Source organism: Oreochromis aureus, linkage group 14 (assembly GCF_013358895.1).
Source record: "Oreochromis aureus strain Israel breed Guangdong linkage group 14, ZZ_aureus, whole genome shotgun sequence".
In the NCBI taxonomy this organism is placed as follows: Eukaryota; Metazoa; Chordata; class Actinopteri; order Cichliformes; family Cichlidae; genus Oreochromis; species Oreochromis aureus.
Genome location: NC_052955.1, coordinates 606,034 through 746,174, shown reverse-complemented (window position 1 = coordinate 746,174; position 140,141 = coordinate 606,034). Strand labels below are relative to the sequence as shown.

Sequence of the window (140,141 nt, the reverse complement as noted above, 5' to 3'; positions counted from 1 at the left end):
ATGCTTTTCACTCATTTACAGTATTTTAATAATTCGAGCCTCGGTGTGCTGCAGGTTTTAGACGCAACAGCTGATTTAAACAGCTAAATGAAAACATTCCCCAGAAACCTGGTGATGAGCTCATCATGTGACTCAGGTGTGCTGACCCAGGGTGACCCCTGCAGGACACCGAGGCCTGGAGTGCTCCACCCCTGATTTAACATCAGAAATATCAAAAATGATCTGTTTGTTTGACTAAAATCATTTTTTAAATTTTTGCTTTTATCCAAACAAACTGATGTAACATGTTTCAAACTTACTCATCGTCAAAAACATCAAAATATTTTACACTGAAATTTATTTTGCAAAAAAATATTTGGACTTATTTTGATAAATAATGAAAATGAAAACGTTATTTTACGCGGAGCGACCTCGGCCCGACGTCTACGTGCTGCAGCTCGCCGGCCACCAGCGCCACCAGGTAGGAGGGGATGGGAAACTCCATGGAGAACTGGAAGACGCGGTCCTGTTTGGAGTACGAACTCCGAGACGCGCTCATGAGGACCGTCACGCCCTCCGGGACCTGCCGAGGAGGAGAAGCAGAAACGGCGTGACTGCAGGTGTTTAAGGAAACGCATTCTGTCACCGCGCTGATGTTACCTGGGCTCCGTGTGACTCACCCGAACAGTGGCAGTGTACGTGCTCTTGACAGCCGGCGTGTCGAAGCAGGGGAAGAAGGAGCGGTTACACACCGAGTGACCCTGAGTGAAGACCAGAGGACGAACCTGACCGCAGGTGAGCTCCGAGTCCAGCCACCAGATCTGCAGACACACACACAGACACACACACGGGTCACGCTGCGGTCACCTTCAACGTGCTCACGCTGTACAGACACAGTGTCGTCTCCTTACAGCCGGCCCATCCGTGGTGGTGTAGCGGACCGTGATCTGGACCGCCCGGCCTGGTTTCACCGCCGCGGTTGGCAGGCTGATGCTGAGCGACGAGCCGTAGTCGGTGAATGGGTCCACACGGTAGGTGAGGGACACGGGCTCCTGCTGCCGGGCCCCCGGGACCTTACAGTCTATGGAGTGGATCAATAAAGAAGGGTGGGAGTCCAGGATCAGGGAGCAGACCCCCGGCTGGACTGGAACCAGGTCCAGAACCAGCCAGCCGCTCATCTCCTTCACTGCAAAGTTCAGCCGCAGGTCCAGGTGGAAGTGACGCAGCTGGAAGCTCCTGAAGTTCGATGCGGACGCCACGTCCACCAGGGGGCAGCGTTGGAATTCCGGACCCGGGCCCGCAGAGGGCCGGCCCGAGTCCCCGGAGCACCGGCCCCCGGAGTCCGGCAGGGATTTACGGCAGCAGCACAGTGAGGTGGGCGCCTGGTGGAGCTCTGCCATGGTGAGCTAAAGCTGAGACCAAACCCACTTAGACCGGAACCAACTGCATGAGACACGAACAAGAACACACCTGTGAGGGTCAGGAACACAGAGCAGAAACACACCAGGCCTGCCTCAATGCTCCAGTGCACCCAGTACAGATCCAAACAGGACCCCAGTTTAACACAGAATCCCCAAAACTACCTTCAACTCACAGTTTTAGTCCAATTCAAACCATATAAACTGACACCCACCCTTGAACCCAGTACACAACTCAGGTACTAACCCAGTTTAACTCAGGACTTGATGCGTAGCCCAGTTTAGCCCAAATAAGTAACTTTAACCCAACCAGAGGCTCGGCCTCAAAACTCCATTCAAAACCTCGTTAAAGAAACGTCTAATTTTACGCCTAACAAGACATTAAGCCCCCGGTGAAAACTCATCCTGTGTGTCCCTGGATCCTCGATAAACCCAGAATTTTGTATTTTTAAATCATTTGAACATTTTTTTAAACAGTTTAGGACCAAGTGAAAACTTTTAATCCACATCTAAACCCAGCTTTACTGGTCAGCCAGGTCCACCCCATTCAAAACTTCAATAACCAAATATCGAATTTAAGAGTCAGTCCGCTGAAGACTGAAAATAAAGCAGAATAAAGGCTCCGCTGAGCGTGGGCTGACCTTCTGCCTGCTTCTCTTAGATTTAAGGAACTATTTGACCGGTAAACTTTGACTCTTTGTCCATTTAGACAACATTCAATCAAACTTAGCAAACACTCACAGCCAGTGTTTAACAGCCCTGCGTGTTAAACCGAAGTTAAACTTAATTTAAAACAACAATTTCAATAAAGTCACAGACCCGAAAGAGCTCCGACACCCGGGAGACTCTCAAAGCCCAGTTTAAAGCGCAGTTTTCGGGACTTTCAGTGGCGGCTAGCAGCGCTGGAAGTTAGCAGCTTTAGCTCGAAGTGAGTGAAAACAGCACCTTAAGGTCAGCGCGTTTAACTGACCTGGTTAGCAGAGCCGGCTAATCAGCGCATTAGCACGGCGCACTGTTGCTGCTTCACGGGGACACATTTAAGTAAAATCCATCAGGACCGCACGGCGGAAGAACCAGGCGGACACCGGCTCCCCGGGAGAGCTCAACCCGGCTCCCTGCCCGCAGTCCCGGACACCGAACCCGCGTCCTCCCAGAGGCTCGACGAGGGCTGGAGGTGAGCTGTGAGTCCGAGACCACACGGACACAAAGAGGTAGAGGACACCGGCGAAGACCCGGGGGACAGTCGAGGCTCCGCTCCGGACTAAACAGGAAGTAACAACAGCGGGGAAAAAAGTTTCTGCAGGCCGATGAGGGGCGCTGTGGAGGCGGGCACACGGAGTTGGAGGGCGGCTCCATCCATTTACCTGTTCATCCACCCATTAACGTATCAGTCTATTGATTCGTTCCATGACCACGGTGTGCAAAAACTGCAACAAACAAAACAAAAACAGTGCAAAAGAAAAGTGCAACAATAACAGTGGCTCTGTGTGTGTGTGTGTGTGTGTGTTCTGGAGTCTGACGGTCTGGGGGAAGAACCTGTTTCTCAGTCTGCCAGTGAGGGTCTGGATGCTCCAGTATCTCTTTCCATGGATGCAGCAGGTGTGATAGGTGTCTGTGATGGAGGGAAGAGAGGCTCCGATGATCCTCTCAGCTGCTCTCACTGTCAGTTCTAGGGTACTGTGATCCGATACGGTGCAGTTACCATCCTGACAGTGATGCAGCTGCTCAGGACGCTCTCGATAGTCCCTCTGTAGAAGGTGGTGAGAATGGATGGAGGGAGATGGGCTTTCCTCAGCTTCCTCAGGAAGTAGAGATGCTGCTGGGCCTTCTTAGTTATAGAGCTGGTGTTGAGGGACCAGGAGAGGTTCTCCACCAGGTGGACACCAAGGAATCTGGTGCTCATGACGACCTCCACAGAGGATCCATCGATTCAACCATTCATCCACCTGTCAACATATAGGTCTATTCATCCATTTACCCAGCCATCACATCAGCTCAGTGGAAGGATCATGGTTTTCTGGAGTGTTCTGTGCACACTGAGGAGAATGGAAAGCTTCACATTGAAGCTCCCACACACAGAGCAGTACCTCCACCCTGTGGAAGGCAGACTCAGGAGTCTTCCCCACCACGACGTCTCAGTGTCCTTCAGACCCAGCCACACACTCAGACACACTGGAGACACCAAACAGCCACCTCGACAGGACTCAGCTGTTCATCTGCATCTAAAGGTCAAAGGTCAGTCTTTGAGGATGTCAGTATCCACATGTTGGACAGGGAAGACAGATGGTTTGAATGAGGAGTGAAAGAAGCACCACACCAACTGTCTGCCATCTATAATCCGGTCATCTTAACACCCACTCACACCTTGGGTCATGTGATGAGGTAGATGATCAATAGTGGGTCAGCGACCCTCTCTGGGGCTCTCCACCATTTGGTGTTAGAGCTGAAGAAGCTTCTCAGATGAAACATCTTCAGAAGTCCGGTCTCTTTTCTTTCCCGCTCGTCGGTCCACCGTTCGCCAGATGAGATCCCACACACACAGTTATCTGTTCATTCACACTACTCGTGCGCGATCCCACTGATGTACCTTCTGATCCGATACCAGTAAAATTCAGGGTGGTGCCAACCATCCTGATCCCACACTTTGTACCAAAACTTCATGTGTTGTTGTATCTGAAGTTACAGCTCCATAATCATTACAGGACATCAGTGTGCTTATTGTTCATTTATGAAGGATTACCATAAAAAACCTGCCGTTGTGTGTTGGCTGATGCTATTTGAACACGTATACCTTTCTGTCATTTAACATGGACATCTCAAACATCCACAGTATTTCTGTGTCACACTACAAATATATTGGTGTGGATCCAAAGTTACTCAGGCAGCTGATTGGAGGAGAGTCATGTGCCGTGACTTATTAGATCAGTTCTCACCACTGTCCCTGCGATTTTTACTTTCCACAATAATTAGTTAACACAATGAAAGACACCTTTCAGGTGTTCGTGTGTTTTCAAACCAGGTTTTTGGATTTTTCCTGTCTGTAACGCACACGAAGCTGGGGACGTTTATGTTTTCCAAAGGAAGAATGAACACAGTTCAGCGGGCTGCATACAGAACTTGATGGATAAAAGCAAAGTATTGATACCGATACTAGTGTTGGTATTGATACCATCCATATTTGGATCGATACGCCCACCTCTATCCTCTCGAGCTCTCTGCCGACCCAATCAACACCTCCTCTCCCTCTGTGCTGTACGCTCTTCTTCCTTCATCTCTCTGACTGTGGCACTTTTCCTGAACTGAAAGTGTCAGCTGAGCTCATGAACCCAGCTCGAGGCAGACTGCTCTGCTATTTATTGTTAACCACGTCTTCACCCACATAGCAGACTGGTCTGGCCCGGATCTGGTGTCAAGCCGGCACTGCTGGCTGACTTCTGGCATGATAAGTGGTATGTCATTCAGATATGGGCCAGGCCTGGCATAGATGACACTGTCTATGTGATGTCATGCCACATCTGGCCTGATTATGGTTTGGTGTATGTGGCCCAGGCTCATGGAAAACAGGTCTGGCCCGGATCCGGCATCAAGCTGGCACTTCTGACTGACTGGTGTCATGGCAGGGTGTATGTCAGCCAGATGTGGGCCAGGTCTGGCAATGATGGCACTATTTATGTTCCTGTTTTCCTATTTTAGTTAGAAGACCCAAATGCCATGTTGCAATACTATACTGCTATGGTAGCCAATGTTTCAAATGCAGGTTTGACAGGTTTGTGAGTGTACACTTTATCCAAAACCTAGGGAGGGTTTACTCATATTTACCACTGGGTGTCTGTAGCTCAGGAGGTAGAGCAGGTCACCTACTGATCGGAAGGTTAGTGGTTCGATTCCTGTGTGATCCTTCAGTCAGCAGGTCAAGAGTATGGATGTAGTTAGGAAGCCCTCAGTTTAGAGAAAATGTGGCATGTTGTATAGAGCACTTGCAATAATCTGAGAGAGTAGAGAAGTGCTATATAAGTCCATTCACTGTCTGAACAGAGTTTCGTCATGTTACTTTCGCATGTTCTGGCACGTTGTTATTACCTGGCTTGATTAAGGTACACATTAGGCTGACATCTGGGGTTCATGAAAGATGATGCTCGGGTGAAACTCGATGACTCTTTGAGTGTTTGATGTGAGGTTTCAGTGTATTCTTGATTTCTCAGTATGTTGTTGATTCCCATTATTTATGTGTCTGCTATATTTTGTGAGTCTCGTCTTATTTTTGTAGTCTGTATGCTTCTGTGTCACAGTCCTTTCTCCACGTTTAGTCAGTAACTTCCTGTTTTATTTTGATAATCTCGTGTCTGGCCTGAGTTTTAGAGCTGTAATAGATCTTGTATTGTCTGACCATGACGGGCAGATAACGTGTCTTTAAACATCCTCAGACTGTGAGCCATGGAGAATGAAACCAGCTCTGAAAGCAAAAGGAGCTACAAGTGCCATACCTAAGAAAGTGGCCAGTACAGCCCTTCGTTTCATCTGTAGTTTAAAAGAAGCTGATTCAGCTCCGCCCCCTTGAAGACAATGTTCCTCTGATTGGCTGCTTCTCAAAAACAGAAGGTCTGTCGTACTGCAGGTGGGTGGAGCCTCTCTGTGACATCATCCAGATCCAAGAGTAGAAAAACCTGTGATGTAAGTTTTCAGAGGAGCTTGAACTCGTTAGAAATTTCAAACGTGAACATCGAGCAGTGACCACATGACAGGAAGTAAGGAGGACAGGTGGAGTTAAAGTCAGTAGTTTATTTATAGGAACAGCTACAGAGACACGCTGACATGTGCACAGCCCGAGCTCGAGCCCCGCACGCTGGAGTCAGCATCGTTTTCTAATTTTCACATTAAATAAAGACGTTTAAGAGAAAAAGAAACTCCATAAACGGAGGAAACAGAAACATCAGGCTTAATAAATCACTGTTTTCATGTGCATGGGCACTTCCTGCGTGTTCTGCAGTAAATATCATGATGTCTGATCACAGAGCCACCAACACGAAGCCTGAGCACAGCCGCTACGCAAACACAAAGCGGCCGCGCTCTGAGATTAAAAGCTGCATTTTTCACTGATATCAAACAAGTTACAGAGTCATTAACAGTCCAACCGGACTAATATGTACTTACTGTGCTTCTCCTCTAGAGGGCAGCACAGGCTTCACTTTACGAACTAAAAATCAAATCTACACAAACGTGCAAAAAAGAGACTATAAAAATGTAGAGAAGCTCACGTGTGTCAGGTTAGAATAAAAACAGTCCTCTTTACATTCTGAACAAATTCATAAATAGCTGATCAGCTTCTGGATCAAAGGAAACCGCAGTCGAGGCGAAACAACATCGATAAAAACAACAAAGGAGATTAAAGTACAGCGTCCTTTAGCCCCACCCACCAGACAACATGTGACAGATGTTTAAAGCACTTCAGTGAGCACAGACCTGCTTCACATCAGGTCATAAAAACGACGGTCACATGATTCGAGAGAAGAATGTCGCAAAAAAGCAACAGTAAGTCAGAGCGATGCCCGCGAGCGCCACCCTGAGGTCAGTTACAGTACAGCAGCTTCTTTGTCCTTATCCTCGCACCGAGATCTTGTTTTCCACGGCGGCCAGCATCGAACACAGCCGTGAGTTCTCATTGGCCAGCAGTTTGGACGGCTCGTCGAACTCCACCACCTGGACCAATCAGAGACAAGGAGGCAGAGCAGGTAGAATGTTAGCGGAGCTAACCTTCAAACTAACGTGTGACTGAAGCCTTAACCTGTTTTCGCTGATCTGCTCACTAACAACCAGCTGAACACCTATTGGCCGTACCTGCCCCTGGTTGAGCACCATGATGCGGTCGGAGGCCAGGACAGTGTGGAGGCGGTGAGCGATGGTCAGGGTGGTGCAGTGGTGGAACGAGCTCCTGATGGTCTCCTGGATCAGAGCGTCTGTCTCGGCGTCCATGGCTGCAGTCGCCTCGTCCAGGATCAGTACCTGAGAGAAGAACGAACCGGTCAGAGACAGAGGACAGGCCAGGGGTAGGGATGGGTATCGTTTAGGTTTTATCCGATACCAGTACCAAACCGGTACTTTTGAAACGGTTCCGGTGCTTAAACGGTGCTCGAACCGAATGAAGAATGAAGAACACACACTTTGTCCAAAAACCTCTCATGTTTAGCTGTTTTTTTGTAAAAAGATAATAATGTTAGCCTTTTCTGCAGCTGTAGGGCATATATGAGCTGTGTCCCAAAACGTCGGCTGCATCCTCCGGAGGCCGCATTTGAAGGCCGATTACGTCACAGCCAGGCGACGAAGGCTGTCCCAATTCGTCGACTCCTTCAAATGCGGCCGACAAATGCGTCCTTCATTTCCCCGAATTTGAAGGATGGGTTGGGTGTGTCCTTCGTGGCCCACCATATCCCAGAATTCATAGCGCGGCCCAGCCAAATTTCAGCTGCCAACAATGGCGGCAGCTACTAAGTTTTAAAATTAGTCTTATTAATCTTTCTGGGTCACAAAATAAACTTTTAACATATTTTCAGGCGAGAAAGTAGCTGTGCAAATTACAAATATCTGCTTGGTTTATCAAGACATCACATATTTGCAAAATTGTGCCGAGGTTTTCGGAGACGTTTGTTACCCACCCGCTCGATAGCAAGCCGGGGGTTCAATGGTCACTCCAGCCGGCGAGAGCAGCAGACTCCCGGCTTCATCGTTTTTAGACCCCCGCTCTTTCGCTACTCAGGTTAAACATGATATATAAGTCACTCGGATAACTTAAAAATGTAATTGTTTGGCTTTTTTCGGTGTTTTATTTGTTCCGGAGTAAATCTGTTTGGCTGAGATCAAAGTTATTAGATTATTAGATTAAATAAAACTTTATTAATCCATCGGGTGGGTTCCTCCGGGATTTTCACACAGCTGAATAAACGTTAAACAGAAAACTGATTAAACAGAAGTGTGAGACGGTCGAGAGTTTACACCAGTGTCCTGTTATATTTTAGATAGCAAGGAGCAGACGGCCGAGTTTATTAAACTCCACCAACACAGCGGTGACGCAAATCTGAAGGCTAGACCGTCCCATTTCACAGCCTCGCACTTCTGGCCTTCTCGGTCTTTGAAGGACCCGGCCCACGTAGACCGCGAAGGCCGGGTCCTCCGAAGGATGCAGCCGACGTTTTGGGATACAGCTATGGTCTCACTCTTGGCTGGAAGCAGTGCTTAAACAATGGAAAAAAACAAACTTTGTCCAAAAACCTCTCATGTTTAGCTGTTTCCCACTTTTTCTTTGGTCACTTGAGCCTTTTTGGCCAGGGTGAAGGGAGTATCTGCCATCAAACAAGAAGACAGCCGCATGTAACTACGACGGTGTTTGCTAGTTCACCTTGCTCTAAAAGAACGTACGTACCTGGCCCCGCCTACTATCCTTGGAAAGGTAAAATGATTGTCTAGAATCCAAAGTGTATGACATCTCAGGAAAATAAAGCACCGAAATGTGCGCTGCTTTTCGGTCTGGTTACTACTGTTTATGTCAGACACCGGTCACCGGTACCCATCCCTAGCCAGGGGCGGAGCCACTCTGACCTCTAAGGTTCTCACCTTGCACCGTCTCAGCAGCGCTCGGGCCACGCACAGCAGCTGACGTTCCCCCACCGAGAAGTTTTCTCCGTTCTCCACCACCTCTGACTCCAGCTTCAGGGGCAGCTGGGACACCTGAGGAGCACATGACGGTCAGTGATGTCAGCGTTACGAACACTTGTTGCTGAAGAAGAAGAATGGCGTGTGGTAAACAGGAAGCACCGTGACACTCACACACTCCTTCATGTGACTCCTCTCCAGGGCGTCCCAGATCTTCTCCTCACTGTACTGGTTAAACGGGTCCAGGTTGGACCTGAAACACACACATAGTCTGAGTGTGACACCTCCTCATGGGCGCGAAGCGCCTCAGGTGCTCTCAGGTGCTCCTACCTGACGGTGCCACTGAACAGCACCGGGTCCTGAGGGATGATGGACAGTTTGCTACGAAGGTCGGCCAACCCGATGTCACTGATGTCCACGCCGTCGATCAAGATGGAGCCACCAGAGCACTCCACCAGCCGGAACAAGGCCACGCCCAGAGACGACTTACCTGCAGAAACACGGCAAGCATCAGCACACCGCCCTCTACAGGCAGGGAGCGGAACTACACACACACACACACACAGACACAAACACGCACACTCTCACACACACAAACACACACTGTCTCGGGTCCGACCTGATCCGGTTCTGCCAATGATCCCGACCTTCTCCTTGGGTCGGATGGTGCAGGAGATCTTGTTGAGGACCAGAGGGAGGTTCTCCTGGTACCTCATCTCCACCTCCTTCATCACCAGCTTCCCTTCCTGCGGCCAGTCGGGCGGCGGGGCTCGACCTTTGACCCGGGCCGGCGCCTCCTGGGACAGGGACTGAGACACAGACGGCACATCAGAACCAGAATCCGACAAAGGTAGGAGATCCAGGTTAGAGGTATCGTTGGTCCAGCAGTTTCATTTCAGATTGTGTTAAAAAACTGCGAGTGCTTTTAATTTGGAGGAATTTTAATACGACCAAAACTAAGCAGAACTTGACCGAGTGTAGGCCCAGCGAGGGGCTTGGGTGTGAGCGGCAGAGCGAGGGGCAACGATACCTGGATGTAGTGATGGATTCGTTCAACGGAGGTGAAGCGAGCTTCGGTCTCAGAGGCCAGGCGCACCGTGAACTGGAACAGACCTGTTAACTGACACATGATCCTCCACTCAGTGTTACTTCATTTCAAACACAGCATGGTTTCACAACAGCAACATCTCACAGAGCATCACACTGCCATCCTCAGCGAGGAGCACCTGGTGACAGCGGGGAGGAAGAAACCTGTGTTGGATTGACTGTCCGTGAGCAGCGAGGTCAAAAATACCCGGTTACCTTAAAGGTCCTGCAATCAACCAAGTATTAATGTTAATGTCACACACGGGCTGCTGTTAGCTGTCTTTAGCTCTAAATCAGCCAATGAAGCAGCCAATGGGAGCAGAGTAGCTCACTCTGCACACTGCTGCAGGTCATTATAACTGTAGAGCAGGGGTGTCCAAACTTTTTTCGCTGAGGGCCACATACATAAAAATATAGGAGGGGCTGGGCCACTTACTAGAAATTAGGTATATAACCTTAACTTTACTGTATTAAAAATCATTTAAAAGTGGTCAAATGTGTTATATTGTTGAATATAATTAAAGACAAAACTGCCTTCATCACAGTTTTCCATAAATGGATCTTTATTGATTTATTCAGAAAAAGCTTTGGTAGCTCATTCTCAGAACAGCAGCAGATTTCTTCTTGGACAGAAGATTTACAGCACAGAGAAAAAACAATAAAGGGGAAAATGGGACGGGTACATTTCAAGTTTGTTATTTACGTTATTAGGCTTAGCAACACACCTATTAACGTTCGTTTGAAACGGTTATCAACATTAACAGACTGAACTGGACTTAATAACAGGAGTGCATATAATTTTAGTCAATTATTCTGGTGAGTATCAGCTGCGCTGGGTATGTAAATCGGGCCATCCAGCTGCGGTGCTGATCGTGGCAAAAATCCGGACAAATGTCACTTGACCAAGGAGCAAATCTGCATCAGATGAGATCAGCTGACTTGCGTGTGCGTCGCTGTGCACAGCGGTGTTTACTCTGTGTGTTAACAAGAAAACGCATATAAGAAAGCGGTGCGCAAAAAAGCAGGGTAGTGACAGAATTGATGCGCATTATTGATATTTGAAGCATGTGTACCTGCACATTAACACATGGGTACTGTGGAAGATATTTTACTCACCTAAAGCGCTCGTGCTCTCGTCCCACTCCCGCAAAGAAATTAGCAGCTGTGCGGCGTCTGTGGCATCGGTGCTCTCATCACATGCGATGGAGTAAAAATCAAAAGCACAGCTTTATCACACAGTTGCAGTTTAATGTTGGCTGACGAGTCTGACGTTGTTGAAGTCCTGCACTTTTTCCGGGCGCATTATTTCGGTGACTTTAACGAGGCAGTGTTTTATGAGGTCTCCATCTGAAAAAGGCTTGCCGTGTCTTGCGATGAGTTGGGCGACCTCATAGCTGCTATTGGAGCCCTTTCCTGGACAATTTGAGCACGAAAAAAAATACTGTTGCTGACCCGCAGGAGAGCTAGCATTTGCTTTAATTTCTGCTCTCGCTCAGCACCAGTGTAGGATGCATAGGCCTGATGTTTGGTTTCATAATGACGTCAGAAATTATACTCTTTCATAACTGCCACAGTTTCAGCGCAGATCAAACAGATACACTTCCCCATGAATTCTTTGAAGAAATATTCACTCTCCCACCTTGTCTGAAATTTTCTGCATTCACTTTTTATCTTTCGCTTCTTTGGTTCTGCCATGTTTAGTAACTTGAGAGTAAATTTCTTCTGTGATTGTCCTTTTGGTGGAACAACTGCCTTGATCAACAGCAGCTCCCCTGGTGTTAAAACTAAGAAGTGCAATACACTCAAGCAAAAGTTGGAGTCTGCGGGCCATATTCTATTCAATTTATAAAATTACTTGCGGGCCAATTAAAACTGGACCGCGGGCCGCAATTGGCCCGCGGGCCGGACTTTGGACATGCCTGCTGTAGAGAGAGAGAGCGAGCGCTCCATGGAGGTCTCGTCTCATAGGATGAGGATGATCCTGAGGAAGGTGGATCAGCTGAGAGCCGTGGAATAGAAGAATGGCTCCGTTCACTGCAGTGGAGGGTGTGTTTACAGCAGTGGCGGTCATGGAGCCTCGCAGCAGTTACCAATGTTAGCTGCACCACAGAGCTACAGCACCACAGAAGACCATTAAAAGACAAGTCTGGTCTGGAGACCAGATCGCGACGATCTAACTTGAGACTTGTTAACCTGCCCGAGGACGCAGAAGGAGAAGATGCGTGCGCTTTCTTGGAAAACTGGCTACCAGAGGCTCTGAACTTGGCGCCGCTACGAACCGCTCTGACGCTGGAGAGAGCACATCGGGTCGGCCAGAAGAATATGTCAAATACCGCTGCACCAAGGACTATGATCATGAAGTTTCTAAACTACAAGGATAAAATGATCGTGATAAGAGCTGCCAGGACAAAGGGACAGATTCTTTTCAAGAACCGCCCGGTGAGATTCTATGAGGACTTAGCGACTGGAGTACACAAAAGACAGAAAGAGTTTGACGCCGTGAGACAACAGCTTCGCTCCATGGGTATCCGGTACGGCATGATTCCTCCTGCGCGACTGATAGTGACACATAACGGACAGTCCCGCATCTTTAACCTGCCAGGTGAAGCGGAGAACTTTGTGAAGGCTCTGAGGTCGGAAAGTGAACCGGGGTGAGATGATGTAATCATGGTCATACTACAGTGTGCTGGCATGGAGGGATGATTACTGAGCTTTAAGTTTAGAAAGAAGTGAGAGGGAGAGAGAGAAAGACCAGTTTGTTATACTTATTTGTTTACTGGTCCGGAGGCTTACAGCCACTGTTAGTACCCTGATTTCCTTATCGTATTCAATAACGAGTTTTTTGGTCGCATAGCGGAGTGGGTAAGGGAAAGTGTTCAGGCACAGTCGGTTCATCCTCGCTTTTGGGTGGAACAACCTTTAGCTGTTAGACAGGTGCCAATATGTATAGGGGAGGGAAATGGGTGCCCAAGTTCAAGTTAAAGGGGCATATTCAGTATTCATTGCTATGGATGTGGTTTTTGACATTCAGGTATTATTTGTTTCTCTATCCTTTAATATCTCAAATGTGTTGGGAAGCTCATTCAGTGTTATATGTTATGTCTGGTGGGATAAGAATTAAAATTTCTTCTTGGAACTGCAGAGGGCTACAAAAACTGGATAAGGTAAAACAGGTAATGTCTAGACTGAACTCTATGCACTCTGATATCATGCTGCTGCAGGAAACGCACCTGTTGTCTAGTCAAGAGGCGAAGATTAGGAGGAGGTGGCAAGGCAGTATATATTCTGCGCCCTTCACTTCTCAGGCAAGAGGTGTTATGATCTTGATCCGCAAATCTATACCATTTCAGGTGACAAAGGTTATTAAAGACAAGGCTGGGAGATATGTTATTTTACAGGGCACTCTTATTACGGAAAAATAATCCTGATAAATATCTACGCTCCGAACATTGTGACCCAAAGTTTTTTTTCATAATCTTTTTCTTACAGTATCATGTCTGTCTGGTAGCCTCATTATGGCAGGGGATTTTAATTGTACGTTGAACCCAGAGTTGGATAGGAGCTCGGGTACTGATCTCTCATCCTAAAAGTAGGCAAACTATTCAACATTTTATGAAGGAACTTGATCTGAGGGATATTTGGAGGATATGAACCCTAAGGTCTTAAAATACTCCTGCTATTCACATACACATAAATCATACTCATGCGTATTGATTACTTTTTAGTTTCTACCAATTTGAGCTATAAAATAAAGGACTGTCACTATGATAATATTTTAATATCTGACCACTCACCAAACTCGTTAATATATGAAGATCTGAGACTGAAGAGAGATCCCCTAGGTGGAGATTTAAACAAAAGTGGCTCCTGGACCCAGAATTTATATCTTTCATAGATAACCAAATAAACATATTTTTGATACTAATAGGGATGAAACATCACCCTGCTCAAGATGGGAAGCTTTTAAGGCCTACATAAGGGGTCAGATTATTAGCTTCACAAGTTATAGAGCAAAAGCAAACTTATCAGGAAACAAAAAAAGTTGGAGGCAGAGATCGAGGTGCTTGAGGAGAATATTTTCAAAGTTTTTTGTCCAAGAGTCCATCAAAAGCTTCTGTTACTAAGAACACAGTATAATGAACTTTCTGCTTCTAAGGCAGCCTCACATCTTTTACGTCTTAAACAGACACTCTATGATCAAGGGAAAAGCCGGAAATTATTAGCCTGGCGCCTCCGCCAATTACAGAATGAGAAAACATTGCCTCAGTTGAAAACAGTGACGGACAGGTTATTGTCGACCCTCTAGGAATTAATGAAACTTTTAAGGTTTATTTTGAAAAGTTATATAACTCAGACATAACACACATGGGACAAGAGCAAGATCTCTTCTTGGATACCCTTCAGTTGCCCAGCATTTCAGGACTAATGAGCGCAGATCTTGATACACCTATAACAAAGGAGGAGATATCTGTAGCAATAGACCATTTGAAAGTAGGTAAAGCCCCAGGCCCAGATGGGCTGCCGACAGAAATTTATAGGGCATTTAAAACTAAACTGCTGTCCCTCTTTTGACATGTTTTCGGATTCATTTGAAAAGGGAATCCTTCCGGTTTCATTAAGAGGGGCCCTGATAACTTTATTGCCCAAACCTGGTAAACCATGCAATAAATGTGGTAACCTAAGACCAATAAGTCTTCTTAATGTGGATCTCAAGATACTTTGCAAAATCTTGGCTCGAAGACTGGAGAGATCTTTACCTGATCTAATTACCTGTGATCAGAATGGGTTTATTGCGGGCAGACAGGGATTTCATAATGTGAGGAGAGTGTTGGATATTCTTCATAGTCAGGAGGAAAACCGGACACTGCTCTACTATCATTAGATGCCGAAAAGGCCTTTGATAGAGTTGAGTGGCCCTATCTATTTGAAATATTAAAAGATTTGGCTGTGGGGATAATTTCTGTCGGTGGATTAGACTTTTATATAATGAGCCTTATGCTGAAATACTGACAAATGGAATTATATCTAAGCCGTTTGAAATTAAACGGGCTGTAGGCAAGGGTGCCCTTTGTCCCCTTTATTGTTTATTTTAGCAATTGAACCGTTTGCCATTATTGCGGTGCGGTCCCATAAGAGCATAACTGGTCTATCGGTAAACCAACAGGAACACAGAATTGCTTTGTTTGCAGATGATGTTATTCTTTTCTTGAAAATGCTGAAGGAGTCTATCCCAGCCTTGCTGGATCTACTACACGATTCGGACGGATATCAGGATATAAAGTGAACAAAGAAAAATCTTCACTAATGATACTTAACTCAGGAGAGAGGGAGGGTGCTGGAAATCCTTTCCAATTCAAAATGGTAGACTGTTTTACTTATCTGGGGATTAAGATAGTGCCATGTTTGAGAGATATTGTTGGAGTTAACTACACCCCTATGGTAGACTCAATCACCTCATCCCTAGATAGATGGAAGCCCTTGCCCTTGTCACTTATAGCGAGAATTAATGTTCTCAAATTAAACATAATGCCCAAACTTTTGTACCTGTTCCAGAACATCCCATTGTCACCCCTGCTAACTTATTTTCACACCTGAAGACAATTTTTATACGTTTTTGTGGAATGATAGACGACCAAGGCTCCGTTTATCACTCTTGTACTTACCGTATGACAGAGGAGGCCTCAAATGTCCCAATCCACTTTGGTACTATTGGGCAGCCCAATTGAGGACTATGATGTATTATTTTACAGATAAATCCCCCGCCTTGGACAAATATGGAAAACAGTTCAGTACCTCTTCCCTTCCCCAGTATCTATACTCAGCGAAAGTCAAAATGTTGAAAAAACAGACAAAAATCCTATAGTCAGAAATATGATTATGGTCTGGTATCAGGTTAAAAATACCTGGGTGAACCCACCTCCCTCGCACGCTTTAACCCAATATGGGGTAATCAATTTTTCCCTCAGGCAGAGCAGACCCTGGTTTTAGGAAGTGGGCTGACAAAGGCTTAAAGACAATAGGGGATCTCGCGGGATCAGAGGGTGAGATTTTGATGTCATTTGAGGAGTTGATTTCCAAGTATGATATCCCATGCAAACATCGGTTTAAATATCTACAAGTGAGAAACTTTATTAGATCATCTCAAAATCAGTGTTTGTCAATCCCTCCGTTTTCCACTCTGGAAACAGAAATGAAAAGAGATTGCTTTGGAAAAGGAATAATCTCCAAATTATATAATATGTTAGTAGAGGGATCCCTGAATCTTCTTTGGGAAAACTTAATGCTTGGAGAGAAGATTTACGGGAGGACTTATCCTCCAAAACTGGGAGGAGGCATGTGCTGAAGCACAAACACAAACTACCAATACTAGTCTCAAAGTATTGCAATATAATTGGCTAATGAGGACGTCGTGACTCCAGAAAAGCTTAATAAGTATAATGGTGATACCCCAGACTTGTGTTTCAGGTGCGGTGAGGAGAAAGGGACGTTTTTCACTGTGTCTGGGAATGCAATAAAGTACAACGGTTTTGGAAAGAGATTAAACAAGCTCTGGATACTATATTGGGTACACGATTAGCTCTTGACCCTAAACTTTTATTTTAGGGTTATATCCTGATGGACATCTTATGTCTAGAAAGGTAATTACCGCCCTGGACCTATGTTTACTGCTGGCAAAAGAGTCATAGCACTCTCATGGAGGAAGACCAGTAAACCAAAATACATTAACTGGATTAAGGAATTGTCCACAACTTTGCCTATGGAAAAATTACTTACATTATCAAGGGAAACTACCACTTTTTCAAAACATCTGGGGTCCCTTTATGCAATATATGGGAAATATGGATCTTGGCAGTATGGTGGATGGGGCAGATGGGGTGTAAATGTTGGTGGTCCTCTGCAGTTTCCTAAATTAATGTTTTTATACTTGATCTTTAATGCTGTGTGATTTATACATTTGAGTTTGTAACTTTGAACCATGCACAATAGTGTAACCGAGTTGGTGTTGAGCAACCCTTGGAAATAGAGAGCTTATTATTATTATTGTTATTATTATATGTATTTTTATTTTTTTTTGGGTTGTGTTTTTTTTTTTTTTTTCCTTTGTTTGACTAAGTTATTATTTACTGGTCATATAGTTTGTACTTCCACTTCACTGTTGCTCTCTAACATCTTATAAGTGTTTGATTTGCCAGGGAGGCGAGTGACTGTTGTACAATAATTTAGCTGCCCTGGATGTTCCCTTTGCTGTGGAAGCACTCCAATTTCTGTATGTAATTTTGAAACGCAATAAAGATATTGTTGGAAAAAAAAAATAGTCAAAAAGACAAGTCTGTGTGTTATCAGCACATATCCAGCTGCCTGATTAGCACTCACAGGAACTCTGTGAAGGCTACATGACCCTGTGATGACCCGAACTCTGAACCCACGCTGACAGGACTCTCGATCAGCCCAAAAGCACTCAGGCAGGGCTTGTTAATGAGCTGAAGGCATCTGGCTCCACAGCCACCAAGAACACCATCGCTAACACACAGACAACATCCTAATGATTCAGAGAACCTTGGAAGAAAGTGCTGCTGTCAGATGATCAGCCCATCCCCACAGTCGGACACGGAGGTGGCAGCATTCTTTGGTACGGGGCTGATGGATGGAGCCACGTACCGTACAGTCTTGGACTAGAACATCCTGTGTGGGGATCTGAAACTGAAAGAATTTCTGTACAAAGCAGTGGGCCAAAATCCTCCTGAGCTGTGTGCAAAGCTGCTCACCAACTACAAGCAACATCTCACTGCTGTGCACCAACAAGGCTTTCTCCACCAAGTGCAACTCTCCCTGACACGTTATACTGAGCTCTCATGTTTCTCTCACTAAAGCTGCAGGTTTCCGTAGTCTGGTTTGTGCTTCAGCACATCAGCTTCAGTCGAATCAGCCGTGAGCACTGAGCCAACAGTGGGGCTGGTTTTCTTTACAGAGCGCTCTCTGACAGCAGCTTAGCATCGATCTCGACTCTAACTGTCGGTCATTTTCATGACCTGGACGACCGTTGGACATTACTCCACCGATGACCTGTAACGCCATCACATCACATCTGCAAAGGCTTAAAGGTTAAAGTTACCTGCACGGCGTAGGAGATAGCAAGGCCGGCGTAGGCAGGGGAGATCTTTCCATGCATCAGAACCATCATCAGAGCTGTGATGCTGATCAGAGCCACACTGATGATGTCCAGGCGCACAGCCAGCCACCGCATCGCACAGCTGAACAGGTAGAACGGGGCCTGGTTCTGGTCCAGCAACACCTGGTACCTGGAAACAACAGCACAGTCAACAGTCACATCTACATCCCTGACGTCAGAGTGGGTCATACGGTCGGTCCGACCCAGACCTGTGCAGGAAGTCGCGGCCTCGATCGTAGGCCTGCAGTGTGGCCAGGCCGTGGATGCTGGAGGTGATGTGGGACATGAAGGGAGACATTGTCACATTGTCCAGCCGCTTCAGCTCCCGGATGAAGACCCTGGAGATGCTGTGGAGCACCGCAAAGAGCAGGACCAGAGGACCCACGGCCACCAGGAACCACGGGAAAACACAGCTGATCACGCCCAGGCAGAAGAAGACCAGGATCACGTTCTGGATGAACATCTCCACTTGGAAGGGCAGACGAGTGTCGACTAGAAGGAAACAGAGGAGACCGGGACTCGGTTAGACCCTGGACCCGAACAGCAGCTCAGACCCTCCAGTCCCACCGTCACCTTCATCCATGTCCTTGGAGAAGCGGTTGAGGATCCGTCCCGTGGGAGTCGTGTCAAAGAACTTCATGGGGCAACGCAGGATCTTATGGAAGAGCTCATCATGCAGCTTAGAGGAAGCTCGGAGGGTTCCCTGAGGAGAGACCACAAAGACCACGCTGTAACAACAGGCTTGCTGTAACCGTGGTAACCAGTATTTTACAAGCAGGCTGATAGCAACTGCGGCAACAGGCCAGAGTGGACCTGGGCTGAACTCTGACCTTGACGAAGGCGACCCCTCTGATGAGTTTGAAGAGCAACATGACTCCCATTGAGGAGGCGTAAATGGCGGCGTACTGTTGCATCATGGGATTATCTCTCATGCTGATACTTACTGTCGAACTGTTGCCAAGGGTTACCGTGGTGTTCTGGGAAAAGCGGAGAAAGAGGAGTCAGAGGGAGAGCAGGGGACAGGAGGAGGTGAGAGGCGGAGAGCAGATAGGAGGAGACGGACCCCGCTGCCTTGATTGATCCAGTAACTGAGCCACCAATGGCAGAAGGCAGAGCTTCCCACATTCAGGACAAACAGGGCCACGATCAGCAGGCAGGAGGCGGAGCCACCACATGCTGACATGTACACCTGGAACACAGGCCACACCACGGCCCCGTACTGCTGCTCCTCCCCTTTAGGGTCACATGACCAGGAAATGGGACAGAAACAGAGACAGAAGGTCGCTCCTTTAATTTACCTGAACGCTGTGTCACTAAGAAACTTTCAATAAAGCAGATTCAAAAATCCTACCGTTGTCCTTGACGACCGGGATGTTCTTCTTCACTGATCCTGGTTTAGTGTCCGCTGATTTCCTCTGAGAGCCGCCATTCTTCTTGCTCGGAGCCTGAAACATGTTCTTCTTCACTGATCCTGGTTTAGTGTCCGCTGATTTCCTCTGAGAGCCGCCATTCTTCTTGCTCGGAGCCTGAAACAGGTGAGACAGAGACATGTGAGATACAGACAGGTGAGACAGAGGGGTGAGACAGGTGAGATACAGAAAAGTGAGATACAGACAGGTGAGACAGAGACATGTTAGATACAGACAGGTGAGACAGAGACATAAGATACAGACAGGTGAGAAAGACAGGTGAGACGTGAGATACAGACATGTGAGACAGGTGAGATACAGACAGGTGAGACAGAGACATGTGAGATACAGACAGGTGAGACAGAGACATGTGAGATACAGACAGGTGAGACAGAGACATGTGAGATACAGACAGGTGAGACAGAGAGATGTGAGATACAGACAAGTGAAACATGTGAGATACAGACAGGTGAGAGAGAGACATGTGAGATACAGACAGGTGAGACAGAGAGATGAGCTACAGGCAGGTACCTCAATGTGTGGTTTGTCTCCAAGCAGGAAGAGGTTAAACATGGCGGCATAGTCTCCACTGAGTTTCATCAGGTTGTCATGGTTACCCTGTTCCACAATACTCCCCTCTCTCATCAAGATGACATCATCACAGTCCACCAGATACTGCCCCCCCCCCCACACACACACAGAGGTCATTTCCATGGTAACCACCTGCAGCAAAGCTCAGTGGTGGCGAGCATGCTCACCTGCAGCTGGTGGGTGACGAAGATGACGGTCTTGTGGCGAAGCTGCTTCCTGATGGCGTTGTGGAAGATGTGGCTGGCCACGTGGGTGTCAAGGGCGCTTAGCGGGTCATCCAGGATGTAAACGTCCCGGTCACTGTAGAGGGCGCGGGCCAAGCTAATTCGCTGCCGCTGCCCACCACTCAGGTTGGCACCACGCTCTCCGATCTGATTGGAGGAAAACAGCAACATAGCATCCAGAACCTTCTATCTACGCACAGTTACACAGGAAGTGATGTCACCTCTGTGAGGTCAGCGCTGGGCAGAAGAGCGAGGTCGGGTCTGAGGCAGCAGGCACTGAGGACGGACTGATACCTGCAGAGAGGGGGCGGGGTTAGTGTGGAACAACAGAAGGGTTTCTGTTGACTGGGCGATGTCACTTCCTATTTGGCGTCCTGCTCAGTGTGTCATGTGTGATGTGCAGGTGTCTCTGCCTCACCTGTCCTCCTGATACTGCAGCCCAAACAGGATGTTGTCTCTGAGCGTGGCGTTCAGGATCCAGGCCTGCTGGGCCACATATGCCAGCCTTCCTTTGACCGCCACGCTGCCCTCCAGCACCATCATCTGCCAACACGTCAATATTTAGTAATTGACCGATAATCGCCAACAACCAACACTGATCACCATGGCAAAAGCAGGGAAAGGAGACATCACCTGTCCCAAGATAGCTGAAACAAGCGAAGTTTTTCCACTGCCGACACTCCCACAGACGCCGAGCAGCTTCCCCTGAGAAGACAGACAGACAGGTGTGAGTGATGCCCCACCCCCACACAGGCTCAGATGCTACTGATGCCACGCACCCACTTGGGCTAAGGTGTGACTGATTGGTGGATACCTGCTGGATGCTCAGGTTTATGTTGTGCAGCGTGCTCTGCAGCCGCTGAGGGATGGAGGGGGTGGGCAGCAATGGAGGACACACCTCCCCGTCTTCCTCCTCCGGACTTCTCTCCTCTCCTCCTTCTCTTCCTCTCAGCAGGGAGTCCTTCACATCCTCCTCGTCCTCTTCCTGGATGACGGCCGAGTCTCTGCACCTGGACACCAGCAAACACACACCTGAGTGCATCAGCGATCAGGGCAGATCAATACAGCTGATCAACACGAGCTTGTGGGTTTACTTTTCCCTCTGTCGGTGTCTGCTGGCCCCTCCCACACTCGGACTGGGTTGAGCGCTCTGTCCACCTCCTTCCCACGCCAGACTGGCACCGCTAATCTCCACGGCAACCTGAGGGTTGGTGGGCAGCGCTCGGACCCCATCGACCTCAGGCAACAGGAAGAGACTCTGAGGAAGGAGGGCAGGGCATAGATGAGATCAGGAGGCACAGGTGTATGCAGGTGTTCCTGTGAACATGCAGCATGCAGGCATAGGTGCACGAAGTCAATAGCCAACCTTGAATCTTTCCACAGCAACGGAGGCCTCGGACAGCGACTTGACAGAGAACGGTGTGACCTTCAGGGCAAAGGTCATGGCGTTGAACACCGTTACCACGGTGAAGGCCTGGATGGGTGACGGGAAAGGGCGTCTGTTATCATACCAGACTGTTAACAGGTAACTGACACAGAGGGGAAATGAACTGCGGTACCTGAGCAGCTGTCAGGTCGTATCCTAGCAACATGTGGGCGGAGAATGTCGCCACGCTGGCGATGACGACAACGATGGGAGCCACGCCCACTGTAATGCTCTGGAAGTATCCCGTAAGCTCAAGGATCCTGCGCTCCTCGTCCCGGATCCCTGAGAGGAAACACAGACATGATCAGTGTGCGGCCGTGTTACCGTGGCGACAGCTGAGCGCGTGTGAGGTGAGCTCGTACGGTGGACGTCCTGCGAGAAGGCTTTGACCCAGGCGTACATCTTGATGAACTTGATGTAGCTGAGGATCTCGTTCATCTTCTGAACACGCCTGTCGGTGACGGCCGTGCCCTTCCTCCTGAAATACGCCGTCATCCTCGAGCTGAACATCTAATGGCAGATCAATACATCGCCATCAATACACTAGATCGGGCTGTACAGGTGCGCCTGTAGCACGTCTGAGGCTCGTTTAAGGACAGAAACAGCTTACAGTCACAGCGCCGTCTCACACTGCCTTTAACCCTTTCACACATAGTGGTCACTACAGTGCACAGCTGTTTAAAGGCTGTTTTCTTGCATTTGTGTCAGTGTTGATTCCATACTTGCACATAAACCACTACATTGGACACTGATGTGTCACTCCACACCCTGCCACCCACTCCAAAGGTGATGTTGTGGACGTGTAAAAAAGGCTTTGAAAAGTACATGTTTAAAAAATGAAGTTCAAAAATCTTTTTTTATGCCTAAAGGTGAATAAAAATACTTAAGAAAAAATCTTGATTGCGGTTGTCATGATTCATGCATGAAAGGGTTCAAGAGTAATCATTTAGAAGAACACAGGTGTAGTCAGGTGAGCACAGGCGGCTCACAAAAAGTCAAAGACTCGGTCGGACTCAGCGAGTTTTAAAGGTACTGACCATGGTCGGGTAGAAAAGGATGAAGACAGTGGAGCCCAGCAGAGAGGTCGGTCCCAGGATGAACAGATTGTAGGCAACACCGAGGACGGCCACCAGGGGGCCTCCTGCTAGCAGACTGCCCACGGCTGCTGCCTCAAACATCCTCTGACCGTCACTGGAGCACATGTTCACCAGCTGACAGGAAGGAAGCAAAAGATGACAGCAGAGTGAAAGTGAAAACAATAAGAGTATTAAAGTCAGCACACAGTCAGGTAACCACACCTGTCCCACAGACTTGTCCCTGACGCTGCGCAGACGCAGGATCTTCTGGAAGGCTAGGCTGAGGATGGCTCCCCTCAGTCTGGTCCCGGTCCGGTAGTTCAGGGCCCAGGTCAGAGCCAGAGACCAGGACCGCACCAGCTCCGCGGCGAGGAGACCCAGAACCAGCAGCAGCCCGTAGCCCAGGTCGGCCTCCTCCTGCTGGGTGTACTCGAGCAGACGCTTCACCACGAACGCCTGTGGGGGGCGGAGTCACTGATTACACCATGGCAGTCTGATGGCAGTAAAGCAATTGTGATTCTGGCTCTGAGGTTCTCACCGGCCCGCTGAACCCAGCCACCTGAGTGACGGCGAGGCAGAGGATGGAGAGCAGGAGGCGTCTCCTACAGAACGCCCAGACAACTGAACACAGAGAGGCGCTTGTGCCCTTTGACCTCTGCTCCTCCTCCCAGAGAGCCCACAGCCTGTGGACACACAGTCTCACAATAACACACACATACAGACCAAAGGCTTTGAATACACGCTTTCACTAGCTCATCCCACCTCATGCTGTTGTCATGGCAGCTTTCCCGCTGCGACACAGCCCAGACATCGTCCAATAGGAGCTGTTTCTTCCTGCGGGCGCACATGGCCAGAGGAGTCAGCCAATTAAATGTCATGAAGGAGAAGAACCCGGCACTGTCGACGGGATGATCCCACCTGAGGAGAAACACACAGTTGAGTGCACCTGCCTGCCTCTGAGGGATGTGTGATGCTTTGTAGAATGTATACCTGAGCTGCAGAGGGTGCAGATGAGGACTGTCAATGAGCAGCTTGTCAATCAGTGTGTAGCCCCGCCCTGAATCCTCCCCTGCTTCCTGCTGCTCTGTGACTCATATATGACGTCATATTCACACTGTGGGCCACACGAGTCTCTGCCGGGCCGATTACGGCCCCCGGCCTTTATTTCTGACAACCCTGTGAGCGTTATCTCCAAATGTTTTTTAAATCACTTCATGCTCACCTGCCCCTGTGTCCTCACAATCATAGCAAAACAAATCTGTGTGTGTGTGTGTGTATGTGTGGGGGGGATGTTACCTGTCATCCTCTCCACCTTTGCTCTGTTCTTCATCTTTAGCTCCGCCCTCCTCCAGCTTTTCACAGTGGCAGTCAGTCGATCTGTCCTCCAGTGAAACCTGACCACGCACACACACACACACACACACACACACACACACACACGCACACACAGTAGACACCTTTACAACTTCTACAGTCTCTGTGTCTTCAGCATTTAAAAGTCTAAAACCCAAACTGGTCCCCAAACACACTGATGCTCTCTGATTGGCTGTCAGCGGTTTGCCGCAAACCTTCAGGTAACCATGGTAACAGGACCAATGTGTGTCTCCTTGTGTTTCAGGACTAGCATCATGTGACTGAGGGTCCTTAAAGAGAGACAAATCTGTGTGTGTGTGAACTGCAGCCTCCTCTCTGAACGCGCTCACTCACAGCAGCTCCCTCAGCAGCAGAGCTGCATCTACTGAGCACGTGCAGAGCTCACGTTCCTGCCTCGTGATGCCCACACACATCACTTCCATTCACTCGCCCTCGGCCAATCAGGTGCCTCATAGTCCCTCAGACTCAGAGCCTCAGCCAATCACACAGCGGGGTCCTCAGCATCAGGAGTAGGCGGGGCTTCATTATATAAACAGACTGCAGCTTTGTCTGTTTTTTATTCAGCAGTGCAGCAGAAACTTTTATTTTGAAGCCGACGCTCACGTTTCCTGGCTGATTTCTGATCACATAATGTATTGATTGAATCTGATCAGTTATTTATTGATTACTCAGATATTCTGGTCCGCAGAGGCTTTCATGAGTTCATCAGGCACACTGATGAACACTGATCGATCGCTTTGGCCATGATTTCTGGTGCAGTGGTCACTTTATTAGGAACACCTGGAATGTCCATTGGTGTTCCTGCTTCCACTCTGACCTGGCTCTGGGTTTTTCCAATGATCAATAGGAAGTATTGATCAGTGATCGCTGCTGAGGTGACCTGGCTTCACTGCGCTCCCAAATTCAATATCGATGCAATAATGCTGCGCTCCTGAGTGGCTGTGCTCAAGTACTGACCTGCGACCCCGGCAGAGCGCTGCAGGAGGACCCCGACTCGCTCTGTCCAAAGTCATGTTGTTTCATCTTCTACCAGACCACATGGGACCGTGACCTCTGACCCCGCAATGCCAACAACCTCAGGAAAAGCTCCTGAAGACAAAAACACGTACACATTAAAAACACTGCAGTAAGACTATTCCAAATATCACATCTAGCAGTACTACCAGTGATGCCAAGACTGCAGTACCATCTGTGTAATTCCTGCAGTTGTGCCAGCATAAATATCACAGTAATACTGCAATAAATACTACAATAATACTGGACTACATCCTGTAGTAATACATGAGTAAATACTGTCTTTACAGTGATATAAATACTGCAGTACAATCTGAAAACGCTGCATTACTAGTTGCACTGTACTAATTGTACTACTACTGTAGTAATTCTACAATAAATACTACATTAGTACTACAAAAAATATTGCAATACCACCTTAATAAATACTCCAGTAAGTAACTAAGTAAGAACACTGCAGGAACATTTGAACAATTACTACAATAATACTTCAAATACTGTAAATACTGTAGGAACGCTGCTACTGTCTTTAAACCAGTAGGAATACTGTAGTAGTACTGGTTTAAATACTACAGACTCACTAGTATAGATACTGTGATAGAATTAATATAAATAACACAGAATTATTAGAATCAATACTGCAGTATTAATGCTATCAACACTGCTATTGTACCAGTATAAATACTGCAGTAGTACAGGTATAAATACTGCATCTCCTCCAGAATAAGGTGACGGGCTATGGCTCCTTCACAATAAAAGCCTGTGATGCTGGCGTTAGAGAACAGGCTGTCCTCGCGCTCGGACACGGGCAGAGAGGAGCTGCTGCCAGGTGTCCGGGCTCACCTGTGCGGGTCTCACCTGTCCTGTCCGTCCGTTCCACAGTCTGTCCGCGTTCCCGGCGTGAGCGCAGCCTCGGTCACTGTCCTCCTTCAGGTCCGCGGATCTTCGGTAACTGAAGCTGCGGCTCAGCAGTAGCAGCGATGATGCGCGGGGCAGCATGGGAAATGGAGTTCAATCCGACCGAAGGAAGCCCCCCCCCCCCCATGACGTCAGCACCTACACTGTCGAGGGCCCTCAGCCCTCAGTCCGGTCTGTCAGGGCGCTCGCGCTAACTGATCAATCCCACAAACCTCATCCTGGTCGTCTGAGTCACGTGACAGGTGCTGTCACGTGGGTACTGGGGGGCACACCTTCACAGTACATTTACTGGAGTACCAATGTACAGGTTTCGTGTACTTGTGCTGTATTTATATGTCAAAAACTGTGGATTTGAAATCTTTGGTTTTTCAGTGTGATCACATCATTACAGTTCAGCAATACAAGTTAGTAACAAGTACAGACTACAACCATGTGACCCTTCCAAAGAATCTCACACGTCGTTCTGCTGGTGATAAAAACTCCTGTTCTTTCTGTGACCCCAATTCAGGGGTCCAAATTCATGCGCTGCATCCTCCTGAGGCCGCATTTGTAGACCGATTACGTCACAGTGACGCGCCGAAGGCTGTCCAAATTCGGGTTTTTTTGTTTTTGTTTTTCAAATGAACTTTATTTAGAACAATAACAATGACAATCTCAAAGAGACAAGTGACATATTGAATCATCCAGAGCAGGGGTCCGTTCTTCGTACCTCGCTAAGTAAGTTAGCCGGATTTGATTGTTGACGATTTTGCGTGATCTTGGATCGTTCGGTTCTCCGAAGCTCATCCGGGACTTGCTGTCATAGCAACAGATCCGTAAGCGTAAACCTGCTCGGGAGCAGGCTTACTTTATGTAAACAGGATTAGATCGCGGCCACTCAGGTATGTCCGCTTCATTTATACGAAAGCAAGAGCGATATTTCTCCACTGTTTCTCCATAAATAAATATTATCAATGTAACTAAAGATAATGCAGCATTTGATTCTTTTATTGATGTCATACAGATACATACAGGTCATTTCCGAAAAAAAGGGAAATGTACTATTAATCATTCTATTACATGTAGTAGATCATGTCAGATGTAATTCATATTTTAGAGTAGTAATAGTAAATTACTACGTGCAATCAAGATGAGAGACCACGACTATAAAAGTGAAGGTGGATTTGGGAAGTCTGTCGCAGCCATGTCCTGTCCGTTTGTACGCGAGCAAGGAAGGTGCAAGATTGATAAGGAGAGTTTTCAGAATTCAGTGGATATTGTGGGATAGACGGGATCCTTTAGCTCAGCGCGACGGTGTGCTCATAGAGAGATATCGATTCTCCCGTGAGGGTATTATTTACTTAACCAACTTGTTGGATCCCTATGTTAAGAGTTCCACTCACCGTAGTCGGGCATTAACAACTGCACAAACTGTGTGCATTGCCTTGCGTTTCTTTGCGAGTGGCACGTTTCTGTACGCTGTTGGAGACGCAGAGAACATTGACAAAAGTGCTGTCTGCCGTTCCATTCGCAAAGTATACCTGGCACTCAAGCATTTCCTGGGTGTGTTTGTGGTTTTTCCAAGACCACAGGTTGTCAAACAGGGCTTTTTTTCTATTGCAGGTACATTAAATTCGATAATGAATGTGATGCAATCATGACCTATGTCTGTAACTATAGCTCGATTGTCCGCAGGCTTCCCTAATGTGATTGGTACCATAGACTGCACACACATTGCGATCAAGGCCCCCCCCCAGGCCCCAATGAAGGGGATTTCGTCAATCGAAAGGGGGTTCACAGTATAAATGTGCAGGTGAGTAATACTAATATTTTAGATGGTAATATATAATGAAAAGGAGTGTGTTCACATATAATGAAATCTCTTAGATGGTGTGTGACTCTATGTGTCATATCACAAATGTGGAAGCTAAATGGCCCGGATCAGTGCATGACTCAAGAATTTTCAGAGAGTCAGGGTTATGCACATTATTTGAGCGTGGTAAGAAAAAGAGACTTATTTTGATATGTCATACTTATTTTGGGCCTAACATAACAGCATTTCTCCATTACACAGGGGCCTATGATGGGATTCTCCTTGGAGACAGGGGTTATGCATGCAGGCAGTACTTCCCTGACCCCAACCCTGGGCCACGAACCCGCTACAATGCAGCTCTAGCCAGGACAAGGGCACGCATTGAAATGACCTTTGGGCAAATAAAGGGAAGATTTCAGTGTCTGAAAAGTCTGAGGGTTGCACCTGACAGGGCATGTGACATTATTGTTGTATGTGCCGTACTGCACAACATTGCCACCATCAGAAAGGAGAGGACTCCTGTGGTGGAGGTGCAGCCTGATGATGACCTCCAGCCAGTGCACTTGGACCAACCTAGTGGCAGAGCTGCACGGGACAGAATTGTGCAACACTATTTCGAATATTAAAAACATGACAAAACATATTTTTCATTGAAATTTATTTGAGCATCTTTTTCTGTCTCATCAAAAAAAAAGCCAGTCATCATTTGCCAGGAAAAAATCATATATACTGTATCACTCAAGGTCATCAATAGTGCTCTTTTACTTACTCTGAAGTTCCTTTTGAAGCAACTCGATTTCTAGTTGAACTTTTGCCTCATTAGAGCTTGAAGTTCGATTTCACCTAGAAGCTTTTGTTTCTTTAGCTCAGTATACTCCATTTTTGCTGGAGACTTCTCTTATAGAGCAAACGAATGTCACCCTGTTTCAATTGTAGAGACAACATTTAACGGTCAATACATGTCATATAGGAAGTAAAATTAATTACAAGACTGCCCACCTCTGTATCAGGCCTCTCTGCCGCCTCTTTGCCTGCAAATCATACTGCAGTCAGAAACACATAGAAGTACACAAGTAGATACAAATTCAGGCCAAATTATGCATGCACTTACAGGGACTTCCTCCAAACCACAGTCATCTGACAGGGTTGCTTCACTGTCCTGTGCAATGGAAACAAAATGGTGTTACAAAGGGATGTGGTACAGCCTATTGGTCTAAATAATTAAAAGAAAGATTATATATATATTAGAGATGGACCGATCCGATATTACGATCGGTATCGGTCCGATACTGACATAAATTACTCTTTTCAAGAGACTAAAAGCAATATAAGTGATAAATATTACCATTCTGTAGAATATTCTTATATTTCACTTTTACTTGTTCCCATGTTCTAGTGGGTCCTGTTGTGGCTCTAATGTGAAAGAGGATATAATGTAATATAATATAATAAATTACTTACGAGTTTAATTTGTCAGCAACTTTCTGCCAGCCCTCTCCTTGCTTTTGCAGCCTTTGCAGTGTTCCCCATGCGTTTTAATTAAACTCTGAAACTCCTGAAATCCTCAATCAAGAGTTCTTGCTCTGCTGCCGAAAAATACTGAGCGCTCCTTCGACATCTTCGCTGACCAATCACAGGGTTGCCGATCAATGTTTCTACTATCGATGCGTAGCCCTTTTAAGCCACCCAGTGATCTCAGATTACTTCATCCAGCTGTACTAATCGTCAACAACAGGTGTGTTCGGAGAACCGGATTAGCGAGCTCAAAGTTGGCATGATGATTTGATCTTGGATGTAGTAAGCGAGGTACGAAGAACGGACCCCAGAATCGCACCTCCTTTTTCTTTTCTCCCAATCAGAGGAATACACATCATTGCCACCGTGCAGTTGGTACACCACAATGAAATCAATGAAATCGACAATGACTGAAAGTAAACATACATACATACATATATACATACATATGCAAACACACACATTTATACACACACGTCTACATAATAATAATAATAATATTAAAAAAAATTAATAACCAATACAAAAATAAAATAAATAAATAACAATAAAAAAAGGGGAAAAAAAGAAAAACAAGGAACAAAAATAAAGGAGACAAGGGGGATCATAAAATCTCTAAAAGTGAGGCTCCATAAACAAGACACAAAACTTAAATAAGGGGCTAAGAAAAATCAAACTCTTCTAAAAATCTATGCAATTTGATTGCTTGGGGCTTATTTATTAGCTTCAGAGATTTACGGAACAGGGAGAGTTCGTTTCTAAGAGCAGCCCATGAAGGGGGGGATTTAGCATATCGGCATTTATGAATGTAATACTTTGTTATAATAATGACATTATTATCTAAAAACTCACTATTTTTGTCCTTAAGGATTACTCCAATCTGAACATTTTGAAAAGACCAAAAATCAATATTTCCATACTGGGACAATATTAGGACATGGAGGGATTTCCATAAGTTCTGGATTGTCACACACCCATAAAACATGTGCTCTGTTACAAATATAACAGTTGTCTAACACAAATTTAAATCTGTCTCTCATAAATTCATTGGAGGGGTAAATATTTTTTGTAGTTCTAAAATGGACTTCTTTAAATTTGGGGGGAATTGGAAATTTTAAATATTTGGTTCTGATCAACGAGATCTCAGATTTGTTATAATCTTTAAGGATGAGTGAATGTTTTGTTCTACTTGGATATAAGATGTTAACCAAATACCTCCTCAAAAACTGATTATTGCATTTTTCATTAACCAAGTCAAGACCATCTAATTTAATTTTATGTAAATTTGGAGTCGGTATATTTGAAAAATTATTCTTTATCGTATTGACAAGGACTATTGGGATATTCTGTGAAACCTTTTTGTAGAGCTCGAACGAGCAACTCATGTCATATTTCTCATTAAACCTGTTTAATTCAAGTATATCTCCAATTTCATCCATTATATGTGTCACAGACCAAATTTGTTTTGTCATCCATTCTTCCACAAACATAGATTTCCCCGATTCAATATCACCCTATTATTCCACAATGGAACGTTGTGGGGACTAAAGTTATGTTTAAACATTAATTTCCAATTTAACAAAACTTGTTGATGAAATTTGGAGAGTTTTATGGGCAGTTTAGAAATTTCAAAATCACATACTAAAAGGAATTGGATCCCCCCAACTTTGTTGAAAATAAGAGATGGTATCAAGAACCAGATGTCAGTATCATTTTTAAGAAGGATCGGAGCCAATTAATCTTTAAGATGCCATTCATTATTTCAAAATCGATTGCTTTCAAACCCTCCTCTTCATAGTCTTTTATCAAGTCCCTGTTACTGATATAATGATGTTTATTTTTCCATATGAAATTAAAATTCAGCTTATTGATGTCTTTTATAATTCTGGATGGGATGGCTAGGAATAAGCTGGATAGATTAATCTGGACAAAGATTCAACCTTGGTCAACATTATCCTGCTGAACAACGTTAAATCTCTCTGTAGCCAATGGTTTAGAGTTTTTTTGCATTTGTCAATTGTATTCTGAATATTCTTTTCTTCGCTATCAGCCATGCATTTAGTTAGCCAAATTCCAAGATATTTGACTTCATTTTTGACAGGTATATCGTACAAAGAAGAGTGAGAACAATTGTGGATACTCATGAGTTCACATTTGTCCAGGTTCAGGTGTAGTCCAGAAGCATCAGAAAAGATCTTTATTGTATCTAAGGCCAATGGAATTTGTTCTTTATTTTTAGAAAGATTGTTGTATCATCGGCAAGTTGACTTATTATTAATTTGTGGTTATTTATGTCTAATCCTTTGATGTTTGAATTTATGACAGTAATAGCAAGTAGTTCAGTGGCTACAATGAATAAAAGAGGTGAGATGCTACAGCCCTGCCTGATACCTCTCTCCACCCTGAACCTGGGACATGTGCCTTCTGAAAGAGAAACACAACTATTAATATCAGTGTATAACATAGTGATCATATCCAGAAATGCATCTCCAAACCCAAAATGTTTAAATGTCTTAATAATAAAAGTGTGTTCAATAGAATCAAATGCTTTATGGAAGTCCAAGAACAACATAAAACCATCATCCTTAATTAGGTAATTGTAATCGATAAGGTCCAAAACCAAGCGGATATTATTTTGGATCAACCGTCCTTTGAGAAATCCTGATTGTGTTGGGCTAATTATTTCAGAAATGCCTATTTTTAGTCTTGTTGCTAAAACTTTTGTAAAACTTTTGTAGTCTGTATTTAAAAGTGTTGTAGGTCTTAGATTACTTAGTTTTTTCTTATCTTTCCCCGGTTTTGGAATTAATTTTATAACTCCTTGTTTCATTGTTGCCATAAGCTCCTTTTGATTTATACATTCATTTAACGCACTGAATAATAGTAATTTTAGATCTTCCCAAAAGTGTTTATAGAAATTAGTCGTTATTCCATCTGGTCCCGGCGAGCGATCAGATGCCATGCTCTTAATAGCAAAATCAAATTCTTCTATTGTTAGGTCTTCATCACAAATTTCTCTAAAATTATCATCAATTACTGGAATGCAATTACTGATTTTGTCAAAGAAGGAGGTGACGTTTTGTTCTGAGTATGAAGACTTATAAAGGTTACTGTAAAAAGTAAATACTTCACTTGAAATGTGTTTAGGGTCAGTACATTCCTCTCCGTTGATTATTAGGTTACATATTGAATTATATTCTTGTCTACGTTTTTCTAGATTGCAAAAATAGGCAGTGTTCTTTTCACCCTCTTCTATCCACTTGGCTTTGGATCGCAAATAAGCGCCTTGGCTCTATAAAGGTACATTTCATCCAATTTAGATTGTAAGCTGTTAATTTTTCCTTTTTCTTCCTCAGTCCAATTCAATTTGCCATAAAGATTCATAAGTTCTTTAACTACATTTGATTCCTCTTCTTTCCTTTGTCTCTTTAACTTTTTACCGAATGCGATTGAGGTTTTTCTGATTCTAAATTTAAGATATTCCCGTTTGAGTATCGGTGTATTGATGGCTTCATCATTCTGGATATCTAAGATTAATTTTTTAATAGAATTACAATACTCCTCATTTCTCAGCATCTGAGAGTTAAATTTCCAATAATCCTTAAATGTGTTGTTTTGGTCTTTGCTTTGTAGTCTTAGAATAATGGCGCAATGGTCACTTAAGGGACCATTAGAGATGACTGTTTCCTTAACATATTGTAAAATTGAGTTGGATACCAACCAATAATCAATACGTGACCTGCTTTGACCATTAGGTTTGTGCCAGGTGAATTGTTTTACATCTTTGTTTAACAGTCTCCATACATCTATTAATTTAGTATCATTAGCGAAATTTTCAAATATTGGGTTTTTATGTTCTCTTGAAAATTTTGAAGGCCATCTATCCAACCATTCATCAGGAGTCACATTGAAATCACCTACAACTACTATATAATCAGTGGGGAATTTGGTAAGTTCCTTTATAACTGTAGAAATTTGATGCAGCAGGTTCTTATTCTCTTGATCATTGTTGTATCCATAAATATTAATCAAAATAATCAGAGTATTATCAGTATTTAACTCACAGGCAACCCAATGTCCATCTTTGTCTGCCATGTTGCACAAAAACCTACCAGGACATCTGTTGAAACAAACAGCAACCCCAGCCGACCTGTTTGTACCATGACTAAAACATTTTTTATCTCCCCATTGTTGTGACCAAAACTTCACATCAGATTCCTCAGAATGAGTTTCCTGGAGAAAAAAACAATTTGCCTGTTGCGGTAGGGATCGGGTAGTAACAGGGTCGGTGTAGCCTTCGTGGCTCAACATATCCCAGACTTCATAGCGCGGCGGTGGGTGTGGATAATTTTGCCGAAAAAAAACGTGGAAGCGGCGCAGCCGAAGAGTAAACTTTCAAAAGTAAGTACTGAATATGATGTCACTTATTTATGTGCAAATGTTTAATAATGAGGAACAATTAAACATTACTGTTGGCCACATGTCGGCAGAGTTATGTGACATTAGTGATGTTTGTACTAACTTGGTTTTAAGCCTTGACTTTAAAATATACGCCGTTCAATAGTCGACCTTAATCTTACAGAGAATGTGATGATTTTATGGATAATTAAAGTCAGTCATATATCCACAAACACAACAAGCTGAAAGTCAGTGATGCTGCTCGGTTTGCAGTCCTGAATATGACGGCACAAGCAGGATTCACTGCACTGTTAATGTTAGACTGACAGACTGTTCCCTGTTTGTGAAGGACTGCTAGGAAAGTTTAACATAACTAGTTGTCTGTCCTGAATCAGTCTTATTAGGTAATGTTCAAATAATGTTATCATCCCAGTGTTTTCAGTGTGGGAGAAAGTACTCAGGGCCTTCAAGTTACACACTATGAAAGGCAGCAACAAGTTTAATATTCAGAAACCTAAAGTATGTATCAGCAGCAGAATGGAGCTAAAAATAAATGTTTGTTTCAGTTCTATGAAGCTTTGAGTATTTTGGATTAGTAGCACTGCTGTGTTTGTTGCATCATATTGCTGTAATTGTTTATATGCTTTATATATTCTGAGCTAAGTTGATCTATAGTGTTACATCATATTCTATAAGGATGTTATGTGTTTGTAGACTTTCTGCCCAGTTTGACCCATTTAGCAGAAGTCAGCCTGTTTAAGGCTCTGATATCTATTCTGTATGACTTAAAGCAGTTATGACATGCTCTGATTTTCTCACCCAATAAAGGAATATTTCATATATCAGTCTGATCTTCATTCTATCAGAAACAGTTATCACAGCTCGTACATTTGCTTTTTACACATATATGTAAGCATTGGGCCAAATTTAGTAATGCCAGCATATTGAAAGAACAATGTTTGTCTCTTATATATAATACATCTGTATATACACTGTCAGAGATACTTGTCTTTGAGTGAAGATTTAAGGTGATAGGAAATATAAATAAATGCAACTTGAATCTTTACTGAAGCTCAGTATTTGACACAGAGTTCATTCACTGCTGTGATAACTAATAATGATTAATATGATAACTATAATATTGGCCATATTATATTTACATTAGCAAAGTGAGATGATTTTAGTCTCATGAGCAACATTAGCTAATTGTTATTTACTAACTAATCTTAAAATGACTTCAGTACAGGAATGAAGCCCAACAATCATGTTTTACAGTCCTGTGGTCTCAGCCTCAGATGCTCAACTAATCAAAGCTCATGTAGAAACAAACAAACAAATGAACAAAAGATTTTCTCCTTCATTTCTGTCAAAAAATGCTGTATGAAACGTTTCGAGCAGTTGGAGTCATGGTAGCTAGGCAACCTGGGCAGCGCGACCGAGGCTAGACCGTCCCATTTCACAGCCTCACACTTGTGGACCGTTATGGCTGCAGACCCTGAATTGGGATACAGCCATTGAATCTTACTGCTGTATTTACTGTAAAGCCCTGTGGGACGATGTGCACTACAGGCTTTGCCCAAAGATTCCAAACTTACTTGAAGTTTGTAAAAGTTATATTATTTTTGGATCAATTCAATTCAATTTTATTTATGTAGCGCCAAATCACAACAAAAGTCGCCTCAAGGCGCTTTATATTGTACAGTAGATAGCACAATAATAAATACAGAGAAAACCCAACAATCATATGACATGACCCCTATGAACAAGCACTTTGGCGACAGTGGGAAGGAAAAACTCCCTTTAACAGGAAGAAACCTCCGGCAGAACCAGGCTCAGGGAGGGCGGGGCCATCTGCTGCGACCGGTTGGGGTGAGAGAAGGAAAACAGGATAAAGACATGCTGTGGAAGAGAGACAGAGATTAATAACAGATATGATTCGATGCAGAGAGGTCTATTAACACATAGTGAGTGAAAGGTGACTGGAAAGGAAAAACTCAATGCATCATGGGAATCCCCGCAGCCTACGTCTATTGCAGCATAACTAAGGGAGGATTCAGGGTCACCTGGTCCAGCCCTAACTATATGCTTTAGTAAAAGGAAAGTTTGAAGCCTAATCTTGAAAGTAGAGATAGTGTCTGTCTCCTGAATCCAAACTGGAAGCTGGTTCCACAGAAGAGGGGCTCGAAACTGAAGGCTCTGCCTCCCATTCTACTTTTAAATACTCTAGGAACAACAAGTAGGCCTGCAGAGCGAGAGCGAAGTGCTCTAATGGGGTGATATGGTACTACAAGGTCATTAAGATAAGATGGGGCCTGATTATTTAAGACCTTGTATGTGAGGAGCAGGATTTTGAATTCTGGATTTAACAGGAAGCCAATGAAGGAAGCCAAAACAGGAGAAATCTGCTTCTTTTCTAGTCCCTGTCAGGACTCTTGCTGCAGCATTTTGATCAGCTGAAGGCTTTTCAGAGAGTTTTTTCCTGATAATAAAGAATTACAGTAGTCCAGCCTGGAAGTAATAAATGCATGAACTAGTTTTTCAGCATCACTCTGTGACAGGATATTTCTAACTTTAGAGATGTTGCACAAATGGAAGAAAGCAGTCTTACATATTTGTTTAATATGTGCATTGAAGGACATGTCCTGGTCAAAATGACTCCAGGTTCCTCACAGCATTACTGGAGGCCAAGGTAATGCCATCCAGAGTAAGAATCTGCTTAGATACCATATTTCTAAGATTTTCAGGGGTCGAGTACAATAACCTCAGTTTGATCTGAATTAAGAAGCAGAAAGTTAGCGGCCATCCAGGTCTTTATGTCTTTAAGACATTCCTGCAGTTTAACTAATTGGTGTGTGTTACCTGGCTTCATGGACAGAGCTGCGTGTCATCTGCATAGCAGTGAAAATGTATGCTATGTCTTCTAATGATGCTGCCTAAGGAAGCATGTATAATGTAAACAGAATTGGTCCTAGCACTGAAGCCTGTGGAACACCATAATTGACCTTAGTGTGTGAAGAGGACTTCCATTTACATGTACAAATTGGAGTCTATTAGATAGATATGATACAAACCACTGCAGTGCAGTACCTGTAATACCTACAGCATGTTCTAATCGCTCTAATAGGATATTATGATCAACAGTATCGAACGCTGCACTGAGGTCTAGCAGGACAAGCACAGAGATGAGTCCACTGTCAGAGGCCATAAGATCATTTGTAACCTTCACTAAAGCTGTTTCTGTGCTGTGATGAGCTCTGAAACCTGACTGAAACTCTTCAAATAAGCCATTCCTCTGCAGATGATCTGTTAGCTGTTTGACAACTACTCTTTCAAGGATGTTTGATATGAAAGGAAGGTTGGAGATTGGCCTATAATTAGCTAAGACAGCTGGGTCTAGAGATGCTTTTTTGTAAAGGTTTAACTACAGCCACCTTGAAGGCCTGTGGTACATAGCTGATTATTAGAGATAGGTTGATCATATTTAAGATTGAAGCATTAATTAATGGCTAAGAAAAGAAACTTTAAAATGTCTTAAATGAGATAATTATGGGCAAATTCTTCATTCATAAATGTTGATTTCTGAAAACAAAGAGCATTTTCACTTCTCACAAAGAACTGACAGAAAACAAGCTGTGGATCTGCATCACGTGGTTAATGAACTAAAGCTTTTAGAAAACCCAGAGGTTCAAATTTTATGTCTTAATTTTATCAATTTCTTTAGTTATATTTTATTTTATGTCTTTTATATATTGAAAGACAGGCTGTTCTGCTATTATCTCAAGTTGGAAAAAAGTCTTTGAAAATGCTGCCATTGTTGTACTTGTTACATTAATTAAAAGAAAACAACCATGTGACAGCTGGACCAATCACTCTGAGCACGCTCACTTCAGGTGCTTATATACAGTCAGGTTATATAAGACTTACGCCTGGAGTCGATTCCAAACTTCATCCCAGAGTGTAGCCAAAGGGATCACACACTGTGCTGCACCACCCACACCTGAACACCCCCCCATCATCATCACCGTCGTCCTGACAACCTGACAGTCCAAACTCAGGACATGACACACCCTTTAAAAGACATCCCAGAATGCTTTGCTGCCCCCTGCAGTCAGAGGAAGAGTGAGACACCCCCGTAGATGAAGACTGTGTGTGCGTGTGGGACACAAAGAAGCGGGAGTCTGATCAGATTATTGATCACTTTATTGTTTCTGTACAAACAAAGAGCCGCCCCCATCTCCGCTTCACACCCGGGAAGGATACAGCATCTGCACACAAACAGGAAGTACACTGTCACAATAAAACCACACACAGGAAATGAACGTCAGAATACAACTACCACACAGGAAGTGCACACAGGAGGAGAAATCACAGAAGAAGCAAGCGGCGAGAAGACCTGAGACGACTTTAGAGCATCGGAGCGGCGAGCGAGTTCGAAGATGTGGCAACAGTGGCACGAATGTGTGTTTCACACAGGAAGTGTGTCACACTGTGAGTGAACACCTGTGACAGGTGAGACCTCCAGCTGTGACTCCAAACGACTCTACGCCATTTCTGCCAAATATTTAGAAAACTGAGCCAATGAAACAAAGGGGCAGGGTTTTAACGACTTGTCTTGGAACCGCGAAACGAGATCATCAAACACGCCAACACTAAAGCTCCTGTAACACCGAGCCAGTCCGACATCCCGCCGTGACATCACGCAATGGTTAATTGGAGTTGTCAGATCTGCACTCAGCTGCATTTTTTTCTCTTTGTACTTTTTTTTCCTAAATACTGCTCATCTGTACACAGAGCTGCCAACCCCCCCCCCCACAGGTCAGCACTGAGTAGGAGCTGCTCTGTATCTCACTCTACATCTGTATAGTGCCAATAAAGACATTCGATTCTCACAGCTGCACACCAATAGAATCAGAATAGAAGCAGCCGGGTGGAGCCGGGTGGAGCGGGCTGTCAGCCTGATGAACATGCTCTAATCTGAGTTTATTAATCTGACAGAAACGATGTGCAAACGCTGCTCAGCCTCCTCACATGTTGCTGTGTTAGAGTTTATTCATTTATTCAAATATTGATAAGCTTCCTCAGTGCTGCTGTCTGAAGCCCCGCCCCCTCACAGTCATATTGATTTCATGTTATAAATTAAGAACGTCGCCTGTAAACGATGCCTCCAGCTGTGGCTGGCGCTTCATGGTGAATAAATCAAACTTCAGGACCGAGCATGCTCAGACGGCGCTCTGAGCCGGAGCAGGTCAAAGTTCGCACTTTTGCTCCTGAAGCATGCAGAGAACACAGAAACGCCGCAGCAGCAGAGAGGCGTCTGCGAGGTCGTGACCCCAGCTGTTGAGGTCATGTGACTCACCACTCTGACTCTGTGTCCGATGGCTTTGGCTGGCAGGTTGCTGCTGAACTTTGCTCGCACCATCCCACTGCTTCCGTGCGCCCGGGTCACCTTCCCCCAGATCACACGGGTCTTGTTGGGCTTCCCGCCGGGTGTCACCGTGTTCCTGCGCACACACACACACACACACTTAGAAACACGCCAACCTTAACAGTAAATGAAAGATGGCGGTGCGGCAGCTCACTTTTTGGCCTTGTAGACGTAGGCGCAGCGTTTGCCGAGGTAGAAGTCGACTTCGTCCCGGCTGTAGCAGCCCTCAAGCTTTAGCAGTGCCGTGTGCTCGCGCTGGTTCCTCAGGCCGCGCTTGTAGCCCGCAAAGATGGCCTTACTCCACAGTCTGAAAGAGAGACAGCATCAGACGTCAAAATCACCACCACCACCTGCTGCCACGCCCCCAAATCTGACCAATGGAAAGAGTTGCTCACGCTCCAGACCAAGCCCGACCGAAGGTTTCACCAACGTCAAAGCATGGTGTTTCTTTTTTGCCCAGACATCAGCTGATGGAGCGCATCCACGCCGCCACGGCTCACACTTCCATCACACGCAGAATCTGCACGCCACAGTCGCCAAATGCAGGAGGCGGGAAATAAATAAATCACAACAACGAAGCTACCCTCCGTATTTCTCTGACATCATCGTTAACCCGCTCAGTTCCTGATTCACGCCAACAGCCCAGAATAAAAGCCCCAATCCAAACTCGGCGTTCCCAGTCCACAGCCTGTAAATAAAAGATGTGCACTGCCCATCACAGCAGACCTTAAAACATCTGAAGCCAATCAAACCTGCAGAATGATCAGTAAACAGACTGATCAATCAGCCCAGAAACAGCTGACACGATCAACATCGTCAATAAGCTGGAGTGGGAGGAGCCACGGGTGAACCTGACCCCCAGAGGCCTGTGGCACTCTGGACTGAGACCAATCAAGATCAATGACATCAAGTATTAATTTATCTGCTGTCAGCATCCAAAAACTACCAATCAGTACTCCAGTTCTCATTGATCAGAGCCAAAGCGTGACCCACTCCACCAGCTGATGTCACTGTGGTTATTTCACCCTGCTCCTCCGATCTGTGAGGCTCGGGGGTCGTGACCCTGCACCTGCTTCACCTGCACGCTCCGCAGATCATCAGCAACGACCTGCTGACAGCGCCCTCAACTGTTTCTATAGCAACCAGGACCCAACTCTAAGGTGTTTACGTGTGAACGAGGAAAACAGATTTAGTCACGCAACATCAAAGGTGTGCGACACGTTACTGTTCACATGAGATGAACTTCTACAGTGACAGAAACAAAACACTGCTGCTGTTACACAGAGTTACTGTCCCTCTGTTTACAACAACGGCAATTATGCTTACTCTTTCCCTCCCAGGCTTCTGATTGGCCAACATTTCAACAATGTTAGGATTACATCGCCACCTGTTGCTTTGGCATGCTCTTGACAGCGTTTCCCTGTTTTTTGCGTTTACACAGGTACTTTTTCAGCCTAAAACGCTCCATCTGTGAACCTCCAACCATGACATCATCACCATCAGCATCTCTGCAGCGAGGAACAGCAGCTCTGACAGAAAACTTTATTAAACCCATCCCAGAATCACTGCACAGCAGACAGGAAGTCGCTCTGCACTCACGGTTAACTCACTTCCTGTTAACACCCGTCTGCCCTCACCTGTTTCAGAGCTTCAGCAGGTTACATCACTCACACAGACATACATCATGTGAGCACAGAGTGAAATGATTGGCACTCACCTTCCAGGCATCTTGGTCGTTGTGGTATTCTTCAGGTGACTTCACCTGCACAGAAACAATCACATTAACACCTAAAACCTACTGCAGCATCACATGATCGACCGGCTCATGAGAGCTACGGCGCCGGTAACCAGCATGTTTTCTTGAGCTCTAGACTTTGTACCCGCAGTGTTTTCAGGAGGATACATCACCATGGCAACCAATAATACGACTTTATAGTGCCGGGCCCTGATAACTGTAGGTAGGTTTAGTCAGCTATGACCTTACAAGTGGAACACTGAGCATGCTGTTCTGTGACCTGATGCATTTACTGCTCTTAAAAAACATTTTATGTGGAATCAACATGTGCCACGCTACCAGGTAAAAAGTCACGTGACTTATTCAGAGGCATCTTGGACCACAGGTCAAGTGTCTGAGGTTGTCACAGAAACAGTGCCGTTTGAAATCCGTGTGATTCTGCGGTCAGCCCGTCACTGATCGATAACCGATGGCTCCCTTCATACAGCACCTAACCCTAACCTAACCTAACATTCGGCTCTTTCCGTCTCATTATTTCACGAGAAACTACGAGAATTGGAGACAGCTCAGGCCGGTGGCTCCTCAGGTTTGACCCGTTTATCGGGGGAGCTCCAGCCCGCTGCGAGCACCGGGGCTCCCACACACGCTTTCCTTACCGCACGTGTGCGGGAGCCGGCACGCGCAGCTCGGAAGCCGCTCGGTTAACCCCGGCCCTGCGCTTCGTTAGCCGAGGCTAGCTTCGTTAGCCGAGGCTAGCTTCTCTATCCGGAGCGAATCTCCGCCATCAGCAGCTCAAGCGTAGACACAGACCAACCGAGCAGCGCCGGGGCTCCTGCTCCGGCCCCCCGGAGGACTATCAGTTGCCCACCGCGCAGATTAACGGGCATTTTTCAAGAATGTGCCGGCGGACATGTTGACTCGTACCTGCACCGCGTCCGAAGAGAAGGAGAAAAAGGAAGAGCGAAAGGGATGCTGGGAAATTAGTGTAAACAGAGGTGCCCACGGAGCTGCCTGAACAGAAAGGCTCGTTTTATTTATTTTATTTTTAGATTTTAATGTAATCAAAGAAACAATTAAAAACACTTTTACAGAGTTTCATAATACACACGTTAATAATAATAATAATAATAATAATAATAATAATAATAATAATAATAATAATAATAAATGTTTATGGCTTCATGTTTTTGTCTTTGTTAATGTAATATTTTTAAAGTTAATTTTCAAAATCCACCGCATGAACGTGCTTTATTGAATATAATAATAATAATAATAATAATAATAATAATAATAATAATAATAATGATGATGATGTAACCTATTCAGTCACCCTGGCCATAAACTGTTCAGACTACTTCCATCAGGCAGGAGGTTCTGCAGTATCCGGTCCTGAACCAGCAGACTGAGAGACAGCTTTTTCCAACAGGCCATCAGACTGCTGAACACTTCATAGACACCTCACCTTCACTTACCGTAACTTCAACATTATGCACTCCATACTGTACATGAATGCCACTTGTTTTGCACCTCTGTATATTTTATTTTCATTTAATTTTATATATATGTATACACACACACACACACACACACACACATATGTATGTATACATATTTAGTATACATATTCAGTAATGTGCATATACATATATTTGTACTCAGATTCCCATTCTTATATTTTGCTTGCTCTTATGTTTCTTGTATTTTGCACACCTCTGTTGCTTGTGAAGCTTCCACACAAGAATTTCATTCGCATGTACTGTACCAGTGTACCTGCACATGTGATGTGACAATAAAAGTGATTTGATTTGAAATGACATTGAATTAAAATACAAATATTTGACTTTATTGTATCAATAAGAGGGCGGACTTGTGACTGTGTGGTGATTGGTCTGAACGGCAGCGTTACCTGTTTACCCAGAACTCCAACGTTGATTACAGTCTGTTTTCTCTGAGCTTCTCCATCAGCTGTCTCACCTGCAGACACCTGAGGTCTGCACTATGAAGTAGGATTGAGTCTTATCCGATGTCACCCCAGGAACAAACACCATTCCCCAGAAACTGCTGATGTCCTTTGGCTGCCCAGCGACAGCGTGAGGTGCTATCACCCCTGTGTGTACGCAGAGCTGCACGGCTCCACTGCCTCAGGAACGCAGAGGCCCTCATCTCCAGCTACGACCTGCTCCATCTGCCGCTATCAGCAGGAGACACCAGAGCAGTGAAACTCAGGCTGAGGCCCGGCTTCCGTCTCATAGCCTCCACAACACTAAATCCCACCCAGCAGATGCTGTTGTGTGCAATATGTTTTTGTTGTTTAACTAATGCTTTACTTTATGTGTATATATTGACCTTTTTATATCCTTTACTGTTTTGCTCTTCCTTTCCTTTTCATACTTTGTTTTGTTCAGTAGTGCAGGGGGCGGAGCCTGATGTCATTGTTACAATCAAAGCACACTTTGGGGTTCCACTCATGTCATCATCTAAGATGGTCATGATGATGATGATGATGGCAGACTGTGCAGCTCCCCCCGCTCCCATCTCCACACACACACACACACACACACACACAAGCTAATAACTGATGGGATGTCTGTTTGTTACCTGCTGCCATAACAACAAGATGATGTCATTATATATTCTTGTTGTTTTCAGTGATGTATATTTTTCTTCTTACTGCTCCTATGTTGTCTAGTAAAAGCTGCTTCTTTCCCTGGCTCTTGCATCTTCAATATAATGATGAATAAACACTCATTAATGAGGAAACCATAAAGTCACTCTTTCATCACAAGAGCGTTTGGAACAGCTAAAATCATCAGCTCTGTTTCACACCTCGACATTGAAAGATGATCCATGGAGCTGGCAGTCAGGTCACCACCAGAGGGCGCTGTGAGCTGGAACAGCCTCACATTAAAGCAGAGCTCTGCTTCGTCTCACAGTGAAGCAGGTGAGTGAGGCTCAGGTTACACGCCTGCCCACTGACACGTGAAGTCTGATCAACACCTCACTCCTTAAACAGATGACCTTCGTCATCAACATCATCTTCATCAGGGCTGCGCCATCGCTCCTTACCAGCTGACCAGCATCTGAACCTTTCAATGACCCAGTGAGCTGATGATGGTGCCCTCTCTGTTCTCACCTGTCATTAATCTCTCTCTTCCACAGCATGTCTTTATCCTGTCTTCCTTTGCTCACCCCAACCGGTCGCAGCAGATGGCCCCGCCCCTCCCTGAGCCTGGTTCTGCCAGAGGTTTCTTCCTGTCCACTGCTGCCAAAGTGCTTGAAGTTTTAGGCTTAAAGCTGAATTTAAATAAATGTGAAATTCAGAGTCAAGGATTTGGGAGGTGTGATTATTGCGTCTGATAAGGAATGATATGACACCGTTTAAAGCAACATGTTACCTGGGGCCTCAGAGCTTCCTGTGAGGACACTGCTGCACGTACTGTAATAAACCATGCTGTTTAATAACACCCTCACTCCAGGACACTGCAGCATCAATGGGAGCACACACTGCGTGTCATTAAAGAATGTAAAGTCAGACTGTTCTTCATAAACAGCCCTGATGTGACACGTCGTAGCTCGTCCAATGGAGTCATGAATACTTTCAGTCATGAATCGGTGTTATATTATATTAGATGGCACTTCCTGTCCCAGCGCCCTGACCCGGGAACAGACTTGCAGACGTGACGTTCATCTGTGACAAATATTTCTACTTTATTCACAGAAACACAAAAAACCACCAAGGAGAGAAAAACAGAAAACATAGGAAACATTTACAGTATGAACACAATCAGCTGATGGCGTTCTCGTTTTTTGGCCACATGTTTTTCACCACTTCCTGTGTGTGGTGTTGACACAATAAAAGCATCAAAGCCATACTATAATATTTATTTTATGACTGAAACAGCAAAAACACACGAGTGGAAAAACAGCCGCCCATCTGACAGCCCGTCACGTGACCCGCTGCTGCCACAAGACGAGCGCCTGAAGAAGAAAACATTTGTACATCATCACCTGTCTGAAACCTCTAAGCCGCCTCACCTGTCCCATCAGGTTCACTCAGGTCTCAGGTGAGTCCACTGAAGATGAGCTGATTGGTGGAGGTGGTTCAGGGGCGGGGCCCAGCCTGCTTGTCATAATTCAGGTTGTTCAAGTTGTGCTCTCGTGCTGAGACTTCAGCAAGTGTTTAGTGTAGTGTCAGCATGCTGATGTCCTACGCCACCTGAACACAGCACCAGCCCCTTTTACTCATCTTTACAGTTTAAATTAAAAACACAGTCTTCTCCTCCGGTCAGTGAAGCAGCAGCAGCTCAGATACGTGACATCACTGTACACAGAGGCCATGCCCACTGTAGGACGGCAGGCTCACTGTGCTGCAGTTCCTCTAATGTCCAGCAGAGGCAGCAGTGAGTCAGCCCCACACACGTTTACAGCCTGATACACAAACTGTCCGGCCCATTCATGACACCTGTTTGCATTATTAGGGGCGTGGCTTCTGACTGAAAGGTGGATGGTGACACAGGCGGCTATAGCTGCTAGCAGTCTGCTTCACCTGAACTGCACCTCCTGACTGTGTTTGTGCAGTTGGAGCCTTTTGGAGCTCCAGTTGGAGTGAGACGCTAAGCAGGTATCGCTTTGATCACTGTTGTCAGGACAAACTTTTATAAATAAAATTACAGTACAGCAGCGGTTTGCTTACTTCACTGACAGGAGAAGAACCCCCCCATGGTTGCCATGGCAACACGAACATCTCTGTTGTCATAGTAACACCCAGGTTTCGGCCTCATATACAGAGCATCATCAGTACGTTTCTATTTACAGGATATAATTGTACACAACAGTCGGGCCACCTTTACAAGGTGAAAAACGTCCCAGCATGCAACAGAAACCACCCGATCACCCTCATCTGTACATGTGACAAAGGTCCGATCAGGTGATCACAAAGCCAGGTCACATGATTGACCTAAACCACAGTGACATTAGTAAAAACTATACAGAGACGACATCCTGCCATTCAGAGTTCAGGGTTCAGACATCCTCCTCTTCATCAGCGGCAAGATGAAAGTGTCCACCATAATAAGGAAAGATGGAGACGAACAGAGCCGAACCGAACCACACTTTGCCCTCGCTGCTTCTTTTGGGCTATTATTAACTGTGAGCAAGTAGCTCACAGGTGGGTGAGCGGCAGAAGAGTGGCCCCGCCCCCTAAAGCAAAACTAAAAGCATAAAAAAAATAAATAAAACTAAAACTAAATAAACTTTAAAAAAAACAAAAAGGAAAAATAAATAATTACTTTGACAATATCAGTACTGGGCATGCTCAAACCCAATACTGTAACATTAGCATTTAGCAATCATGCTATAAACTAAGCCATCGTCGACTGTTTTCAGATTAGAAACAAGCTGTTAGCTTCACCTGACTTTATCTTAGCTACCCTCTGTGGTTAGCTCGACATAAGAGTACCATTAGTGTTAGCTTTCTTTACCAGTTAGCCATGTTAAAATAGTTTCGGAACACTTTTGAAATGTCAGTATCTTTCAAGCTGTGTCAGATATAATATTAAGTAATGTAATCTAACAGTTCATAAAGTTAGTCTTATTATAGTCTTACGCAGAGTTAGCAGAGAGCCTATTCAATTTTAGATTACTGCTTACTCGTTAGCTTAGGCCACTTCCTAGCTGTAGTTCATGTTAACTCTGAACTCATCACGATACTTTTATAGCTACCTATTTCAAGCTAGTCTCCCAGCTAGCAGCTAGTTAACAGACTGCTACGCCTCTCTCCCTGCAAACATGACTAGCATGATCGGCGTGATTGAACACATTTATTCTGTTTTAATAGTGTTAGCCTTAACAGTCAGTTACATTTTCAGACTGAAGCAAATCCAGAATCGTCACGGTTAGCAACGGGTAATCTGGGAATAGTTTTATTTCTATTATCATTTTAAAGTAAGCACACTCATCTTAGCCAGGTCACAGATAGCCATTAACTGTAGCTTACAATAAGTTTATCTTTGCCAATATTAACTTTAAGCTATATTAGCCACAAGATACATTAGTGTCATTTAAACAACAAAACAAAACTGCTGTTAGCTTCCGTTAGCCCTTAGTAGCATTGCAACTTTATCTCAGTGTGAGACAGGACAGTTTCAGGTTTTATTGATCAATCAGCTGTTACTGAGAACATTAAATACTTATCTTTTTTTTTTTTTTTTTATTAAAGTGCTTTTCCCTTTCTCACTTCCTGTTTCTATGGCAAATGTTCATGTTAAACAGGAAATTCAGTGTGTCTGCAGCTACTGGGAATTATGAGTTTTTTTCTATTCCTTAATCTGTGTGATGTCACAGAGAGAAGCTCCACCCATCTACTGTTCAAGTCTTCTGCTTGTGAGATGCAGCCAATCAGAATAAAGCACGTTTAAAGGTGGAGGAGCTGAACCGGCTTGTGTGAGACAGCGGCTGAGCTGAGGCTCAGGATGACACGACTCACGCTAAGCCGCTCTGTGAGAGCCAACGTTGGAATGAGCAGAACGATCCACCTAACAGAGTTTTATAGTTTTGAGTCTTCTGTGTTTAACACGGGCTCAATAATTACGCATATTAGTTTCTAAGCTCCACCCACACAGGTGACCGACTGCATGTAAAACCAACGTCACACAGATGTTAAACTGCACGGATTCACAAGAGAACCTGACAGGTAGAATAAACCAACTCCCCCTTTGCCTCTGGGTTATTTTTCTTTGTTCTTACATCAGATGATCATCTTACCCTCTTTACCTCAGACCCAGGGGTCAAAGGTCAAAGGTGGTAAGCTTTTATTTTTTCGGCTTGTCACACGTGGAGGATTTTCTTTGGACCGCTGCTCAAACACAAGCAGATGTGGCTTCATGGTGAAGGCACTCATTATTATCACTTGTAACAATCAGCACACACAGGTGGAGTAGATTAGCTCTGCCTACACCAGGTGCAGCATTAAAATCTGGTCACATTATTTGTCCCTTCCTTTCTGGTCTGCTCTGCGGCGCTGTGAGATGTGATGAGTGTAGCAGGTCCAGAGCGAAACCTCCACCCGTGAGAGGCTGATTTCTAACAAACCTTGCAGCGAGAGTAAAGATCAGTTCAGCTTGGCTCGTCTCCATCACTGCCCATCAGCTGCTCCCTCACCTGCAGAGCGACGGCACAGGTGGGATGGAAGCCCATTTCTGCCCACAAATGGAAACACACTCGCTGCAAATGTCTGAACGTTTTAATCTACTTTGTATTTTGGGGGCACTGAGCCTTTATTAGTCAGCAGAGAGCGGGCAGGAAGTGGCCGTGGGGAATTGAACCCGCACCTCTGCAGTGCCTGAAGGTCTCACATATGAAATGTTTTTTGTTTTTTTTCCCCCCATTCAGACATGACCTAAAATATTCGATTCATCTTTTACCTTTTTAAATTCATGTCAGCCGAGGTCATTGGGCGGCGCCCCCCCAAAATGGGCTTCCATACATACAGCACTGACCAATAGGAGCTCAGACCCGTCACTGTGGCGTCATGTCGGTGCCAGCCCCCTCCTGCAGGCTCTTCGGACACTTTCTGATGACATCATGCGGGCTGAGAGACGCTGAGCTCTGATTGGCTGGTGACTGGAGGATGACTGCGCGTGTGCAATGGGGTGCAAATATGGCTAGATGGTGACAGACGGTCCTGGTGGGATTGATGACGTTGTGGCGGTCGCCGCGGTGCTGGAGTGTCGGGGCGGGGCCAGGTCGAGCAGAGCGCCGACAGTCACGGCCACCTGGGGGAGCCCTTGCTCCTCCAGGATGTGAAGAGGAAGACACAACTGACTCTGCACAGACAAACACCACAGAAGAAGACACAGCGAGGGGCAGGGGGAACGGATGGAAAACGAAATCAACAGGTAAAATAACTGAAACCATGGCAACGCAAAGATGAAAACAAGAAGTGGCAAAAATGATGGAGGAGGAGGAAACAAGGGGCGGGGCGTGCAGGTGGGAGCAGACAGGTGAGAGAGCTTTGAACAAAAGGCTGTGGACCAAAGACGGGAGCAGAGACAGAAGGAAGCAAGAGGCGGATGGGAAGTGTAGTGCCACAGTGGCAGAGGTGTCGGTTTTGAGCTGGCTGCCATCAAACATGTACAGATTTAAACTCCAACACGTTTGCACGGTGACGCACCAATCAGCACACCTTCCCCACAGCTAGGAATTGTGGGAGTTTAGCAGCACGGAGGTTAATCGGTCACCTGACTAACAATAACCTCTGAGTTTAGCTCAGCGAGGCCTGAAAGCAGCGACTGCAGCACAAATGCGTCAGGAAGCTCAGATCACACACTCATGCTTACAGAGAGGGGAGTGCCCCCTGCAGGCACTGCTATATCGTCATCTTCACAACGCGCGTGCTAGAAGCTCTGCTAAGGTGTCCTGGGCCACACCTCCACACCAGTGGACCCACTGCAGTGGCAGGAGCTGGTTCCCACCAGGACACCAGTCCAGCGTCGGTGGTTTGCAGGCGAGTATCAAATATGAGATTAACGTGCTGACATCAGTTTACACCTTGACTGTGTTACCTGATGTCAGGTCTCTGTGAAGAGGATAAAGCAGCCATTGCTCTGGCATCGATGGAACAAACCAATCAGGAGGCAACGACCTCCAGGTGACTTTGAAAGACAGACAAGGGAGTCGAGCGGCTTTACTGAACTTTATTGATGGAGCTCTAAAGGGAACAGAGCAGAGGCACATGTCTACAAAACACTCAGACACATCCTCATCCTCACTCTTCATCGTAGAACAGTCCTGTCCTGTGTGAGACCCCGGCTCGCTCTGGCAGGTCGGAGCCACAGGAAACCCACCCATGTTGAGGCCCTCCCACTGCAGCACTGCAGGATGCCTCTTTGTTCTTCTTGAGTTTCCACCGTCACAGACATAAGAGCGATGGTGAGGCCATCACAGGTCAGTGTCGTGACCCTGCTGGTGCACCGCAGCCTCTGACCTCCACCCTCACAGGTGAACTGGCTCACTTGACTTTGCTGCAAGTCCCAATTTGGGCGAGGTCAGCATCACTTCCTGCCTGCAGGGTTAGCGACAGCATAGCTAACTCGTTGCGCAGCACTAACTGGCGGTGAGTGTGAAAGATGTAACGACAGACATGGCGGTGAAGCCTGTGCTGGGGCGTGTTCACACCTGCAGTTGGTTTTGTCTGTAAGCTCGGAGAGTTCAGTCTGCTCATTGGCCAGATGTGTCTGGGGTGGGAACAACAACAGTGAATACAGGAAGTGTGCGAGGAAACTGGGAATAGGGGTGTCCAAATTCATAGGCTGCGTCCTCCTCAGGACCCGGCCTTCGCGGTCTACGTGGGCCGGGTCCTCAGAAGACCGAGAAGGTCAGAAGTGAGCGACTGTGAAATGGGACGGTCTAGCCTTCAGATCTGCGTCACCGCTGTCTCGGTGGAGTTTAATAAACTCAGCCGTCTGCTCCTTGCTATCTAAAATATAACAGGACACTGGAGTAAACTCTCGACCGTCTCACACGTCTGTTTATTCAGCTGTGTAAAAACTATAACTTTAATCTCAGCCAAACCGATTTACTCAGGAACAAATAAAACACTGAAAAAGCCAAACAACAACATTTTTAAGTTATCTAACTGACTTATATATCATGTTTAACCTGAGTAGCCAAAGACCGCGGGGGGCTGAAAACGATGATTCGGGAGTCCGCTGCTCTTGCCGGCTCGAGTGACCATTGAACCCCCCCGCTAGCTATCGAGCTGGTGGGTAACAGACGTCTCTGAAAAAAGTCGGAGCACTTTTGCAAATATGCGATTTCTTGATAAACTGAGCAGACATTTGAAGTTTACACAGCTACATTCTTCGCCTGAAAATATGTTAAAAGTTTATTTTGTGACCCAGAAAGAATAATAAGAGTAATATTAAAACTTAGTAGCTTCCGCCATTGTTGGAAACTGGAATGCTGGGATAGGTTAGGCAACGAAGGAGTCACCCAACCCATCCTTCAAATCAAGGGAAATGAAGGACACATTTGTCTGCTGCATTCGGTCTATGAATTTGGACCGCCCCTTTAGGTTCATCTCCCAGCTCGCTGCTAGCCACACCGCCCTGTGCACACCTACAGTTCCACAGCCTGCGTGGCTACGGCACATTTTCTCAGACTGGTAACGTCTAGCTTGGATCGCGTTCACGCCGTAAACCAACCGCTCTGGAGGTCATTTGGTGCGACTCGGTGCGGGTGTTTTGGGTTATACCTGTGTGGTATCACTGTGTTCACACCTGAACAAGCAAATTTTGCGCACAGAGAGAGGGGGAATCGAACCCGAGTGCAAATGACTAAACAGCGCCGCAAGAGGCGGGGACTTGTATTTTTACAGTTCCTCTATCAAACACAGAAGCTGATCCCACCTGTGACACCAACAAACAATAAATAAAAAACTAACCACACCTACCAGCGCCAACCGAGGACTCAACTGACCCACGATGGGGAAGTGGAGGCCCCAAACCCACCCACAGCAAAAATCTCCAAAAAATCTCAGCGAACAGAAACAGGAAGTAACAGTTAGTTCCTGTTTGAAGGATCCTGTTGCAGCTCTCGCTGCTCCTGCAGGTCTTCACCTCTACAGAAACACTTCGAGCAGTGAAACCAGGACGAGCCTGGCTTCACCTGCAGATTACGTGCTGACCCTGCACACCTGTGAGGGTAGCTGCTAATTCTGCAGTGGGAGGAGTCTCCAGAGCCTTGGTCCAAGTGACACTGAAGGTTCGTACGCTTCGACCGGAGAGCCACGCGGGAGGTCACTGCAAGCATCAGACCACAAGTGAAACGCTGATGTGGTGCTCAGAGGTCGTTTCCAGGGAGATGCCGACTGAACACTTCAAACAGTAAAAAAAAAAGGAACGTAAGGCACGGAGCAGAACGCCAACAGGCAGGAGGCGAGCGTGAGGGCGAGCTTTGGGGGATCGTCCAGGTCCGACTGAGGGGCCACATGGTCCTCTGGCTCCAACACTCGACTCTGCTGTGGCTCACACCTTCTACCTCCTCCCTGGGCGGAGCATCAGTCACACCTGGAGTCATTTAAAGTCACTCACGTTTACACCTGTAATCCAGTCTGAGGTCACTCAAAGGCTCACGGGGGGCTGGATGTTCATCGTTGTCAGCGTGAGCAGAAAAGGTTTCTGTTCATCAGCGAGGAGGCCGCGACACGCACACCTGTACTGGTGATGTCAGCAGCCACCTGCAGCTGTCCTCCACATCTGGAGGTCAGGGAGCAGGGCGGCTCCAGGCCACAGCGATGGATTCAAAGACAGCGCCCGCCCTCTCGGTCGCCTCCCATCTGCTGGAGACTTTCAGGCCGCGTCAGAAAGACTATCCAGGACGCGCCGCAGGGAGGAACGATGATTTCACAGCCAATGGGAGAGCAGCTTCCATTTGATTGGCCGATGACTGATGCTCTAACTTGAGTGCGTGTGGCGAGCGTGGCCCTGCGCTGATCTGTGTCTTCACCTTTGACCTGAACACGTCTACGAGCCTCAGGAGCAGCGTCAGGTCCCGCAGATGGGCGTGTCTACAGACTAGGCGCCGCTGCTGTATGCGTCAGGAGACAAGACGGACCAATCGGAGCCAGGCTCTTTTCCTCGGCCCAGTTTTTGTGCTAAACTAACGTGACCTGAAAGGTGGCAGTACTGCGACGGGTCCAGGGTATTACTGTGGTGAACGGAGACTCTGAGGAGGACGTCGCTGGGATAAATTCACGCCCGCTACATGCAACTTGGCGGGATCGTCCTCGGCTCGCTCGGCATCAGACGTGCGGCGCCAGGTGCACGTAGATGGCACACAGCACCGACATCACGGACAGGTAAAAGAGGGCGAAGCCGGCCAGCTGGACCTGAGGGGACAGGCTGACCAGGGGAGGAGCCATGGAGAGCAGCACCTCTACTGTGGCATAAACCCCGCCCCCTTTCCCCTCCAGGACATCGCCCACTGAACAGAGACTGTCCTGAGCGCGTGCGTGTTGGGTGAGATGGACACGGTGGAGGAAGAACAGAGGAGAGACGCACGGAAGAAGGAAGGGAGCGATGAGAGGTGGGAGGATGACAGAGAGGAAGAGAGGCGTTAGTAGAAGAAGAAACTTCAAACTCCACCATCAGTCGTCCAGCCTGATTGGTTTGTGCTGCGACAAGCTACAAGATGCCTGACAAACTGGAGACGATTATAACCAGCAAGGACACGCCCACTCTGCCGCGTTGTCCCCCACGTTTCACTCCGCTTACACGCCGTGGGCGAGGACGCGGCAGGGTGGGCGCTGGGCAGTCGCATCATTTAGAATAAACCGCACGTGTTCATGAATACTCAGCCCCGCCCCATCAGTCACGGCGGCGTTGCAAATCGGACTGAGGTTTAATGACAGCGTCGGCAGAAGAGGCCGAACCCGGGCTGAGGCCGTGTGTCTGAAATCTCTGAGCCGGGGTCAAAGGTCACTCTTAATAAAAACCCCGGCGGGCCCTTAGCGCGTCGCTCGACTGTTTCATTAAAGGCGTCGGCTCGTCTGGCAGGAGGACTGATGGGAAACATTTGGATTCACTGTCGTTGGTTCATCGCTCAGGTGTGCATGGTACCTGTGGGACTCCGATGCGGCGACACGCCTCCAGGAAGTTCTCCACGTTTCTGCGACACTTGGCCATGGTGAGTTTGGGCTGCGGGCAGACGGGACCGTCAGCGGGGCACACCTGAGCGGCGGCGCACAGATTAACACTTTACTCACCACGGCGGGGGAGGGGACGTGGATGCTGGGGACGGACCGCGGCCTCACGTGATTGGCTAGGTGACAGAGAACCACGCCGTCCGTCAGGGCTGCTCCCAGGTCGCTCGGCAGTGACACTTTGAGACGAGCCTCGATGTTCTGGAGGGAGAGAGAGGGCCGATCAGTCACCTGTGAACAAGGTAACCCACCCCAGGTGAGTCCAGGTACGCACCTTCCTGAGCTGCTCCACCACCTCGACATCCTCGCCCGCAAGAGGAGGCGCGGCGGGGGCCTCCTCCTGGCTCGGAGGAGCAGCGGCGTCACCTGGAGGACAGAGGGAACAGCAGTCACACAGAGCACACCTGACAGGTGAGTGAGGCTGAGGACACACCCCCACAGGACCTCACCTTTTCTCTTCTCCTCCCTCTGCCCGAGGCGGAACAGGAAGCTCTCTGGCCGCAGACTGGGAGTTCGACAGGAGGCTACGCCTCCCGAGCTGGGATAAGACGGCGACTGATTGGCTGAAAGAAGAGAAAAATCCAGGTGTGAGCGTGAGTCAGGCAAACACCGGGGGGAGGGTCTTCGGTAAACTGTCGGTCTTACCTGTAGGAGAGAGGGCAGCTCGGTCCTCACCCTGTGGGACAACACAACACAGTCACACACCTGGACACACCTGGAGGTCAGTGCGAGCCAGCGAGCTTCACCTGGGCAGGCTGCTCAGGTGTGTCAACGCTAATGATGTCATTTCAGGTAAAATACTGATGAACATTCAGTGGAATCACTCAGATACTCTTCACAGATACATGTGACTGAACAATAACAGCTGCTCTGGGGGCGGGGCCGAGACCACTTCTTTCCTGAAACAGTGAAATGACGTCTGTAACTTGGACATCCTGCAGTGGACACCGGGCCTCATTCACCGAACACGCATGACCAAAACCACACACACGAAACATGAACAGCCTGACAGCGAATTGCAGTCATTTCTCACTTTAATGAGAAACTTGTTTAGCTCGGGGCAAGCGGAGGGAAGCCACGATGGCGTAACAGAGAACGCCAGAGGACACTCGGCTTCCACGGTTTCCACGGCAGTGGTTAAAAACACTGACTGAAACACGGCGAGACTCATGGAAAATCGAAAGAAAAAGACCTGAGTGCTGACGGAAAGAGAAGGAGGAAGTCAGCGGACAGGCAGCACCTGACAGACGGCCGGTCTACGATCGCCGCCGTGTCCAACGCCGTTCGGCCCCGTTAACATCACATCATCATGTTTGTTTTGGTTTGTCAACTTTTTGGAAACTGAAATGGACAAAAGAGAAACGACGTGCAGCGAGACACCTTAAAGGACCGTCCCAGGTTTGTGAATGAGGCCCAGTGACACCTGGTGTTGGTAATGAAATACTGTAAAGACAAACAGCTGACTCCGCCCCCTAGAAACTGCCTCACTCTGAAGGTCAAACATGTGGACACAGTGCAGCATGCACGGTGCAGTACCTGCAGCAGACAGGAGGTGGCGCTATCAGAAGCGTGAGAATAACAGCCGTCTACAGACAGTCCAGCCACAGACTGAGACACAGACAGACAGACAGGGGGAGGGGCCAAATAAAAAGAAAGGAAGAGCAGTGATGTCAGTGAATGTTGCGTCCAGCAGGGACGGACACGTGGAAGGCGTGTGTGTCACCTGTCTGTGTGAGCCAGGTCGCCTCTTTATCGTGTTTGTGTCAAAGTCGATCTCAAACACCAGGACACACTGACACACAGACAGACACGCACACAGACAGGAAGGAAGGCGGCGAGGGCGGAGATGAAAAGAAAGGGGGAGGAGCAAACTGAGGAGGAAGTGAAGATGAGGAAAAAAGAACAAGGGGAAGAAGAAGAAGAAAAGAAGAAGTAGTTAATGCAGAGATTCAGGTGTTAGTGACGTGCAGGTGCTTTCAGCTCATCGTCTGTTTCGGTGAATTTAAGCTCCGACAGCTCGCCAGGTTTAGGAAACGCTTCGCACGAACACAGCCTGAGCTCAAACTTTACCACCTCAGTCTTTCCACAGGAAGTGCCGATGCTCACGGGACACGCCCACAGCGTTAACCACCTCAGGGTCCAACGATTTCAGCTCCAGTAAGACGATCAGTGTTTGTTCTCCTGGCTGTGACAATAAAGTTTTTCTAAGGATTTGCGAGCGCCCCTGTCACTGTCGGTGACATTTAGAGAGCAGTGAGGTCAGCTGACACGTGATGCTACAGAAGCAGAGCGGCCGGACATTAAACTAAAGTTCACACTGAGGGTCTCTGATGGGCGGAGACAAACATCACCAAGTGACAGGAAGTAGATGTTGAAAAGAGACCAAACTGCACCTGAGAGAGTAACCGCTGCTGCTCGGGTTACTCCTGAACCTCAGCGCTGCGCTGTGAGCCAACTCTGACCAGCACGCGCCGTGTGACCCTTTATAGTACTATAAAGGGTCACACGGCGCGTGCTGGTCAGAGCATGTCATCACCACAGTCACAGCAGCCAATCAGAGCTCAGAGGAGTAGATAGGAAAGGGGTAAAGGAAGAGGATAAGGTGGGTGTGGGGGACAGGACAGGTGGTGCTGGGTGGGGCTTTGAGGAAAGGTGGACAGGTATTCATGCTGATTCAGTCCTCAGAATCCCTCGGGTTTGTGTTCTTTTTCAAAATACGAGCGCTCTGCTAACACAGACTAACACGGCTCCAGCGCGAGAAGATCAGATCGAGCGTGGGGTCAGAGCGATCCACAGAAAGAAGCACGTCTGTCTGCGTAACGCTAAAACGAGAGCTCGGTTCTCACCTCGACCTTTAACCTTCATTCAAGATTGTCACTCAACTGGAGCTCCTCCGTGTCACGACAATCAAAACTTTGACCGTGGCGCCGGTTCACGTGGTTCATACAGCAGCGAGAAGCCAACCACGAGATGAAAACACAGAAAACTAACCCGATAACCATCCACGTAAAACATATTTACACCGAGACGAGTTTCACATGCTCGAGCCGAGACCACAACACTGAGCAGCTGATAAATATATTTACAAAATAACAACACGATGAGGAAACGTTCAGTATGGACGCAGTTTAACGACCTCCTCCAAACGTTTCTGCACACAAACCCGAGCGATCCTGCTTTGAAAATCAGTTAGTAGCTGTTGGGGGGCGGGGCCATACTCTTACCATGAAGAGGGCGGAGTCGTCTGTGTGGGTGCAGCGTCGGGAGGGGTAGACGTTCTGAGCGCACAAACAGACACCACAGACACACAAACACATTAACAAAGACCAACATACAGGTGAGAGCGTGGCGAAAGAGGGGTGTGGTTTAAACAGGGGCGGGGCTACACTCACTGTGCGAGCTTCTAATAACCACGATTAACAAATGGATTGTTACCTGCTGTCTGAGTCGTGCAGCTTTACCTTTTCTGTCAGATATTTGGGAGAAAAGCGATTTTCCACATCGCTCCCATGTCAGAGGTCAGAGGTCATGCGTGTTTTGCTCCACAGTGTAAAACACGCTCTGCTCTTAGCGCTGATCAGATGGGACAGATCAGCAAGTGAGGGAGCGGGAGTCGCTCTGGGTCTCACAAGACGGACCTGACCCCGACAGGATGACCCTTGACCTCCACATCTTCATTTATCTTTGTTAGACGTTTGAAAGTGAGCGCACGTGCTGCTAAAAACCGACCAACTATTATTACAACTAGTATTTTTACATCATTTAACAACACCTGTCAATTATTTACCTGTTCACAAAGAGGTACACACACACACACACACACACACACACACACACACACACACACACACACACACACACACACACACTCACCTCTGTGTCAGGACTGGACTTCGTTGGACTCGGAGCTGCTTTATGCTGAAAAACATTGACAGAGTTTCGATCGATAACAGCTGATCAGCGATCAATAAAATGCCATCACCTGTTAAACTGGCGACTACCATTCGCACCTTGGCGTGTCCGCTCATGTTGTCCCTCTGCAGCGAGCGGTTCTTCTGCCGCTCCTCGTCGTACCTCATGGCAGCGAGCTGCGCCTCCCTCCTCATCCTCTCCACGCCGCCTCTCTGAGGACACAGACCGTCAGTGCTGCCGCAGCTGTGCTCAGCTTCTACCTCACAGGTAAGAGGATGCCTTACCTGTCCATGCGAGCCAGATGCTGCCGCGGCGCTATCGCCTACACCCCTGAGAGACAGGAAGTGGCACAGTAAGCCAAACAGGAAGTGAAAAGGTCAGGTGGGATAAAGGTGAGCGAGGACCGTACCTGCTGTGTCTCCTCGGGTCTTCCATCCTCGAAGAGCCGCTTTTCACAGGAGAACCCTAAGCACAGAGACAGGAAGTCACACAGGGTTTTCATAATAAGATTTTACACCATCTGTAATTATCAGTTTGCACCTCAAACCACCGACAGACTCGACCTTTGACCTTTCAGGAGTCTGTGTAAAAAAGCTTACTGTAAAGACTGTAGTTAAAAGACGACAAGCAATTGTGGGGTGAATGTGAGCCGCAGGTGTGACTTCCTGTGGGCGGAGCTCTCACCTCTCTGGTGATGCGTCTCTCGATGTAAGCCATGAACTGAGAGCTCAGGCTGGTCCTGTCTCCTCCCCCGCGACTCCTCCTCCCCTCCTCCTCCTCCTCCTCCCCCGCACAACTGTCGATGAAGTCAATCTGCTCCAACTCCCCATCACACACACACACACACACACACACACACACACACACACACACACACACACACACACACACACACACACACACACACACACACACACACAGAGGAGGAGATGATCCAGAGGAGGAGCACCAATCAGCTCCATCAGTCACCACATGCACACTCTGGATTCTGATTGGCTGACAGCTGTGGAGCGTTAACTTCGAACCAGCTGATGGAGAGGTCTGTACAGGTGACTTCTACCTGTTTCACCTGTCCCAACCATGAGCCACGACACACTGATCTGAAACGATGACGCTGAAGCAGTGGGAGCCAAATTTCCACTAACACGCTCGGCTTCATCATCCTCATCATCCTCAGCAGTGTGCCAGGCTCAGGTGTGTTTGTTTTACCGCCTCAATCTCTAAACTGATATGAGATCAGAGAAATGCTCACATGTGCCATTAGGCAGCGCCGCTGCTCCTGCTGCGCCTCCTCGCTGCCTCTGGTCTCGGCTGATCTCGGCCACTCTCTGCGGCAGCTCCGACAGCTCCTCTGAGGCCTGGACAAAGGAGACAGCGCGGTTTCTGCAAACGGAGCTCGAGCAGGAGTGAAATCAGCGACTCAACACCAGCAGGCTGTGATGGGTGGGTTTATTATTCTGTGGGTTGGCACAGCTCTCTGATCGCTTAGCAATGCCTGACGGGCTCGTCCTGGTGTGAGCCACGCTAATGACACTGACGACACATTTATCAGCTACAGCACAGTTCATGTAAAAATCCTCCACTGTTACAGGTCGGGGGTCAACATGGAGGAAACGCGTCGTTGACTCATTAAACTAAAAGAAAACAGAACATCAAGGCTGCCGTGACGAAACAGTCAAACGGTGCGTGTTTGTGTCTGCGTGTTTGTGTGACCTCGTTGCTCAGCCATCTTTTGTCTCCGCTGTCGACGCTGTTGAAGCCGGAGTCGAGCGCTCCGTAGGGACGCCCGGGGTAAAGCTCATCCACACTGATGGGGCAAAGTGAGAGAGTCAAAGGCTTTTATTGTGAAAGAGCAGCAGGTTTTGTGTGTGTGTTCGTGTGTGTGAGCACAGACCAGGAGCTGAAGGTCAGAGGTCGTCTGTCGTACTCGGGCAGGTCCGGCGTCGTCTTGCTGGCCTCCAGATTCAGGTACTTAAATATGTGAACTTTCCCTTTAATGCAGATCTGCAGACAGGAAGCAGACATTAGCTCTGAACCGACACCTGCAGAGGGACCCCTGCGAGGTCACTTCCTGCATACCTGAGCGGGCGGGGTCTGCAGCGGGTTGTTGTCGAGGACGATGGTCTGCAGCTGCGTGAGGCGGCGGTAACAGACGGGGATGGAGGTCACTTTGTTACAGGAGAAGTCGAGACGCACCAGAGGCAGCTCAGCCAGCTCTGCAGGGACGACCAATCAGATTACTCCACGAGCCATCACGCTTCACTTCCCAGGTTTGACAACCTAATGACTCAATTATTCTATTCTTCCTATGCATCCATCTGTTCTTTTCCACTTATCAGAGTGCTGGAGGGGTGGAGCCTATCCCAGCTACCATAGGGCGAGAGGAGGGGCACACCTAATTACTAATAATAATAATAATAACAATAATAATAATAATGTAAACTTTATTAATCCCCCTACGGAAATAAGTCCTCTGCATTTAACCTATTCACTCAGTGAAGCAGTGGGCACCAATCCAGCGCCCAGGGAGCAGTGTGTAGGGACGCTAGCTTGCTCAAGGGTACCTCAGGGAAGTCGTTGAGTGGATTTGAAGCCCCGACCTTGCGATCATGGGGTGACCCCTCTACCTGCTGAGCTATCCCTGCCCTGGACAGGTCGCCAGTCTGTTGCAGGGCTAACAGAGACCATTTGCAGTTCACCTAACCCCACTCACTGCCCGTCTGTGGACCGTGGGAGGAAGTCGGAGTGCCTGAACAGACCCCATGCAGACACGGGCCCCGCCCACATGGTGCAGTGGAACCTAGGACCTTCTTGCAACAGTACTAACCAACGCGCTGCGCTGAAAACCCTGAAATGATCGGTCCGTTACCCAAAGTCACGTGACCGACTCGCTGCCCTGGCAAAGCATTCCTCCCTCACAACGGCCACTAGTGGACAGTCGGTGGTACTGCACATGGCCCATGGCTGCTGGGGATCCCCACTGCGCCCATGCAGCTTTATCAGACCCCTGAACGTGACGTGGAGTATCGCCTCGCACTGCTGCCGGGACTGACCGCAATGTGTGGTTTTGATCTGGGTGGGTAAAGGAGTTTAAACGAGCCGCGCTGACCGCCGAGATCTCTGTGGAGCGGCAGCGATCGGTGCGATTTGCCATTCTGTTAAACTCGAAGACGTGCAAACGACTGCTGTACTGTTTTTACCTGCTGGGTGGGTGTGTCCCCGTAGCTCTGACGTCAGGTGAAAACTGTGGATCGCCTGTTCTGGGATTTTACTCCTCAGCTGTAAAAAACCTAAATCTGACTCGCCGTCTCAACTCGCTCAGGATTTCACAGACGAGTCGAGACAAGCAGAGAAATGTGGCGGCGACTGAGCTGTGAGAGAGAGCAGCTCTTTGGAAAGATAACAGGAAACGCCACCCGTCTGCACGTGCACAAGGAGCTTCACGCTAAACAGGAGCACCAGACTCATCAGTGGGTTAGTCTGATTTGAGCCACGCCCTCTGCCGCGGGCTGACTGACAGCTCAATGAGAGGAGCTTTGATTGACAGCTGGATCCGGGTGTTTTATTCCAATTTAACCTGCAGTCATTTATCAGGGCCTGAGTCGGCTGATCGTCTGATACAGAAACAATAAGTGATCAATAAGTAACAGGGAGCGCAGACTCCAGGCTATGAATACAGCCATCGCCATTGTTTCGCGCACGCGCGTGCGTGTGTGTGTGTGTACCTGGTGGCAGTCGGACCAGGTGGTTTCTCCTGATGTTCAGGTCTCTTAGAGCCTCCAGCTGACCCACCTGAGCAGGCAGAGTCTGGATCTCGTTGCAGCTCACATCCTGTGGGTGATCAAAGATAACCATAATCAATAAGCGCTGTGATTGGCCAGCGAGGATGCTGATGTGCGGCGTGAGAGGACCGACCAGCTCGGTGAGGTGCCTCAGCTGACCCAGCTCCTCCGGCAGAGAAACCAGCTTGTTGTTGCAGGCGATCAAAACCTTCAGAGGGAGGCCGCAGACAACAGGGGGCAGCACCGACAGCTGGTTCCGACTGTGTTGAGGGGCATTGAGAGAGGGGCGGGGTCAGAGACACAGGCATCCAGCTGTCATCGGTAAACGTGACAAGTGTGCATGTGACAGAGAACAGAGGAAGAGGACTACGAGACAAAAGAGAATGAGACGAAGAAAAGATGAAAACGGCACAAAAAGAAGACAAGAAAGACAACAAAGACCAGAGAGGAAGAAGGAGAGGAGACGTTTCCAGGTTCCTTCTGGTCCTGCTAATGAAACCAAAAGTGAGCTTCATAGTTTCCGACCAATAAAATCAGAAGCATTCAGGCAATCGGTTCAGTGAGCAGCACCCACAGGTCACCCACAGCAAAGCACGCCACAAGGTGAGGACATGTCTGAGGACTTCCTGTTTGGTGCCGTCTGACAGAGTGTGGAGCTCGTAATACATGAAACAGACCTGAGGCACACAGCTGCACAGGTGTGTGTATGTGTGTTACCTGAGGTTCAGGTAGGTGAGCGCCTGCAGGTTGAGCAGGCCGTCAGGCAGCGAGCGCAGACAGTTCTGGTACAGGTTCAGACTCTCCAGAGACACGAAGAGACAAACCTCAAGAGGAAGCTCCGACAGCCGGTTACGAGACAGATCTGCGCACACACACACACACACACACACACGGTACAGGTTAACCTGAGATCACACACACGTGTTCCTGAGCAGAGCTTCAGTGTCCTCTCACATACAAACACAGAGCTCAGAGACTGATCAGCAGCAGCTTTAACATACTGAATGAAGCTGCTGGTGACCCGCGCACATACGGAGCTCACACATGCAGGAACATAACCAACCTCCGAGGGCCGCAGGGCCCCGAGGGTTTGAGGGAACGCTTGGTATCTGCCCACTCTGGACACACAGGAATGTGAGATACTCTGAGATAGGCGATGTTGTGACTGTAAAGCAGAGATACGGAGTGAGCTGAGGAGGACCGCACTGAGGTCGCTGAGGATCATGTGACCATGAAGCAGCTGTGAAGCCTCAGCTCAGAGAGAGGAGGAGCCTGGACAGGTATGGCTCACAGAAACCGCCTCTGCCCTACGAAGCATTTGTTATGCTGAGACAATCCTGCAAGCAGTCTCCCACCTCATCCAACATAAGTCTGGTCAAGCATCGCACCTGGGCGGTAGTACTCACTCAGTTCCTGTCACACACGCGAAACACTCGTGTTTGTTTGTTTCCGGTCTCGTGCTTCCCGAGTGTGTCCAGGAAGATGACGAAACCCAATCAAACACCTTAAACTGTGACGTCATTGCAGGTTACGTACAGCGAATATCGGTTTGGGTGTAATTTAGTGTGAATGAAATGAGCACGTGCAGCATCAGCATGGCGGGTTTCGATCAGCTGATCGACAATCAATGCTGTTTGTTCTGTGCATTTGTTTTCCTCGCCACACCGGCCCGGGTGAGCGGAGCCGCCTCTGGGTCATCCTGGCTCGTTATCTAATCAGAGACGAACAAAACAAAGCCAGCCAGGTGTGTGGTCACCTTTGGGCCCCGTCTCTGACTTCAGCCCCCCCCCTCCCGGTGGTCAGGCTCCCCTCGCCCTGGTGACCCCGCACACCTCCTCCGCAGTGTTTACAGGGTGTCGGGGGTAGAGCTAACATGCTAACAAACAAGCTGGCAGGTGAAGCGGCACGAGCCGTCACCTCTGAGATCAGGTGACAACCTCTCAGCCTCCCCGCGGTGAGCCGCAGTGAGAGACGTTAACCGCAGCCTTAAACCCAGCGGCGGGCACCCAGGTAACCGCGCTAACCCTGCTAACATGCTATCTAACCGGGCTCAGACCCGAACCGTCCGGTACAAAAAGCCTCTGCCGGCGGGCTCGGTCCCCGGATTCACCGTGACTGCCTGTCCGCGCCGGTACTCTCCGCTCGGAGAGCCCGGTAAAGGCGGCGGAACCCCGACACAGTGCCGATTTATGGGCTCCATGTTTGTCACAACACCGGCCTGACGGTGTCCCAGCCTACCCGCAGCCTCAAACCCGACTTCCCTGAAGCAGTCCGGACTAACGCACCGCCCGCGGCCCTCTCTAAACGGCCCGCCGCCGGTGCGTTTCACTCACCGGCCCTGGTGGTGTCGGTCAGGTCGTGGTTGGCGGCGCTCCGAGGGAACTCCTTCAGCTTCCTGCCGCTCAGGTTCAAGCTCCCGGTGGCCGCGGCTTCGTCCAGCGCCCGGTCTAGAGAACGGTTCCAGGGCGCCGGGCCCGCTGGGCCCAGTCCGTTACTGTTCCCGGTGCCGCCGCCCCCGACGGTGAAGCTGAGTCCGGCGCTGTCCGCAGAGCCCAACAACACCGAGGCCGCCATTACACGCTCCGGCTGTTAGCTCGGTGCTAACGGCTAACTCCCACCCTTAAGTCCAGGCCGGAGCATGCGCACTGCGGCGCTGGACAAGAAGTCGAAGCGAGCAATGCTGTAGTAGAATAGAATAGAATAGAATTAGTAGAATAGAATTACTAGTATTACTAGTACTGCAGTACTACTACTTTAGTACTGCTATAGTGCAGCTGTAATACTACTGTAGTATTACTAGTACTGCTGTAACATTACAACAGTATTATGTAGAACTACTGGCATCACTATACACTATACCACTATATTTTAGTACTAGTGTAATACTACTAATACCACGGTAATACTTAATACTACTGTTACATTACTGTAGTACCACCACCAGTAGCGGTTTTAGATACGGGCGACACGGGCGGTTGCCCGGGGCGGCATCGTGATGGGGGGCGGCATCACGGGCATCGGCAAAATAATAATAATAAAAAAAAAATGCTCGTACTCATGCTGCCCCGACGGCAGCCAGCGCATATTGGGAATGTCATAGGCACCGATCGGTTTTCTATCGCCCATTTGCTGGGAGTAAGGGCGCCCTCCGTTTGCGAGGTGCGCCTGCTGCTTGCGGCACAGGGAGGAGAGGGCGGGGCGGCGGGGGATTCTCTGGCTGGCTGGAGCAGCATCTAATAACCAACTCGCAAAATAAAACAAAATAAAAACAAAACAACAAACACGAAAACACCGGACATTATGATACAGACTTATAATTTGCACCGATGTTTTTTCGAAATTCTATACACGAAAACTGAGCGCGAGAGCCCTCGGTGCGCCTGCGCGCTGCTGAAGTCAAAGTAAACTTTATTGTCATCTCTGCTACATACAGTCCAGTATATAGAGAGACGAGACGACGAGGCTCCAGTTACAGCAGTGCAAATAAACGAACAATAAATATAAGAAGAGTAAGAAAATAAATATACACTTTAGGACTCGGGGTAAAGGGATCAATAACAATTAAAATTTATAATTTACAGTTTGAGGATTTAAAGTCTCACATAACCCGTCGAAAGGGAGGGGCCTGCTGCTTCCAAATAGAGCACATTTCATTCATAATGTTGTAAATCCAAGCCCATTATGTATTCATGATTTGAATCCTGGGTTGTGTGAAATCCCAGAAATACACCCTAGACCAGGGTCTGCAACCTTTACACCCAAAGAGCCATTTGGACCCGGTTTTCACGCAAAAAGAAAACACTGGGAGCCGCAAATACTTTTGACATCTAAAATGAAGATAACACTGTATATATTGTTTTTTACCTTTGTGCTTTGTGTGAACAACTAAGGTGTGTTGCTTATGAAATCCATGAAGTGCTACAGAGAAAATTACATTTCATTTATGTAATTAACACATTTTGAACTCTTAAAGAAATATAACAAAAGGAAAGACACCCAGCTGAACTAAAATGATCCATGTAGCAAACAAAAACTGTTGTCAGCCGCCACCCTTATATCGCCTTTGGGCTGTTGGAGCCTTGACCTGACTCTTAAAAATAATTGGAAAAAAGCACTATGCTGCTGAAAAATGAAAAATAGATATTTGCAAAATTCTGCCTAAATATGTATTTTACCTGGTTAATGCGCGGCGGCGGGCGTGGTTTGCAGCGCCGCTGCAGGGGAGGCGGACGCACCTGAGCGACACCCGCAATCACGCCTCGCTGCCTTTACGTCTGCGCTATCTGTGCTGTTGTGTTGTTGGTGGTGTATGTTGGGCTGTGAGCTGAAAGGCTACAGCCGGCTGTATGTACAGCAACCGTGTGTGTGAAAAGTGCTCAATAAAGAGATGCTCAAAAGCATGCTCATGGAAACATCGTCGGGTCCGCCGTGATTTGTTTACAATGGGACTTCTGCTCCTGAACCTCTGCGCACAGAGTCCGCAAATCAGGGCTATACGAAGTCAGTTTACTCACGGTGTTTGTCTTTAACATAGTTCACGGTGGAGAACAGCTGCTGACATAATGTGGATCCGAAGATCCATAATTGGCCTACCTGGGGTTGAAAGTCTCGATAAATGCACCGCGTTTCAAGCGGGTACACCGGCTTCTGCTAATGTGACGCTTATTTTGACGATGAAAAAATAATAGAATATAATTTTATTTTTATATTTCAAAATCACAATAATCTTCCAATTTAGAACTACGAGTTAAAAAGAACTAACATAAATAAAATACACTTCAGCTAAATACTTCTAATTTATTTGCCCAAACCACGCTGGAGCCGCACTTTAAGGACTAAAGAGCCGCATGCGGCTCCGGAGCCGCATGGGTTGCCGACCCTGCCCTAGACAAAGTTAATCTGTGAACTAAGGTGTAGGTCTATTAGGTTATGTTGTGGTGATCCTCTGGTTGAGGGATGGGTGTTCATACTGGAGTGCAAAATTAAAACCAGTGGAAGATGGACAAGAAAAGTTCAAAGCCATCAGGTCCTCAGTTTAGAAAAAGAGAAAAGAAGAGGAGGAGAAACGAACAAATGATACAGGTAAGCAGATGTGTCATTGGATAATGGCAGGTCATCCTGAAACAATCAGAATCAGAATACTTTATTAATCCCTAAGGAAATAATGTGGTTACAGTTGCCCCAAGAAGAAATGGTAAAAATAGTAACAGTAACAGACTAAACTCCAAACAATACATTATGTTACAGATTTTAATATTAATTAGTCATTGTCAATTGTTGATTTGTCCTGTTCTCATTGTATGATGAATTATGATGGCTGTTTAGTAGCCGTTTGCATACTATGCATACTCTCTCTCTCTCTTCATATGTGTGTGTGGACAACAGTTTTATGTTAATGTACAATCCTTAACATGTTTTGTGTGTGTGTGTGTGTGTGTGTGTGTGTGTGTGTGTGTGTGTGTGGCGGGGGGTGGGGGGGGGGCCAGAGGGAGTGTTCACCAGGGCGCCAAACAGGCTAGGACCACCACTGACCACCACAGTGACACTGGAACAGAGAGCCTGGCGAGCAGTCACAGTACTGCTGAAATACTGCAATACTCTTGTAAGATTACTGCTAATCATACTGTGTTCTGATTTTTTGAAGGTGATCACTGACAGGTATTTGAACACGTGTACAGCAATACTACAGTTCTTATTATAATATTACTTTTGTAATACTGCTTCTAAGGCTGTAATACTACAACAGATACAGCCCAGTGCTTTGTATAATACTGCTACTGATAGCACAGTACTATAACTATTCAATGCAATAATACTATTAACAATGTAATACAGTGCTTATAACAGTATAATACTGCTGGCATGCTACCATACTACTGCTAATATAGCAGTAATACTTGTTGTACTACTGTAATTTCCAGCTTTGTTGCGGTGAGCAGATCTCTGTACTCACTCATGTCGTTTTTATTATAATTTAATAAACAGTGACATCACTGAGTCACAGGAGGAGGAGGAGGTGCTCAGTGAGCAGCATGGACATGAGTCCTTCACAGGGACAGCTCAGCGTCACAGAGGTTGAGCAGGTTTGAGCATGTGCAGAGGATGGAGGGTGGAGGCTGAAGATGGAGCTGCCAGGCGGGCGGAGGAGAGGAAGATCTGAGAGGAGGCTCATGATGTAGTGAAGAAGAAGAGGAGGAGTCGCCGCCCTGCTGGCCAGCAGAGAGAATGCAGGTTTACGCTTCAGGTTTTTTTATTGTTTAGTTTGTTTTATTTAAAATCACGTGACATCCTGGAAAAGTCAGGAATTCAGACAATGACAGAATTTTTTCTTTAAAAAAAAGAAAAGCAGGGGCTGCTTCACCGATGACGTCAACCGCTCCAGAAACGTCATCTCCCAGAGTTCACAGCGCTGTCGCATACCGGCACATGCGCGTCCAGGCGGTGTTCGGGGTCGGCTATCATGGCGACGTACGTGGACATCCTGAAGAGCGAGTTTCCTGAGATCGACGCGGAGCTGTTCGACTACATCACAGGTGAGAGGCCGGGCACCAGGCCGCTGTCCGGGGGAAGCGAGCCGTTTACCGCCGGCCCGGAGCCGACGTTAGCCTGGCAGCGGCGGCTCTTTAGCCAGTGAGCTAACGAGCTAACCGGGCTGACAGTACTCAGAGCAGGGACACCGGCTAGCACGGCATAACCCGGCACGCCTGGAACTGAACCTGGGTTAGCACGGCCTGAGACATCCGTAGGAAGCGGAAACCCTGAGAGTCATTTATTGATCCTGTGATTGATCAGATCACAGGGTCCTGGTGGGGGCTCTGAAATTAGGAGGGTTTCCACCAGCGTCTTCCTCGTGGGGTGAAGGAGAACAGACACGCAACCTGGAGCTGTTTGAGGAGGTTCTGCTGATCCTCCTGCTGAGGTGTGTTTGTGTTTCAGGTGTTCTGGATGGCGGCGGAGCAGATTTCGAGGACAGCGAGGAGGTTTACGAAGCGGTCGGAGGCGTGCTGCAGGAGGTGTCAGCTGACAGTAAAAACGAGGACGACATCCGAGACATCTGTCTGCAGATGTTCAACACACTGAAACTGTGAGGACTGTGTGGGCGGGGTCTCTTCTGGGCCGTCGGGAGAGGCGGCGTGTTAATGTGAACGTGTGTGTCTTTCAGGAACCACCACCGCGGCGCTCAGAGGCAGGTGCTGCTGGACGCTCCCGTGCAGCTCTCCCAGATCTCTGCAGACAGCAGTAAGGTCAACACCCCGAGGAACGCGCGCACGCACACACACACACACACACACACACACACACACACACACACACACACACAGGCTGTAAGAATGCAGAAACCTAACACTCACCCAACCAGAACACACCTTGTGTGTGTGTGTGTGTGTGTGTCACAATCAAAAGTTTGGACACACCTTCTCATTTGATGGGTTTTGTTTATTTTTACTACAAACTGAAAACATCAGATATGTGAAGCAGGATATATGGAATAATGTAGCAAAGAAAAAACTCTAAATATGTTTATATTTTAGATTTCGCCCTTTGCTTTGTTGACAGCGCTGCAAACCCTCGGCCTTCTCTCAGTGAGCTTCATGATGTAGTCACTTGACATGGTTTCCTTTCACAGGTGTGCCTGTCAGGGTTCACAGCTGTTAAACACAGCCCTATTTGACAACTGTTAGAATTCATATTATGGCAAGGACCAATCAGCTCAGTAAAGAGAAACAAAAGTCCAACATTATTTTAAGAACTGAAGGTCAGTCAGCCCAGAAAATTGCTAAAACTTTGAATGAGTCCCCAAGTGCAGTTGCAGAAACCATCAAGACGACGATGAAACTGGCTCACATGAGGACGCCCCAGGAAAGGAAGACCAAGAGTCCCCTCTGCTGCTGAGGATAAATTCATCCGAGTCACCAGCCTCAGAAATTACAAGTTAACAGCAGCTCAGATTAGAGCCCAGATTGATGCCACACAGAGCTCCAGTAGCAGACACATCTCTACATGTTCAGAGGAGACTTTGCTGATGACACAGTTGGGGATTTATTCCAAACTGAAGGCACACTGAACCAACATGGCTACCACAGCATCCTGCAGCACACATGCCATCCCGTCATTTATTCTTCAACAGCACAATGAGCCCAAACCCTCCAGGCTGTGTGAGGGCTCTTTGACCAAGAAGGAGAGTGCTGGAGGCGTGGCCTCCACAGTCACCTGACCTCAACCCAATGGAGATGGTTTGGGATGAGATGGAGCGCAGAGTGAAAGCAAAGCTGCCAACAAGTGCTCAGCATCTCTGGGAACTCCTTCAAGACTGTTGGAAAACCATTTCAGGAGACGACCTCGTGATGCTCATGGAGAGAACGCCAAGAGTGAAAATATAAAGCAAAGGGGGGCAATTATGAAGAATGTAAAGTAGAAAACTAGGGCTGGGTATCATCACTGATTCTTATAACTGTTTCAGTTTTGACTCAGACAGTCAGAAATATTATAATTCTGATCATTTATCAGAACATGCCCATATTTTTATATCTGTGTATAAACCAAAGCTGACACTGTGAGACTCCATCAAAGGTGTGAGCGTCACAGCAGGTGTCTTTGTGATAACCTTAAAAATGTTCTGCAGTCGATCAAAAACTGAAGCAAACCATGAATCAACATGTGAACATGACCTGATGCTGCTGAGTGAAGCAGAGCAAAGTTACAGAGGTTTGATTACAGACACAGCTGAGCAATCATTTGTAAAAGTTTTCATTTGTTCAGTTTGAACAGCAGAAATGAGGCTTTGAGATGGCGGTGCCTCTGATGGCTGTGGTCTCTTTCTGCAGGTGTGAGGCCCACCTCGCAGCTTACAGGACTGCATGGCTGTGAAATGTTGGTGCAGATTAGGGCTGCCACAAACGATTATTTTGATAGTCGACTAGTCACCAGTTATTTTTGCGATTAGTCGACTAATCAGATCATCATCCACTGGAGGTAAAACGTACAGCTTATTGCACCAGCATGCGTCTGCGCTTATATAACTATCATTAGCTTACAGCGTGTTTAAGGTATGTGCTAACTAAAAACAAAGACAAGATGATAGTTTATTAAACTTTTAATGAAATTTGCAGATTGTCTCAGTCTGCTCCTTGCTATCTAAAATATAACAGGACACTGGAGTAAATTCTCAACCATCTCACACTTCTGATTAATCAGTTTTTTGTTTGACGTTTATTCAGCTGTGTGAAAACCACCCGGGGGATTAATAAAGTTTTATTTTATCTAATCTAATCTAATAACTTTAATCTCAGGCAAACCGATTTACTTACGAACAAATAAAACACTGAAAAAAGCCAAACAGTAACATTTTTAGGTTGTCTAAGTGACTTATATATTACCTTTAACCTGAGTAGCGAAAGTCCGCGGTGATCTGAAAACGATGAAGCCGGGAGTCCGCTATTCTCGCCAGCTCTAGTGACCCTCGAGCTCCCGGCTAGCAATCGAGCTGGTGGGTAACAGACGTCTCTGAAAATGTCGGAACACTTTTGCAAATATGGGATGTCTTGATAAACCGAGCAGATATTTGAAGTTTACACAGCTACTTTCTCGCCTGAAAATATCCTAAATGTTTATTTTGCGACACAGAAAGAGTAATATTAAAACTAAGTAGCAGCCGCCATTGTTGGAAGCTGGAATTGGCTGAGCTGCGCTATGAATTCTGGGATAGGGTGAGCCACGAAGGATACGACCCATCCTTCAAATCTGAGGAAATGAAGGACGCATTTGGAGGAGTCTTCGAATTTGGACAGCCTTCATCGCATCGCTGTGACATAATCGGCCTACAAATGTGGCATCAGTAGGATGCGGCCCTTGAATTTGGACACAGCTACGATACACTTCTTCTTCTTCAGGGTTTAAGGGCAGCTGGGATCCTTGTACATGCAGTGCTGCCATCTTCCATTTCATTCCATCATTACACTCTTAAATCCTACTACTTATTCTTGTGTCTTTCAGGAAGCTTCAAACGACGTGTTGACTATTAAATTAGTTATCGATGATTTTGATAGTCGATGTAATCATGACTAGTTGAGTAATCGTGGCAGCCCTACCACAGCACAGCTTCAGGGATTGGCACAACGTTAGGCAGGCGGTCACCTTTAGCTGTGACGGTGCGCCCTGGTTTCCGTGAGTTCATGCAGTGTCCCCACATTGGTGCTGCAGAGCCGGATCCCTGAGTGGAGTTCAGGTGTGGAGTCTGAGCTAAAACAGTGAAGTCTCCACAGTTTGAATGCGCGTGCCATCACGATGAAGAAGTGACCTGTACCAGTGACCCTCAGAGTGTGTGTGTGTGTGTGTGTGTGTGTGTGTGTGTGTGTGAGAGAGCTCAAAAGGGAGGCAGGGGTCGGGACAAATATTAAAGAAGTCCTGACCTTTGTGTACTGTGCAGACGTTAGCTTTGATCCGTGTTTATTGTTAAAGGAAACAAGCTGTGACTAAAATATTTCACACTGTGATTATTTATTCAGAGTTCCAGTTAGGGCTGGGCCATATCATACCATTCACGGTAATACCGGTGTAATTTTGGGTAACGATAGGAAAATGAAATATCGCGATAGAATATGGGTAAAACGCGCATGCGCAGTGCCTTTGTTTACATATGCACATGGCGGCGACGCAGAATGAGAAGGGCGAAAGCAGATTGTTAAATGAAACGGATGAACCAGAAATGGTTTGTAAAAATGCTGCAACCTCAGTGGTGTGGAACTGGTTTAGCTTTCGTCCGTCAGATACACAACAAAGCACTATTTATGTTAGAGCATGCTAGCGGGCCGTCGTTATTACCGTGTTGTTTGGAAAATACGGATCACTTAAAATCAATCCTTTAATTTTTCTGAAAATCGTCAGTGCCCCTTATAATCCCGCGTGCCTTATGTATGAATTCTGGTTGTGTTTACTGACCTTGAAACGATTCTATGTGACACACGGCGCTCAAAAATCTGTCAAATGTTTTAGTGCGACTTTGCTAAGCTACGAAGCCGCACCACTTGATGGATTGTCGGAGCATTACGGCTACCGTAGTCAGGAGCCTCGCGGAGTGATACGTACTGTGCTTCAACATAGTATTACCGTATTGTGTGTGTATAACCTCTTTTTAAGTTTTGTGGATATTATACATGGTTATGCTGATGATATGTCGGCCAGTTTCCACTGGAAATGCCTTTTGGTTAAACTGTCAGCGAGGAATTTGCATTTACACTGTTAATTTTTATATAACTTTAATGCACATAAAAAACAGCTGCTTGTTTAAGTGAAAATACATTGATGGGTTTTTTGCACTAATAAAGTTGTGGAGCTGTAAAGTATTTTGTCTAGTGTCAATTATATCGTCAGTTATATCGTTATCGCAAATTTTCAAATGTATATCGTGATAAATATTTTTGGCCATATCGCCCTGCTCTAGTTCCAGTTTTTAACAGTTTTGATTAAATCGGTGCATTTTCAAAGTCGAGCTGTGCTGTGTAACAGCCACGTTAGCCCCGAGGCGTTCCCCAGGGCTCTGTCCTCGGTCCTCTCTCACTTTCAGTGTTTCAGCCTCGTTTTGAAGAGCAGGCTTTCGTTTTCATCGGGATTCTAAGAAATCCGTATTCTTAGCCAGCTGAACGCACTTAAAGTTTTCTCAGTTTTACCTCCTTTGATAAAAGTGTGATCTTACCTGAGAGCGAGGAGTTTAGACTCACGAGTTCTTCTTTTTAAAGTCAGTTTAATGTCATGTGTGTGCCAACTACACCTGCTGTCTGCGAAGACAAACGTCATTAATATTATTACTTATTGATGTCATGTCATGTATTGATCTGCCTGTTTCCTTCTCCTCAGTTTCTGCAGCCAAAGACGCTGAGGGCATCTGGATGATGAGACGTGCTCAGAACACGGTATGTACCGGAAACCTGGGAGACTCGTTTGTGGTGATGTTAACCTGGCTGCGCGGGACAAAAATCACAGCCTCTGATTTAAAAAGTCAAAAAAGCTGTGATGGACAATCTTCAATAAGCCTTTGAATCAATCAGCAGATTATTGGATTAGCATTAGCTTTAGCCTGCACGTGTCTGGTTTTGATCACCAACATTTGTGTATCCGACACGTTAGTCAGCCAGTCAAACGAGATGGATGGAAATGTTCCGCAGAGACGAGATCCAATCAGAACTGAGTTGTGTAGAAAGGCGAGACGAATGTGGAAGTGGTCAAATCAGAAGCGACCTTCCTGCGCAGTCAGGTTCGATCTGCCTGGGAAACAGTTCAGCTAGCTTCCTGTTTCTCATGAAACGCGACAAAACGGAGCGGCGACACATTTCACAGTCGATGTGATGAAAATACGGCCTCTCTCAGTGGCAACACGACAAACTGCAATGTCCTGATGCTGCGTCGACTAAAACCAGAAGAAAGTAGATGCCTAAATTATGACCAAAGCTAAATGAACACATGATAGATGTGAAAACCATGTCACATAAGTCATGAGGAGGCGAGCTGAAGGCGGAGTTGGTTCTTGGGTCTCATCGGTCACGCTGCGAGTCTGAATGCTCCACATTAAATGCACCGTGGCGTCCTGGCATGCTGCTCTCAGCGGGACCAGTCTCTGAGGTTACAGCAGGTGTTACTGAGCGCTCCTCTGCTTTCTCTCCTCAGACAGTCGACGCCAAGAAGCTGGAGAAAGCCGAGGCCAAGCTGAAAGCCAAACACGAGCGCAGGAGCGAGAAGGACTCCCAGAAGGCCTCCGGCCCACTGTGAGTCCACCGTCCACCTATCCTCACCTGCACACACCTGTGCCCCTCTCACCTGTCCTCCTGTGTCCTCAGAGTCCTAGAGGAGGCGTCGGCCAGTCAGGCCAGCAGTAAGAAGGACAGCCGAGTCGACCAATCGGGGAAGAACCGCAGCTACGACATCCGCATCGAGAACTTTGACGTGTCCTTCGGAGAGAGGTGAGCGCTCAGAAAACGCCAGCGGGGGGCGCAGCGGCAACAGGACGGCTCGTTTTCTCACACTGCCGTTTGTGTCTCAGATGTCTGCTGCAAGGGGCGGAGCTGAGTCTGGCATCGGGCCGGCGGTACGGCCTGATCGGCCGCAACGGCCTGGGGAAGACGACGCTGCTGAAGATGCTGGCAAGTCGCAGTCTCCGTGTCCCGGCTCACATTTCCATCCTGCACGTGGAGCAGGAAGTGGCGGGGAACGAGACGTCGGCGCTGCAGAGCGTCCTGGAGAGCGACACGGTGCGAGAGGACCTGCTGGGAGAGGAAAGGAGGCTGAACGCACGCATCGCCAACGGAATGTAAGAAAAACGCTCTGAGGCGTGACTCACAGAACATCTCACATTTAATTCAGCCAACGAGAGTGCAGCAGGCGCGTGTTTGTCCAATCAGCTGCAGCTGTCTCTGATGTGTGTTGTTTCAGTGCCGACGGGATGGAGAGTGTGCGGCTGTCCGAGATCTACGGAAAGTTGGAGGAGATCGAAGCTGACAAAGCGCCGGCCCGGTAACTATGACAACTGGTGTTTTTCCCTGCAGCTGAGCCATGAGAGAAGAACAGGAAAGATTTCCCCTCGTCCTCTGCCGTGATCTTCCGAGGCGGCGGTGTGTTCGAGGCTCTGTGATAAAGTTGTACACGTCCGTGAGCTCGGTAACGCCACTATTACCCGGCCGGCAGGAACGTGGACCCGTGTCCTACATTTGTTAGTTTGGGTCAGGGAGAGAAAAGACGGGTGCCCAGGTACACCGCGTTAAATCAGCCCCGCCCACAGAGCACACAGTGCGTAACCACAGAGTCTACATCAGGCTGAAAAATGTTGTGAAGCCGCCGTGATTATTGGGATCCAGATGTGAGAAAACGAGTCTTAACAATGAGCCAACAGTCGGCGAGTCTCAGAGCCGGGCTGATGTGCAGACAGCTCGGTGGAGATGATGAGTGCGGCTGCAGGCTGACACGGTGCCCGACGCGACGCCTCAAGCCCCCATCGAAAACCCGCTTTAAATCTGCTGATGAAGTGAAACTTAAGGCGGCGCGGTGGTTCAGAGGTTAGTGCTGCTGCCTCACAGCAGTCTGCGAGGGTTCCTCCCACAGTCCAGTCACATGCATGTCAGGTTAGCCCCAACATAGGCTCCACCCCCACCGACCCTGAACAGATGGAAGTTAAAGGTTTAAATCCGTGTGCTGTGTTCAGTACAAGCCTCCCGCCGATCATCGGGTCACTGAGCACGTCTGAGCGTGTCCGTTTACCTGTGTGATGAAGGACGGGCTCGAGAATCGAGAAGCTCTGCTGGACAAACCACGGGAACATCCTGACCTCAGGATTACCCACAATGCTTTGCTCTTACTAGTCAGCACAGATGTGGTGATGAATTTGTAATCGTGAGGTCGATGGTTTGATACCCGGCTCCTCAGGTTCACCTCTGTGTCTCGGGTAGAGCGCAGATTTATGACAAGTTTAAACAATAAGATGCATGAAAGCTGGTAGACCCGCCCACTGAGCACAAAGCCTCCATCCGGTTGCATTCGTACCTCGAGTTAGACGTGAAGCACTGTGAGAGGTTTTCACCAGCAGGGGGCGCCATGGCGAGGCTTCACCTGCTGCTGATGTTTCTGCTCAGAGGATTTACTGATAAGAACAAACACCGGAGAAGGTGTCGGTTTGAAACCCACAGACAGTAAGAAGCTGTTATTCTTTCGTCTAATCAGAGCCTCCGTCATCCTGGCTGGTCTTGGATTTTCTCCCAGAATGCAACAGCAGGCCACAAAGTGAGTCACATGTCGTCGTCCCCCCCACACACACATACACACACACTCCTCTTTAGTGTCATGCTGAGTTTGGTTTCTCTGCAGGGAGTTCTCTGGAGGTTGGAGGATGAGACTGGCACTGGCCAGAGCTCTGTTTGCTCGGTGAGTGATTCACACACACACACACACACAGACACACACACACACACACACACACACACACACACACTCACACACACACACACACACACACACGCACACACACACACAGACACACGCACACACACACACACACACACACACACACACACACAGACACACACGCACACACACACACACACACAGACTCACACACACACACACAGACACACACAGACACACTCACACACACACACACACACAGACACAGACACACATGCACACAGACACAGACACGTACACACACACAGACACACACACACACACACACGCACACACACACACACACACACACACACACACACACACACACACACACACACACACAGACACACACACACACACACACACACACACACACACACACACACACTCACACAGACACACAGACACACACAGACACACACGCACACACAGACACACACAGAGGGTAAAGATGACGGGAGTCTGCAGATCGATGCTCAGCTGATGATTTCTTCTTCTCTGGTTTCTTTTCTGCAGGCCCGACCTCCTGCTGCTTGATGGTGAGTCACACCTTCCTCGCTGCAGGTGTGATGGGAGGAGGAAGTCTGTGACGTATTCTCCATGTTTTGTGTTTCAGAGCCCACTAACATGTTGGACGTCAGAGCCATTCTGTGGTTGGAGAACTACCTGCAGGTAAGGTTAGCCTCTCTCTCCAAACAGCGATCTCGCTCACAGACATGTGCGTGAGTGTTTCTCTCACACCTGGATTCTTCTCACCTGAGTGTGTTTACATGTCCTGACGATGTGACCTCATGTCCTGATAAAGATCCTTGTCACTCAGTGTTAATGCTGGACGTGTTCAGACCACGTTGATGAAAACAGGTCAGCCTGCTTCTTTATGAGGAGAAATGGGGGTGTGGCCATTTGCAGACTGCAGGTTTAAAACGTTTGTGGGGTGACGTCAGTGAACGAGGCAGGCTGGGTCTGTTAGCTCAGGAGCACTGACCTCATCAATCATCCTTCACCCGCAGACCTGGCAGTCCACCATCCTGGTCGTCTCCCACGACAGAAACTTCCTGAATGCTGTGGTTACAGACATTATCCACCTGCACTCCCAGAGGCTTGACAGTTACCGCGGCAACTACGAAAACTTTATTAAAACCAAAGAGGACCGACTGAAGAATCAGCAGAGAGAGTACGAGGCCCAGCTGCAGTACAGACAGCACATACAGGTACACACAGGTACAGACAGGTACACACAGGTACAGACAGGTACACACAGTACACACAGGTACAGACGGTACACACAGGTACAGAGAGTACACACAGGTACACACGGTGGACACTTACACACAGTGACAGTGTGTTTACACAGGTACAGACGATGTGACCTCAGGTCCTGGTACAGATCCTTGTCACACAGGTACAGAGAGCTACACGTGGTACAGACCACGTGACACAGGTACACAGGTACAGACTGCTTCACAGGTACAGAGGACACACAGGTACACACAGGTACAGACGGCAGACTGCAGGTTTAAAACGGTACAGGGGTGACACAGGTACAGAGAACACAGGCAGGCAGGGTCTGTTAGGTACAGGAGCACACAGGTACAGACGGTCACACAGGTAATCAGACTTCACAGGTACAGACGGTACACACAGGTGGCAGTCCACAGGTACATCCACAGGTACAGACTCCACACAGGTACACACAGGTACAGACTTACACACAGGTGAATGCTGTGGGTACACACATCAGACACCACACAGGTGCACAGGTACAGAGGCTTGACACACAGTTACACACAGGTACAGACGGTACACACAGGTTAAAGACAGGTACAGACAGTACACACAGGTACAGACAGGTAAAGAGAGTACAGACAGGTACACACAGGTACACACAGTACAGACAGGTACAGACGGTACACACAGGTACAGAGAGTACACACAGGTACAGACGGTACACATAGGTACAGACAGTACACACAGGTACACATAGGTACAGACGGTACACACAGGTACACACAGTACAGACGGTACACACAGGTACAGACAGGTACAGACAGTACACACAGGTACACACAGGTACAGACAGTACACACAGGTACACACAGGTACAGACGGTACATATAAGTACAGAGAGTACACACAGGTACAGACAGGTACAGACAGATACACAGGTACAGACGGTACACACAGGTACAGACAGTACAGACGGTACACACAGGTACAGACGGTACACACAGGTACAGACGGTACACACAGGTACAGATGGAACACACAGGTACAGACAGGTACAGACGGTACACACAGGTACAGAGAGTACACACAGGTACAGACGGTACACATAGGTACAGACAGTACACACAGGTACACACAGGTACAGACAGGTACAGACGGTACACACAGGTACAGACGGTACACACAGGTACAGACGGTACACACAGGTACACACAGGTACAGACAGGTACAGACGGTACACATAGGTACACACAGGTACAGACAGGTACAGACGGTACACATAGGTACAGAGAGTACACACAGATACAGACAGGTACAGACGGTACACACAGGTACAGACAGTACAGACGGTACAGACAGTACAGACGGTACACACAGGTACAGACGGTACACACAGGTACAGACAGGTACAGACGGTACACACAGGTACAGACAGGTACAGACGGTACACACAGGTACACACGGTACACACAGGTACACACAGGTACAGACGGTACACACAGGTACAGACGGTACACACAGGTACAGACAGGTACAGACGGTACACACAGGTACAGAGAGTACACACAGGTACACACAGGTACAGACGGTACACACAGGTACAGACAGGTACAGAGAGTACACACAGGTGCTCCATTGTATGCCTGCCTTGTTGGTGTCTGCTCGTTGTTTCGTGTCAGTGACTCGGTGCATCTGGAGGACCTGCTGCTCACAGACGGCTTGAATCACAGACTGTCTGTCAGGTGATTCTGCGTCACGTCACAGAGCTGACGTAGTTTTGGTGAACGGCTGCTGTGTGTGTTTCAGGTTTTCATCGACAGATTTCGGTACAACGCTAACCGAGCAGCTCAGGTGCAGAGTAAACTCAAACTCCTGGAGAAGCTGTGAGTGCTCCTCGCCCTCCTCGCCTCTGATCTGGTGTCTGTGCTGCCTGTCTGTGAGCTAATGCTTGCTTTCTCCCGCAGACCTGAGCTGAAGCCCATCGAGAAGGAAACTGAGGTCACGCTCAGGTAAGAAGATGACCTCTGACCCCCAACGATCACTGTGGCAGTAAAGGTTGGACTGACTGACGTGCTGTGTGTCGCTGCAGGTTTCCAGATAACTTTGAGAAGTTGTCTCCGCCCATCCTGCAGCTGGATGAAGTCGAGTTTTACTACAGTAAAGACCAGCCGCTGTTCTCCGGACTCAACCTGTCAGCTGACCTCGACTCTCGGATTTGCATCGTACGTGTGACAGCACTGTGTCGTGACCTCACGGTCTCATCTACATGGTGACCTCACAGTGTCATCACGGTCAGCGTATACGTGCTTTACAGCTGACTGCAATGAGTCAGCAGAGGGCGCTGTGCGGGTGGAGAGACCTTCAGGTGTGGCTGGCTTAGCTAGCATGGCTCCAGGGTAGCTCGTTAGGTCAGGGATGGACTCAAAGGCTGCAGAGCGTCAGGTCTGCACTGCACCGTCAGACACAAACATGGCGAGCGTCTCCTGAACACAATAGGTGGCTCCACCTGGTGGTGCGATGCAGTAATTACAGACCAATTGTTGACTAAGATGAGTTCTCAAAGAGGCATGCACAGATATCAAAACTCAGACAGGAAGTGAGCGCTGGGCGCCTCTGCAGAGCAAGACATGATTCAGAGGTACAACAGGAAGTGCAGTCATTAATCAGCTCACTGTTTGGGCTGTTGTGTTTCTCGGCAGGTCGGTGAAAACGGCGCTGGTAAAACCACCGTTCTCAAGCTGCTGATGGGCGAGTTGACACCGGTTAACGGAGTCAGGCAAGCTCACAGGTAAGACGACCAGTGGACCAATCAGAGCAGAGGAGTCAGTTTGCCTGCAGGTCAGCATCTTGTTGGATCTCTGTACACCTGTCCAGGAAGCCTTTCTTCCTCTCCACTCGCTCTTTAAGGGGCTGCCTGCACTATTTTTAGGGAGCTTTAACAACCTCTTGGCTCCTCCTCTTCCTGTTTCTACATATGATGTCTTCCAGCCTTTGCACCTGTTTCATTCTTTGTTTCCGAGAGCTCCGTTCTGCTGCGGGCTCAGACTGAGGACACGCTGTTGTTCATGCGCTGTTTGTGGGATCTGCACGCACTTGGAGCGATTATCAGTGCCTGCTGACAATCGAGACGCGCTCGCTTATCTAAACGTGTCTGCTGCTCATCTTCTCGCCTCAGGAACTTGAAGATCGGTTACTTCAGTCAGCACCACGTGGACCAGCTGGACCTGAACGTCTGCTCTGTGGAGCTGCTGCTCAACAAGTTCCCCGGTAACTATAGCAACAACGCCATCAACAATGCCTTTGGCGACTCCACGTTGCGCTCTGATAGGCTGCTGTGTTTGCATCGCAGGTCGGACTGAGGAGGAGTACCGCCACCAGCTGGGAGGTTACGGTATCACGGGAGAGCTGGCCACGAGGCCGGTGGCCAGCCTATCAGGAGGACAGAAGAGCCGCGTGGCCTTCGCTCAGATGACCATGCCATGGTAACTGATGCCCACTGACCAATCAGATCAGCTATCAAAATAGCCTCACTGTTCTTCAGAGGGTCCGACACAGGGGCGGAGCTAGACTGTTGACACAGAGTGGGCGGGGCTCTTTAATAAAAATGTTAAAATTGTGCAGCCATAGTGTTTCCAGAGGTTTGATGTAAGTAAACATAGAGGCAACAAACCTTCCTTTAAATACAATGTTAAATGAGTCTATTAGAAACACTCATCAGTGTGTTTTTGTTTTTGCTCCATCGGCTGACTCTGTGCAGCATATTTAATGTACAGTAAGTCTGATGGAAGAGTTTAGTTTTCCAAAGACACGAGGCTAAAGATTGAAACACATTATTTCAGTTTCCTTTTTATTAGTTATTAAAACTTTAGGCAAAAACACACACAGAGAGAAAGAGAGAGAGTACTGAATGAAATGTACAAACTTGGTAAAGACAGATCAGAGCATACGTGTGTGTGTGTGTGTGTGTGTGTGTGTGTGTGTGTCACATGTCTGGAAGAAATCTGTACAGCTGAAGGACGGAGCAGGCAGTGCTGTTTAAATCTGACCTGGCTGGATGTGACTCCGCCTCTTCCTGTGAACACACTCCCAGCTAGATTGATAAACCCGTTATTGTGGTTTGGATGGTGATGATGTCATCTTTGTGTCCTCCAGCCCAAACTTCTACATCCTGGATGAGCCGACCAATCACCTGGACATGGAGACGATCGAGGCGCTCGCTAAGGCTCTGAACAAATTCAAGGTGTGTGTGTGTGTGTGTACTGATATTAACATCTTTGTGGGAACCAAAAAGTGGAAGTTTACTATACTCGTGCGGACCCAAATCCCGGTCCCCACAAGTTTGAAGGTGTTTTTGAGACTCAAAATGGGGTTTTAGTGTCAGGGTTACAGTGGAGGCTCAGGGTTAGGGTAAGCGGCTAGGGAAAGCATTATGTCAGTTAGATGTCCCCACAAGGATATAAATACACATATGTGTGTGTGACTCTGTGAGTCTGTGTGCGTTCTCACCTGTGTGATGTCACGTGTTTCAGGGCGGGGTCATCCTGGTGTCACATGACGAACGTCTGATCAGGATGGTGTGTAAGGAGCTGTGGGTGTGTGAAGGCGGGAAGGTGGGGCGCATCGACGGCGGGTTCGATGAGTACCGGGACATCCTGCACGAGCAGTTCAAGAAGGAGGGTTACCTGTGATGCTCCACCCACTGCTGACTGACTGTACCCACCACTGACATAAACACGCCCCCCCCCCCATTATGATGTGTCGCAGCAGCCAATCAGCATCTAGAGCGGACCGGAGGACTTTTTCTTCTTTGAACTCTCACCTGCTGTTCAGGTGATCTGCTGCAAGCTGATTGGCTGTTTTTGGTCCCGTGGTGAGGTCACAGTGAACTCTGCGGGGGGAGGGGTCACCCGGAGCGACTCGGCGTTTATTTAACGAGTGAACCTGTCGTCTGTCTGTCGTCTCAGCTGATTGTGTTTTGTATGGCGGCGCATTTCTGCGAGCTGATGTCACAGTGACATCAGAGACGAAACAAATAAAAGAATCATATCACGCCTCCGCCTCTCTCCTTCACTCCGGGGTGGGGTTGGGGTGGGTCGTGTACTCAGAGGTGCCACCGCGTGGCGCTCAGGAGCAGATCTGCTTTCAGAAGTTTTTACACGTTTATCCTAAACGTGGCTGTGCTCGCTGCTAACGAAACGCCAGCTAAGCAGTGACAACAAAACATGTCTGCCTGATAAAACCGCTGGTTAAAGCGAGGTAATATCTGAACAACAAAAATGTGATTTGGTATTTGTCAAGAGATTTATTCTAAGACACTTCTTCAACTGAGAAATCAGAGAGGAGAAACACATAGTTTTACTTGCAAGCAAGGGCAGTCACAGCACTCGCACGAGAGTGAGGGCTCAGCGACTCGCGCTCTGCCACTGCCCTGGTCTTTATTTATATACAAAAGTAATACAATAATGAATACCTCTGATCATAGACAGAGGAATGTTAGTGCGTATGCAGGTGTGTGTGTGTGTGATTCTGAAGGACGCGGCCCCTCTTCTTGTTAGGGAGCAAAGATAAGTGTCCAGCTGTTATTATCGCTGTGGGAAGAAATTTATAAAACAGAACAAGTCTTGTAGTGGACAACAGTCTAAGTCATCAAAAGGTCAACATGCAGTATTCTATCATATGTAGACTTAGATCATTAAAAGCTTATACTGACTACTAAGTACAATTTTCTATTGACAGTATTTTTGATTTTAAATGGTACCATGGAAACGTGCTGGGAATGGCGTGCTGAGCGGTTACTGATGGCAGAGCTTTATGAGCTGTGTTGAGCTTCACAGCGGTACAACACCCAGAAACCATCACAGGAACGAGAGCGATTCAGCGAGTACGAGCTCAGCGGCATCATGTTTTTGGAGTGACGCAGAGCTGCCAGGGTTCAGCTGCTTTCTCTCTTTCTGTCTCGCGGCTGTCAGACGAACTTCAGCCCTCCGGCCTCAGAGTGGCGAACAGGGGAAGGCCTGCAGAAAACCACGGGTCATAATGAACTACTGTAATTCATTATTATCAGGATGTCCTAAAAACTCATTGAAAAGCCTTCAGTTAATCCAAAATGCTGCAGCAAGAGTCCTGACAGGGACTAGAAAGAGAGAGCAGATTTCTCCTGTTTTGGCTTCCCTTCATTGGCTTCCTGTTAAATCCAGAATTCAAAATCCTGCTCCTCACATACAAGGTCTTAAATAATCAGGCCCCATCTTATCTTAATGACCTTGTAGTACCATATCACCCTATTAGAGCACTTCGCTCTCACACTGCAGGCCTACTTGTTGTTCCTAGAGTATTTAAAAGTAGAATGGGAGGCAGAGCCTTCAGTCTGTTGTTGTGATTTTTTGCTGAAAAAATGAATTGAATTCACATTGATTTAAAGAAATCATCATCCCAGTCCGTCCACTGGTGATGGACGACTGAAGACTGTAAGAAACTGTTACAGACTGATGACTCGTCAGCGTCCAGTAGGTGAAAGGACATGAAGACACAAACACCGATCACAGTCAGAAACAACCAACCAGTACAAAACAGCTCCTCTCATAAAGCAGGCAGACACCAACTACTGAAGGAAACCACCAGAAAGTCAAATTAAACCCAAACAAACACAGCAGGGGGGCGAGGCAGCCCCCAAACAGCTTTCAGGTTTACCAGTGGGAATGAAAATGAAGCCATGAGGGCCAAAAGGCACGCTCCGCTCACAGCTGGCCCCTCAGCCTGCATGAAGGCGTGTCCAATCAGTCACTCAGGGGTCTGGTTTCCCTCAGCTGGACCAATAGGCTTTCACTGGAGGTGCAGGCCGAGGGTTGGTCCGTGTGGCCGTAACAATCACTCACACACCATTTATGCATTTCAGCTTTTTTCTGACATCTGTCTGCTCGCTCACCAAAGCTTACACACGCACAGATGGCGTCACATGACCACGTGGAGCTCATCTGGGCTTTCTGCTTCGTCTAAATAAACAGAACACCTCTACTGGAAAACATGGATTTACGAATGGGCGGGGCTTCACACCAGACCTACCTTAGGAGGCAGAAATAAGAAGGTAAGCATGGTCTCCAGACTCGAGCTGGTCTGGGAGGAGCGGCGTGCCTGTATGGAGACCTGAGCAGCACGTGTGGTTCATGTGTGATTTCACGATTGGTTTTGTGTTTATCTCAGAGTGTAACGAGACATCGAACTGCTGCCGCTTCAGGAAAAGTCTGGAAGAAGTGATCTAAGAGCTCTGAGCAGTCGTCAGGCCAGTCTACATCACAGCAACCCTGCAGTGTCTGTACTGCAGTACTGTGTGTACTCAGCAGGTCCTGCACGCGTCGCTGTCGGTGCTCTGAAGGTTATTCCAGAGTTGGCTCCGTTCCTCTTAAGCCTTTGGAATATTTTCATAAACAGCTGCTTCCTGCAGGATCATCAAAAGGTGCTGTGACCTTTGACCTTTTCACCTTTACAGGTCAGCGATGGAAACACTCCAGCAGAACAGAGTTCAGACATGTTGTCCTCTCTGCGGCTGATGTGACATCTGCGTGTCAATATTTGAGCTGTGGTTAACCATCAATCTGTCAGCTGCTCCTCCGTCCTCCATTTCGCCCGCAGCCGTCGGACAGACATGCTGCCGTCCACAGCTGTGACTCTGAGCGTTGGCGCTCTGCTCGTCTGCTCTGCACTCATCCAGTGTTCAGGTGAGACACACCCACGCTTGTGTTCTCCGCCTCTGCGGCACAGTCTGAGTGTTTCTGTTTTTCTGTCCACCCCCCCAGTGTTCTTGGATCGGTCGGCGGCCGGTCAGATCCTGCGCTCCTCCGCCAGGAGGCGACGAGCCAACTCGCACTTCCTGGAGGAGATGCTGCCCGGGAACCTGGAGCGGGAGTGTTACGAGGAGCGCTGCTCGCTGGAGGAGGCCACGGAGATCTTCCAGACCCAGGAGAAGACGGTACAAAGCCCGCCACCGCCGATCCGGCCCACGCAGCAGGACATTACCACCGTGTTACTTTATTTAAACGTATATGAAAGCAAAGTCAGCATTGCAGACCCGTGCTAACCCAGAGAGGACCGCTCCGTCCTGAATGATGATGCTGGGCCCAAAACCTGACCCTCAGTGGGCGGAGCTAAATGCTTAAATAAGGAGTTCGACATAGTTCTAGTCAAGGGCGTGTAGCTAAAGCCCAGCAGAGGCTTCCATGTGTGTAGAGGAAGCAGCTGGAAGGATGAAAGTCATCAGAAAACATCATCGACGCCTCGTTCATCCTGGATACGAATCAGGACGTTTACAGAGCAGGACACAGGATGCAGAGCGTTGTCATGTCTACAGACTCTTACACACAGTCGTTCAACATAATCCACAACTGCAGTCACTAACTCTGAGTTTTTTGTCCCACAGATGGAGTTTTGGTACAGATACACGAGTGAGTACGAACGACGTCACACAGTTTGTGGCAGCTCAGCTGGATGTGCTTTAGTCTGACTACAGTCTGATCTGAAATCTGATCAGGTGTCTTCTACCCAATGACTCAGCTGAGTTCCTCACCTGTGTGTCCTAGATCTGAACCCCTGTCGGACCAACCCCTGTCTGAACGGAGGCATGTGCACCCTGGACCGAGGAGACTTCGCGTGTCTTTGTCCTCCCCAGTATCAGGGCAAGATCTGCGACACAGGTAACAAACACCTGAAACTCAGGCACGCCACCTTTAAATTGGGCAAACGACATCGGACAAGTGAAATATTTATGAAAATTGCCTTGGGTAGTGGTGTTCGAGTGCCACTATAGAAATGGTGGCTGTATGCAGTACTGCAGAGACCTGGCAGGTGGCGCTGGAGTTCAGTGTGGCTGTGCTGACGGATACTTCCTAGAGAGCGATGGACAGAGCTGCTCCAAGACCGGTAACACTCCCAGAACCCACATCGTATTAGTACTACTGCACATAATACTACAGTAACAGCTGCAGACGGGATTTATTACTTCCAGGCTGGACTACTGTAATTCATTATTATCAGGATGTCCTAAAAACTCCCTGAAAAGCCTTCAGCTGATCCAAAATGCTGCAGCAAGAGTCCTGACAGGGACTAGAAAGAGAGAGCAGATTTCTCCTGTTTTGGCTTCCCTTCATTGGCTTCCTGTTAAATCCAGAATTGAATTCAAAATCCTGCTCCTCACATACAAGGTCTTAAATAATCAGGCCCCATCTTATCTTAATGACCTTGTAGTACCATATCACCCTATTAGAGCACTTCGCTCTCGCACTGCAGGCCTACTTGTTGTTCCTAGAGTATTTAAAAGTAGAATGGGAGGCAGAGCCTTCAGTTTTCAGGCCCCTCTTCTGTGGAACCAGCTTCCAGTTTGGATTCAGGAGACAGACACTATCTCTACTTTCAAGATTAGGCTTCAAACTTTCCTTTTTGCTAAAGCATATAGTTAGGGCTGGACCAGGTGACCCTGAATCCTCCCTTAGTTATGCTGGGGGATTCCCATGATGCACTGGGTGTTAATCATTAGTTATTATTCATGTCTGCCTCTTCACATCGTGTCTTCGTTGGTCTCACGGCTAATCTGACCTGATCTTGTGATCTTTCTCTTTCCCATTCCTGCTCAGTGGTGTTCCCCTGTGGCCGTCAGCAGATGGAGGCTTTGGATCGAGGTCGCTCTCTGCTGAGTTCCTTGGAGATGGACGATGCCACGTGGGATTACAACGCAACAGACAGTTGGCTCCCTGAACTTAATTCAACGGAGGCAGGGACAGCGAACGCAACAGGGGGAGGAGGGAACCTGACGGATGGTGGAGGGGCAGGAGGCAGCGAGATGAAGCCTCGCATTGTGGGTGGATCCCTGGAAAGGCGAGGAGGGAGCCCCTGGCAGGTTTGGAGGCATCAGTGGGATAACGAAGCAGAACCTTTGTTCTGAGCTGTGTGAACGTGCTGACGCCGAACGTTTCTGTTCAGGTTCTGATCCACAGGTCTGACGGCTTCGGTTTCTGTGGAGGGACTCTGGTTTCTGACCGATGGGTCGTTTCTGCCGCTCACTGCTTTGAAGAGTCTGCAGACCACGTTACGATAGGTGAGGCCAGTGGTTTACAGTGGACCTCACCCACTGTGAGCTGCAGAGCAGCAGGGGTGCTCACGTAGACACGCGCGTCACTTCAAATGCTAAGCAGACACTGTTCACACATCTGTGTGGACTTCTGCACATCTGTAAAACCACTACACTCAGGTGTGCCCTCTGCTGGCTGCAGCAGGGATTGCAGCGTCTCGGTTCATTGATGCTGTCAGACGGGACCAGAGGTCCTCCCTTCAGTCTGAGTGCAGGAATGTGTGTGTGAGCTGGGTTTTCTGAGTGTGTGTCTGTCTGCAGGTGACTACGACAAGCAGCGTCCCGATCCAGGCGAGCAGCAGATAAAGATCCAGAAGGTCATCGTTCATCCTCACTTCCACGCCTTCACCTTCGACAGCGACCTCGCTCTACTCTATCTCGCCTGGCCTGTTCAGAGGGGCCCTACCGCGGTCCCCGCCTGCCTCCCCGACACCCACCTCTCCAAATACCTGCTGAAGGTAATTTCATCGGAAACGCAGAGCGCTGCAGCTGACTCGGCCCATCTGTCTGATGCCAACTGTGTCCGTGTGCCCAGGAGGACAACCACGGTGTGGTGACGGGCTGGGGGGCCACTGAGTACCTGGGCCGCTCCTCGAGGTTCCTGAGAAAGGTGACGCTCCCGGTGGTTGGCTACAAAGACTGCATCAGCACCACTGAGCAGGTGATCAGCTCCGCCTGAGCGTCCGAGCCTAACCCCGCAGCAACCGCTGATCTATACTTAGTGTTTGACAAAGAGCAGCAACACAGCAACAGGTGACGTAAACGTTAGAAAAGCTGCTGGATCCTCTGATAAACTAGACTGACCAGCAAAGGATCCAGCTGACTAACCTGTGAGGGGGGGCAGGTACTTATCAGGTTACCTGGTACGCCCGCTGTTGATGAGCCACCACGTTCGTGGTGAGAACACCGACGGGCTGGACAGATTTTGGGTGGAGGTCCACAGGTTAGCATTTTAGCAGGGGACTGCTACACGTTTGTCATACTTAATACAAGTAATGACCTTTTCTAAAAGTAACTAATCTGATTACTGAGTGTAGTAAAGTCATCTCTACAAAATAAAATGAGCGTGAAAGCTGCGTCGGTGAGCAGCGCTGCTGAATGACAGTTTTGGGGGGGGGAGTAAGATAAAGAGATCACACCTGTTCATGTGTCCTTACAGGAAGAACTGTTCGATGAACAGCTGTGGTCTCTGTAACGTGTTCGAATCCTGCACTAACATTCTGATTTCAGGGGTTCACACTAAGAAGACTGGACACCTGAACATGATGCACAGCAGCTCTGCTGTCAGCATTGTTTGTGTACAGGTGTACAGGTACAGGTAAAACTGCCCCGTCTCAGGTGTGCTGTTCACTCGAGCGATACCGTCTATGACCAAATCAAACCAGACCAGGGTCGGCGATAGAGACGCAGCCGTTCCCACGTAGCCCTGATGCCCCGCCCCCTCCTGTGTGTCCTGCAGGTGATCACAGACAACATGTTCTGCGCAGGTTACCTGGAGGCCAGCAAGGACGCCTGCAGCGGGGACAGCGGAGGGCCGTTCGTGGTGAACTACAGGGGGACCTGGTTCCTGACCGGGGTCGTCAGCTGGGGGGAGAAATGCGCCGCCCGGGGCAAGTACGGCGTCTACACCCGACTGGGCAACTTCCTCAACTGGATCCGAGACACGATGGAGAGACGGGACCTGAACGGCACCGGGAGCCCGTGAAGCCCCGAGAGCCAAGCGTGCCCGGTTTTATGTGAGGGGATTATGGGATACCGAGCTGCAACCACCTTCAAAGCGACTCTGAACACTGCTGCCACGCTGACGTCATAAAGTGATCTGCTGGAGTAATAGTACACAGAGTATGCATAGTGAGTAATACCACAGAGAAAGTATAATCCTGAGATTATACGATTTACACAGTAAATCTGTTGCTGTATTTGTGTATGAATAAATGTCCAGGAGCAAAATTCACCAAATAAACAAAGTGTGTAAGCTTCTCTTCATGTTCCTGGATGATTTTTGATTCACACACCTGTGGGTACATACATGGACAGACTGTATATATGAGATGGACATGGTCACTGTGATGCCACATATTGGTCTTTGAGGTTGTTTTTCAGGTTTCAAACATTTTTGAGACCTGGTAGGAAGAGTGAAGGGGCCGAGCTGACCAGGCGACGCTGCACGCTCGGTAAAAATAAGCTTTTATTGGATAAGCTGTGAACCCAGCAGTTGAGACCACAAACTCTTCAGGAAAGTGTTCAGAGATCAGATCGTTTCATTTCCTACAGACTTCTATACAATCAGACCAGAGCAGTCGCCCCCTGCTGGACATTAGAATGAATGCAGGTCTAAGCGGTAATATCTGAATGTTGTTATTACAGTAAACAGATCGTGTCATCGTTGTTGTACAAACATGTTGATTTTGGTTCTTTAATAAGAGCTTCTGAGTGCCTCCTACATAAACACAGCAATGAAACAAACAGCTTTAAAACAATGTTGCATCATAAAGCATCGTGCCATAACATGAGCAGCGTGTTACATAGAATGGGCCTGTCAGTCATTCACAGGTTTATGTTCAAACTGAGGCCAGACGTGAACAACAGAACAGAAAAAGGTTTCACACGGTGAATATTTCCACTGAGGTTTGATCCACCAGCAGCTGGTTCACTCATTCAGTCCAACTGGTTCCCAGCAAGTCTGTCCCACTGTGTGAAAAACCTTATGGGCTTTACAGAGTTCTAAAAGACGAGTCAAACCACGTGGACAAAAAATACTTTGGGGTGGAGGTAGAGCTGGGCGATATAAGACTTTTTCATATCACGATATGTTTTTTCATTTCAGGTGATAACGATATATATCACGATATAAGCCAAATAACTATATTTGTAAGATTTAAATGTGCCGTTGCTCACAAGTAAAATGTGAAATAATTAGCAGGTTGTTTTAATTAAAATATTTATTTCCCATAATAAGTTCAACAGGGCAGATGTACTTAAGGAACATGAGACTTCAGTTTCAGATAAATAAAGGCAAATATTGCAAACTACACAAAAGGCAGCCGCTAAAGCGTTTAAGTTTCAAAATAGAAAAAACAAACAGACCACTAAATTGTCAATTCCACTTAGAAACAAAATATTAATTCTAAAAATAAATCTTAGTTTGTTTTACAGAACAGACAAAATTGACTAACTTTTGTCAATATCAAATAAACTGAGAACTAAAAGGAAATTCTCCATCTCTCCTTGTTGTACAGCTTAGCTTTTCAAACAGTTTTAACAGTGACTTTAGTCTGACAAAAGCCGAATGACGAATCAGCGCTTTCAGTCAGAGATTGAGCATGCACCGCTTTATTGTATTTCCAGACTTGCTTTCGGCACAATTTACAGTGCGCGCTACTCTGTTTTTTGTCAGACTTGAAATAGCTGAAATACCTTCACACTACGGAACTTCTGTGGCCCTTCCGTTCGACAAGCTCTCCGGCATTGGAACCATCATCGGTTTTTTCTTCGGTAACCTTCGCTCACGCTCTCGGTTGATTTTTCTCTAGTCGGCAAACTCATTTCCTTCATTACCCGGGCTCCACGGCTGCAAAAACAAATACACATGTGCGCCTTGGCGCTTGTGCTGTACGTAACAAGTCACGTGACATGACGCTGCAGCTGTGATTGGTTCGGCTCTGTGCTACTTAATTTGGATTGGCTGTTCTTTTTTTTCTTTTTTTTAAGAGGACAAGAGAGATGAGGCCTATCGCAATAGTTTAATTTTTCTATCGAGAAAAAGTTATTTCGCAATACATATCGTTATCGTTCTATCGCCCAGCTCTAGGTGGAGGTGGACTGCAAAGCGGCTTGCAGGTTGGCAGGCTGAAGCATCTGTGCGGGAGGCGGAACTGAGCTGAAATGAGCATTTGATTCAGGAGGAAGGCGGGACTAAAGTTAAAGGGTACTTTTTTTTTAAACTGGGACATTTGCTCCTACAGGTGGTTTGAAAAGCCTTAAACAGCATCACCACCAGGGGGCAGCGTGAAGGTGACTCTCTATCCACTCCACATATTTGGCTACTCGGGTGTAGACTCCATACACTCTCCGACTCCCGCACTCCTCCGGTCCGCCCCAGGATACCAACCCAAACACCGCCCACCTCCGGCTGACCTCGTCCTCCATCACAAACGCACCCCCGCTGTCCCCCAGGCAGGTGTCCCGCCCCCCCTCGAAGAAGCCGGCACAGAACATGTTGTCAGTGATGTTGTAGCTGATGGAGCGGGAGGCGTAGCTCGCCTCACACTCGGCCTGGGAGACCACCGGCAGCTTCACATACTGCAGGAGGTCAGAGGTCATCTCAAGGTCGGCGTCCAACACAGGGTCAAAGGTCAGAGTGGATGAGGGGGAGGAAGAAGTAGAGGCATTGGGGTTGGAGATTCCCCAACCAGCAACTACACCTAGAGAGTTGGGGAGCGGTGCCGGGGGGTCATCCTGGGGTAAAGAGAGAGGTCAGAGGTCAACCAGCAGACAGATCAGTAAAATATTTACATCGTTATTTTAGTCGATCTGATCTCACTGCCCTCAAACAGGTGATGACATCACCAGTAAAAAATAAAAACATAAAGAAACACATGCTTCAAAAATACTGGAAATAAAGCAAATGTGTCTGAGACGAACGTTGCTGAACAGGAGCACGTTTCCACTGAGCTGCACCTCTGCTTCTAAAAACATCTGGAGGCCACCTGCTGCAGCTTTGGAGGATAATTATGTAGAAAAGCTTCTGCAGCACACCCACCCAAAGCATTCTTTCCCCTGCAGATTTATAGGTCGTCAAGCCTCGACCATGTCAGTGGACTTCACCGTGGTTTCAAAACAGTTTGAACTTGTACTATCATCACAGTGACCCTCACTGCAAGTTTTAGAACTGACATGATGGCGTCCATGAGGAGCCTCACATTCACCGTCTCACTGAAGACCTTTGCAGTCGTGTGAAAAAGGTTTTACATATCAGGACATAAAAATAATCTTTTCTCTCAGGTTCTAAAATTATTCAAATGAAAGCTGAGCCTGTGCCAAAATGCAGAGGTTAGCAGCTCATAGCTCCTCCTTCAGCCGTGATGTTTCTGTGTCTCATCAGTGTGGAGGCGTTTGGGCCCACTCTTCTTCACCGCTGCTTCGGCTCATTTAGGTTTGCAGCTTTAATTTATGCACAGCTGTTTGAGCTCTGGACTTTGGACCATTGCAGCAGCTCCACTCGTTTCTGTTTCAGCCATTCTATTGGAGATTTGCTGATGACCCAGTTTAGCTGTGGGACACACGGCCTCACGCTGACTCTAGCATATCTTGGTGACTGCATGGTGCTCACATCCTCAGGCTAGCCCAAGCCAGCCAGAAAATCTCTCAGCATTTCCTGGATCTGCTCCGGGGCTTCTTCCTGTTAGGAAATGCCCAAAACACCTCACCAGGAGCCGTCCCAATCAGGGACTTTCAGTGTCGAGGAGTAGCTCCTCCCCCCGTCTTTAAGGAGGGAACCAGCTGACCTTTGGAGGAAGCTCAGCATAGGTGAGGTTCGGCTTCACCTTCATGCACTGCTGCTAAGCACCATACATAAAACCTTAGGGTGCTTTGTTTCTACGGTGACTTTGCCAAGCACACTCTGGCAGACTCACGGACGAGGCCTTGACCAGGTCTTCCTGCCTGAAGAGCTCAGGAAAGCTACTTCCACCCAATCACTGAGATCTCTTTTTCAGACTGAAGTCATTAAAGTCGTTCCAGTTTTTTATAAAGTAGACTTTGATTATTAGTTTTACATTTTCAGTCTCTTAGAAGGATTTTAATTCCTAAAAGTGTCCTTTATCCCTGAGCTGACAGACACACTCTACCTGTGACCTCTGACCTTTGTGTTGGAAGATCACACCTAACTGAACACGGCTTTGTGCAGAGTCAGCTGGAACTGTGACCCACCTGTGTGTGAGGCGGTGGGAGACAGACCGGACGGATGAGCTGGTTAAACTCCACCCGCTCACTCAGCCTCAGCAGGGCGATGTCGTTGTTGTAGTTGTTGGGTTGGAAGTCCGGGTGGAGGAAGATCCGGTCCACGGAGCGGTTGGTGGCCCGACGTTTGTCTCTGGCGTCGTGGAGACCAAGGAAGACCTGAAGGACAGAATGAGCAGGTCACTTACTGGCGATAAGCATCCGTCCCACGGTTCGGCAGACCCGGAGACACGAAGCTGATCACAGGTGGAGGAGAGAAAGTGAGAAACCTTGACGTGGTCAGCGGCCACGGGGACGACGCTGGTGTCCCTCCTTAGGGCCCGCAGAACGTGGGCAGCTGTGAGGACCCAGGACTCCGACAGCAGGGCCCCGGAGCCGAACCAGCGGTCCTCTGGGACCCTGGACAGGTCCTCCACACTGAGCAGGACCTGCCAGGGGAAGAAGCCAGGCTCGGAGCTACGACCGCCCACAATCCGCTTCACCTGAGGGGGGAGAGGGCGGGATAGCTGGCCACAGCCTGGACACGTGGAGACATCAGAAAGACAGGTGAACAGACAGGTTAACACGCAGACAGGTTGTACAAAAGGCCCCATAGTTACGGTTTTATTCTGTTCAGTTGTTAGTTTCACCTGTAGTTTTTTAGAGTGGCCAGTAGAGGTCACCCCACCGCTTTGTATGAGAGAGACTGTGGGCAGGGAGCAACGTGGGCAAGGCACCTGAGCTTTTCTGCTCCAGATTACCAGCAGACCCTGGGCGTTTCTCAATATGCGTACTTGTGTTTCTGCGTTCGTGTACTCGTGATACGTCATCAGTCGGAGACCAAGTACTGTTCCAATTGAAATGCGCATCAAGCCGAGAACGCGAAAAAGTCCCGGATGTGTTCTCGCTCCGCCCATTTTATCGAGCATGCACCGGTGTGGACTTGGTACTAGTGATGCGTGAATCATCCCAGAATGCAATACTCGAGAATCACTTTACTGACTCGTGAATCATGATTCACTCGCGCAACTGACTCACTGACTCATCCCTGTTGCTGTTAGCAAACTCACTTTCATTAAAGAAACCCCAGCTAGCTGTAATTCAAATTGTGGAGAAAACCACATCCAGTATCTTAACAAAAACATTTCTGCTCTGAACTGGAACCCTGATCTCACATCAAGATAATAGCTTTTATTCACAGTAGCATCGCCTAACATGCTAACAGCACATTTGAGCTACTCACCCTCCCTTCCTGCGCTCATCGTAAAATCACTCATGACTCACTAACCCCCTCCCTCCTGTGCTGAATCGTTAACAAATCACTAGGACTCACTAACCCCTCCTCCTGTGCTGAATCATTCTAGAGCAAGCGAATCACTTGACTTATTTCAGTCCTGCGCTTAATTGTTAAGCAAATCACTCAGGACTCAAACCCCTCCCTCCTGCGCTGAATCATAGCAAGTTAATCACTCATGACATCTGCTAACCCCTCCCTCCTGTGTTGAATTAGGAGGCGAATCACTCATGACAGCTAACCCCTCCCTCCTGTGCTGAATCATCATCAAGCGAATCACTCATGACTCACTTCCTCCTGTGCTGAATCATAGCATAAGCAAATCACTCAGGACTCACTAACCCCTCCTCCTGCGCTGAATCATAGAGCAAGCGAATCACTCATGACTCGCTGACCCCCTCCCTCCTGTGCTGAATCATCAGCAAGGAAAATCACTCATGACTGCTAACCCCCCTCCTCCTGTGCTGAATCATAGAGCGAACGAATCACTCACTCACTCACCATCACTCCTGGCTTGCAGCTACTTCTTCTTCTTCTTGGTCAACCAATGTTAATACTACCGCCCCCTGTCACAGCTCAGTGGACATTTAGATGAGAAAATATATATTGACACATGTAAGAAAATACTAATAAAATAAAAATAAACAAAAGAAATGTTCCTTTAGAAATTCTATTTTGCTCTTTTTGCTATATAAAATAGTTGTTTTCTTTAAGAATCATTCATCTTAGCAGTAGGATTTACATTAAAAGAGAAACAAATTAAGTTTGAGTGAAAATGTACATTTTTGCACTCTCTGGTCAACTGACTCAGTGACTCAAATGACTCAAAAACCCGATTCACTTTGGTGAGTGACTCATTAAAACTGATTCAGTAAAAGAATCAAATTTACCATCACTACTTGGTACAGCTAAATATCCCAGAATGCATTTCGTCCAAAACTCAACAGCGGACTCCGGCACATCGTTTTAACCCCCCGCTGCTTCTCACTACTCAGGTTAAAGCAGTGGTTTCCAAACTTTTTTTGCTGGGCCCCCTTGTTTAACAAGAAAATGTTCGCGCCCCTTTTAAGTGCACGCGCGCACGCACGCACACGCACAAACACATCCTTCAACCACACCACCCATATTTTGCTCCATTGCGGTTTATTTTACACCTCAAACATTTATTAAACAATTAAGCAAATACAAATAATCTGCAATAAATTACAGGTAGTAAGAAAATAAACTACCAACTCTTTTACGCTCCGTCCGCACCTACACGGGTATTTTTGAACGCGCAGCTGTTTCGGGCACATGTAAACGGCGTATCGAATCACCGAGAACGGAGATTTTAAAACTCCTTTTTTTGCGTTTGAGTGTGGACAAGGATTACAGAGTTTGTCACGCAATGTCAAAGGTATGTTTACTTTTTCACGTCACGCTGTGCGCTACGTTATTGTTTACATGAGATGAATTGCAGATAGAGACAAAATACTGTTAATCTGACTCTGCAGGTTTTACAGGCTTACATATACAGGCGTTACTGTCCCTGCATTTAGAAAGGCAGAGGCATCACGGTGTAATTATTTTACATGTAGTTGTTTTTTTCCTGTGTAATAATGTTCAACATTGCTATCAATACATTTTTCAAAAACCCTCTACAAAATGGGTTCAAAACATAAACAACTGTGGGATACTGTTTGTCCGTGATTTGAACAGCCCAGGGGCCCGTTCTTTACATTACTGCATGCAAGTTACATTTGAATGTTGACGATTGTGATCTTGGATCGTTCGGTTCTCCGAACTCATCTGGGACTTGCTGTCATAGCAACAGATCCAGATAAACCTGCTCGGGAGCAGGTTTACTTTATGTAAACAGGATTAGATCAGCCACTCAGGTATGTCCGCTGCAGTTATACAAAGCAAGAGCATGTTAACCACTGTTTTACCATAAAAAATATTATCAATGTAACTAAAGATAATGCAGTATTTGATTCTGTTATTGATTTCATACAGATACATACAGGTATTTCCGAAAAAAGGGTGTGTATTAATCATTCTATTACATGTAGTAGATCATGTCAGATGTAATTCATATTTTAGAGTAGTAATAGTAAATTACTACGTGCAATCAAGATGAGAGACCACGGCTATAAAAGCGAAGGTGGATTTGGGAAGTCTGTCGCAGCCATGTCCTGTCCGTTTGTACGTGAGCAAGGAAGGTGCAAGATTGATAAGGAGAGTTTATTTTTAGCGTATATTGCGGGATAGACAGGATCCTTTAGCTCAGCGACGGTGTGCTCATAGAGAGATATCGATTCTCCCGTGAGGGTGTTATTTACTTTCTTCCTCGCTCTCTCTCTCTCTCTATATATATATATATATATACTACACTGTACTGTATATACTGCACTCCCGATCGCTGTGCATGCTTCAGTCACCTTGCATGGGAACAGGTAAAAGTGATGGAGTGTTATGTCAAACTGGAAAAACCCACAATGTCAATAAATGTCACAGTACAAAAAGGGTGTGAAGGGGTGCAGGACCACCACCTGTCTTTATTTGCTCTGCCCTTTTCTTGGTTGCTGTTATAAACAAACAAACAGATTATTCCAGGGTCTCTTGTCATAGACTAAAAGCAATATAAGTGATAAATATTACCATTCTGTGGAATATTCTTATATTTCACTTTTACTTTTTCCCATGTTCTAGTGGGTCCTGTTGTGGCTCTAATGTGAAAGAGGATATGATGTAATATAATATAATGTGGTATAATATAATATCACATGATATAATGTAATATCATGGATCACTTACGAGTTTAATTTGTCAGCAACTTTCTGCCAGCCCTCTCCTTTCTTTTGCAGCCTTTTTGCAGTGTTCCCCTGCGTTTTAATTAAACTCTGAAACTCCTGAAATCCTCAATCAAGAGTTCTTGCTCTGCTGCCGTGAAATACTGAGCGCACTCCTTCGACATCTTCGCCGACCAATCACAGGGTTGCCGATCAATGTTTCTACTATCGATGCGTAGCCCTTTTAAGCCACCCAGTGATCTCAGATTACTTCATCCAGCTATACTAATCGTCAACAACAGGTGTGTTCGAGAACCGGATTAGCGAGCTCAAAGTTAGCGCGATGATTTGATCTTGGATGTAGTGAGCGAGGTACGAAGAACGGGCCCCAGCGCTGTCCCGATGCAGGGAAAACTAATTCTGCAGGGAGACCTACCTCAGCACTTAGGTGAAGCCAAAGGAAGATATGCTTCACCATATTTTCTAGTCTTTGGCTTAGAATGAAGTTGGTTTGGAAACATATTCAGCGATGCTTCATCTCCTGCTTTGCGTGGTTGGGTGTGGGCGCCCGTGCTAGCAGTGTCCAAGCGTTGTTTTTGTTTTTGTTTTTTTTTTTCTTTTCATGCCGCGCCCCTGCAGCTCTGCGCCCCCTAGGGGCGGGCCCCACACTTATGGCCCACTGGTTAAAGAAACCCCAGCAGCTGTCTATAGTATTGAGTGTCCACTAGAATAGAAATAAAAGCGTTCTAACATCTCACCTGCTTGTTTTATTAAGGTATGTACACGTATGTACATGTACACTATTTTCATTAATAGAGATTTCACTACTGAGGTTAAAATGATATATAAGTCACTTAGATCACTTCTAAATGTTAATGTTTGGTTTATTTCAGTGTTTTATTTGTTCCTGAGTAAACCGGTTTGGCTGTGATTACAGTTAAGCTTCATAACATGTTACTCACAGTTAAATTAGGAGGGGACGGCAGTAAAACTATCGGACCTGTGACATCATCACGTCGCAGGTGTTCCAATTGTACATACAGTCCGTCATCCAGGCCTTGAGCAGTGCATCACCGAGAATGCGAGTACGACTCGACACTTGAGAATTGAGAAACGGCCCCTGTGCACGAGAAAATGCTAACTTCCTGGTTTGAGACCGGATGTGGGGTTGTACATTTCGGTAGCTTTACTTTGCCAATCACAGGCTACTGCAAGATATACTCCAAAATCATGTCCAAAACTCGAAAACGGAAAGATCGCGTGTTACAAAGAGGAGAAGGTGGGAACACTCACCACTGTTGTGTCATAAAAATCTAATGATCAATTTTGACGCTTAAAGCGTTTAGATCGATCAGTTGTTTACATCACTCAACACAAGCAGAACTGCATTACTGCATGCAGAAGACATTTAAACAGGCAAATGTTCAGCATTCAAACTACAGGTGAACAATAGTCAAACCAGATGTTTCCCCATTATGTCGATATCAGCTAGTCAAGTACACACCTACACAGCATGTTAACAAACCATGAAAAAAAGCCACACAAAAAAATGAATGATTGCTGGTGAGGGTTTCTCTACATTAGTATTTATGAAGGGTGTGTTGTGACTTACCTTCAAAATTACAGTGGTCCTCGCTATAACGCAGTTCACCTTTCACCTCGCTGTTTCACACGCAAGTTTGCATGCTTTTTTTTTTTTTTACATCACATCCTGCCTCCTGATCGCTGCAGACGATCTCCTCCGTGACGCCTCTCCTGTACAGTACAGAATCGCTGCATCGATCGCTAGCAGTGTGACTCTGAAGTGCAGTACTGTATGTCCACGATATCCACGCGTCAAAAAATAAAACTGGCTATTTGACTTCACCCATCGCTGGTTATTTTTAGAACATAACACCCGCCATAAACGAGGGACAGCTGAGAAATATAACATTTGAATCCCTTTTCTCTTTTGCTCTGAGGTGTGGGGGAAAAATATCGACAAGTCGATGAACATCATTTACAGGTATATTGGGTAAATGCCCAAAACATCTATAGAAATGTAAATCGCCGCTTGATTCATTCATTTGCTTAACTTGTTTTGGACCGTAAACAAGGCGCGAATAGGACACCGGAAACAAAGCTCCCCACAGGAGTTTCCGCACCGGAAGTAGCATATGCTAACGTGCACATAGTCAATTGGTCATTCCTTGAGAAGTGTGCGTTAATGAGCAACGTAAGTTTGTGATGTGTGAGTATGTGATGATAAGATGTGTTTAGGACTGTACCTGAGGTTAGGTGGGAAATGACTATGTTTCTGTCTGTGCCGCTAACGGGTGCTAAGCTAAGCTAAGCTAACTCTCCTGCCGTGTGGTTGGGTATAATTGTGTACTGGGTTAGCTCTCTCAGTGGGTCTATGCGTGAGTCGTGGGTAATATATGGCCTATGGTATTAAAGGGGATGTTAGTTATTTCCCACCTGTGTTTATGTTGATGTACTCTGGAGTTATTGATGTGAACACTTTAGTAATGTAGTATTTTCTTTCTGTTCCTTTCAGAGACCACACACATACACACACACACACACACCTACACCTGTATGCAATACCTGCTCCTCTGACAATCCCTGTTACCTTCAACTGTGTGAAGTCAATACAAGAGTCTGCACTATCCTCGGTGTCTTCATTGTCTCCCTTCTGAACATTCATCCGGGCCTTGAGCAGTGTTCTGGCCGACACTCCGGGGAGTGGTAGCTGCAAACCTGAACTAGCACCTTACAGTCCTCCCAGTCCAAGCTATCTACCCAACACAGGTTATCAGACAGACATGTTAACAGGCAGACATGTTATCAGACAGACTGGTGGACAGACAGACGGGTGGACAGACAGACGGGCAGTTACCTGGCAGACAGGTGGGTAGTGTGCTTCTTCCTTCTGAATCGACCCAGTCTCCACTCAGACCACACCTGTATGAAGCTACAAACAGTAACCGGAGTGTGAGGAGGCCTCTGGATATCATTAGCAGGTCCATTTGTTATCAGCATGTTTAAAAACAGATGAGGAGCAAATTGCCCAAAGATGAGAACAAAATAATAGAAGTCAATAAAAACATTTCCCGACTACAACCACACGCAGAGCTCGAGGAACAAGGTTCAGCCAATAATCAATAATCAGTGGATGAGCTGTCACTGCACAGTAACCACTGAAGGAAACCAAACAGGAAGACCTCTTACTGTTCAGCTGGACGCCGCCCTCCCTGCACACGTACTGAACGGTCGCCCCAAACAGTGTGCTGTTGTCATGGTTACCAAACACCACATCAGCCATGTCGACCATCTTTGGACTCCCACAATCCACCACTGTGACAGATGGGACAAAAACACCAATCAGCTTTGAGTCTGAGCAGAAAGGAGGAAGAATGAGCCAGAACCAAACGACAGCCGACCGACCGCGACGACGAATCAGAACTGACGTGTTCCAAGTTTGACCAAGAGTGTGACGTGATTTTAATCTGAAACTTGTCTCAGCGTAACGTGAGACCCGACAGGCTGAAGAGTCAGCGTGTCCTGAAGGGGGCGTCACAGGAACATGGATCGGGACAAAGAGTGCGAACACGTGTGACAGAAACGCTCAGAAACACGTGACATCAGCGCCGCGATCGCTGAATGTGAGTCACAGACACAGGACAGAAGCTTCTGGTTTTACGTTTTATTGGAAAATACAGACACATCAACACTGTTCGCTCCTGCAGTATCTTCATCAGCCAATGAGACTGGCTCGCTCACTAAGCTAGGATGTGATTGGTCCGGATGCTGGACAGAGAGCTTGGCTTCCTCCTGGAGTCTGCAGAGAAACAAGAGCGAGAGGAAGGTGTGTGAGCAGACCTGAACCGTCTCTCAGAACGCACCTTTTACCTGCATAGTCAGTCACATGTCAGTCATAACTCAGCTGTTTGCATTATTAGGGGCGTGGCCTCTGTGACTGACATGTGGATGGTGACACAGGTGGCTGTAGCTACTAGCTTCACCTGAGCTGGACCCATGGGGTGTGTTTGTGCTGTTGGAGCCTTGTAATGACATCATGTGACCAATAACATGGGTGCTGTGATGTCACTACTGTACTAACAGAGCGTCAGAGAAGGCGGAGCTTCAGGTTTACTGAGAGAAAGCCCAATTAGCACTAATGTGTGTCTGAGTGATGCTTCTGCAGAGTCTGCAGAGAGCCAGCAGGTGGCGTGTGTGCTCCAGAAAACAGGTCGCAGCAGCAGTAACCCAGACCAGGGGCGGATCTAGAAGGGTGGCATGGGGTGGCAAGTGCCACCCTAAAATGATCCCTTGCCACCCCAGTTTTGCATATGACAGTGTTGTTTATTAAAATAAGATAGCATTAACAGTTTGAGCGTAGTTACAGTCAACAGTGAATATAAATGCTAAAACTGAATATATTGCATAGTGTCCCCTCCACCATTAACAATAACAAATGGTTTAGCCCAAAGCAGACCGTTTTTTTCTTGTTTTCAGCCTAATCTTATGATTGTAGAGCATAGTTTGAACAACACCATGGGAATTTCGGATTTTACACAGATGGTTGGATGTTACACTCTGGAAATGGAAGCAAGGTGAGTCACGCTGCACCTCCAAATCACATGACTATTTTAAGCTGACGTAGCAACAAGCTGCAGCCACGCTGAGTCTCTATTTCAGCCCACATTGAAAGTTCGGACTTCAAAGTTTTTAAATTTTAATTACAGGCTAGTAAATCCAGAGTTATGATAATATATATAAGCCACGCTTTTTTCTAAATACTGTCGTCACGTTTGTGTGTGTGTGTTGAAAGTTCGTTTAAGCGTTTTCTAAGGACAGCGTTATGATAATATATATAAGCCACGCTCTTTCTAAATACTGTCGTCACGCTTTGTGTGTGTGTGTTGTGAAAAAAAAGCCACCTCTTTCCTATCGGTGGAAAAATGCACCATGTCGACCAATTAAAAAAAAAGTCAACACGTAAGATTTGGTTGTTTAGGAAGAGGGAAAAGTTTTGGGAGTGACGGTAACGGCAGCAAGACAGAGCGAGCGAGCGAGTGAGAGAGAGAGAGAGCGAGCCAGTTTTTAGATGTGGGAGATTTGTAACGTTTAGTGTGGAGTGTATAGTTAGTGTGCTGTGTTATCTTGTGTAGTTGTTCTGTTGTGTAGTCGTTTTATTTTGTGTGTCAGTGAGGGCACTAATGAATGTCACAAAGGCACATTTGTAATGTAAACACTGTCACTAAGTAGAAAACCAGCGGAGTGATACACCTGCTGTTGTCAGGCCTGCAGGTTAGTCCCTGTGCTGTTCTGTCTTTTGATGGACAAACTTTTTTTTACTGGCACACATCATTTGTGGGGCATCTTATTGCAACACCTGATTGTTCTCTCATTTTGGTTTTAGTAATATTTTTAAATGGTTGTGCAAAATTTAAAAACTCAGCAGGTGTATTGGCTGCATTTTTAGATAAATAGTTGTATATGTTTACAAAATGTACATTTTATATTTGCATTTCAAGTTATATAAATTCAGACCTCGGTGGGTTAATCCAACAAATCATGAAAAATTAGGTTTAAATGTTTGTTCATGACAGTGCAGACTTCTGACATTTTGTGTAATTTAAGCTGTAACAATGTGATTGTTTTCTAACAAAAAACAGTGAAACTTAAGTTAGACGTGTGTTTGTAAATGAACCGCCCCATGTTGTGTAGCTTTCTGGATTTTATACTTATTGGGCTACATATTTATTTATTATACAGGCTATACAGTACATAAGATCAAAACTCACATGTTTTATGTAACTAAAGTGTGTAATTATGTGGGCTACAGACAATAACTAAGTTAGAGACTATACTTATATGAAAAACTTACTGCATTTGAATCATTTTAACCATATGTAACCACCTGCATATGTGTTTGGAAAAAAATGCTTTGATTTTGCCACCCCATTTGATTTCTTTGCCACCCTCATGCCACCCTAAGAAAATTTTTCTAGATCCGCCCCTGACCCAGACTCAAACACGGGAGACACTGAAACACAAACACTCTGGAGAGGTCAAAGGTCGAGCAGTCTTACTATGGCACGGAGGAGGACGGTCGCTCCACGATCCGTCGGCCCGGCAGTCAATCTGATAGTGATCCAGGTGACCTCCGTCCTGAGCAGAGACAGCGCAGCCAGGTTAGCAACACGCAGTGTCACTGCAGACCATGTGACCCTCACAGCTGATCTACACCTGTGGCGCTTAGCTCGGACGCATGCCGCCTTCGCACTCTGCGTGGGGGACCTGTCCGTCTGACAGTTCGATCTGTCAAACGGACGCCAGCACGCCGGCCCGTCCCTTCATGTGCGCAGCGCCGCTGTTTTTGAAACAAACTAAACATCGTTCGACTCGACTAAACTCAGCTGATGTGACACGCCCCCTACCTTCAGCAGGTGGTATCCAGGCTCACAGGTAAACAGGATGTGGTCTTTAAAGAAGTATTCTGATTGGAAAGGGTTCATCAGGGTGTTGGGCGGAGTCTCAGGCACGGGACATTGACTTCCTGTCAGGACACAATAAAAGCTTTAACTCCCAGCTGTGTGTCTGTTTCCAGCACCTGGATATGGACTCACCTGTAGCCGTGTAGCTGAGCCTCCAGCCGAGGTTTTCTCCGGAGTTATCGCTGCGGAACACGACGGAGACCACGTTGCTGTCAGTCTGAATGACTCCTGGAGATCGATCGCCGCAGAACGGACCGAACTCAGCACTTCCTGCTTTAATCTGACAGGAAAACAGCTGATTAACAGCTCCAACACATCACCCGAGTGTGTGTGTGTGTTTTCTTCACCTTAATGTAGTCGTAGGGACAGCTGACGTCAGGGTGATCCTCCACATCAAAGCGTGAGTCAAACTGGAGGTGGAGCCTGAAGCCGTCCTCCACCTCGATGCGGTACGAGCACTCGCAGCTCTTTGGGTACGGAGCAGGGAAGTCAATGCTGCTCAGAACTCCGGAGCGTTCCCTGAACACATCGCTGCTGCACTCTACTGAAAGAATAGAATTAGAATTCAACTTTATTGTCATTGCACATGTCACAAGTACAAGGCAACAGAAATGCAGTTTGCATCTATCCAGAAAGTGCTTTGGCAATAATATAGACATAATTATAATTAAATAGACATACAGAATATGGATCTATTATAGGTATGTTACAATGTACACGATATGAAGGAATGTTATGAATATGCTATAAGTATGTAGCGGCTGTAGTGAGTGTATAAGCTATGAACAGGATATAAATATGGTTAAAAATATGAAAACTATACAGATTGTAGACAAACAAACAGTGGCAGAACTATAATTATTGTATTGTACAGAATTATTGTCTGTACAGCATTTAGAGTAGTGCAGTTTAGCACACACAAATACACACACACACACACACACACACACACACAGAGAAAAGCAGCATCACAGTCAAACACTGAGTTTGTATATTTGTTCTCTGAGGATCTCCAGGCTTCCTGAAGGACACTCAGAGCTCTTCTTTGGCTGTTTCTCTGTCAGCATAATCCCACACTGAGGTCCGGCTCTCATAGACTTCCCCTGTGTGTTTCTATCGTGTGTTTGGATTGTTGTCATGCTGATAGTCATGTTTCCAGATGTTCCTGCAAGATCACGGTGGATTAAATATTCATTTCTATATCTGTATTTTGTATCATATTTGTTGCATCCATGTTTGTGGATTTTTTTGTGTTTAAGGAGGAAAAAATCAAAACACAAAAATATGAGACATTAAAGGGGCGTGGCTAACCGGAAGCAAAATATAGAGAAAAGAGGTGAGACTCAAGACTTTTGCACACTCAGTGTGTTGTGTTATAATGGTTCTGTAATCAGTAAGAGGTCACTGAGAGGTCGTCGCTCTCTAGCAAACCCTCAGACGTGAACATCACAGGCAGAACTCGGACAGAGCGCGCCTCCCCCACACAGAAACATGCAAATATTTACCACCAATCAGGCGCCGCTATCAGTCACAGCGAGGTCACAGTCCACAGCGCCGATCTGTCAGGACATGTGAGGACCCACACGTTCCTCCCCCACCCCCACCCGTGGTTCATGTGGGGTTCATATTGATTAACATGGTTTTGGAAAGCAGAGCCACCCCCCCACCCCCAACACACACACACGCACCAAAAATTAGCACGCTACTATACTTGTGGACGAACGCGAGCGATCAGCTGTGGGTGCTGTGGGTTATGGCACCTGAGGCGATGTCTGCGCTCACCTCTGCAGGTGTGGTTGTTGGAGTGCAGCAGGTAACCATAGCGACAGGAGCAGTAGTATCCTCCGATGTAGTTGTGGCAGAAATGATCACAGAGCACGTCCCTGTCGCTTTGCTCGCTGCACTCGTCTATGTCTACAGGGGCGGGACCAGAGGAGACACGAAACAAGCATCAGATGAGAAACTGAAACAAACTGCGCCTTTTTGTCAGGTGACCTCTTAAACTGATTTGCACTGAAACAGGAAGTCCGCAGACTCGCTCGCCGCTCGTCAGAGTTCTGCTCGGTCCCACCTTCAGACTGGCGCCGAACAGAACTCCTATGAACACCCGAACGGCCAAACTCCGGCTCCAGAGGAGACGTCATGGCGAGAGACCGAACCCGTCCGCTCGGGCGGGCTGGGTCTGGTTCTTACCCACAGCGTTGTAGTGAGCCACGAACCCGGAGAACCGCTCCTCGTCAGAGAAGTCGGAGGAGAAGAGGAGGCTGAGGGAGTTTCTGGGGGAGGTGAGGGCCTGCTGAGCCGGCACCACCTCCGTGTCCGTCTGCTCCTTCCCACAGAACAGCGCCAGCACCTCTCCCTCAGCCTCCACCTGCAGACAGAGAACCATAATGTGTGACATCACTGTGGCGCGTGCAAACACACACACACCAAAAACTGGCATGTGGTGTCTCACCTTGACGTAGTCATACTCGCACAGGTAAGACGGCTCCAGGTCGAAGTGGCTGAAGTAGAGCTTGATCCGGAAGCCGTCTGGAACGCTGATGTTCCAGCGCAGCTGCGTCTCCCGGGGATACGGCTCCGGGAAGTTTGGTGAGCGCAGGCTGCCGTACATCCCCGACAGCGACAGCTGCTGAGCACCGAGTCCGAGCGAGAAGATCAGCGAGATGAGGACGAGTCTGAGAGGAAGCAAAGCGACACTCGTCAGGACGTCACAGAGGTCCGGCCCCATCCTCATCAGAGGCCTCAGACCAAACCAGCCCGCCGCTCCACACCTCCACCTCCACGGCACCAGCTCTTCCTGCCAAAGTGAAGTCACCTTCACACACCCCAGTCACATGACCAGGCCCACACGCATCCTTCAGTAAACGTGCTAATACACGCACACCAGCCTGTTCCTACTGCACATGCTCAGTGAGAGCCTGCTCCCACCCAGCACTGTCAGTAACCCCCCCCCAACACTTTATTTGGTACAGCTGGTTAGTACCTGATTGGACGTCAGTCAGGTTCCAGAAAAGCTGCTTCCTATCAGGAGCCTGTCCGCTCTCCTGACCTCTGACCTCAGCGAGGCATCTGCTGCTCGCTGGATGTTGGAATGCGAAACGCCCGGCAGATCAGAGTTTGTAGTTTCAGATTTTATAACCACTTTGCTTCAGCTGTTCCTCAGTTTCAGTTAGGGCTGCCACAAACGATTATTTTGATAGTCGACTAGTCACCGATTATTTTTGCAATTAGTCGACTAATCAGATCATGCATCCATTGGAAGTACAATGTACAGCTTATTGCACCAGCATGCATCTGCTCTTATATAACTATCATTAGCTTACAGCGTGTTTAAGGTATGCGCTAACTAAAAACAAAGACAAGATGATAGTTTATTAAACTTTTAATGAAATTTGCAGATTGTTTCGGTGGACTTTAATAAACTCAGCTGTCTGCTCCTTGCTATCTAAAATATAACAGAACACTGGTGTAAACTCTCGACCATCTCACACTTCTGTTTAATCAGTTTTTTGTTTGACGTTTATTCAGCTGTGTAAAAACTACAACTTTAATCTCAGGCAAACCGATTTACTTACGAACAAATAAAACACTGAAAAAAGCCAAACAATAACATTTTTAAGTTATCTAAGTGACTTATATATGTTTAACCTGAGTAGCGAAAGACGGCGGTGGGTTTGAAAATGATTTGCCGGGAGTCCGGTGTTCTCACCGGCTCTAGTGAGCCTAGAACCCCAGCTAGCTATCGAGCTGGTGGGCAACAGACGTCTCCGAAAACGTCGGAGCGCTTTTGCAAATATGTGATGTCTTGATAAACTGAGCAGATATTTGAGGTTTACACAGCTACATTCCCGCCTGAAAATATGTTAAAAGTTTATTTTGTGACCCAGAAAGAATAATAAGAGTAATATTAAAACTAACTACCTGCCGCTATTGGTGGAAACAGAGCAGGGCCGCGCTATGAATTCTGGGACACAGCTTCTTCTTCTTCGGGGTTTAATGGCAGCTGGAATCCTTGTACATGCAGTGCTGCCATCTTCTGTTTCAGTCCGTTATTACACTCTTAAATCCTACTACTTATTCCTTATTTTGGGATCTTACAAAGCTTCAAACGACGCGTCGACTATTAGTCGTCGACAATTGTAATAGTCGACGTAATCGTGACTAGTCGACTAATCGTGGAAGCCCTAGTTTCAGTGACACGTGCAGCCTCTACAGTAAACTCACACCCTAACCCAGGGGTCTCAAACCGTGGCCCGGGGACCACTCGCTGCCCGTACCTTGATGTACAGAAACATAATGCACTTTGACCCCTGAAGTGACTTTTTGTTAAAATAAGTTCTTGCAAAATCCAAAAATGACTGAATCTGAATCCAACATGAGCAGAGAGCACAAACATGCTGAGGCTGTGTGAGTGCAGTGACAGACTCACAAACTCATGCGCACACTTATGTCTGCAGTTTGTTACATACAAACACAATGACAGCAGCAGTGCTGCGTGTGTGTGCACAGACCCATGTGTTTATTTGGTCGCTCAATAAAAGGATTCAGTTAGTGAAGAGCAGAGATGGGCAGTAACGTAATCCAATTACTTTTTTCAAGTAACTTGACCAACACTGGTTAAGAGTGAGGAAAAACAGTCTTGTTACACAATATTTGAAATTTTAAAAACAAACACGACATTTTAGGAAATATTTGTTTGTTTGTTTGTTTTGTACTACTTGAGCGATAAAATGTCCTCCAATCAGATGACAGAGCCAGCAGTGGCCCGCAGCTCATTTCAGTTTGAGACCCAAGCGCACAAACCTTCATCCTCCCTCTTCATCACCTCCACCTGCGTGAGCGCTTAGCTGCGGGACCACGCCCCCGCGGCGCGTTTAAAGACAGCGGCTCCACCGGATCACCTGGAGTTCTGCTGCACCGAGTCTGAGTATCGATCCTGATCAGCACCGACTACGAGAACCTGCAATCACGTGACCCCGAAACTCCTTACCTCATGTTGGAGGTGGCAGCTACTGTCTGCTCCTCCGGCGGCTCCTCCGCTCCTCTGTGCTCCTCCGGACACCGACCCCCGGGCTTCACCCTGAGATGCTGACGTCATCACGTGCCATGCCGAAGCAGCCTGGAGGAACAGCAGCGCCCCCTGGGGCTCAAAGTGACTCTTTTCATATTGAAGTCCGTTTGTCTGTGTTTACCTGTTTTCCGTCACAGTTAATCAACTTCCTGTTTCCTGACTGCAGCAGCTGCCAGAGTCCAGTCAGAAAAGACCCGATTTCAGCAGTAAAAGGTGTGAAGGAAAGATGAGTTGGCTGCGCGCGCGCGCGCATCACAGTCTCGTGCTTCGTCTTTAATGACAACTCGAACCTCCTGGCTGTAAACCGAGCCCCTGTTGCCATGGCGACCCAGCTGGTCAGGTGTGCGCTGGCACCTGACGTTTCCCGCGGTCCCCCCTCCTCCGGGAGGTGGAGGTGGGGGCGTTGTGGTGGCCTCCTCCCCGGCTCCTCCTCCTCCATCATGCCGGGCAGACAGAAGCAGCTCCTCTTCTCCGTGTGCGGGCTCCTCGGCCTTTCCTGTGCGCTCACGGCCGCGGTGGCCACCGGCCTGCCGCTCTGGCTCCGCGGGGCCGTGCTGTGCCGCACCGGGGCCGAGCTCGTCAACGCCACCGGGGCCGAGCTCGTCAACGCCACCGGGGCCGGACAGCTGGACAAGTTCGTGGGGAACTGATGCTACGGCACGAGCTGCTTCCACGGACAACGCGCATGAATAATAAGCAGTTCATTGATCTGCAGGTTGGGTTGAGAGAAGAATCCATAAAACCACAGCGCGGTGCAATTTAGACGTGTTGAACTGAACTTACAATCATGAGACTTTTATATGGGTACAATAACAAAGCCCCCTCTTTTACTAGACAATAGTACAGCTTACGTCAATCCGAACCACAAAATGTTCCATGACCTTTAACATTGCTCTAAAAACATTGTGAGTGATCGCCGATGATGCACGCGCACGATCAGTAATTCACGCACGAGCTGCTGCGACTCTGCTCACGGATTTATCAACAAGGCTGCATTAATAATAAGAGGTTTATCAATAACTCTGTTCATTGATCTGCAGTATCTGATGTCATGCAGATTATTATTGTGACAGAAAACGTGTGAAAATATTTCAGCTGAAAAAAACTTAAAAAGGCTATAAAATATCTGAACATCTGAATGCATAAAACTATTAATACTGTGATTCAATTAGGGCAACAACACTGAAAAAATTCAAAAACTGGAAAATATTTCAGCTGAAAAACTTAAAACGTAAAAACAGTGATTCAAAACAAAGTCAAACAGACGAGATTTCATAATAACCAGAACTCGAAGTCCATGAACTGAAAACCCAGGACCAGGACCGAGACCAGGATCAGGATCAGGATCAGCATGTCTGATTTGGGGGTTTGGAGCCGGAGCTCTGTTGTCACTGGGGTGACAGAAAAATGATTTCTAAACCCTGATCTGAGACAAACGCTGAACGTCACAGTCAGGCAGGCTGAGCTCGTCTCATTGGCTACACACGGCCAGCAGCAGCAGGCGTCCTTCATAAATAAGGTTAATTAAAGGTTAAATGAATACAGCTGCAGATGTGAAACCATCGTCAGATAATCTTTTACAAACTGGTGAATAAACATTCGTTCATCAAAGTCACATGACTCTGTGAGCGCTGGGACAGGAAGCAGCTCCCTCTGAGGTCCCGGGGAGCGGCCGCGCGGCACTAACGAGGTTTCCGCCTGACTGCGTGGGATCTGCGAGCAGAGACAAAGCTGCTCTGTTCCTGCAGGACCTGCGTCTCTGCTTCAGTGCAAAGCTTTTTGTTTCACGTCAGCGTCTCTGTGGGACGTTTGTTAGCCTTCCTGGGTGTTACTGTTACAGCTGAACTTAGTGGGCAGGTGGAACACGCTCCGGGTTCCAGCAGCTCGTGCTCTCTGAGCGCGCTCTTGGTGTTCTCTGGTTTTAAATCTACTCTCTTATTAAATATCTGACAATGTTCACTTCTTGTGTCTTTTTCACACACTTCCTGTCTCTGTGAGTTTACAGATGATTTTCTGTCACGATGGCGCTCTGTTGATTCTGTTTTTCATGCTTCTGTCTCTGCACTTCCTGTGTTGGTCTTGTCTGTTTTGTGTCAGCGTGTCTTCGTCCTGCTGTTTGACCCTCTAACAGGAAGTGCTGGCTGTGCATCCTGAGGCTCGGTGACCTCTGTGGTCGCTGCAGACCGGACACGCCTCTCACTGCAGGTCTGTCTCTTGCTGTCTTCCAGTCTTTCCCGACCTCCTGAGCGCCATCCCCACAGGCCTCCACGTCACCGTCATCTTCTTCTGTGGTGTTGTGACGCTCTTCTCCTCCGTGGCCACCGGCTTCTTCTTCTTCAATGCCTTCGGCAGACCCTACAAGACGCTGCAAGGCCCCGTGGGACTTTACCTGTGGACCTTCATCACCTGTGAGAACTACACCCTCACAGCAGAGCACAGCTTCACCTGCCAGTCAATGCTTTTGTTTGTACTGTAACGTTTTTCAAAGATAACAGCTTCCGTCTTTACGGTCGCCCTCAGCACAGCCAAATACGTCGTCATTTCAAGAAGGGCTGATAAGATAAGAACAGCTGTTTGCTAAAATACGACCAAAAGCGAGACCGTTAGAGATGGGGGGAGCAGAGGAAGGACAGTGTCACTGAAATGCATGCTGGGACAGGTGGCGGGCTCCCTGTGAGCCTGTAACAAGGTATAAAATATGGATGGCTGGGTCTGAAATGAGTTCAGAGAGGATCACAGACAAACAGCCTGATAACAGAGCCCGAGGCAGGAGAGGGATAAAGCAGGCGGGGGGCAGCCTGGGCGATCATTAAGACCCAACGATCCTCCGCTCATTTCCTCCTTCGCCGGGTTCATTTCACTTAATCTGCCCGTCCACTGTGTCCCTGCAACCGCAGACCCCAATTAGTGCCGGGCAGCGTCCCCACAAATACTCCAGTTTCACTCACAAAGAAGGCCCCCAGAAGCCTAGCAGGCAGCCACAGCGCCTGTCAGAGGCCCCGCCCCTAACGATGCAAACTTGAACCTTAACACAGTTTATACAGGTGTGCTGTAGAAACAGGTGTTATGAGGGCTAAATATCCACAGACACCAAACAGCTTGTGCATCAGGCTGAAGCATCTTAACACAGTGGTCTGTGTGGACTGACTCAATGCTGCCCCTGCTGGACGGGGGAGGAACTACAGTGTTGGAGCCTCTGTGCTCCTCACAGTTGGATGGTTGGTTCAAACCCTGGAGTGGGGAACCAGTGATGCACAGACTGGAGAGGACTGTGAGTCATGTGACCTCAGCTCAGCTGAGCCATGTTACCATGAGCTCCATTAATGCTTTTATTTTCACCCTCTGAGCTCCTCTGATGACATCATCACTCCTTCTGTTGTGGCGTCTGGTTTGTCTCCTCCGGCCTTCTCAGAGGTGGAGGAGGTGTCTAAGGGTGATGGGGTCAGAGGTCAGCCTGACGGTTCCTGTCTGTGTTTCCTGCAGGTGTCAGCAGCTGCCTCGTCATGATCCTGTTTGTGTCGGAGGTAAAGCTCAGTCGTCTGTCCGAGCGGATCGCCAACTTCAACGAGGGGAATTTCATCTTCCAGACGTACACCGAGCGCTACGACCGATGCTTCTGGCTCTTCTTCCTCATCTTCCTCCTTCAGGGACTGAACGCCCTGCTGGTCCGACTGGCGGGAATCCAGTTTCCCTTCCAGCAAAACAAAGAGGTGGAGCTGAGCGGCGGGGCGGCCGACCTCATGTACTGAGAGGAGAAGAGCTCAGCCTGCAGCGGGAAAACGGCCTGAACGCCTTCATCAGCCGCCGCTTCCTGTCGCTGCAGCTCTGTTGGATGGCTTTCCTTCACAGTCTGTTCCACGCTGAAGAAGGTGAACCCTCGCTCTTCACCAGCGTGGTGAGGGCATTTCCCTCGGTAACAGCGGTGATCGTGACTCTGACGCTGAAACCACGAACAGTTCGTAGACTTGAAATGTTGCTCTGTGTTAGATGATGACGCTGTCGAGCTCCTCTGTGTCTTCATTTCTTTGCAGATCAGTGATGTTTAGGCCCTCGCTGGCTCACTCGTCCTTTAGCTTCTTGTGTTTCACCGATCACGATGACGATGCATCCAGCGGCGAGCCCGTCCTGATCCGAGCTCTTTGGTTCTGAGGACAGGCGACGCCTCGGCTCTGCCGTGTCGTTGTGTGGAAAAGCAAACGTGATCGTTGAACGCAGAGGAAGGTTTTGGACAGTGAACCATTTACAAAATGTGTTTCTGTGGAAACCATCACAAGCTAAATCTACCTGTAAGGAAAATAAAACTGTATCTGAGCATCTGTTTCTGGGTTTGTGACTGGCTGGTTTGGTGGCTTCACATCTGGATTTCTCCTATTCAGAGCTCTTGCAGCTGCTCTGTGACTGATCTCTGACCAGCTGCATAGACACCCGCAGCTCCGTCACTCCTCCAGACTCGTTTCACTTCGCTCTGAGATCTTTCTGAGGACTTTACATGACGAGGTCAGAGGTCACCAGCAGAGAGCAGAGCCTGGAGGTCAGAGGTCACACTCCCTGTGGAGCTCCTCACCATTGATTGGTTTGATGAGGAGACAAACGTAGGACTTCATTTCTTTACGATATAAAAGACCAGAGTTTTTTTTTTTTTTCTGTGACGTGACCTCTAACCGTGGATGATCAGATGTTTACTGGTCCAAATACAGAAAGCCATCAGTTGCCATGGTGATGTTCTCATTTGTGCACATCATCTGAAAGCAGAAATATCCCGAAACCCTCGGCAGCATTCACACAGCGTGATGAATCCTGAGCAGCTTCAGCTGCACGTGGCAGAAAACCTGCGACAGCAGCGAGGGAGGTGCTTCAGGAAGCCTGTGATGAGAGCCTTTCGACTGAAACCTCATGGCGTGTGTTGGCTTTAACGGGACCATAAAGCTGGTGGTGCTGCAGGGCGCTGTGATGAGGCCCGCCTCCTGCAGTGACACTGAGCCCGCCCTCCGTGTTTGGACGTGCTGACAGAGTGAACTGGACTGTCTGTTGTCCTCTTGTTTCCACTGTGTGTTTAATGGTGGTGTCCTCTTCAGCAGCCGGCCAATTAAAAGCCAGGATTTCATCCAGCTGATGGCAGACGGGAGCTCAGCTGGAGAAAACTGGATCTGCTGTTTTTAGAAGGACTTTAAACTTTAACCACGTTCAGCCTGAAGTCCAGGCAGGACACGGAGGTGTGATTACTGCTGGCCGAAGAGCTGCAGCTTAATGAGCGCGGCTCTGGTGGCCTGACGTGAACGCTGCAGACGCGTCAGCTGGAAAGACTGAAACACCCCGGGGAGTGAGAGCAACACTGATGAGCTCTGTGCCGTTTGTGAATGAACAGGAAGTGATGTAATTAATGCCGAGTGCTGTGCACGCCTCTGCCTGAGGGGATACTGTCACAGTTAATTAGCCGACGCTGGGGATGGCAGTCAGACGGTGGGAGGTAAAAAGAGCCCGCTCAGACGGTCCGGCCTCAGACACACAGCTTCCCGTCACTCAGACCGCTGCAGGTAACACGCTTCCACTCAGGATCGCCGAGCTCCGATTCACAGGTAATACTCCCGAGTTTCCTCTTCTCAGTGGACAGCAGAGCTCCAAAGATTCACGATCACGCTGATGTATGTACATAGCAATGACATGTAGGTACACTTTGGTGCGTGCCGGAGCAGGTCAAGGTGACGACGATGATGATGGTCTTGTTGCTGAAGTTAGAGGGTGCTGCTGATTGCAGATGTTTCTCTTATGAGAAGAAGCGAGAGGCTTCCTGTGACCGACGGTGCTGCTGCCGTTACTGTCGGAGGGTCACCGAGGGTCCTGCAGATCAGAACGTGGTGACGTGTAAATAAAACAAATTGAAATCTGTGAAAACCCTCGGGCCGACAGTTCAGCCGACCTCAGACTGGAGTCTGCTGGAAATATCTCCTTATTTGAAACGGTGCAGCATTGGGTTTGAGTAAAGTCCTCCAGGAGCAGCAAAAGACTGAAAAGCTACAAACAGCAGCAGAAACACCTCTTCTGAGCTCTTTTAAGGTGGACTGAGGCTGATGGCTGAGATTCTGTCTGGAGGTCATGGATCTTGCGTCCTGAAGAGGAGAGGGACCATGACAGCCTCATTGATGAAACAAGAAAAAAGAATGAGGTGTCCACAGGAAGCCTGTGTGGTTCTTCAGAATGTCATGTGACCAAAGATAAACGATTGTCTGAAATCATGTGACTGCCTCACTAGGTGATTGTGAAGAATGGTTGGTTGGTTACTTGGTTGTCACTAGTTGTTGCTGGATGTTATCAGTTGTTAGTAGTGCAATCCAGTGTCAGTAATGAAACAGCTGTCAGTGCTTGTACGGCAGGCCTGTTGGCCTACCAGTATGCCAGATGATTCCCAGTCCAGCCCTGGTGCCATCCACACAGCGCCTGCTTCAGGAAGATCTTTATAAAGAAACCTGACTGAGCTCACGCTGCACCAGCAGAGCTGACCTGAGTACAGCTCAGACCATCAGCCGTCAAAACATCAGAGACCACAAGCAGCACAGAGGAACATCTGGTCTCCTCAGTCCAACCACTGACAGTTTCAGAAGCTGCGAGGAAAAAGAACTTTATTCAAACATGACGAGTTCAGAATGAGCAGATATTTCAATGTCGAGCAGATGTGTCTGGTTTAAAGTGGACTTGAAATACTTTCTGCTTAGTTTCTGTGAAAACAGTGAAGCGTGTAAATGGATTTGTCAGGAGTTCAGGACAGGAACTGAATCTGTGGTGATTTCCTCTAAACTGATGAACTGATGTGTGTTCAGATGGAGGCAGAGATTCAGCAGATCCTGGTCCAGGTGTCGGAGCTGCAGCACCGAAGGAAAGTTCACTTCCAGCTTCAAAAAATCCGATCTGCTTCCCAAATCTGAAGGCCTTCACACACCTCCAAAGAAACACCACAAAATCCTGAATTTTCTGTTTCCAAATTGCCCGTGCAACTCGTACACACTGAAATTTTTTCTGTCCTCTAAGCGTGAGCAGCAGGCAGCAGCAGTGAGGATTTCCTGGTCTGATCCAGGAGCTGAAGCTTTGCTCCACATGTCAGGATGTGGCACAGCCTGGAGCTGAATCTGGTCAAACATGATTATTTTACTGTGTCAGTATCTGTGTGTGTGGAGCTGTGAGAGGCAGATCTCACAGCTCATGGAGAAACATGGAGCATGTTTGTTGCTGTGAACGGCTGCATTAACAGATGAGCCCCAAAAACATTTAGAACACATAAAATATTTGCAGAGATTTCATGTGTCAGGTGTGTGAAGGCTTTCAGAGAGACAGATGCACAGATATTTTCAGACTGAAGGATTTATTCTGTTGTGTTCTTCCTGCAGGCCGCAGTCACAGTCTGTGGTTGTAAGTATCAGCATTCATTTACACTCAACTCAGTTTTATTCATATGGCACCAAATCACAACAGCAGTCGCCTCAAAGTGCTTTATATTGTAAGGTAAACCCTACAATAATATTAACAGATATGATTCAATGCAGAGAGGTCTGTTAACACATAGTGAGTGAGAAAGGTGACTGGAAAGGAAAAACTCAATGCATCATGGGAATCCCCGGCAGCCTCACGTCTATTGCAGCATAACTAAGGGAGGATTCAGGGTCACCTGGTCCAGCCCTAACTATATGCTTTAGCAAAAGGAAAGTTTGAAGCCTAATCTTGAAAGTAGAGATAGTGTCTGTCTCCCAAATCCAAACTGGAAGCTGGTTCCACAGAAGAGGGGCCTGAAAACTGAAGGCTCTGCCTCCCATTCTACTTTTAAATACTCTAGGAACAACAAGTAGGCCTGCAGTGCAAGAGCGAAGTGCTCTAATAGGGTGATATGGTACTACAAGGTCATTAAGATAAGATGGGGCCTGATTATTTAAGACCTTGTATGTGAGGAGCAGGATTTTGAATTCTGGATTTAACAGGAAGCCAATGAAGGAAGCCAAAACAGGAGAAATCTGCTCTCTCTTTCTAGTCCCTGTCAGGACTCTTGCTGCAGCATTTTGGATCAGCTGAAGACTTTTCAGGGAATTTTAGGACATCCTGATAATAAAGAATTACAGTAGTCCAGCCTGGAAGTAATAAATGCATGAACTAGTTTTTCAGCATCACTCTGAGACAGGATATTTCTAATTTTAGAGATGTTGCACAAATGGAAGAAAGCAGTCTTACATATTTGTTTAATATGTGCATTGAAGGACATGTCCTGGTCAAAAATGACTCAAGGTTCCTCACAGTGTTACTGGAGGCCAAGGTAATGCCATCCAGAGTAAGAATCTGCTTAGATACCATATTTCTAAGATTTTCAGGGCCGAGTACAATAACCTCAGTTTGATCTGAATTAAGAAGCAGAAAGTTAGCGGCCATCCAGGTCTTTATGTCTTTAAGACATTCCTGCAGTTTAACTAATTGGTGTGTGTTACCTGGCTTCATGGATAGATAGAGCTGCGTGTCATCTGCATAGCAGTGAAAATTTATGCTATGTCTTCTAATGATGCTGCCTAAGGGAAGCATGTATAATGTAAACAGAATTGGTCCTAGCACTGAACCCTGTGGAACACCATAATTGACCTTAGTGTCTGAAGAGGGCTCTCCATTTACATGTACAAATTGGAGTCTATTAGATAGATATGATACAAACCACTGCAGTGCAGTACCTGTAATACCTACAGCATGTTCTAATCGCTCTAATAGGATATTATGGTCAACAGTATCAAACGCAGCACTGAGGTCTAGCAGGACAAGCACAGAGATGAGTCCACTGTCAGAGGCCATAAGAAGATCATTTGTAACCTTCACTAAAGCTGTTTCTGTGCTGTGATGAGCTCTGAAACCTGACTGAAACTCTTCAAATAAGCCATTCCTCTGCAGATGATCTGTTAGCTGTTTGACAACTACTCTTTCAAGGATGTTTGATATGAAAGGAAGGTTGGAGATTGGCCTGGCAGTGATTCTTGAGATAAGGGACAAAACATGTCTGCCAGATAAAACCCAATTTTGGGGTTAAAATATTAACCCAACTGACTAAAAGACAAACCAAAGCAATGTTTATACAACAAAAGTATGATTTTGCATTTTTTTATACATATATATTTATTTTAAATGGTACAATACATTACCAGTACCTTAAAAATCCATTGTCCAGAAGCAGGTGTGATAATATTAAAATACAGAAAAATAATTAAAAGTAATGTAAAATTAAACATCATGGCTCTTGTCATTATTTAAGTCAATACCTTATATAATATCAAAATATGCAATTGAAAAATTATTTTTACATATTTTTTAAGCGATTAAAATTGTGTCCAGAGTTTTTGTCAACACCATCAGATTTTTTAAAAAGTACAAAAAATTCAGCAATTATTGTGGGTAGCTTACACTCTGAGGACCCCTTTACCACTTCCTGTTTAATACACATGCCATGAGGTCACTGCTGTGGTAAGTTTTTTTGTTTTATTTCATTTATGGCATACCTTTCTGATAAAACCCTGTGTCACCTGTGTATATGTTTTTTCAAAATTGATGTAGCCACGTACGCTGCTGCTACAATTCAATAAAAGCGGTTCGTGCTTGAGAACCCTGCGTCTTATTGCCTCCGATCATGACATGGCGTCAGATTTGAGGACTTCACGCCGAGTTACACGGAGAAATGGCTAAATTTGGACCTCCGGAGCCGTTCAACTTTACACAGCCGGCAGAGTGGCCGATATGGCGGCAGAGATTCTCCCGTTTTCGAGTGGCGTCCAAGCTAGGGATGGAGAGCGGCGAAGTGCAGGTGAACTTGCTTATTTACTCCATGGGGAGACATGCTGAACCAATATATGGCTCATTTGTGTTTCCTGCTGCTACAGAGGCCAAGCCAAGTCCACAGTTTGAGTATGATCTGGTTATACAAAAGTTCGATGAGCACTTTGTCCCAAAGAGAAACGTTATCCACGACCGCGTCTGTTTTCACAAACGGAGCCAGAGGGCCGGGGAGACGGTCGAGGCTTTCGTGCGGAGCCTGTACGAGCTCGCGCAGCACTGCGAGTTCGGCGGCAGTAAAGACGAGCAGATCCGGGACCGTATCGTCATTGGATTAATTGACAAAGATGTTTCACAAAAACTACAGCTCGAGGCGGACTTAACTCTGGATAGAGCCATTCAACTAGCACTCCAGAGTGAACAAGTCAAACAGCAAAGTGCAGAGCGAGTAGAAAGCACTGTGAATGAGGTGAAACAGATGCATTATAACAGCATGAGAAGGAGTTACTACCAACCTCGTCAGGTACGTGAGCAACAACATGGTGAGAGTAACCCAAAATGCCAAAGATGCAACAGGGTGCATGACAAAAGTGAAAACTGCCCAGCCCGCAATAAAAGATGCAGAAAGTGCAATAAGTTGGGACACTTTGAAGTTGTATGCAAAACCAAAATGCTAAAAGAGGTCAGGGCTGAGGCTGTAGAGGATTCAGATGAGGATTCATTCTTCATAGGGGAGCTTTTTCCTGGGAGCAGTAACTGAGCCAAAAACAACAGTGATTGAGGAGTCAGGCTCAGATGCCAACTGGGACATTGAACTACTGGTGAATGGCAGTCCAGTTGATTTCAAAATTGATACAGGCGCAGACACCTCTGTAATGACAGAAACGACCTTGAATAAGCTGCAGCAGAGACCCAAACTTATCCAGTGTAAGCCAACTGTGTACAGCCCTGGTGGGAAAGTCAAGTGCGTGGGTAAGTTCCTTGCTACTACAGCGTACAAAGGCCAAAAGTACCAATACTGGATCACAGTTATAAAGTAACCTACTGGGGAAGACAGTGGCAAAGCGCATGGGACTAGTCGCTAGAGTTAACAAAATCAGTAGTGATTTAACAGAGGATGTGTTCGGAGAAATTGGCCTGCTGAACTGTGAACCTGTAAAAATCGAGCTGACCGAAGATGCAGTGCCGTACAGTTTAACCACCCCATGCCGGGTGCCTTTTCCTCTCCTCCCAAAGGTGGAAAAGGAAATAAAGCACATGCTCAAACTTGGCATCATTAAGGAAGTCACCGAGCCAACAGACTGGTGTGCGCCAATGGTGCCTGCTCTGAAGCGCAACAAGGATGAGGTCAGAGTGTGTGTGGACTTAAAATGTCTGAATAAGGGAGTAAAGCACGAACGGTACATCTTGCCCACTTCAGATGACATAACTCCCAAGTTAGCAGGGGCTAAAGTTTTCCACTTTGGATGCCTCCAGTGGGTTCTGGCAGATACCACTGGACCCCAGCTGCCAAAAACTGACCACATTCATAACTCCCATGGGCAGGTTTTGCTTCAGACGCCTGCCATTTGGCATAACTTCAGCACCGAGATCTTCCAGCGGCTCATGAGCACCTTGCTCAAGGGCCTAAATGGGACTGTCATCGTGATGGGCGACATACTGGTTTTCGGGGCTAACAAAGAGGAGCATGACCAACGCTTGGATGCAGTATTACAGACAATCAAAGCATCAGGCCTTAAGCTCAACAGGTCCAAGTGCCACTTGAAAGAATGAACTACAGTTCTTCGTCACATCATCAGTGCGGATGGTGTGAAACCTGATGATGGCAAGGTGGAGGCTATTGCTAGGATGCCCAGCCCCACCAATGTAGAACAACTCAGGCAGGTACTGGATTAATAAACTATGTTGGAAAATTCCTGCCGGGCCTCTCCACGGTTCTGCACCCCCTCTCCAACCTACTCAAGAAAGAGACTGTGTGGGTGTGGGGCGAGCCTCAGGAGCAAGCATTCAACAAAGCAAAAGCAATGCTCGTGGCTGCACCAGCACTTTGTTATTATGATGCAGGCCGACCAACAGTTGTCAGTGCGGGACGCCAGCAGCTATGGCCTGGGTGCTGCACTGTTACAGGACCATGAGGGGAGTTACGGCCCATTGCTTTTGTGTTCTCGCATGCTCACAGACGCAGAAAAAAAGATATTCGCAGATCGAAAAAGAGTGTTTAGCATCTGTCTGGGCCTGCGAACGTTTTGCCCGCTACATCCAAGGCATGGGTCATGTATGTCTACAAACTGACCATAAGCCCTTGATCAACTCGTACGACCTTGATAAAACGCCACTGAGATGTCAGAGACTGCTGATGCGGCTGATGCGATTCAATGTCACTGCTGAGCATGTTCCCAGTAAACAGTTAGTAGTGGCGGACGCACTCTCCAGACATCCACTGCAGGATGCTACCCGTCCGAGACAGACAGCCAGGTCAAGGCATATGTGAGCAATGTAGTGACAAGCAAACCTATCAAGTCACATAAGTTGGAGGAAATTCGTAGAGCTACACAGAGGGACCCAGAGCTTCAAAAAGCAATCATCTTCATCAGACAAGGGTGGCCTCGGAGAATGGCAAAGAGCTCACCACTGCAAGGCTTTTATCCAGCCAGAAGCCACCTTTCAGAATCAGATGGTCTAGTGCTCTACCATGATCGCATCGTAATTCCCACAGCACTCAGACCCGCTGTCCTTGACAAATTACATGAAGGCCACCAAGGACTAACTAAATGTAGAGAGCGCGCAAGATCAACAGTGTGGTGGCCCAACATTGGACTTCAAATAACACACAAGGTGAGGTCATGCATCTTTTGCAGAGAGCACAAGCCTACACAGCGACGGGAACCCCTCGTGACTACTCATCTGCCCAATGGCCCCTGGCAAAAGATTGCAGCTGATCTGTGCGAGTTGGAGGGTAAGAACTTTCTTGTCGTTGTTGACTATTTTTCAAGAGACATTGAGATTGCTTCCCTCACTACAACAACCAGCAGACAGGTCATTAACAAGTTTAAACACATGTTCGTTAGATGGGGCATCCCGTTAGAACTGGTCAGTGATAATGGGACGCAGTTCACATCATCAGAGTTCCAAGACTTCAAACTGAGTTATGGCTTCACCCACACTACGTCGAGCCCTCATTACCCCCAGTCAAATGGAGCTGCTGAAAGAGCCGTCCAAACGGCCAAGTACATTCTCAAACAGCCTGACCCCTGCTTAGCCTTAATGAGTTACCGCTCTACACCAATTGCAGCAACCGGTGCAAGCCCAGCTCAACTTATGACAGGACGTCAAATCCGCACCACCGTCCCAGTACTCAAAAAGACATTGCTGCCCAGTCCAGTCAATAGGGACACGCTGTGCCAAAGGGATGCTGCAGCTAAGGACTCTTACAGATTCTTCTACAACTGCAGACATTCAGCTCGTCCACTTCCTGAGCTTCTCCCAGGCCAGGATGTTGTAGTGAAGCTTGACGGGGAAAAGGGATGGACGACTCCAGCCAAGGTCATCAGTAAGTCTAAAGAGCCAAGATCCTACTTGGTGGAGATGGCGAATGGGAACGTGACTCACTGCAACAGACGACACCTTCAGCCTGTCCCAGGCATTGCTGATCCTGAGGAGCAGCAGCAGAGCACTGTTCCAGCTACACCGACTACTCCAACTAAAGGGGCGGCTGCTTCCCAAGAACCACCAGTAAGGCAGGTATTGCCAGTCCCTGTCCCGGGGTCTCCTCTCCGCCCTACCACACCTGTGAGAGTGACTTCCAGGGGACGGGAGATTAAAATACCTCTCAGATTCAGAGACTGAGGGCTATCTCCTTTCTATGTTCTAAGGGCAGAATAATCCCTTATCAGGACTGAGGGTAGTCTACCCCTGTGATGTCCTGCGTTCTGTCAACACTGTTTTATGTTGAAAGTACTTTTGTTAAAGGGAGAGATGTTGTGAAATCTGTTTATGTTGTCCTAGTAAGGCTACCATGGGGGCAGCCACTAGAGGTCGCTAGAATACTGGTGTGTATATGTTTTTTCAAAATTGATGTAGCCACGTACACTGCTGCTACAATTCAATAAAAGCGGTTCGTGCTTGAGAACCCTGCGTCTTATTGCCTCCGATCATGACAGTAACTCTCAGTGATGCCGCAGACTTCCTTTGACTTTGGGATCTGCAGCGGAGTTTTGGCCTGGAAACGGCGAATGACATCATACTTAGGGACGGGATAGCATCTCTGTTGCTTAATACATAATTATGTTGTGAATATTCATCCTTAATCTGTATAAATGCATATGGTTCAGAAAAATTCTAGTAATTTCAGGCTAGAATGGCAAAGGGGAACCTGTCAGTAGAGGAACGAAAGAGAAGGAACGGGGACGATCAAAAAAGAAGGAGAAGGAGAAGGAGGAGCCAGCCTGAGTTAAAGAAAAAGTTTCTCATAAAGGAAAGGGAAAGATGGAGAAATAGAGTGAAAGAGGGAAAAAATAAAGAACATCAGTGATTTGAAAGAAAAGGAAAAAAGGCAGAAGAGAAGGTTTTGGAAACAAGCACAGAGAGACTCGAAAGAACGAAGGATAAAAGGAGAGAAAGTACAGCAGGCCCTAAACACACATTCACAGAGTACTTCAGACATTAATTCTGATAAATCAAGGAGGAGTAGGCAGCTACTTGCTGGTAGCTGCCTACTCCTATTATTAAGATGTAGAACTTGACATGAGCAAAAACAGAATTGTTATGAAGTGTACTGTGATTTTACATAGGTTGTTAAGGTTTAATGGTAATTTTAAAAGAAATAATATCTTGTTTTCTACTAGTGTGTCACCACCATCACCACCTTGTCAACTCCATAATATGGATTTATTTGTTTATTGTCCTCTTTTGAAGAACCATATATTTTGCTCCCTCGTGATCTTCCAATAAAAATACTTAATTTTCTGAATAAATGTGTCATTTGGATGCTGTTAAATATGATTGTTTCTTACGGAGATTAAATACAAGCTGCCCACTGCTTCACTGGGTGAATGGGTCAAATGCAGAGAAAAACAAGTAATTTCCCCACAGGGATTCAATCAATCAATCAATCAATCTTTATTTATAAATAGAGATGGCACGATACCACTTTTTTATGTCCGATACTGATATCATAAATTTGGATATCTGCCGATACCGATATGAATCCGATATAGTGTGTTTTTAATCAATAAAACTGTTTTCTTAATATCTTGCTGCATTTTGTATAAGTTCATACTCAAGTTTAAATAAACAACAACACTAAAGCTATTCTGTTATACCTGTATGTAAAAATACACTGCACCCAAAATATTTCATAGTTCAGCAACACTGATCAATCTAATAAACTTAAACCTGCTCCATCCTCCCTATTCTGGTATTTTAAAGAGTACTTAGCAGAAATATTAAGCAACCTAACTAATAGGGTTGCAAACTCCCAGCAAAAAAAAAAAAAAAAATAGGGAACGACCCCCACCCTCCACCTCATGATGCTTAATCGATGTAATCAACTTTAATTTGATGCAGGGTGAAAAAATGCACAGAAATAAATTATTTTTCAAGAATAATTAAATAGATTCAACATCTTTCTTCTACAGAATTGCAGACTGCACAGATGGTACCTTCCCAAAGGAAAAAGTACTATAGCTTACTAGGGTATATTAGACTTAACAGTTACTATATACAGTAATGGACTTCTATACATTTTACATCAGATTAAAACTTTGGGTGTAAGATTCAGATAATTATTTATTAAAAGCGAGACATTTTAAATGAGAATAAGAAAGAAAAGTATGTCTTTGTGCCCCTTTTCCCTGTTCATGCCCTGTCGGCCCCCTGGCTAAACTTTGCTAGATCCGCCCCTGCACAGTTACCAGCCGTCAGCTACGTAGAAAAGGATCCTGGTGTAGAAAGTAATATTAAATACATTCTAACAACAGCTTATCAAGCTTAAACGTGCTGCTGTTGTTCCGCCGCTGGTTTCCTCTTTCTGGTGCAAAGTGGGCCAAAACAAAGAAGAGAGACGGACTCGCGACAGAAAAGCCGATCAGCTGATCATTAAGCAGTTTCATGAAGTAGCCGCAGGAAGGTGAGGGAGGGAGAGAGGCAGTCGCTCCATATATCGGTTGTTAAGCTTAACGTGGGAACGCTTTACAAACATTCAGAGATGAACTTACACACTTGCTTTACTTCTCTCTGGGATAACTTCCTCGGAGATGAAATGCTGGTTTGGTAGGAGGCTACAAATACACACAGCCGCTGTATCACGTGACGCACACTGCTCCGACGTGCTACGGTTATGAGCCGAGTTACGCCGTGTCGCAAGTTTTGTGAGCTGCTTTTTTGATATTTAATGGATCGGATTACATTTTTTATTTCTCGCCGATATCCGATCCAGTAATTTACGTCAGTATCGGACCGATACTGATACGTAATATCGGATGGGTCCATCTCTATTTATAAAGCACTTTTCATACAAAAAAACTGTAGCACAAAGTGCTTTACATGGTTAAAAGCACCCCACCCCACCCCCCCTCCCCACTCATTCCCCACACTGTCATTAACAGAAACGGTCATGGATACACACATTCTCTCCACACCCCCCTCCTCACACACACACACACACACACACACACTTAAAGAGTAAAATAGCCAAGTGAGGTAACACTATCACAGGGAGCTGTCTGCACCGGGAGCCAGTCACAGACCGCAGCCTCCAGGCTGGGCACACAGCAGGAGGGAGGCAAAGAAGCCCCCCAGCCAGGCTGAGAGGATCCACAGAGCCCCAGCAGCCACGGTCGATCACAGCCCTGGTGCAGAGAGCCCCTCTGAGGAAACACTGGAGATATGACCTAATAAGAATATAAACAGGATAAAAGATAAAATAAATAAGAGTGGGATACAATATAAATATAAACAGAGTAAGAAGATAAAAATGAATAAGAATACAATCAATAAATATTAGGTAAAACTAAATTAATAATATAAATAGAATAACAGGATAGAATAAATAAGCATAAAATAAATAAACGTTAGGTAAAAGCTAAATTAAAAAAGGTGGGTCTTGAGCCTGTTTTTAAAAACATATGTCGTTCTCTGCGGCCCTGAGCTCCTCCGGCAGAGGCTGTTCCACAGTCGAGGACCATACCACTGAAAAGCTGCCTCTCCGTGAGTATGTGTCCTGACTTTAGGGACAATCAAAAGGCCAGTACCAGAGGACCTCAGGGTCCGCGAGGGTTCGTATGGTAAAAGCAGATCTGAAAGATAAGAAGGCCCAAGACCATTAAGACATTTAAAACCAATAAAAGAACTTTAAAATCGATCCTGAAACACACGGGAGCCAATGCAGCGATTGTAAAACCGGTGTAATGTGGGCCCGCCTCTGGTCTTCGTCAGCACACGAGCTGCAGAGTTTTGCAAAAGTTGCAAAGGTGAAATATTCTTTTTGGGGAGACCATTACAGTAATCAATGCAACTGGTAATAAAAGCATGCATCAGCATCTCCGTGTTGGCCCGAGAGAGAATAGGGCGGACTCTGGCTATATTTTTTAGATGATAAAATCCAATTTTGGTTACGTGTTTAATATGTGGGATAAAACCAAGCTCAGAGTCAAGAATAACACCCAGGTTTTTCACTTGTAGTGAAGGGCATAGTGAAAATGCCTGTAATTTAGACAAGAGTTTCTCTCTCTGAGCCTCAGGACCGATGATTAAAACTTCAGTTTTGTCCTGAAGTTTTAATCATCTTAATAAAGTATACATTATTAATAATAAAAAGCCAAAACAATCTAACTTTTAAACGTGGTATAATTAGTTTGAAAACATATGTGCATAAACAGTAGAACAGAGAAGCTGCTAATAGTCAAAATAGCTGAAACAACTTAATTTTTGCATTTCTTTGAGTCTGATGGTGTTGACTAAAACCTTGCACTTCTCCATCAAAAATATAAATTATTAAAAAATGATACTCCTGGGAGATTGTACCAAAACATGGTGAGACAGCCAAAACTTTGTGTAACAATTATATGTAAATATGTTTTTGAAAAATCATAAAATATTTTTTCAAAAATTAAAACCTGTTTTGTCCCTAATCTCAGGAATCACTGCTATAATTAGCTAAGTTGGGTCCAGAGATGCTTTTTGAGTAAAGGTCTAACTACAGCCAGCTTGAAGGCCTGTGGTACATAGCTGATTATTAGAGATAGGTTGATCATATTTAAGATTGAAGCATTAATTAATGGCAGGACTTAGACACCTTCCATACACGAGTCTGCGCATATCTGAAAACATGGCAGGGAAATAAGACGGCTGTCACTGTGAGCATACATATCTGTGCACAGCATGCTGAGCTGTGCAGTTTTCAGCTAACAGCTCTTCAGCTGATGGTTCAAAAGTCTGGGCTCGACTCAGAATGTCACTGTTTCCAAAAGAAACCATATTTCTGTTTCTGTAACATGAAATTAATTTGAAATGTTGTTGACAGTAAATGAATCATGAACACAGAGACGCTCTGTCAGCATCCATCGTGCCTGATAGATCGATAGATAGATCAGCTCTGCCCTCTGTTGGTGGCACAGCTGCACTGCACTCAGGTCAGTTTTCAGCTGACTGTGTAACACTCAGAGTCAGGCTGCAGCTTCAGACAGGATGAAGGAGCAGCTCGTCATCCTCGCCGTGGCTCCCCTGCAGTGTTAGTAAGGGCCGTCCCTCAGCTGTAGTCAGTGATGTCAGACTGCAGGCTGGACTACATCGAGCTGCTCCGACAGGAAGTCAGCAGGAATCCTCACGTGAGTCACCTCTAAGAAAATACTACTACTGCACTTACTACCACCACATACCGTGTTTGACCAGTGTCACACCCTTTGTCAATGATTCACTGTCCACTCATATTGCTTTATTTCAGTGTGTGCAATGAGGGAAGACAAAGGTAAAAGCTTCCCTGAGTCATGTGACTGCAGGTTTGCTGTTAATCTGATGTTTCCAGGAAAAGTTGTTCAGTGCTGAAGCTGTGGGAAGTGTTTTTTTATTTGTGACTGAACGGTCAAAGGCAGCTGTTTGTCTCTCCTTCTCCTCAGAGGCTGCTGGATGTGGGGAAGGAGGAGGAGCAGGAGGAAGCCCCTCCACCCCGGAGGACCCTCCAAGCCCTCTGCTCTATCCCCCGGAGGCTGGCCATCTCTGCGGAGCTCGGGGGAATGCCGGTCACCCCCCAACTGATTGAGGTAAACATGATGATTCAGAAACAGGTCACCTGACACCGCTGGGTGTCAGGTGACCTGTCCCTGTTTTCCTGTACACGATGAGCTCACCTGATCACAGATCAGCCGTGTTACACGACACCTCCACTTGGCTGAAGGGAGGCGGGGTTTATGAGGATACCAGGGTGGAGGCGTGCGGGTGCCGTAACACCCCACAGGAAGTTTTATTTCCAGCTCTATGATTTTATCTTTATGCAGTCAGGCTTCTGCCTGAAACAAACAGTTTTAGTCCCTCCCCCTTTAAACTAGCTTCATTGTCATTGGCTTCCTGTGACAAACAGAAGGTGTGAACAGATCCAAAAGCAGGGAGTGTTCAGAGCTGCTTTGAGCTCCATGTTTGAGCGTCCAGTGTGGCGAAGCAGCTTTGACCTGTTGTTCCCTGTCAGGGTGCATTCACACGATCGACCGATGACCTGTCCCTGTTTTGATGTCAGAGCCTGAGGAGGATTCTTCTGGGTGGAAACTTTCGTGTCTTCGACTACGAGTGGAGGAGAGCCATCTTCCACTTCAGGGAACCAAACTCCGAGTTAGCATACGCTCTGAAGGCTGATGGGGTGAGAAACCAACTCTGCTTTTAAGATCAGCTTCAAAGTTTCCTGTTTGCTAAAGCATATAGTTAGAGCTGTTTGAGACTGAGAGACGGCTTCATCCATCAGGCTGTCAGGATGCTAAACTCTCTCACACACCGACTCCAGACCTGCATCCACCTCTTCCCTCTGAACCCCCCAAACATAAAAACTCTGACCACCCTTTCACTGACTGCACCACCCCGGTGCACATGAACTTGCCCACAGTCACTATGATTGTGTTGGACACTGCTGTTTAAATAATTGTGTAGTATTGTGTTGTACATAAGACTTCTATTTTATTTTCCTTTTTTTAATCTTTATATTTTTACTGTACACTGAGGGCCGAGTGAGCACTGCAGTTTCAAATTCCTGTGTATGACTATACACAGACCTACGACTAAGAGCTTCATCTCACTCCTGATAGGCTGGCAGTTTTAACCCACCAGCATCAAGCCCCGCCCAGAATATTACATCTTTTAAGGTCATGTGTTTCAGGGCGGGGCTCAGGCCATTCAGATGGTCGTCCAGGCTCGCATCATTAAGCACCTGCTGTTTGCCCGACAGAGCAGCTCAGACGGACGGACGTTGCACAGGTGAGGCCTCTCTGGCGTGGTAATGGTAAAGGTGAGACTTCCACCTGCAAACGAGATGTCACATGATGAAAAATTAACATGACAGAAAATGGGAACAGCTGGACAGTAACTGGTCTTGCTCTGTGCCCGGCGGTCCCCTGAAATTGCGTCAGTTTAGCACCCAGCGTCCTGCCTCACCTTTGACCTGTGGTGTCCTCCGCTCCCCACAACTCTAAGTTGTTTCTATTATTTTGTCCACCCTCCAGTCTGACAGAGGTAGGACGGCGGGAGCAGGACAGGGCGTTGGCGGCCGCCCTGAGCGACAGCCTCTGGTTGGCCGGCCAGGAGGTGAGCGCCACTGTCACCTTGGTAACCGAAGACTATTGCGTCACACCTCACCTGGACTACAAACTGGACACCTTCACAGAGAGGGTACCGCCCTTCCTCACAGCACTCCGACCGCTCCGTCCCCAGCATCTCGTCACGCCTGTTCTTTCATGTCTTTCAGCTGCAGCTCTTCACGTTCAGCGAGAAGGACGCCATTACCAACTTCATCCTCGACCACATCCAGTGTGTGAGTACAGCATCCAATCAGGACGCCAGAATCAGGTCACTTTACCTAAGCGTTAACTCTTCAGTATGTTGCATTAATGCAAATTCAGGTGAGAAAAAGGAGCGCTGATCTTTACACACATGACACGACTACACAAAAACAAGGCCTGCGGTCGGACGTGGAGCTCCGTCGGCCCGCGGTCGGAAAGGTTTCGGGTGGTTTGGAGCCCGCCGTGCGACATGACCTGTTGTCTTGTAGTTTCAGGAGGAGGGCAGTCATGGCGTCATTCTTTTCCTCTACAGCCTCATCTGCTCCCGTACCATCGAGAGGTAATCACACAGCGAAGCTCTGCAATGTTAGCGCCCCCAACAGGACACAGTCTGTTACAGCCCGCAGGTTAACTGAGCTATTGACCATGTGCGTCCTCTTCCTCACAGGCTGAGGGAGGACCTGGACTCTCCTACGTCATACCTGCTGCACCTCAGCCCGGGCAGCTCTGTCTGTCGCCAGGTAAGAGCTGACCTGGCTCATGTTGCCAGACTTCATTTAGAAATCTTTGTGTAAGGCGTTTGTACCTGTGCAGTATCAGATACCAGGCCCACACCTGTCACAGGTGTGTAGTTTTACACCGAGGTCTGCAGAGACGTGCTCCGCCCACTCATGTCATTCACTCAGCCTCAGCAGCTTTCTACTTCTCTCACCATCTTGCCGTCGTTGCTCTGTGTTCAGCTAAAAATGTCTCAATCAGAGAGCATCATGGGAAGTAAAAATCTGCTGAGGGTGCTAAACAGCTGACAGTGACATCATCAGAGAGACACGGATGCTCGTTTGTGTTTCCTGCTGATGTCTTCTCTGTCAGCCTTGGCTCTCGCGCTGATGGCTCAACGATCAGAGTGTCTCTGTTAGCCTGAGAGCGTCTGCGAACGTGTGACCTGTAGAGTGCAGAGTGGGAGGAGCCTCCAGGTTTCTGCTTGTGTCTGCAGGCTCTGCTGAACCTGCTGCTGACCGGCAGAGCCAGTCCGCACCTCTTCAATGGGACGCAGCACTTCGGTCAGGACGGCCTGCCTCTGCAGCACCCCCTGCAGGGCGTCCTGTCCCGCAGCGATGTAGGATATCTGCGCTGGAGTCGAGAGGAGATGGAGCGCGGTGCGCTGCCCCAGGTAGAGTCCTGTAACCGAACACCGCTGGGACACACACACACACACACACACACACACACACACACACACACACACACTCACAGCTATGTGTTGATTACAGGTGTTTCAGTGACGTGAGGAAGCAGCAGAGCACAGCTGATGTAATCAGGATACTCACAGTAATCTTTCAGGTGTGCCTCAGGTGTGTGTTACATCCGTCTATGCTGCTCTCATCAAGAGGTAAAGCAGCTTCGGTCCTTCAGTTTCTCATTTTAAACAGCTGACGGCTGGCAGCTGTGAGCTGAGGCTGTGAAGCAGCTTGTGGTGCTGTGAGGTCGTTTCACTACAGCAGAAACCAGTAAAGCTGTGTCCTTTACTGGTTTACCCATTATATTACAGCCTGAAACACACCATTTGGTCTCTGTGGATCTAAGGAGCGTGGAAAGAAAAGCGTCTGGATTTCTTTAAGCTTCTTGAAGACGTTTTATCCGAGAAGCTTCTTCACTTCTAAGAGCAGATGGTGGCCCTATGGGGAGTGTCCCTAAGAGGGCCGTGGACCCCCTATTGATCCTCTGCCTCAGACCTGAAGAAGCTTCTCAGATGAAACGTCTTCAAGAAGTCCAGACGCTTTTCTTTCCACGATGACCTGGATGACTGAGGACCTTCACAGACACATCTCTGTGGATAATCTGTTATCACTCATCCACCTGGATCATTCAGTTAGGGGCGTGGCCTCGTTGATGCCCGGGTGTACCTTTAGTTTGGGTGAGAGCGACTCTAGGATTTCATCAGTTTATGGATGCAGCTTGCTAAACACTCCCTGTTAGCTGATATCCAAGCACTCCACACTCTCCACCTTCAAACAAAACCAAAAACTAATATTAGTCAACAGGTGCCATTAGGCACTGACCAACCACCTCCACCTGCATCACAGACTTCCTCCACGAGGCTCTGAGTTCTTACAGTCAGAAGAGCGCCCCCTGCCTGTCCCCCTCTGTCTGCAGGTTGGCAGCATGCTGAAGACTCCCAGGTTCCCGGTGTGGGTTTGCAGCATCAACAGCAGCTGCTCGGTCCTGTTCAGCGCCACCCGCTTGCTGCTGTCCGACTGGAGGGCGGAGCATCTGTTCCAGCTGTACTACTACAGCGGGCAGAGCTCGCAGACAGCAACGGCCAGGCTGACAGTTGGTGAGTATAGCGGTCACACGTCTGCAGGTCTGACCGGGATCCACTCGTGCTTCATCTGCCGTCTGTTTCCTGTTTCTTGTACAGATACTCACTCCCACCACTGGGAGGCGTCATCCAGAGATGGAGAAGCAGATCCAGAGAAACGGTTTCCTTCACTGGAGATGACCATCAGGACCAAGTGGGACGGAGCTGCGATTGACTGGAACGGCACCTCCCCCTTCTACTGAACATCACCACAAACGCTGGTCTGCGGTTGTCACAGCGCTCCCGACTGTTTTTGCCATTACAGGAAACCGAACGTTAAAAGTCCCGTTACAAACAGAAACCTCACGTCTTCAGTCACCACAGATGATTCAGACCTGAGGTGTTGGTGAGGTCACCTGTGGTCACTGACGAATCAGCAAACACAGCCGAGCACAAAAAGAGAGCGTCTGGAGGTAAAATGAATTCAGACTCCAGTGTGTTTGCATTCCCACGTTATCCCCTTCTGTCCTCGGGACTCGTCTCTGACATCAGCCAGGGCAGGTCATCACACCCTGACGACTTCCTGTTCTCGTCTCGGTGTTTCTGGGTGAAGCTGAAGGCGGCTCTGTACTAGCGTCATGTCTGCAGAGCTCCACCCAGTAATCTGGGCTCAGTGTGAGAGTCTGTTGATCAGGACGCTGACGTTTAACCTTTGAACCAAACTGATGTTTGTCTTTGATGATGTTTCAGTCTCATGTCCTCATCTTAAATTATTTGATCTTCGTTTAGCTGAAAGTCTTCTGTTCCTTTGAAATGTAACACAGAAATAAATCTGACTCCTGTTTAAACATCCATGGAAACTTGTGTTTGTTTGGTGTGAGCAGCTCTCTGTGAGGATCCCCGGGCTTGGATGTTTCTGTTCCCTGTCAGGATGATCTCACACTGCTTCAGTGAGGCTGAGGTCCGGCTCTGAGGAGGCCCACAGCTTCCAGTGAACATGATCAGCTCCAGTTTCCTCTGATTTCACGCGGAGATATGGAGAGCTTTCAGCTAACAGCTCGTTGGAGCAACAACACGATTTTATATCAAACTGTGTCACCTTTGGCATTTTTCAGATTCACCAAAGAAACAGGAACAGATGATGTGTTTGTGTGACAAGCTGCTGCTGACAAAGAGCCTAAAGACAGTTTAAAACTGCTTCTTTGCTCAGGTGTCTGCTCAAGAGCACTTTAGGAACTACAAGAATATCTGACTCAAGACTTCTGCACATTACTGTTGTATTTATACAGCACGCATCAACCCACTGGTCAACACAAAGGATAAGAAGGGCCTTCAGTACCGTGGCCACATGTCTGTGGTCACATGTCTGAAGACTGGCTGATAATGAAACAGAGGGTTACAGTAAGCCGAGCTGCTGGATATGGAAGCATGGAGCGATGTCTGAGTTATCAAAGGTTACAAAATTCTGAAAGTTCTGGTGACCAAAGTCAGATTGAGGTTCCTGAGTCCGTGTTTCAGAGGCAGAGATGATTTTCCGACCTCTCAACTCTGTTGAGTTCTAAAAGCTTCACCCAGCAGTGATCAGAGCAGCCTGTGTGTAGGAAGGACAGACACCCGAGGAGCTCGAACTCGGCTTCGCACCCTTCATTCACCCGTAGCTAGCCAGGCCCTGTAGCTGGTGCAGCCGAAGATAGCGTAGGCCCCGCTAGCTGTTCCCCGGCAGACCCCAAGCAGCTGGGGAAAGAGGGCGGCTGGGTGACGTGGTGAGGAGGAAGCATAGTCTTAAACTGAAGCCCCAGGTACACCACCAACCTGTTCATGTGTCTAACCGTTTTTCCCCACTCGGCGACACACCCGCATTGGTCAAACTCTGGTAATTGGTGATTCTGTTCTCAGACATGTGAAGCTAGAGACACCGGCAACCATAGTCAATTGTCTTCCAGGGGCCAGAGCAGGCGACATTGAAGGAAATTTAAAACTGCTGGCTAAGGGTAAACGTAAATACAGTAAGATCATAATTCACGTCGGCAGTAATGACACCCGGTTACGCCAATCGGAGGTCACTAAAATCAATATTGAATCGGTGTGTAACTTTGCCAAAACAATGTGGGACTCTGTAGTTTTCTCTGGTCCCTCCCCAATCAGACCAGGAGTGACATGTTTAGCCGCATGTTCTCCTTAAATTGCTGGCTGTCTGAGTGGTGTCCCAGAAACGATGTGGGCTTCATAGATAATTGGCAAACCTTCTGGAGGAAACCTGGTCTTGTTAGGAGAGACGCATCCATCCCACTTTGGATGGAGCAGCTCTCATTTCTAGAAATATGGACCAATTTATTAAACCCCCAAAATATGACTATCCAGAGTTGGGACCAGGAAGCAGAGTTGCAGTCTTACACGCCTCTCTGCAGCTTCTCTCCTCCTGCTACCCCCCGCTGGCATCTCCATAGATAGAGACTGTGTCAGCTCCCAAACAGACAAAAACAAACCAAAACCAGCAATAAACAACTTAAACATAAAAATCACAAAGAAAGAACGATACAGTATCCACATCTGAACCAAAGAGTAAAACAGTGAAATGTGGATTATTAAATATTAGGTCTCTCTCCTCCAAGTCTCTGTTAGTACATGACTTAATAATTGATCAACAAATCGATTTACTCTGCCTTACAGAAACCTGGTTGCAGCAGGATGATTCTGTTAGTTTAAATGAATCAACACCCCGAGTCATTCTAACTACCAGAAATCCCAAGCACAGGCCCGAGGGCGCGTGTGGCAGCAATTTTTCACACCAGTCTATTAATTAACGAAAGACCCAGACAGACTTTTAATTCATTTGAAAGCCTGATGCTTAGCCTCGTCCACCCCAGCTGTAAAACTCAGAAACCAGTCTTACTTGTTATCATCTATCGTCCACCTGGGCCTTACACAGAGTTTCTCTCTGATTTCTCAGACTTTTTATCTGATTTAGTGCTCAGCTCAGATAAAATAATTATTGTGGGTGATTTTAACATCCATGTAGATGCTAAAATGACAGCCTCAACATCGCATTTAATCTGTTATTAGACTCAATTGGCTTCTCTCAAAATGTAAAAGAACCCACCCACCACTTTAATCACACTCTAGATCTTGTTTTAACATATGGCATAGAAACTGGACATTTAACAGTGTTTCCTGAAAACCCTCTGCTGTCTGATCATTTCCTGATAATATTTACATTTACAGTAATTGATTACACAGCAGTGGAGAGTAGACTTTATCACAGTAGATGTCTTTCTGAAAGTGCTGTAACTAAGTTTAAGAATATAATCCACCCACTGTTATCATCTTCAATGCCCTGTACCAACATAGAGCAGAGCAGCTATCTGAGAAGCTACTCCAACAGAGGTCGATTATCTTGTTAATAATTTTACCTCCTCACTACGTCGACTCTCTGATACTGTAGCTCCTGTGAAAACTAAGGCCTCAAATCAGAAGTACCTGACTCCGTGGTATAATTCTCAAACACATAGCCTAAAGCAGATAACTCGTAAGCTGGAGAGGAAATGGCGTGTCACAAATTTAGAGGATCATCATTTAGCCTGGAGAAATAGTTTGCTGCTTTATAAGAAAGCCCTCCATAAAAGCCAGAACATCTTATTATTCGTCACTGATTGAAGAAAATAAGAACAACCCCAGGTTTCTCTTCAGCACTGTAGCCAGGCTGACAAAAAGTCAGAGCTCTACTGAGCCAACAATCCCTTTAACGTTAACTAGTAATGACTTCATGAACTTCTTCACAAATAAAATTTTTATCATTAGAGAAAAATTACCAATAATCATCCCACAGATGTAATATTATCTACAGCTACTTTTAGTACCATTGATGTTAAGTTAGACTCTTTTTCTCCAATTGATCTTTCTGAGTTAACTTCAATAATTAATTCCTCCAAACCATCAACGTGTCTTTTAGACCCCATTCCTACAAAACTGCTCAAAGAAGTCCTGCCATTAATTAATTCTTCAATCTTAAATCTGATCAACCTATCTCTAATAATCGGCTATGTACCACAGGCCTTCAAGCTGGCTGTAGTTAAACCTTTACTCAAAAAGCATCTCTAGACCCAGCAGTCTTAGCTAATTATAGGCCAATCTCCAACCTTCCTTTCATATCAAACATCCTTGAAAGAGTAGTTGTCAAACAGCTAACAGATCATCTGCAGAGGAATGGCTTATTTGAAGAGTTTCAGTCAGGTTTCAGAGCTCATCACAGCACAGAAACAGCTTTAGTGAAGGTTACAAATGATCTTCTTATGGCCTCTGACAGTGGACTCATCTCTGTGCTTGTCCTGCTAGACCTCAGTGCTGCGTTTGATACTGTCGACCATAATATCCTATTAGAGCGATTAGAACATGCTGTAGGTATTACAGGTACTGCGCTGCAGTGGTTTGTATCATATCTATCTAATAGACTCCAATTTGTACATGTAAATGGAGAGTCCTCTTCACACACTAAGGTCAATTATGGTGTTCCACAGGGTTCAGTGCTAGGACCAATTCTATTTACATTATACATGCTTCCCTTAGGCAACATCATTAGAAGACATAGCATACATTTTCACTGCTATGCAGATGACACGCAGCTCTATCTATCCATGAAGCCAGGTAACACACACCAATTAGTGAAACTGCAGGAATGTCTTAAAGACATAAAGACCTGGATGGCCGCTAACTTTCTGCTTCTTAATTCAGATCAAACTGAGGTTATTGTACTCGGTCCTGAAAATCTTAGAAATATGGTATCTAAGCAGATTCTTACTCTGGATGGCATTACCTTGGCCTCCAGTAACACTGTGAGGAACCTTGGAGTCATTTTTGACCAGGACATGTCCTTCAACGCACATATTAAACAAATATGTATGACTGCTTTCTTCCATTTGTGCAACATCTCTAAAATTAGAAATATCCTGTCTCAGAGTGACACTGAAAAACTAGTTCATGCATTTATTACTTCCAGGCTGGACTACTGTAATTCTTTATTATCAGGATGTCCTAAAAACTCGCTGAAAAAGCCTTCAGCTGATCCAAAATGCTGCAGCAAGAGTCCTGACAGGGACTAGAAAGAGAGAGCAGATTTCTCCTGTTTTGGCTTCCCTTCATTGGCTTCCTGTTAAATCCAGAATTCAAAATCCTGCTCCTCACATACAAGGTCTTAAATAATCAGGCCCCATCTTATCTTAATGACCTTGTAGTACCATATCACCCTATTAGAGCACTTCGCTCAGCACACTGCAGGCTTACTTGTTGTTCCTAGAGTATTTAAAAGTAGAATGGGAGGCAGAGCCTTCAGTTTTCAGGCCCCTCTTCTGTGGAACCAGCTTCCAGTTTGGATTCAGGAGACAGACACTATCTCTACTTTCAAGATTAGGCTTAAAACTTTCCTTTTACTAAAGCATATAGTTAGGGCTGGACCAGGTGACCCTGAATCCTCCCTTAGTTATGCTGCAATAGACGTGAGGCTGCCGGGATTCCATGATGCATTGAGTTTTTCCTCAGCAGGAGCACCCAGTCACCTTTCTCACTCTCTGTGTGCTAATAGACCTCTCTGCATCGAATCATATCTGTTATTAATCTCTGTCTCTCTTCCACAGCATGTCTTTATCCTGTTTTCCTTCTTTCACCCCAACCGTCGCAGCAGATGGCCCCGCCCCCTCCCTGAGCCTGGTTCTGCCGGAGGTTTCTTCCTGTTAAAAGGGAGTTTTTCCTTCCCACTGTCGCCAAAGTGCTTGCTCATAGGGGGTCATATGATTGTTGGGTTTTTCTCTGTATTTATTATTGTGCGATCTACTGTACAATATAAAGCGCCTTGAGGCGACTTTTGTTGTGATTTGGCGCTATATAAATAAAATTGAATTGAATTGAATTGAATTGATTGAAACATGAAAACTTCAACCCTGTAGTTCCTCTGGCATATCGAGACTATCTCTCCACACCGTAACATATTCCATACGTACGAGGTACGACCCCCCTTGGTCGTGGTGCGTGGATACTTCTTTAAGACACTCCAGCTTGCCTGGCCACGCCCCACAGCTCACGTGCGCGGTTCACATGACCAGCGGGGTTCCTGTCTTTGCTCGAGTGCGACGGCTTCTCGGCTCTGACTGCAGCTTGAGCCACTGCTGTTACTGCTGCTGCTGCTGTAGCTGTTTTACCCTGGCGTGTTGCCCGAGCTTTGCCGGTTTACGTGCCAGCCGGACCTCGCTGTGTCGGATATGTCAGCAAGCGAGTGTGTGTGTTCCAGCCTGCGGTGCCGGCTGTGCACAAGTGTCTCATCCTCGAGTTCACTCTTGCAGCTCCCCTGTCTGCGGACAGCACTTAGTGGCCGCTTGGCCCTGGGGCGACCTTTGGGTCGCGTCCCTAGCTTGGCCCTCCACTCCAGTGGCTGCACTGCAGCTGCGGGCGGTGTTCCCCTGCCGTGTTGCCCACATTTGCTGGCTTACGCGCCAGTTGGACCTCGCTGCGGCGAGTGTGTGTTCTCCAGCCTCTTAGCCAGGTTCTGTCTGGCATATGAGGTGCTGCGGCTGCACGCTGTTCCCCTGGCGTATTGCCCACTTTGCCGGTTCCCACGCCAGTTGGATCTCGCTGTGTTTGGTACCTCAGCCAGCGAGTGAGTGTTCTCCAGCCTGCAACGCTGGCTCCCTGTCTGGTGCATTGCCTGTGTGTCACGGGCTTACACGGCTAGCACGGGCCTGCTCAGTGAGCTAGGATTTTAAGACTGACCTCGAGCGTCTTGTTCACTCTTGAGGCTCCTCTGTCTGCGGACAGCACGTGGTGACGGTGCTGGGGGTGGGCCTTCGGGTTGTTGCCCAGCCCTCCACTTTGGCAGGCTAGGCTGCCAGCCCCCCTCCCTGTCTGTCGACAGCACGGGGCGGCTTCGGCTCTGTGGATGGACAGGTCTCATCCCTAGCTTGACCTGCTACTGTAGGCTGTTCCCCTGGCGTGTTGCCCGCTTTGCCGGCTTACACGCCAGTCGGACCTCGCTGTGGTGAGTGAGCGTTCTCCAGCCTGTAGCGCCTGTGCGAGATAGTCTCGATATACTAGAGAACGTACGGTTACTGTGTAACCTGGGTTCTCTTAGTGAGAGACTGTCTCTCCACCGTCGAGAGACGGGTTCCGGTCAAACTATCACCGGTGTCATGTCTGCAGAGCTGTTTTTTACGTGAGCTGTGGGGCGTGGCCGGGCGAGCCGGAGTGTCTTAAAGAATTATCCACGCCACGACCAGGGGGAGTCGTCCCCCGTAAATATGGAATGTGTAACGGAGTGGAGAGATAGTCTCTCACTAAGAGAACCCAGGTTACACAGTAACCGTACGGTACAAGGAGAGCCAATCAGGAGCCTGACCTGGTAACCAGCTGAGTCAGAACATCATCGACAGTGAGATCAATAAAAAGTCATTATTGATCCTCGGGTCATTGATGACTTCAGGAAGAGCTGCTGTGATTGGTTCTTATCATAACGACTGTGACATCAAGGCATTCATTCAGTTCTAAATTATTTCTAATACTCTGAAGAAGAAGAGAAGATTAGAAACAGATGTATTATTATTGATCATCTCTGGATCCAAGTGATTGTTCGACATTCAGCTGCTGATAACAGAATGATGTGTGAAACAGTGACATACAGATGTG

The 140,141-nt window shown here is 47.2% G+C and overlaps 9 protein-coding genes, 1 long non-coding RNA gene and 1 pseudogene across 21 annotated transcripts in view; 6 read left to right on the top strand and 5 right to left on the bottom strand.

Annotated features, from left to right (window-relative positions):
• Nucleotides 1-2,688, bottom strand: part of rnpepl1 (arginyl aminopeptidase like 1) — a 7,590-nt gene extending 4,902 nt beyond the window's left edge. The window contains exons 1-4 of the mRNA XM_031759021.2: nt 2,368-2,688; nt 891-1,422; nt 660-800; nt 411-562 (exon numbers count right to left, since the gene is read on the bottom strand). Coding sequence (XP_031614881.2) covers nt 411-562; nt 660-800; nt 891-1,379 — 782 coding nt within the window. The 5' untranslated portion in view covers nt 1,380-1,422; nt 2,368-2,688. The remainder of the gene's footprint in view (nt 1-410; nt 563-659; nt 801-890; nt 1,423-2,367) is intronic.
• Nucleotides 2,689-6,143: 3,455 nt separating this feature from the next.
• abcc5 (ATP-binding cassette, sub-family C (CFTR/MRP), member 5) lies at nt 6,144-26,427 on the bottom strand. 2 transcript variants are annotated; one of them, XM_031759001.2, is made up of 31 exons: nt 26,270-26,427; nt 25,355-25,486; nt 24,320-24,417; nt 24,014-24,107; nt 23,786-23,941; nt 23,562-23,706; nt 23,246-23,479; nt 22,985-23,158; nt 22,310-22,457; nt 22,081-22,229; nt 21,888-21,995; nt 21,616-21,779; nt 21,336-21,531; nt 21,155-21,226; nt 20,940-21,064; nt 20,743-20,815; nt 20,465-20,668; nt 20,238-20,381; nt 19,649-19,742; nt 19,361-19,530; nt 19,128-19,274; nt 18,871-19,000; nt 18,507-18,789; nt 18,241-18,427; nt 10,072-10,161; nt 9,661-9,850; nt 9,372-9,531; nt 9,216-9,294; nt 9,003-9,116; nt 7,233-7,397; nt 6,144-7,094 (listed from the first exon to the last, which is right to left on the bottom strand). In XM_031759001.2, the coding sequence occupies exons 2-31, from the start codon at nt 25,408-25,410 to the stop codon at nt 6,993-6,995; spliced, it is 4,251 nt and encodes a 1,416-aa protein (XP_031614861.2). In that variant the 5' UTR covers nt 25,411-25,486; nt 26,270-26,427; the 3' UTR covers nt 6,144-6,992. The 2 variants fall into 2 exon arrangements, with proteins under 2 accessions (XP_031614861.2, XP_031614862.2); XM_031759002.2 differs by lacking the exon at nt 24,014-24,107 and having other exon boundaries at nt 26,270-26,426.
• A 1,122-nt stretch (nt 26,428-27,549) lies between these two features.
• Nucleotides 27,550-28,747, top strand: LOC120432789 (annotated as a pseudogene).
• A 9,469-nt stretch (nt 28,748-38,216) lies between these two features.
• On the bottom strand, nt 38,217-42,143 carry rpl35a (ribosomal protein L35a). The gene is made up of 5 exons (XM_031759020.2): nt 42,119-42,143; nt 41,177-41,221; nt 39,614-39,766; nt 39,391-39,535; nt 38,217-38,299 (listed from the first exon to the last, which is right to left on the bottom strand). The coding sequence occupies exons 2-5, from the start codon at nt 41,185-41,187 to the stop codon at nt 38,276-38,278; spliced, it is 333 nt and encodes a 110-aa protein (XP_031614880.1). The 5' UTR covers nt 41,188-41,221; nt 42,119-42,143; the 3' UTR covers nt 38,217-38,275.
• Nucleotides 42,144-44,881: 2,738 nt separating this feature from the next.
• Nucleotides 44,882-64,234, bottom strand: lrch3 (leucine-rich repeats and calponin homology (CH) domain containing 3). 2 transcript variants are annotated; one of them, XM_031758999.2, is made up of 20 exons: nt 63,922-64,233; nt 62,306-62,450; nt 61,722-61,848; nt 61,532-61,637; nt 59,886-60,022; nt 59,701-59,810; nt 59,520-59,613; nt 59,059-59,164; nt 58,491-58,636; nt 58,216-58,271; nt 58,091-58,136; nt 57,905-58,018; nt 57,768-57,812; nt 57,119-57,172; nt 54,540-54,570; nt 54,344-54,457; nt 54,169-54,260; nt 53,958-54,095; nt 53,812-53,889; nt 44,882-49,017 (listed from the first exon to the last, which is right to left on the bottom strand). In XM_031758999.2, the coding sequence occupies exons 1-20, from the start codon at nt 64,160-64,162 to the stop codon at nt 48,856-48,858; spliced, it is 2,142 nt and encodes a 713-aa protein (XP_031614859.2). In that variant the 5' UTR covers nt 64,163-64,233; the 3' UTR covers nt 44,882-48,855. The 2 variants fall into 2 exon arrangements, with proteins under 2 accessions (XP_031614859.2, XP_031614860.2); XM_031759000.2 differs by lacking the exon at nt 57,119-57,172 and having other exon boundaries at nt 63,922-64,234.
• A 3,758-nt stretch (nt 64,235-67,992) lies between these two features.
• On the top strand, nt 67,993-82,791 carry abcf3 (ATP-binding cassette, sub-family F (GCN20), member 3). 2 transcript variants are annotated; one of them, XM_039597977.1, is made up of 21 exons: nt 67,993-68,121; nt 68,525-68,672; nt 68,751-68,827; nt 73,442-73,497; nt 74,249-74,346; nt 74,419-74,541; nt 74,622-74,888; nt 75,011-75,091; nt 76,292-76,351; nt 76,436-76,492; nt 77,030-77,052; nt 77,130-77,185; nt 77,524-77,724; nt 79,547-79,623; nt 79,705-79,749; nt 79,830-79,962; nt 80,440-80,528; nt 80,916-81,007; nt 81,090-81,222; nt 81,893-81,980; nt 82,270-82,791. In XM_039597977.1, exons 1-21 carry the CDS (start codon nt 68,049-68,051, stop codon nt 82,426-82,428), a joined length of 2,136 nt encoding a protein of 711 aa, XP_039453911.1. In that variant the 5' UTR covers nt 67,993-68,048; the 3' UTR covers nt 82,429-82,791. The 2 variants fall into 2 exon arrangements, with proteins under 2 accessions (XP_039453911.1, XP_039453912.1); XM_039597978.1 differs by lacking the exons at nt 67,993-68,121; nt 68,525-68,672; nt 68,751-68,827 and adding an exon at nt 72,241-72,296.
• Nucleotides 78,309-78,780, top strand: LOC120432790. Its single transcript, XR_005608100.1, has 3 exons — nt 78,309-78,323; nt 78,679-78,697; nt 78,764-78,780. It is a non-coding gene; the product is annotated as an uncharacterized LOC120432790 (long non-coding RNA).
• A 1,862-nt stretch (nt 82,792-84,653) lies between the features above and the next one.
• LOC116335354 (coagulation factor IX) lies at nt 84,654-89,843 on the top strand. 3 transcript variants are annotated; one of them, XM_039598299.1, is made up of 12 exons: nt 84,654-84,824; nt 84,941-85,112; nt 85,227-85,455; nt 85,534-85,706; nt 86,154-86,178; nt 86,314-86,427; nt 86,519-86,653; nt 87,364-87,626; nt 87,710-87,824; nt 88,119-88,315; nt 88,393-88,518; nt 89,345-89,545. In XM_039598299.1, the coding sequence occupies exons 3-12, from the start codon at nt 85,383-85,385 to the stop codon at nt 89,402-89,404; spliced, it is 1,281 nt and encodes a 426-aa protein (XP_039454233.1). In that variant the 5' UTR covers nt 84,654-84,824; nt 84,941-85,112; nt 85,227-85,382; the 3' UTR covers nt 89,405-89,545. The 3 variants fall into 3 exon arrangements, with proteins under 3 accessions (XP_039454233.1, XP_031614883.2, XP_031614884.2); XM_031759023.2 differs by having other exon boundaries at nt 84,655-84,824; nt 89,317-89,843; XM_031759024.2 differs by lacking the exon at nt 86,519-86,653 and having other exon boundaries at nt 84,655-84,824; nt 89,317-89,843.
• Nucleotides 89,844-91,546: 1,703 nt separating this feature from the next.
• Nucleotides 91,547-109,466, bottom strand: masp1 (mannan-binding lectin serine peptidase 1). Of its 7 annotated transcripts, XM_039598056.1 has the most exons (14): nt 108,269-108,294; nt 107,331-107,426; nt 106,800-107,022; nt 106,538-106,715; nt 106,127-106,258; nt 104,692-104,888; nt 104,477-104,624; nt 104,288-104,406; nt 103,940-104,018; nt 101,073-101,198; nt 100,741-100,815; nt 94,088-94,335; nt 93,789-93,977; nt 91,547-92,315 (listed from the first exon to the last, which is right to left on the bottom strand). In XM_039598056.1, the coding sequence occupies exons 3-14, from the start codon at nt 106,956-106,958 to the stop codon at nt 91,848-91,850; spliced, it is 2,118 nt and encodes a 705-aa protein (XP_039453990.1). In that variant the 5' UTR covers nt 106,959-107,022; nt 107,331-107,426; nt 108,269-108,294; the 3' UTR covers nt 91,547-91,847. The 7 variants fall into 7 exon arrangements, 6 of the variants coding, with proteins under 6 accessions (XP_039453990.1, XP_031614866.2, XP_031614867.2 ...); XM_031759006.2 differs by lacking the exons at nt 107,331-107,426; nt 108,269-108,294 and adding an exon at nt 109,338-109,466; XM_031759007.2 differs by lacking the exons at nt 107,331-107,426; nt 108,269-108,294 and adding an exon at nt 109,338-109,466 and having other exon boundaries at nt 104,692-104,885.
• A 235-nt stretch (nt 109,467-109,701) lies between these two features.
• clrn1 (clarin 1) lies at nt 109,702-113,736 on the top strand. Its single transcript, XM_039597969.1, has 4 exons — nt 109,702-110,052; nt 110,350-110,426; nt 111,647-111,826; nt 112,902-113,736. The coding sequence occupies exons 1-4, from the start codon at nt 109,739-109,741 to the stop codon at nt 113,165-113,167; spliced, it is 837 nt and encodes a 278-aa protein (XP_039453903.1). The 5' UTR covers nt 109,702-109,738; the 3' UTR covers nt 113,168-113,736.
• A 14,484-nt stretch (nt 113,737-128,220) lies between these two features.
• mindy4b (MINDY family member 4B) lies at nt 128,221-133,330 on the top strand. The gene is made up of 10 exons (XM_031758986.2): nt 128,221-128,458; nt 128,929-129,048; nt 129,559-129,656; nt 129,902-130,067; nt 130,144-130,209; nt 130,447-130,517; nt 130,626-130,698; nt 131,172-131,348; nt 132,332-132,512; nt 132,597-133,330. The coding sequence occupies exons 1-10, from the start codon at nt 128,432-128,434 to the stop codon at nt 132,737-132,739; spliced, it is 1,122 nt and encodes a 373-aa protein (XP_031614846.2). The 5' UTR covers nt 128,221-128,431; the 3' UTR covers nt 132,740-133,330.
• The last annotated feature ends 6,811 nt before the right edge of the window (nt 133,331-140,141 follow it).

Bases quoted from the DNA above. Each gene is read 5' to 3' on its own strand.
- abcc5 (XM_031759001.2), bottom strand. From the start codon at position 25,410: ATGACTTTGGACAGAGCGAGTCGGGGTCCTCCTGCAGCGCTCTGCCGG. The intron at 24,418-25,354 runs GTCAGTACTTGA...GTGCGTGGTCAG, and splicing joins GCGCTCTGCCGGGGTCGCAG to GTTTCACTGGAGGACAGATC. The intron at 24,108-24,319 runs GTAACATCCCCC...TATGAGTCACAG, and splicing joins AAAGGTGGAGAGGATGACAG to AGCAGCAGGAAGCAGGGGAG.
- rpl35a (XM_031759020.2), bottom strand. The intron at 39,536-39,613 runs GTGAGCTGCCGC...GTGTGTGCGCAG, and splicing joins TACGTCTACAAGGCCAAAAA to GAACACGGTGACACCCGGCG. The intron at 38,300-39,390 runs GTGAGTCACATG...GTTTGTGTGCAG, and splicing joins TCGGACACAGAGTCAGAGTG to ATGCTGTATCCTTCCCGGGT.
- lrch3 (XM_031758999.2), bottom strand. From the start codon at position 64,162: ATGGCGGCCTCGGTGTTGTTGGGCTCTGCGGACAGCGCCGGACTCAGC. The intron at 57,813-57,904 runs GTGCGAATGGTA...AATGTTTTTCAG, and splicing joins ACATGAGCGGACACGCCAAG to CATAAAGCAGCTCCGAGTCC. The intron at 54,571-57,118 runs GTAAGAGTATGG...GTTGTCCCACAG, and splicing joins ACGACTCCGCCCTCTTCATG to GGTGAGGACCGAGCTGCCCT.
- abcf3 (XM_039597977.1), top strand. From the start codon at position 68,049: ATGGCGACGTACGTGGACATCCTGAAGAGCGAGTTTCCTGAGATCGAC. The intron at 76,493-77,029 runs GTGAGTGATTCA...TCTTTTCTGCAG, and splicing joins GCCAGAGCTCTGTTTGCTCG to GCCCGACCTCCTGCTGCTTG. The intron at 79,750-79,829 runs GTAAGAAGATGA...GTGTCGCTGCAG, and splicing joins GAAACTGAGGTCACGCTCAG to GTTTCCAGATAACTTTGAGA.
- LOC116335354 (XM_031759023.2), top strand. From the start codon at position 85,383: ATGCTGCCGTCCACAGCTGTGACTCTGAGCGTTGGCGCTCTGCTCGTC. The intron at 87,627-87,709 runs GTTTGGAGGCAT...GTTTCTGTTCAG, and splicing joins GAGGAGGGAGCCCCTGGCAG to GTTCTGATCCACAGGTCTGA. The intron at 88,316-88,392 runs GTAATTTCATCG...CCGTGTGCCCAG, and splicing joins TCTCCAAATACCTGCTGAAG to GAGGACAACCACGGTGTGGT.
- masp1 (XM_031759006.2), bottom strand. The intron at 104,019-104,287 runs GTAGGGGGCGTG...GTCTCTGCTCAG, and splicing joins CTGGATACCACCTGCTGAAG to GACGGAGGTCACCTGGATCA. The intron at 101,199-103,939 runs GTAAGACTGCTC...CATCTGTCACAG, and splicing joins CCGTCCTCCTCCGTGCCATA to TGGTGGATTGTGGGAGTCCA.
- clrn1 (XM_039597969.1), top strand. From the start codon at position 109,739: ATGGCGACCCAGCTGGTCAGGTGTGCGCTGGCACCTGACGTTTCCCGC. The intron at 110,053-110,349 runs GTTCGTGGGGAA...ATGATGCACGCG, and splicing joins GGGGCCGGACAGCTGGACAA to CACGATCAGTAATTCACGCA. The intron at 111,827-112,901 runs GTGAGAACTACA...TGTTTCCTGCAG, and splicing joins CCTGTGGACCTTCATCACCT to GTGTCAGCAGCTGCCTCGTC.
- mindy4b (XM_031758986.2), top strand. From the start codon at position 128,432: ATGCCGGTCACCCCCCAACTGATTGAG. The intron at 129,657-129,901 runs GTGAGGCCTCTC...TCCACCCTCCAG, and splicing joins GACGGACGGACGTTGCACAG to TCTGACAGAGGTAGGACGGC. The intron at 132,513-132,596 runs GTGAGTATAGCG...TTTCTTGTACAG, and splicing joins AACGGCCAGGCTGACAGTTG to ATACTCACTCCCACCACTGG.